Source organism: Myotis yumanensis, unplaced genomic scaffold (assembly GCF_028538775.1).
Source record: "Myotis yumanensis isolate MYYU_CA2020_CCGP unplaced genomic scaffold, mMyoYum1.0.hap1 SCAF_9, whole genome shotgun sequence".
NCBI classification, from domain to species: domain Eukaryota; kingdom Metazoa; phylum Chordata; class Mammalia; order Chiroptera; family Vespertilionidae; genus Myotis; species Myotis yumanensis.
In genome coordinates this window covers 5,478,442-5,611,785 of record NW_027223760.1, presented here as the reverse complement: position 1 = coordinate 5,611,785, position 133,344 = coordinate 5,478,442, and the positions used below count along the sequence as shown (strand labels likewise).

Sequence of the window (133,344 nt, the reverse complement as noted above, 5' to 3'; positions counted from 1 at the left end):
CCCCTTACCCCCAAGACCCCTTCGTGGACATTTTAGCATCTACGTGATTTTTAATCCCTTCAGGAAGACGTTCTATCCTGCAGTCCCATCCCACCCCACTGTTGCTGTTTGTCTGCCAGCTGCGTCGAGCATCAAGGGGAAAGGGGGTTAATACTCACTGAAAGACTACTGATCCTACCGGGAAACCAACCTATTTACTGTACAGTTGTAAATACCATACCTTTTATATTCTGTATATTGGCTTCTTTTAAATAAATTGAAATGCCTTAGAAAAAAATAAAAAAAAATGGCAATGCAGGGCGGGACCCAGAAGACCCAGAACCCGCCTGATATAGTAGTAACTCTATCAGTAAGCACTCTGAAAGTCATTGGCATAAATGCACCAATTAAAGGACAGATTATGAGGGTGAATCAAAAACAAAACCCACTTTCAATATAAAGACAAGTATAGATTAAAAGTAAATGAATTAAGCTGCAGCCTGTTTTGCTCAGTGGATAGAGCATTAGCCCGTGGACTGAAGGGTCCCAGGTTTGATTCCAGTCAAGGGCATGTACCTCAGTTACTGGCTTGATCCCCAGTTTCTATCAGAGCATGTGCGGGAGGCAACCAATCAATGTGTCTCTCCCTTTCCCTTCACTCTCTCTAAAATTCAATGGAAAAATATCCTTGGGTGAAGATTAACAAAGACAAAGTAAATGGATTAAGTAACATTAAAGAGATTATAAGAAAAATATATTCCAAATTCTGTTAGTTGTATAATGGTTATGTTTAAATTATTAACACCTAAGAAACTGGGTGAAGGGTACATATAATATGCTGTAGTATTTTATAGTTTTTTTTACAAGTATGAAATTATTTCAAATTAAAATATTAAAAAAATAAAAATTAATAAAATATTAATTGAAATGTATCTGCATTACATGAAAAATCTCCTAATTGCTTCTAGCATAATTTATTAAATTGCGCTAAAATTTACAAGGGTTCAATTAAAAAATATCTTAATTCTAAATAATATAATAGAAAATATACAATAGTGAAGTTATAAGCACTTATCTGAAAATAAAAATTTAAAGAAGTGAGTTTAAAGAAGAGATTAGCCAAAGAAAATATATGCACAATCCATGGACACAGACAACAGTATGGTGATGGCCAGAGAGAAGTGGGGGGCAAGAGCTGGGTAGAGGGGGAAAAAGGGGGGAAATAGGGACATCCTATATAATAATAATAAAAGGCTAATATGCACATTGACTGAATGGCAGAATGACCAGTTGCTATGATGCACACTGGGCACCAGGGAGCTGCCCCCTGATGGTCAGTGCACTTCCATATGGGGAGTGCTACTCAGCCAGAAGCTGGCTCATGGCTGGCCAGCACAGAGGTGGTGGCAGGAGCCTCTCCCACCTCCATGGCAGCACTAAGAATGTCCAACTAACAGATTAGGCCCGATCCCTTGGGGGCCTAAGCCTTTAGTCAGACATCCCCAAGGGCTCCCTGGCTGCCATATGGATGTCTGACTGCAAGCTTAGGCCTGATCCCCTAGGGAGTGGGCCTAAGTCAACAGGTGGACATCCCCCAAGGAGTCCTGGACTGCAAATGGGCGCAGGCTGGGTTGAGGGATTCCGCCCCTCCGAGTGCAAAAATTTTTGTGCACCGGGCTTCTAGTCCTATCTAATAAAAGAGAAACATGCAAATTGACCATACCCCCGAACGCTTCCCATTGGCTAATCAGGGCGATATGCAAATTAACTGCCAACCAAGATGGCAGCCGGGAGCCAGGCAGCTGAAGTGAACAGGAGGCTTGCTTGCTCCAGTGATGGAGGAAGCCAAGGTTCCCCGCCTGCCCCTGCCGGCCTCTGAGCTGCAGTCTAAGAAACAATGTTGCAATTATAGAAGCTAAACAAGCTCCAGATTCCTGCTTTCAGCCGGCAGCGTGCTCAGAGCATAGAGCGGCAGTGATGGCAACAGAGTTTCAATTATGGAAGATAAACAAAGCCCAGATACCTGCTTTCAGCAGCCAGGATCTCAAGCTGGAGCTGGCCTCAGAGCTAAAGCTGGCTCTCAGTTCCAGTGACAGCCATCAAAAGTAAATAAATACCAGAATTTAAAAAAAAAGAAATAAAGGAGAGGCTGGGAGCTTCAGTCACCCACCAGCCTGAAAACGGCCCTCAGCCCTTCACGCAGACTGGCCAAGCAACCCAGTGGGGACCCCCACCCTGAAGGGGGTGCGGGCAGCCTAAAAACAGCCATCAGTCCCTCATCCAGGCTGGCCAGGCATCCCAGTGGGGACCCCACCATGAAGGGGATGTGACCAGCTGCAAACAGCCATCATCCCCTTATTCAGGCTGGCCAGGCACCCCATTGGGGACTGCCACCCTGATTCGGGACACCCTTCAGGGCAAACCAGCTAGCCCCCACCCATGCACCAGGCCTGTATCCTATATAGTAAAAGGGTAATATGCAAACTGACCCTAACAGCAGAAGGACTGGGAATGACTGGTCACTATGACACACACTGACCACCACGGGGCAGATGCTCAATGCAGGAGCTGCCCTCTGGTGGTCAGGTCGCTCTCACATGGGAGGAGCTTTGCTCAGCCACAAGCCAGGCTGATGGCTGCCAGTACAGCGGTTGGTGGTGGTGGGAGCATCTCCTGCCTCCTCAGCAGCGCAAAGGATGTCCGACTGCAGTTTAGGCCTTCTCCCTGCTGGCAAGTGGACATTCCCTGAGGGCTGCCAGGCTGGCAGGGGGATGTCTGATTGCCATCTTAGGCCCAATCCCCCGGGGAGCGGGCCTACACCAGCAGGTGGTCATCCCCTGAGTGGTCCCAGACTGTGAGAGGGCACAGGCTGGGCTGAGGGCCCCACTCTCCCCCCTGAGTGCATAAATTTTTGTGCAGCAGGCCTCTAGTCTAATCTAATAAAAGAGAAACATGGTAATTAGAGTACGACCGCTACCCTTCCCATCGGCTAATCAGGGTGATATGCAAATTAACTGCCAACCAAGATGGCGTCCGGCAGCCAGGCAGCTTAAAGTGAACATGAGGACTCCAACGTTCCCCGCCTGCGCTGCCGGTCTCTGAGCTGGCAGTTTGAAACATTGTAACAAATATAGAAGCTAAACAAAACCCCAGAAACCAGCTTTCAGCCAGCTGGGATCTCAGAGCTGGAGTTATACATTGTTTCGATTATAGAACGCAAACAAACCAGATACCTGCTTTCAGCAGCGGAAGCCTCAGAGCTAGAGCCAGAGCTAAAGCTGGCCCAGAATTAAAAAAGAAAAAAGAAAAAAAGGAGCGGTTGGGAGCTTCAGTCAACCGCCAGCCTGAAGCAGCCCTCAGCCCCTCACCCAGACTGGCCAGGCACCCCAGTGGGGACCCCCACCCTGAAGGGTGTGTGACCAGCTGCAAACAGCCATCATCCCCTCACCCAGACTGGCCAGGCACCCCAGTGGGGACACGCACCCTGATCCAGGACACCCTTCAGGGCAAACCAGCTGGCCCCCAGGCCTCTATCCTATATAGTAAAAGGGTAATATGCCTCCCAGCACCGGGATCAATGGAGCTGTGAGGCCTCTTGGCACCAGATCAGCGTGACAGGGGGCAGCGCCCAAACCCCCTGATCGCCCTGCGGCTCTGTGTGTGACAGGGTGCGGTGTCCCAACCCCCTGATCGGCCCTGCTCTGTGTGTGACAGGGTGCGGCACCCCAACCCAAACCCCCACAGGCCCTGCTCTGTGTGTGACAGGGTAGAGCCATAACCTCCCCATCGGCCCTGCCTTGAGTGTGAGAGTGGCGGTGCCCCAACCCCCTGATCGGCCCTGCTCTGTGGGTGATAGAGGGCGGCACCCCAACCACCCCACCTAAAGGGCCCTGCTCTGTGTGTGATGGGGTAGAGCCATAACCTCCCCATCGGCCCTGCCCTGAGTGTGACAGTGGCAGCACCCCAATACCCTGATCGGCCCTGCTCTGTGGGTGATAGAGGTCAGCGCCCCAACCCCCTGATCCGCCCTGCTCTCTGTGTGACAGGCGGCAGCACCCAACCCCCTGATTGGCCCTGCTCTGTGCATGACAGGGGGCGGGGCCCCAACTCCCCAATCAGCCCTGCTCTGAGCCTGACCAGGGCCTGCACCTAGGGATTGGGCCTGCCCTCTGCCACCCGGGAGCAGGTCTAAGCAATCAGGTCATTATCTCCCGAGGGGTCCCAGACTGCGGGAGAGCATAGGCCAGGCTGAGGGACACACCCTCCCTCCGTGAGTGCACAAATTTTTTGCACCGTGCCCTAGTATACTAATAAAAGAGTAGCATGCAAATTAACTGTTGCTCTGTGATTCCCAAAAGCCACGCCCATCAGCCAATCAGGAGTGAGTATGCAAATCATTGGGACAAAGATGGCAGAGGCCACAGAGCCTGCAGAAGGCAGGAGGTTTGGGTCTCCCCAGCAACAATGGAAGCCAAGCTTCCTGCCTGCCTGTGCCTGTGCCTAAGGAGGGCCCTGTGGGTTCTGGAGACATGGGTCCCCAGGGCCAGCTGCTGAGGGAGGGTCCTGAAAATGACCCTCAGCCCCTTCCCTAGGCTGGCCACAGCCCCACAGCGTGAGGGTCCCTGCTGGGGGATGTGGCAAGCCTGAAAACAGCCATCAGCTCCTCAGCCAGGCTGGCCAGGCACCCCAGTGGGGACACCCACCCTGAAGGGGGTGTGGCCAGCCTGAAAATGGCCCTCAGCCCCTCAACCAGGCTGGCCAGGTCCCTGAGTGGGGAACCTCACCCCATGGGGGCGTGACTGGCCTGCAAACTGCCCCAGCCCCTCTCCCAAGCCAGCACCATCTCCAGTGTGTACCCCCACCTCAATGGGGGCATTCCCAGCCTCCAAACCACCACAGGACCCTTGCCCAGGCCACCCTGTCCCCCCAAGGGAACCCCCATCCTGATCCGGGACAAATTTCAGGGCAAACCAGCCGGGCCCCACCTATGAACCAAGCCTCTATCTATACTAATAAAAGGGTAACATACTAATTAGACTGGGAGACATTCCAGGAGACCTTCTGGACAAAGCCATGGTAGCAGGGCCAAGGTAGAGGTGGTTAGGGGCCAAGAGGGGATGGCAGTTGTGGGTGATCAGGAAGGTGGTGGAGGACCGTTGTGGGAGATCAGGCGAGAGTTGGGGGGGGCAGTTGGGGTAAGCAGGCAAGCAGGGAGGCCAGTTAGGGGAGAGCAGGCCATAAGTGGGGGTCAGTTGGGGGCAATGAGGCCTACGGGGGGCATTTGGGGTGAGAAGGCCAGCAGGGGGGAAGTTGGGGGTGATCAGGCTGGTGGGGGTGGCAGTTTGGGGCGAGTAGGCCAGTGGGGGTTAGCAATTGGGGGTGAGCAGGCTGGCATGCAGAGTGGTTAGGGGCAATCAGGCAGGCAGGCAGGTGAGCAGTTAAGAGCCAGCAGTCCCAGATTGTGAGAGGGAGGGATGTCTCAGATTGGAGTGGGGTCCCAGATTGGAGAGGGTGCAGGCTGTGTTGCGGGACACCCCCTTCCCCTGTGCACAAATTTTGTGCACTTGGCCACTAATATATATCATTTCAGAGAGGGAGGGTTAGGGAGAAAGAGATAGAAACATCAGTGATGAGAGAGAATTATTGATTGGCTGCCTCCTGCAAGCACCTACACAGGATCTAGCCCATAACCCAGGTATGTTCCCTGACCAGGAATTGAGCTGAGACTTCCGGGTTCATATGTTGACATTGAGCCATTCCAATCAGTTTCAGCATAGATTTCTCATTCTTTATATTTTGTGTCTCTGCTGATTTTAGGCTGTAATCCATTTTGAAGACTGACCCAAACAAAATAGTAATTTTATCAGGGATTGCTGCTTAGAGGATATTTGTATAAATAAATGATTTCACTTACCATTCATATAATTTATAAGTAAACTAGAAGCTTTCAGGGATGGAGTTGGGTGAGCAGACAGAACCAGCTCTGAGGGAAGCTGGTGGGTGAAGAGCACTGGGAAGGTGGGAAGCACAGCTCAGCATGTTATCCCTCTGAACACCCATCACCAACATCAACTCTGGACAAAGCTGAATTGTAAACATTTCTCTTCTTAGCTGATAAAAAGCTGTTCTCTACTTACTATCCTTAAGGTATAAAGACATAAATCTTCTTTCAAAAGGAGTGTCTGTGTATTTTATAGTGATTCAAGTTTGTATTTGATGGCTTCCTATCAGATGAGCCAGTTTTTAACAACTAGCATGTTCAGCTTGCTCCAGTCAAAGTCTGCTTCAATATGAGTTATTCAAACATTTCCCAATGTTTCTAGATAGCAAGGAGAAAAAAAATATTTAAAACTTAATTGTTTAGCTCTGACCCATGTGTCTGAGTGGTTAGTGTGTCAGCCCATGCACCAAAGGGTTGTGGGTTTGATTCCTGGTCAAGGGCACATGCCTGGGTTGCATATTAGATGCCCTGCTCAAGTTAGGGCTTGTGCAGGAGGCAATAAATCAATGTGTCTCTCTCACATCTCTCATTCTCTCTCTCTCTCTCTCTCTCTCTCTCTCTCTCTCTCTCTCTCTCTCTCCTTCTCTCCTTCCTCCACCCCTCTTTTCTACTCTCTCTAAAAAATATCAATCAAAAAATATCCATATCCCCAGGTGAATATTAACAACAACAAAAAATGTAATTGTTTGTTTCTGTGACACTAAACATTGATGAATAAGGAAAGGATAATCTTTTCCACAGATGTAGACTGGATATAAAGATCAAAGAGAAAGTGAGAATCAGAGAGATTTTGATCAATTTCTTTATTTAACAAATATTTATTGATAACCACTCTTTGTCCAGTATTGTGCTTGTCCACAGGTAATAGTGGAAATACAAGATGCAGATGGCCCTACCATCCTCACAGGTTAAACTTACTGGGGTGACATTGGTTAATAATATTATATGAGTTTCACATGTACAAATGTACAATACATCATCCGTGTATTGCATTGTATGCTCACAGCCCCAAACCTTGTCTTATTCCATCACCATATATTTGACCCTTTACTCTCTTCAACATTTCCCCACCCCCCTTTAACACCAGTAACCACCTTACTGTCATCGGTGTCAGTTAGTTACTTAGTGAGTTAGTTAGTTAGTTAGTTAGTTCGTTTTTTGTTTTCGCCCAAGGATTTTCTTAAATTGATTTTTTAGAGAGAGAAGAAGAGAGAAGAGGGGAAGAGAGGAAGGGAGGGGGAGGTAGTGGAAAAAAAGAAGGATAAAGGGGGAGAGAGAGAAAGGGAGGGAGAGAGAGAGAGAGAGAGAGAGAGAGAGAGAGAGAGAGAGACATGGACGTGAAAGAGTACATTGATTGATTGCCTCTTGCAGGGGCCCTGTCTAGGGCTGGGGATCCAACATCCCACCCAGGTATGTAACCTTGACAGAGAATCAAACCCATGACCCTTTTGTTTTTGGTCTGATGCTCTAACCATTTAGCAAAGCTGTCCAAGGCAATGAGTTTATTTGTTTTATTTGGTGGCTGATTGATTTCTATTTTATATCCCAAATATGAGTGAAATCATATGGTTTTTGCACTTTTTCATCAGACATTTGTGCTGAGTATGATACTCTCAAGAACCAGCAACTGGGTAGTTTTGAGTTGGATCACCCATGGACATGTCTGGTAGTTAGCAGGCTCTTGGGCAGGCTCAGGTGGTGGGGATAACTGTGCCTTGTGTCCCTCACCATCAATCAGGCTAGTCCTGGCCTCTTTATGAAGCTGTTTCAGGGTCCTGAAGACCAGAAAGAGACAGCAAGCCACAGGCCATCAGCACTTTTAGAGTTTATTTGCATCATGCTTCTACTGCCCTGTTGTCTAGAGCAAGCCACAGGGTCCACCCAGATTCAAGGGGTGGAGGAACAGACTCAGCACGATGTGGGAGGAGCTGCATATCCACATCTTAAAGAGGCACCTGTAGAAAGATGGGAATAATTCATGGCCTTATCTGCCATCTGTCACACAGATTAACATGAGCTATCAGCATTGGAGCTGGGCTTTGATGATTTATGGTAGCATCTCCCATGATTTTCCTAATCGCCATCCTAATGAACAACTAATGCCCTCAGGATAACTGCAGACTGTAGTTTTCCACTGAGATGCTAGCAAAATAATAATCTGAACTTGTACCTACAGTTTCCTGTAGCCAGTGCTCTCACCTTCTGGAAATTTACTTCTCTCATCTAAGGATTCTGGTGATCAAATGTGGGAAACTCTGCTTCAGGGATGCTTTTGCCAATCCTTGGATTAGCAGCAGCTTCGCCATAAAGTGTGTGGGAGATGGGGAATAACTACTGATTTCATGGAAGCCAGAGTGGGAGGTTCTGCAAAATCTCTCTTCCATTTGATTGATATTTTTTAAAAAATCATTCCAATTTACGGAATTGATGAAAGTTGCAGGTTAGGGAACTGCTGAGTCAAGGATGGTGGTGGTAGCTTGGCCTTATGATGGTCTTCAAAATGGAGAGAAGTGGTCAGATTTGTGGATAGAACCAGGAGATCTTGTAGACGGGTTGTTTCTGAAAAGTAAGGCAAAGAGAGGAATCAAGGGAGATTCCTACATTTTTGGTCTGAGAAACTGAATGAAGGTGATGATATCTCTGAAAAATAAAATGGAGTTTACAATCATGTCTGCTATATTCAGTGTGATGATGTATACATGGACTGAAAGCAGAGACAGGTGGTTGTAATATAGGATTGCTCCGGGGGAAATAAGTCTTGTTTTTTTATTAACATATTTTAATTGTTGATATTATTACAGATATCTTCCATTTACCCCTCTCCTCCCTCCTCCTCTGAGCTCCTACCCACCCACCCCAGGACTTCACTGCACTACTGCCTGTGTCCAAGTGCTATGCATATAAGTAAACAAGTTCTTTGGTTTATCTTGTATTGTCTCCCCAATTCCTATCCCGAGGTATGTCAGTCTGTTCCATGTCTCCATGCTTCAGTTCTTATATTGTTGGTCAATTTATTCTGTTCATTAGAGTCTACAATTAAGTGAGATCATATGATATTTTTCTTTCTACTTTTGGCTTATTTTACTTAGCATATTATTTTCCAGGTCTATACATGCTGTCTCAAAGGTAAGAGATCCTTATTTTTTTACAGCTGCCTAGTATTCTGTAGTGTAAATGTTCTACAGCTATTTTATCCATTCATCTGGTGATGGGCACTTGGGCTGTTTCCAAGTCTTAGCCATTATAAATAACTAGTGGCCCAGTGCACGAAAATTCATGCACTGTGGTGGGAGTGTCCCTCAGCACAGCCTGCACCCTCTCCAATCTGGGACCCCTCAGTGGAGGTTGGACTGCCAATTTAGGCCCAATGGGATTCCACTGGGGCTAAACCGGCAGTCAGACAACCCCCTGGCAATACAGGACCACTGGCTCCTAACTGCTCACCTGCCTGCCTGCTTGATAGCGCCTAATCACTCTGCCTGCCAGCCTGCTCACCCCCAACTGTCCCCCCTGCTGGCAGAATTGCCCCCAATTACCCCCCCTGCTGGCATGCTTGCCTCCACCTGCCCTTCCTTCTGGCTTTCTCACCCCCAATTGGTCCCCTCTGCTGGTCTGCTTGCCCCCAACTGCCCCCTGTCATCCTGATCACTTCCAACTGCTCTCTCCTCCTGGCATGATTGCCCCAAACCTCATCTGCCTAAGCCCCTCCACCATGGCTTTGTCCGGAAGGTCTCACTGTCTAATTAGCATATTACCCTTGTATTAGTATAGATAGGATATGACATAGTGCCATAACTATAACATCCTACCAGTATTATTCTATGAGAATACATACTTCATGCGATAGGAAGGCATCTAATAAATTACATTGTATATGTTGTAATTAGTAGGAAATACTGTATTCGTAGCAATAATATACACCCTGTAACTTACCTTCCTGATTTGGGAATGGTTCCTGTTTTTTTGTGTGTTCTTTTTTAACGTTTCCTGACTCCTGATGTATTTTTTTTCATTCTTTGGAACTTTATTTACGGTTTATTGCACATGATTTGAGGTCTTTAATTTCTAACCACCAAATATTGAAAGGACTACTTTTTTCCATGAAGTTTAACATTAACATTAGTTAACTCATGTATTCATGTGTTTTTATTGTAAACATCTGAATTATTCACATTGCCATAGATCCTGAACTCATAAGCATGGACCATGCACAGGCCGGCAGCAAGCCAGGAAGCCACTCTGCAAGCAAACAGATATTCTGCATAAGGAGAAAAGTGATAGGACAACATTTAATGTCCAACCTGAGTCACCTCAGAATGTTACATATATTGACTTCTTAATTCATATAATATCGGGAAATCAACTGCTTGGTTGGTGATGGGGTTGACCTGGTTTCAGGTGGATTATTCCTGAAATAATTAAGGAAAGGGGGCCTCAATCTTTCTTCTTGGTTGCTTGCTCCTTCCAACATCTTCATCTTTCTTCTTGTCCTCAGCTTCTTGAGCATCTTCTCCTTCATCTTTACCTCCTTCTTCCTCCTTTGCATCATCAAATTCTTCCTTGTACCTTCTTCCTCTTCCCTTCCTTCCTCTTCCTCAGCCTCTTCATTCTCCTTCTCCTCTTCAGCTTCTCCTTCAGAGGGGGGGGGGGGGTTCATCCTTATTTTCCTTGGCTTTTGTAGCCTCAATGGTCTCCTCCTCCTCAATCTGCTCCTCTTGGATGTGGCTGGTGTATTAAGAAGGGAAGGAGTGAGCAGACATCAAGTAGGATCTGGTCTGTAAACCACCTTAGGCAGATCTGCCAAAGACCTGGGAACTCTGGGAGTAGCGGCTGGCTATGCTTCCCATACTGGTGAAACTGAGCCAGGTCTCCTCACCTTCCAGGAGTTTCTTGTAAGCTGCAATGCCAATGTCCAAAGCCATCTTCACATTGAGGAGGTCCTGGTATTCTTTTAAATATCGTGCCATTTCACTCTTTGTAGTTCTCAACTTATTTTCTAATTTGTTGATTGTGCCTTGCATAGCACTAATGTTGGTGTTCTGCTTATCCTGCAGCTCTTGTAGCTGCTTTTCCAGCGCTTTTTTCATCCTCCGGCATACTTCCATCTCCAGGGTCTTAGCCATGGGCAGGCAGCGGCTCTCGGACACCTTCTCCTTGGGGGTACACACCGCTTCAGTATTCTTGGCAGTGCTCTTGGTCAGCACAGTGAAGCGGCTCTTGAACCATTATTCAGCATTCTGCATGCTCTTGGCAGCCAGCTTCTCCTACTGGACACAGATGTCCTTCAGCATGGCTGGTGTGTCGTGCTGTCAGCCTGGCGACTGGGGCCCTCTGCTCCCAACCCCACCCGAGCCCCAGTGCCTCCTAACCAAGTCCCGAACTGCACTCTCAATCCCGCTGCCCTCTCCTCTCCTCATGCTGCCCTCTCCTAGAGCCTGCCCCCTGGGCCCGGGCTGCAGGACTCCCGGCAGGGTGGCTGTGAATGCTGCTAGTTTTCAGTGCCCGACCCCCAGGCCATTGCTGCAAGACTCCCGGAGGGTCTGAGAGGACTGGGTACCGCTATCTTGTGGCTATGGGCGCTGCCATCTTTGTGATGGAGTGATGCCTAATTTGAATATTATTCTTTTATTAGATAGGATGCTGCTTTGAACATAGGGGTGCATATATTTTTTTCAGATTGGTGCTTGGGGTTTTTAGGATATATTCCCATCATGGTGTCACTGAGCCAAATGTAAGTTCCATTCTAAATTTTTTTAGGAAAATTCATACTGTTTTCCATAATGGCTACATAAATCTGCATTCCCACTAGCAGCCAACTCATCTTCCCTTATCCTCTCCAGCTCTTCTTGTTTGTTCATTTTTTTATTATAGCCATTCTGATAGGTGTGAAGTGATATAACATACTGGTTTTAATTTACATTTCTCTGATAATTAGTGACTTTGAGCATTTTTTCATATGACTCTTGGCCATTTGTATGTCCTCTTTGAGAAAAGTCTATTCAGGTCTCCTGCCCATCTTTCAATTGAATTGTTTATCTTTCTTTTGTTGACTTGTATGAGTATTTGCATATTACACTTTTAATATTATAGATGACCTTTATTATGTTGAGCTATGATCCCTCTAATTCCACTTTACTGAGAGTGTTTATCAAAAAAGTGTGCTGGATTTTGTCGAATGCTTTTTCTGTATCTAATGGTATGATCATATTATTTTTATCTTTCAGTTTGCTTATGTGATGCATCACATGTACTGATTTGCCAATATTGTACCAGCCTTGCATCCCCAGAATAAATCCCAGTTGAACATGGTATAAGATCTTTTTAATATATTGCTGGATTCAATTTGCCAATATTTTGTTGAGGATTTTACCATCTGTGCTCATCAGGAATATTGGCCTGTAATTTTCTTTCTTTGTAGTGTCTTTATCTGGTTTTGGAAATAAGATAATGCTGGCTTCATAAAAAGAGCTTTCTCTTGATTTTTTTGGAATACTTTGAGGAGGATAGGTGCTAACTCTTTGAATATTCGGTAATATTCTTTTACAAAACCAACTGGTCTGACACTTTAATTTGCTAGATATTTATTTCTGTGGTGTCTGTTGTTATAGCGCCTCTATTATGTCTCATTTTATTTATCCGGGTCCTCTCTATTTGTTTCTTGATAAATCTGGCTAGGGGTTCATCAATCTTATTTGTCTTTACAAAGAACCAGCTCTTGGATTTATTGAACTTTTGTACTGACTTTTGTTTTGTTATTTGTCTCTATGTCATTTATTTCATGATCTTTATTATTTCCTTCCTCTAAATTCCTATGGACTTGTCTTGCTGTTCTCTTTCTTTTTTTTTAAATTAAATCTTTATTGTTCAGATTATTACATTTGTTTCTCTTTTTTTTCCCCTATAACTCCCCTCCTCCCAGTTTTCACCCCACTCTCCGCCCTCACTCCCCACCCACTGTCCTCATCCATAGGTGCACGATTTTAGTCCAGTCTCTTCCCGCATCTCCCATACCCCTTCCCCCCGCCCCCCAAGAATAGTCAGTACATTCCCTTTCTATGTCCCTGATTCTACTATAATCACCAGTTCATTCTGTACATCAGATTATTTATTCACTTGATTCTTAGATTCACTTGTTGATAGATGCATGTTTGTTGTTCATAATTTGTATCTCTACCTTTTTCTTCTTCCTCTTCTTAAAGGATACCTTTCAGCATTTCATATAATACTGGTTTGGTAGTGATGAACTCCTTTAGCTTTTCCTTATCTGTGAAGCTCTTTATCTGACCTTCAATTCTGAATAATAGCTTTGCTGGATAAAGTAATCTTGGTTGTAGGTTCCTGGTATTCATCACTTTGAATATTTCTTGCCATTCCCTTCTGACCTGCAAAGTTTCTGTTGAGAAATCAGCTGACAGTCGTATGGGTATTCCCTTGTAGGTAATTGAGTCTCTTTCTCTTGCTGCTTTTAAGATTCTCTCTTTGTCTTTTGCTCTTGGCATTTTAATTATGATGTGTCTTGGTGTGGCCCTCTTTGGATTCCTTTTGTTTGGGGTTCTCTACGCTTCTTGGACCTGTAAGTCTATTTCTTTCACCAGGTGGGGGAAGTTTTCTGTAATTATTTCTTCAAATAGGTTTTCAATATCTTGCTCTCTCTCATCTTCTGGCACCCCTTTAATTCTGATGTTGGTACGCTTGAAGCTGTCCCAGAGGCTCCTTACACTATCTTCTTATTTTCGGATTCTTTTTTCATTTTGCTTTTCCGGTTGGGTGTTTTTTACTTCTTCACATTTCAAATCTTTGACTTGATTCTTGCACTCCTCTGGTCTGCTGTTGGGTGTCTGTATAATATTCTTTATTTCAGTCAGTGTATGCTTAATTTCTAGTTGGTTCTTTATCACAACATCGAGGGTCTCATTAGATTTCTTGTAGATCTCATCAAGTTTATTAGCAGTTTCTAGAAAATTATTGAAAGACCTTAAAAATGCATTTTTTAGCTCTATATCCTTCATTTCTGTCATGTTTCTTTGTCTCTGCATTTTTTTTAAATTTAAAAATAAATAAAGAGATCCCATGTTTTATTATACAAAAATTTGGAATGAGGCTTTCTATATCTTATGACATTTTATAGTTTGTCTTTAAGTTGGATAAAGTTAGCAAGGCCTCCTCCAGACCCCCCAAAAAGTGTGTGTGCGCACGCATGTATGTGCGCGCGCACACACACACACACACACACGCACACACACTGTGCTCTTCCACATTCTATTTAGTATCTTAGCCCAGGTGGTTTCTTACGTGTGGATGATGCTACCATCTCAACCTGGCAAATTTCTACCGAACTTTTAAGACCCTACAAAATAGCACTTCCTCTTTTAATCCTGCCTTTGCCCTGTCATCTTTTAATCTCCTCTTTTGAATTCTGCATTGTCATCGATTCTTATGAAACCTCTATGGTGGCATTTACTACACTGTATTGTGTGGATTTTTTAAAAATGAATGTGAGCACATGTACCCCATCAAGTCCCTAAGCTTTATAGGCCAGTATGAAGACCATCAAATCAAAATACTGTTTCTTTAATGGCATTACTGCTAAATATAAGAATAGGGATGTGTGTGTGTGTGTGTTCCATATAGTTTTAAAACCATGAAAATGTGTTAATATGAGGCTACCTACTAATGTAGGAAAACGATAAGCATTGGCTGGGGGCGGGGGGAGAATCTTTCTTGTTTGTAAAACTCTACCAACTGTTAATGACTTAATACAACCAGTAATAGAACCTAGTCTGACAACTATGCAAAGACATGGTCAGTGTTGTAGCTGTAGAGTTTACTAGTATATTGAAATTTGCATTTGCTTGGCTCCATTTAAGAACATTACCTTTGTATCTCAGTTCATTTATTAGATTGATTCAGAATTAACTTGTAGTGTTAGGGTAATTTGAAAAACTCCCTTTGCTGAGATTTTATGGTTGAAATGACTTGATTTCATGACATCGATGGATACATGTCATTCACTGACTAGGAAGAGGGGCTCAGGGGGGCAGCAATCTTGTTGGAAGAGAAAGCCTGTAGTTGCGTTTTGGTATCTGTTCTTGGGACTGAGAAGCATCAATTCTTTGTAAAGCAGGCAGGAAAGTCGTGAGAGGAGTATGCTAATGAAGATTAAGAGCTGTAGCTTGATTCTGCTTTTCCTGCCATGAGTGTGAGGAGGTGAGGGCCTGTATTATGGTGGGATGGATGGAGATGAATGAATGGGTAGATGGTCCAAAGGAAACATCTGTAAGACTGGAGTAAGTCATCTACAATGACAGGTTACGGATAATGAAAGAGTAAAATAAATAAAAATGAGCAAGCTGAGCAGAGCAAACCCTGAGAATTTGGGCCATGACCTTGGATGGGGTGGGGGGCGGTAAATTCACTTAACCAGGGGATTAACTCCTTTGTCATTCATCAGAGATCAAATGAAGACACAAGACTCTGAAAGAGATAGACAGCTGCTTTGTTTTCTTCACATTTCTACATTGCTCAATCCTTAAAACATTCAGCTAGCTAAGCAGAAAATGGACAAAAGTAAATTGAAGTCCTTGCCCTCATCTCCTTCCTTCATTCTACAAAACAACGTCACCTCTGGTCAAATAAAATGCTGAATTATTTGCAGAACCCACCAGGAGTGTGTAAACTAGTCCATGGTCCAGCCTAAGGAGGAAGGCCACCTCCTCCTGGCAAAATCTGAGAAGCTGAGGTCAGGCCTGCAGGGCAGGATGGGGAAGAAGAACTTTCTCCAGCCGCCCAAATGATGTGCATCTCATGAGCATGCTTTCCTTCCTCTGAAGGCTTCTGATATTCCAGAACATTACCAAACGTTCTTGCCTGTGTTGTCTCTGTATTTTTTATGCTTTCTTGGTGCACCCCCTTGTGGTCTTTGTGTGCAGTCTTGTTGTAGTTAAGCCTTGATTGTTGTCAACAATACTGGGGGAGATTTGACCTCCAGGCTAACTGGCTATGAGAGTCAGCTGTGTCTGCAGTGGGAGAGCTTCTGTGCTGGATCTCTAGGGCGGTCCTAATCTAGCGTTTGCCTAAGGCTATCCGGCAAATGCCTCTGTGCAGGGCTTGGGCAGGGCAGGTCCCCGGGGATCTACAGGGCAGGCAGAGCGAGCAGTTATGGCTGCTCTCAGTTCCATCCCCAGGGGCTCTGTCTCTCAGAGTCCCAGCAACCGCTGCAAACCTCTGAGAGAAAGCTGCCTTTGAGTTCTGACCAAAGCCAGACAGTCCCGCTTCTCCCGTTTGAGTCTGGGTCCCTAGAGACTCGCCCGGATCTGGAGCTCAGAGTCTGAAACTCCCTCCAGATTGAAAACAACAACCTCGCCCTCAGCCGCCAGCCCGCTCCACATGCACTCCGCACCTTAGTATTTCACTTCAGCACTGTGCCTCCTCTGATTCTCGGTATGCAATTCTCTTTCCTCCTAGTTGTAGAACTTCCACTCAGCCAGCCTTCCTGTGGTTCTGGATGATGTCCGTTCCGTCTTTTAGTTGTATTTTTTTAAAATATATTTTATTGATTTTTTACAGAGAGGAAGGGAGAGGGATAGAGAGTTAGAAACATCGATGAGAGAGAAACATCGACCAGCTGCCTCCTGCACACCTCCTACTGGGGATGTGCCCACAACCAAGGTACATGCCCTTGAACGGAATCGAACTTGAGACCTTTCAGTCCGCAGGTTGACGCTCTATCCACTGAGCCAAACTGGTTTTGGCAAGTTGTATTTTTGAAGTGGTTGTTTGAGGCAGCAAACTCCGGCATTAATCTATGCCGCCATCTTGGTTTTCCTCTCTTTCTAATTAATTTAGTGTTAGGGATAGATAATTTATTAGTGCTTTTTCTTGTTTCTTTAAGTAGGCCTATAGTGCTATGAACTTCCCTCTCAGGACTGCTTTCACTGTGTTCCATTGGCTTTGTGTGGTTGTGTGTTGATTTTCATTTATTTCCAGGAAGTCTTTAATTTTTTTTGCTTTATGACATTGGTAACCCATTCATTGACTAATAATATGCTGTTTAGCCTCCATGTATTTTAGTGTTTTTGCGGGTTTTTTTAAATTTATTGTAGTTGGTTTCTAATTTCATGCCAATTAATCCGAGAAGATGCTTGATATAACAGCATTCTTCTTAACATTGTGCAGACTTGTTTTGTGCCCTAAAATGTGGTCTATCTTTGAGAATGTTCCATGTGCACTTGAGAAGAATGTATAGTCTGTTGCTTTGGGGAGAATTGTTCTATATATATCCGTTAGATCCATCTAATCTAGAGTGTCATTTATAGCCTCTGTTTCCTTGTTAATTTTTTTGTCTGTAAGACCTATCCAGTGATGTCTGGCGGTGTTAATGTCCCCTACTATGGCTGTATTGTTATCAGTCTTTCCCTTCAAGTCCATCAAGAGTTTTTATTTATTTATTTATTTGGGTGCTCCTATATCGAGGAATCAGTTTTATTCAAGAGCTGTGCTGAAAGGTTCTTCCTTCTGGGAGAAACAGACTCTCAGATGTGGTTGTTAGTTGTCTTCCATGGTCTGAGCCTGTGCTTAAGATATCCTGAAGACTTCAACTTTATAGACACATTAAAAAGATAAGCAGAGAATTACTGAATAGGAATAAGGAAAGAGCTATATAGAGGATTTGGTGTTTAACCTAAGACACAGTGATCTTTAAAACATCATTCACATCATAGGCTATGCTGTTCTGTTATCAACTTTCCATTGTCCTAGTAAATAGACGTGCCTACAGAAGTGAAACTAAGAAAGTATAACTCTTCCCATGTTACTCTGTATGAGTTATTATTATTATTTATGCATCAAGAGACTTTAGAGTAACTCCAGAGAACTGTTAATACTTTCTGTCTATACATCTTCAACATATCCTATCTAATAAAAGAGAAACATGGTAATTAGCCGTACCTCCGCTACCCTTCCCATTGGCTAATCAGGGTGATATGCAAATTAACTGCCAACCAAGATGGCAATCAAGCAGCCAGGCAACTGATGCGAACAAGCTTGCGTGCTCCAGTGATGGAGGAAGCCAAGGTTCCCCTCCTGCTGCTGCTGGGCTCTGAGCTGCTCTCTAAGAAACATTGTTACAAATATAGAAGCTAAACAAAGTCCCAGAAACCTGCTTTCAGTCAGCCCGGATCTCAGAGCTGGAGTCGCAACAAAGTTTCAAATACAGAAGGTAAATAAAGCCCAGAATCCTGCTTTCAGCAGCTGAGGTCTCACAGCTAAAGCCAGCTATCAGCTCCAGTGACAGCCATAGAAGGTAAATAAATCCCAGAATAAAAAAAAGGAAAAAAGGAGAGGTTGGGAGGAGCTTCAGGCACCTGCCAGCCTGAAAACGGCCCTCAGCCCCTCACCCAGACTGGCCAGGCACCCCAGTGAGGACCCCCACACTGAAGGGGGTGTGACCAGCTGCAAACAGCCATCATCCCCTCACCCAGGCTGGCCAGGCACCCCAGTGGGGACCCCCACCCTGAAGGGGGTGTGACCAGCTGCAAACAGCCATCATCCCATCACCCAGGCTGGCCAGGCATCCCAGTGAGGACCCCCACCCTGAAGGGGGTGTGACCAGCTGTAAACAGCCATCATCTCCTCACCCAGGCTGGCCAGGCACCCAAGCAGGACCCCCACCCTGATCCGGGACACCCTTCAGGGCAAACCAGCCAGCCCCCACCCATGCACCAGGCCTCTATCTTATATAGTAAAAGGGTAATATGCCTCCCAGCACTGGGATCAGTGCAGCCACAAGGCCTCCCGAACCCAGGATCAGTGGAGCCGCAAGGCCTCCTGGCACTGGGATCAGCAGAGCCATGAGGCCTCTTAGCACCGGGATCAGCTGAGCAGTGAGGTCTCACTGCCCCTGTGTCAAGTGGAGCCGCGAGGCCTCCCAGCACCGGGATCAGCGGAGCAGCGAGGTCTCACTGCCCCTGTGTCAAGCAGAGACGTGAAGGCTCCCAGCACTGGGATAAGCAGAGCAGCGAGGATCAGTGGAGCACTGGGATCAGTGGAGCCAAGAGGCCTCCAGGCCCCTGGAGCAGCATGACAGGGGGCAGCGCCTAAACCCCCTGATTGCCCTGCAGCTCTGTGTGTGACAGTGGGCGGGGCCACAACCTCCCTATCCTTCCTGCTCTGTTCCTGAAAGGGGAAGGCGCCCCAACCTCCTGATTGGTCCTGCTCTGTGCCTGATAGGGGGGAGCTCCCCAACCCCCGATTGGCCCTGATCTGTGTGTGACGGGGGGGACCCGCAACCTCCCCATCGGCCCTGCCCTGAGTGTGACAGGCGGGAGTGCCCCAACCCCTGATCGGCCCTGCTCTGTGGGTGACAGGGGGCGGCGCCACAACCTCCCCATCGACCCTGCCATGAGTGTGACAGGGGGCTGCGTCCCAGCCCCCCAATCAGCCCTACCCTGAGCTTGACTGAGGGTGGCATCACAACCTCCTGATCCGCCCTGCTCTGTGCATGGCAGGTGGGAGCTCCCCACCCCCCGATTGGCCCTGCTCTGTGTGTGACAGGGGGCAGCACCCCAACCCCCTGATCGGCCAGCTCTGTATGTGTCAGGGGTGGTGCCACAACCCCCTGATCTGCCCTGCTCTGTGCGTGACAGGGTGTAGCCACAACCCCCTGATCTGCCCTGCTCTGTGCGTGACAGGGGGTGGTGCCGCAACCTCCCTATCGACCCTGCCTTGAGTGTGACAGGGGGCGGCACCCCAACCCCCTAATCGGCCCTATCCTGAGCATGACTGAGGGTGGCATCGCAACCTCCTGATCCACCCTTCTCTGTGCATAACAGGGGGTGGCACCCCAACTCCCCAATCGGCCTTGCTCTGAGCCCAACCAGGGGCTGCGGGGCAGGCACCTAGGGATTGGGCCTGCCCTCTGCCACCCGGGAGTGGGCCTAAGCCAGCAGGTCATTATCTCCCGAGGGATCCCAGATTGTGAGAGGGCACAAGTGGGGCTGAGGGATACTGGCCCCCCCCCCCCCCCCCGCCACCGCCAGTGCACACATTTTTGTGCACTGGGCCTCTAGTCATATATATAACACTAGTAGCCCAGTGCACGAAATTTGTGCACTGAGGTGAGGTGGAGGAAAGGGGCCCCTCAGTCTGCCCTTCACCCTCTTCAATCTGAGACCCCTCAGGGAATGTCCAAGTACCTGTTTGTGCCCACACTTTTAACAGATAACAGCTCCATTGTTGTTTCTTTCTTATGCTTAAAACCATTGGAATTAGTAGGTATTCAAAGTATGTATACATTTTGGGGGGACACCCTATATATCTCTCGTCAGTGGTGAAAGAAACCAACAGCAGATTTGGAAGCCCCAGACAGGGAACCTTGCTCATTCCCCACATGTCTCCCCACTTCACTTTCCACCTTCGTGGGCAGCAGGAGAATCAATGTTTTCTCTCATTACTTCGGAAAAGCACGTCCTGTCACCCATTGCCTGGCAGGACTGCGCTAGGCCCCAAGCAAGCGAGGCTCAGTAAGGGCAGCCTTCGCTCATGGGTGCTGGCACCCAAAGTGCACATTCCTCCTCTACAGTCGCCCCAACTATCCCACTGTTTCACTGAGAGGACGGAATTCCTCTCTGCCTCTGGGCTCTTGATCTTGAACGCTGACTGAAGGCACCTCAGCGAGGGCTGCCCATGCCCACCAGGTGTGTCTGTCTGCACCTGATCCTGCCTCAGCACCTGCATTAACTCCCCAGAGGTGATCTCATAGCTGCACTGGCCTCCGTGGGAAGAGGGCATCACCACTCTGCCCTCTCACTGTCATCTCACAGGCGCCCACTCTCAGCCCCCAGAACACCCAGACACTCTCCAAAGGACGTGAGCGCATCAGAGGGGATGTGTGCACATCCTGTGGGGGTGTTAGGCATGCCAGGTTGATGGAAGTGCGGTGGAGGGGCAGGGGGAACTTGTGCACGCCTTGGTTTGCAACTGTTGCAGGCATGGGAGGATGACAGTGTGCTGGGGGATGTTTGCACACCAGGGGGGTATGTGCACACTGGAGGCCTCTGGCTTTGCAGATCTGCAAACCCCTGTGGTGCAGCCAGGAGGACTTCAGGCTGGCCTGCCACAGTGGCTGTCCCTGCAATCCTGCACCTTCTGGGCCAGGAGGCGGATCTTGCGCAGTCACTCCTGGGCACTGATGGCTGCCTCCCCTCCGTGAAGGGTAATGGATCTGAGTCCCAGGACTGTGCACAGCCTCAAGCGCTGCCCCCCACCCGGCAGGGTCACAGATCCATGTCTTGGTCCCGTGGACAGCCTCAAGCACTGACCCCCTCCCAGCAGGGTCACAGATCCGGGTCCCGGACTGCAGACAGCCTCCCGTGCTGCCCCCTGCCCACCAGGTCACGGATCCAGGTCCCAGGACCATGGACAGCCTCAAGCACTGCCCCCTGCCTGGCAGGGTCACAGATCCTAGTCCCGGACTGCAGACAGCCTCCCGTGGTGTCCCCCGCCCGGCAGGGTCACAGATCCGGGTCCTGGACCACGGACAGCCTCCTGCGGTGCCCCCCGCCTGGCAGGGTCACAGGTCCAGGTCCTGGGACCGCAGACAGCCTCAAGCACTGCTGCCCCACTCGCGAGGACATGGATCCAGGTCCCAGACCACGGACAGCCTCAAGCACTGCCCCCCGCCTGGCAGGGTCACGGATCTGGGTCCTGGACTGCGGACAGCCTCCCGCGGTGCCCCCCATCTGGCAGGGTCAAAGATCTGGGTCCTGGGACCATGAACAGCCTCAAGCACTGCCCCTGCCCGGCAGGGTCACAGATCCGGGTCCTTGACCGCAGACAGCCTTGCCTGCTGCCACCTGCCTTCAGTATGCAAATTAGCCGCCATCTTGTTGCTTCAGGGTGGGGGTCCCCACTGGGGTGCCTGGCCAGTCTGGGTGAGGGGCTGAGGGTTGTTTTCAGGCTGCCGGTGACTGAAACTCCAAACCTCTCCTTTTTTTCTTTTTTTTTTTATTCTGGCATTTATTTACCTTCTATGCCTGTCACTGGAGCTGAGAGCCGGCTTTCTCTCTGAGGCTCGGCTGAAAGCAGGTTTCTGGCCTTGTTTACCTTCTGTATTTGAAACAATGTTGCGGTCTTGCTGGCTGAAGCCTGGCTGACTGAAAGTGGGTTTCTGGGGTTTTGTTTAGCGTCTATATTTGTTACAATGTTTCAGACTGCAAGCTCAGAGGCCGGCAAGGCAGGCGGGGAACCTGGCTTTCTCCGTCACTGGAGCAAGCAAGCCTCCCTGTTCGCTTCAAGCTGCCTGGCTGCCGGCCACCATATTGTCTGGCAGTTAATTTGCATATCTCACTGATTAGCCCATGGGAAGGGAAGCAGCTGTACGGCTAATTACCATGTTTCTCTTTTATTAGATAGGATTGGCAAACATGTTCTCCCATGCAGTGGGCTTTCTTGATGTGTTGTTAATTTTTTTTTTTCTATGCAGAAGCTTTTTATTTTGATGTAGTCCCATTTGTTAATTTTCTCCTTAGTTTCCTTTACCCTAGGAGCTGTATTGGTAAAGATATTGCTACGACATACATCTGATATTTTGCTGCCTATGGATTCTTCTAAGATTTTTATGGTTTCCCTTCTTATATTTAAGTCCTTTATCCATGTTGACTTTATTTTTATGTATGGTGTAAGTAGGTGGTCTAGTTTCATTTTTTTACATGTATCTGTCCAATTTTCCCAACACCATTTATTGAAAAGACTGTTTTGACTCCATTGTTGGTATGCTCTTGCCTCCTTTGTCAAATATTAATTGAGCATAATGTCTGGGACAATTTATGGTTTCTCTGTTCTGTTCCATTGGTCTATATGTCTGTTCTTGTGCCAATACCAGTCAGTTTTGAAAATATTGGCTGTGTAATAGAGTTTGATATCTAGTATTATGTTTCCTCCAACTTTGTCCGTCTTCCTCAAGATTGTTGTGGCTATTCAGTGTTGGGTTTTTTTTTTAAATTTCATATGATTTTTTGGAGAGTTTGTTCTAGATCTGTGAAATATGCCATTGGTATTTTAATGGGGAATGCATTAAATCTATAGATTTATTTGTGTAGTATGGATATTTTTATGATGTTGATTCTACCAATCCATGAACACAGTATATTCTTCCATTTGTTTATGTCTTCCTCTATCTCTTTTTTCAATGTCCTTTAGTTTTCTGAGCACAGGTCTTTTACCTCCTTAGTTAAGGTTATTCCTAGGTATCTTAACCTTTTTGGTGGTGCAATGGTAAATGGTATTGTTTTTGTTGTTGTTGTTTCCCTTTCTGTGAGTTCATTATTGGTGTATAAAAAGCCATACATTTCTAGGTGTTGATTTTTTTTATCGTGCTACATTGCCGAATTCATTTATTAAATCTAGTGGTTTTTGATGGAGTCTTTAGTGTTATCTATGTACAATATCATGGCATCTGCAAATAATGCAAGTTTGACTTCTTCTTTTCCAATTTGGATGCCTTTTATTTCCTCTTCTTGTCTGATTGCTATGGCTAACACTTCTAGTACTATGTTGGACAGGAGTAGTGAGAGTGGGCATCCCTGTCTTGTTCCTGTTCTTAGGGGAAAAGGTTTTAGTTTTTGCCCATTGAGTATGATGTTGGCTGTAGGTTTGTCACATAAGGCTTTTATTATGTTGAGGTATGTTCCCTCTATTTCCACTTTGCTGAGAGTTTTTATCAAGAAAGGATGTTGCATTTTGTCAAATGATTTTTCTGCATCTATTGATATGATTATGTGATTTTCGTCTTTTAGTTTGTTTATGTGATATATAACATTTATTGATTTGCAGATATTGTAGCATCCTTGCATACCTGGAATAAATCCCACTTGGTCGTGGTGTAGATCTTTCTAATGTAATGCTGAATCTGAATTGCTAGGATTTTGTTGAGGATTTTAGCATCTCTGTTCATCAGAGATATTGGCCTGTAGTTATCTTTCTTTTTAGTGTCTTTATCTGGTTTTGGGATTAGGGCAGGGGTGGGCAAACTTTTTGACTCAAGGGCCACAATGGGTTCTTAAACTGGACCGGAGGGCCGGAACAAAAGCATGGATGGAGTGTTTGTGTGAACTAATATAAATTCAAAGTAAACATCATTACATAAAAGGGTATGGTCTTTTTTTTTTTTTAGTTTTATTCATTTCAAATGGGCCGGATCTGGCCCACAGGCCGTAGTTTGCCCAAGGCTGGATTAGGGTAATGCTGGCTTCATACAGCATGGATGGAATTGGAGAACATTATGCTAAGTGAAATAAGCCAGTCAGAGAAAGATAAATATCACATGATCTCACTCCTTTATGGAATATAATGAACATAAACTGATGAACAAAAACAGATCCAGAGACAGAGAAACATCAGTCAGATCATCAAACCTTAGAGGGAAGGTAAGGGAGGGTGGGGGTAAGGGGGAGAGATAAACCAAAGGACGTGTATGCATGCATATAAGCTTCACCAATGAACACAGTCAAGGGGGGGGGGGTGAGGGCATGAGTGGGGGGGATAGGGAGATTATGGGGTACAAGGACACATATGTAATACCTTAATCAATAAAGAAATTTTTTTAAAAAAAGAGAGTTTTGTAGGAAAAAAACACAAAATAAAATTAAGTAAAATACAATTTCTACTCTCAAATAGTTTTAAACTTTAGTTTGAAAGTTAATCAGTTTAATGCACTTCTGTAGAAAGAACTAGGACTTTTTGCACTCTTGATTTCTTTTCAGGCCTTTTACAAAAATATCATTCCCATTGCTAGTTTCTTGCTGTTCCATTGTGTTTTTCCTACATATTGTAATTTATTGATTCTCCTTGCCAGTTTATGTTTTCTTCATGTTTCAATTGGAAGTATGAAATTTCCTTAGCAAATAGTATTTGATGCCGCAAGATTATTTAAATTTATTGTAAATAATCATTTGATGAAACAAATGTCTATTCCATTTTCACTGATAGGACCAATAGGGGAATATTTGAGTATTTTGCTTTCAATGAATCATTATGAACATTTACAAATGTACTAGATTATTTACAAACATACTAAAAAATGTGATAAAAGTATACAATAAAAACCACTTAAATTCTAAAAAAAAAAAAAAGAGAGAGAGCTTGTAAGTATTGCTTCCTCTTGAATATCTTGGAATAGTCTGAGGAGGATAGGTTTTAGTTCTTCTTTGAATGTTTGGTCAAAGTCCCCTGTGAAGCCATCTGGCCCAGGGCTTTTCTTTGTTGGAAGTTTTTTTTATTACTGCTTCAATTTTCTCCATAGTTATTGTCTTATTCAAAATTTTTTATTGTTCCTGATTAAGTTTTGGGAGGTCATATTTTTTTAGGGATATGTCCATTTCTTCTAGGTTGAGCAGTTTGTCAGAATAGAGTTGTTCATAGTATTTTTTTTAAAATCCTTTGTATTTCTGTGGGTTCTGGTGTTATCTCACATCTTTCATTTCTGATTTTGTTTATTTGAGTCTTCTCTCTATGCTTCTTGGTGAGCCTGGCTAGCTGGTTTGGCTCAGTGGATGGAGCATTGCCCTGTGGACTGAAGTTTTCTTTCATTTCCATTTGTCTGAAAATATTTTACCATACCTTCACTTTTAGTTGTGTGAGTCCCTTGTTCTCAGATAGGGTTCATGTAGACAGCATGTATATGGATCATGTTTTCTTATCCATTCAGCCACTCCATATCTTTTGATTGGAGCATTTAGTCCATTTATGTTTAAAGTTATTATTTACATGTACTAGTTTGTAGCTATTTCTATTTGTATGCCTGTCTTCCTTCTTTCCTTTCTACTTTTTCTTTTTAAACAGTCCCTTTAGCATTTCTTGCATTGCTGGCTTGGTAGTGATAAACTCCCTTTGCATTATTTTTGTCTGCAAAGCTCCTGATTTCCCCTTCAATATTGAATGATAGCCTTACTGGATAGAGTATTCTAGGATTCAGTCCCTTACTTTGCATTACTTTGTATACTTCTGACCTGATGTGTTTCTGTTGAGAAATCACTTGATAATCTAAGGGGAGACACTTTGTAGGTAACTCTCTGTCTCTCTCTTGTAGCCTTTAAGTTTCTCTCTTTTTCATTAATGTTTGCCATTGTAATAATGACTTGTCTTGGTGTGGGTCTTTTTGCATTTGTCTTGTTTGGGACTCTCTGTGCTTGTGTGACTTTTTCCTTCCCAAATGAGGGAATTTTTCTATCATTATTTTTTCAATTAGATTTTCTGATCCTTGCTCCTCTTCTTCTTCTTCGGGCACTCCTATTATATGAATGTTACTTCATTTGGTGTTGTCCCAAAGCTCTCCTAGGCTCTCCTCCTGCTTTCTATTTTTTTTTTCTCCAGTTACTGTTCAGATAGGGTGTGTTTAAGAACCCTATCTTCTAACTCACTAATTTGGTCCTCTGCTTTCTCTGGTCTACTGTTGAAACCTTCAATCATGTTTTTTATTGTAGCTATATCTTTTCTTTTTTCCTCTTTATTCTTACAAAAGTATTTGATTTTTCTCTTCCATGTGGTTTATGAACTGTATGACCCTTACTCTGAATTAATTTCCTGACATATTGCATGCTTCCACTTCACTTAGTTTCTTTTCTGGTGATATCTCCTTTTCTTTCCTTGGTGGGTTCTTTCTTTGTCTCCCATTTTGTATGTCCCTCTCTGGCCCTGTGCACCCTGCTTGGGTTTGAGAGGTTGAATACCCTATCAGGACAATAGTCTAGAAATCATTATTTCAAAGCCTGGGTCTGCCTTGAGTCTCACGCCTTTATTGTCTCTGCTCTGAGTTGTATCCCCTTGTCCCATGGATCTGGTCCCTCAGTTTTCTGCTTCAGATGCTCGGTATGATGGGACCATGTTCACAGTTCCTCTAATGTGCTACGACCTTTGAGGACCCAGAACCCTCTGGCATGAAATTCACTGTGTAGCCCCAGCACCTGCAGCAGGGTGGCACCCTAGGTACCTCTGGCAGTGCACTTGCAGCACAGTCCTGTGGCCCCTGGCTGGGCACACTAGCTTGCTCCAGGTTGCCTCAGCAGTGCTTTCCTATGGCTTGGAGTGAGATTTGTGCTGGGTTGCTCCAGGTAGCCCCTGCAGGACTGTCCCAGGGACTGGGGAGAAGAGGGTTGGGGCTACACTGGGTAACACTGTCCTGTTTTCTTGTAGCTGGAGTGATACATGTGCTGGGTTGCTCCAGTTCGCCACTTATCAGTATGAAGTGGAGGCTAGTTGCCATTGGTCACTCAGTCCATGCTCCCCTTTCACCCAGAGTTAGGGGAGCATTGGATTGCTCCAGATGGCCCTGGCAGGGCTGTCCTGGGGGCGGGGGCTGGGAAGGAGAGGCTTCCACAGTCAGAGCTCCTCTGTGGCATGCTCTGGGTTGCTTCCAGTCACCCCGACAACAGGTCCCAGTGCTGGGCATAGTGTGGGTGCTGGGTGGCTTTGGATCAGGCTAGCAGCACAGTTCTGGGGCCTGTGGTGGGGGTGGGGCACCAGGTTCTCCCAGGCTTGCACTACTTTGGTGTCTTGGAACCAGATCCTAGGATGCTGGGTCCCAGCAGGCTGGTGAGAAGGCCTAGCTCAGGAGCTCACTCTAGTCAGCATGCTCCCTGCAGATGTCTGAGAGCCTGCCAGGGGGTATTGTGCCACTCACTGCAGGGGCATGGTGGTGGTTCCACATGTGTTATGACTGGAAAGTGACATTATCTAGGAGTCCTCTGTGCTTTTTATGAAAATTTATCTCTTCAACTATGATTAATTTGTTAATTCAGGGTGGATGTTCTTCAATTTATTTGCTTTTCTGGCCCAAGAAGGGGTGCACGACACTGCTGCCTATTCAGCCACCATTTTTTCTCTACTTCATTTTATCAGTTCCCAAAATACTGATTATCACATGAGGATATAAGCTTCTCTCTTGTCCTCCTCATTGGATATTTTATCTATGGACTCATTCGGTGTATGTGGTTTCTTCAGTGCCCAGCTTCTGCATCACAGAGAGCTTCTCCAGAGTTTGGCTGCACAGGTCACTACCCAAGTACCACCTAGATGAATTTTAAAAGCCTTTGACAAAATTAATTGCTGTTAATGATAAAAACCCTCAAGAAAATAGTGATTGGGAGATATTTACTTAATGATTACACACAACACACACACACACACACACACACACACACACATCATATACTCCTGTTTTCCAGTATCTCACTCACTTAACAGGGAAATACTAAAGGCATATCATGGAAAAAAGTAAGCATGCCCTTCCACTACAATTCAATGTCATAAAGGAGATTTCAGCCAATGCAATTTGGCAAGATAAATCAATTAGGGGCATAAGAATAAATAAAGAAGAAGTGATAAAGAAACTGTGGTACATCCATAGGGTGGAATACTATTCGTCAGTAAAAGAGAACATCTGTTCACAAGCAACTTGAATGATTCTCAAAATCATTATGCTAAGTGAAGGAAGCCAGTCTCAAAATGGACTTTATTTTACTTTCTCTAGATTCTCAATGTCTCGTATGAAATCTTCCACCAAGTTCAAACAATCACTGACTTAGTGAATGTATGAATAGTATAAACTCCCAACACTTTTCAGAGAAGGGAACATGCCTCATTCTTCTATCATACTAACCACAATGCATGGTATTTATCAAGACCTTCTGTCTGCCTCCTGCCCTGGGAGACAAATGGGCAACACTGCTCTCAGTGTTTTCAGATGGGCTACTCATCTTCTCACAGCTTATCAAGAGCAGAACCTTTAACTTAGCCCATCTATAGCATAAACCTGAATTCAAGGGTAAGAGTAAGTGAGTGCATTTACACAGAAAGTACCACAGAGCACTTAAAGACTTTTTTCATATTAAGCCTGTATTTAATTTTTTCATGCTAGGTATGTGCGGCTCTTTCTTTGGTTCAATATGTGCTTCTAGAAGCTCCTGAGACTAGAGGATGTTAACTTCCAATCTCAGAATTTTGTGTAAAACTCCAATGGGAGTGCACCCCATATTCTGTCTCACTGTGAATGACTATTTCTGAAAGAGCCAGTCACATATCCTTGAATCTTTGCTAACTTTTGTTAAATGTACAATCGAAATTCATTTGTGTTTGGGGGAAGTAAGGGGTAGGTATATTGAAGACAAAATGAAGTGGGACATGGGAAAGTCACTTTCAAGATGGCAGAGCAAGGACAGTGGCATGTGACCACCAGGACATACTGGTAGAACATGGAAATGTGCTTTGGGAAAGCCTATGAATTATTAGGGTAGGAGTACCTATTAGAAAAGGGATAAACTTCAATTACTATTATTCACATATTTAAAAAATCCCCTTCCCCAGAAAAGTCACAAAGATATCAGAATTCATAATGAATGAATTCAAGGAGAATGTTATCTCTGATGTGCAGAGAGATTAAGAATGTGGTTCAAATGGAGAATGCTGGAGATACATATTAGGGTGTAGACCAAGGAAAGCTCCAAAAGCATCTTGAATTTTTATCAAAAAGTGAAATTCATCCCTGTACTCTTATAAGTATTGGTGATATTTTATAAAGTAAAAGAAATTTCAGTTTTGCACAAATAAGAGAGAATAGAAACGTTTTATTATGGTAACAATGAGCAAACAATTCAAATGAGTGGAGGCAGCAGTGTGAGGATGACACACCTAGCAGTAAGTAATCAAGGTGTGGTGTGATAGAGGTGTGGTGGCAACAGTTAGTTTCACAAGAAAAGAAGAGAACTAGTTATTCAGCAAAGTGGTTACATTGAGTTTGCTCAACAACTTTCTACTGAAACATCTGAATATACTGAACATTGTTCTCTTAGCTGCTGAATCTCTTGTCTTTTTCTCTTTCTGGCATTTCACTTAGTTGAGTTCTGAAAAACATTTTCCAGACAAATATCTGTTCTCCAGTGGGCAGATGATAAGGACCAATTTCAGTCCTTGCATAAAAATTAAATTCAACAAATGTATGTACATATAGAAAGAATTCCATAAGCATCTCTATAGATTATCTAAGGCAAAGTATTGATTTCTCTAACCACATGTGTAAAATGAGCATTGTGATCCTAAGGATAAAAATAAGGAGTAGGAGCCACGGGTGGAGATTATGTGCCAATCTGAAAGAATCTAGAGGAGGAAACTTTACTAAGGATAAATAGAGAAAGCTTGGGGTCATGGTCTTTTGATATCCTGCATTCATTTTCTCTCTGTCTCTGAGAGTTCAGAAGATAAGGAGCATCCATACTTTCTGCTTTGGAGTTTTACACATTGAGAATGTTTTCCTTCCCTCTTACATCAACCAAAAGTCTACCAATTTCCATGACTGAACTTTACTACACTCCCCAGTCCTGAGAGCCTGAGAGACAGAAACAGAGAGCTCTGACTTTGGGGAATGAGTTATATGGGGTAGATGCACCTGAAAACACACAGGAAATTTAGACAGATTTTCATTAGCCTAATCTTCCTTGAACAGAGATGAGATTTCTCTCCATATTATTCTCAATCTTTTCAAGATTAAATCAAGCATCCCCTCCTGACTCTCCGCTTTACCTCTAGCATTTTGCTGCATGAAGGAATAGTAATTCTCCCTTTCTTCAAATTCGCTCTCCATTTCTTCCTTTATCATTTCCTGCTCTGCTGTATCCTCCAGATTTCTGATTTTCTCTTCATATCTCTCTATTAACTTTCTTTTCTCTCCCTCCAGCTCAGCTCTGTATTTTTCTTGTAGAGCCTGAATCTTTTTCTGAATCTCCATCTCCGCCTTTTGGTACATCTGATTAGTGTAGAATCCTCCCTTGTTCTGCTTCACCATGCGCTGGACCAGGTTCAGCAATTGTGTCCTCTGATCCTCCTGCTCAGCCCCTATTGCCTTATTGTTGAACTCACAGTGACGATCCTTGAACTGCTCCATCAAATCTTGAATGTTTCCTTGTGTTTCCTTTAAGTAATCATGAAAATCCATGCCATCCAAGTCATCTTTCCGGGTGAATAAGAGAATCATGTATCTCTTGGCTTTGGGTCCAAACATTGACAGCATCTTCTCCACAGCCTTTTTCTCTTCTTCAGTGTACCGGCCCAGAGGGATCACCAGGAGCACAGCGTGAGGCCCGGGGGAGGACAGGAGGATGCAATTAGCAATCTCCCTTTGTGTGTCAGCATCCGGTACCTCAGTGTCGAAAATGCCAGGTGTGTCCACGACCACTATTTTTCTCCCATTCCACATGCTTCTCCCTTTCTGACAGGTCTTGGTGATAGATTTTGCTGCCATGCCGGAACGAAATGCTTTATTTCCAAGGATGCTGTTCCCTGTGGCACTTTTTCCTGCTCCAGTCTTACCCACTAAGACAAGTCGCAGTTCTGAATTTTGATTTCTAAGCCCTGGGACATCAGGAAACAAAAACCACAACATTAGCATTGACTTCCAACATTTCCCACTGCAATGCCTCTGCCCAACACTGTCCTTCTCTATTGCCCACTAGAGTCCTGCCTGTGAGAAAACTCTGCACTTTCAGTAGGTCTATAGAACTCTTCTGCCTGACCTCTTTCTTAAAGGACTTGGTGAACACCCAGCACTTCTCAGGAGTCCCTTGGGCTACTCACTCTGACCTTTGGAAGCTAAGTGCTCAGGGATGAAGGAGCAAAATGGTTCAAGTGAGAACTCTGAGTTGCTGCTGGTAGCTGTTCCTCATAAGCTAATGTAGGAAGAAACACAAAATCTGACTTTGGGATATCACAGTGGGAACTTCCCTCTCCCCATTAATATTCAAAATTGAACTTTTTTTCTTCCCATTAAGAAGCTAAGTAGCTGGACTGGCATGGCTCACTGGTTGAACATTGTCCTATGAACCAAGAGGTCACAGTTCAATTGCCATTTAGGGCACATGCCCAGGTGGCTGTCTTGATCCCCAGTGGAGGATGGGCAAGAGGAAGTCAATCAATGATTCTCTCTCATCATTGATGTTCCTACCTCCCTTTCCCTTCCTCTCTGAAATCAATAAAAACATATATTAAAAAAAGAGGAAGAAGCCAGGTAGGTGGGTTATTCAAGCCGTCCCATCCCTGTAGTAGAGAAAAGGGCACAGGGGCGGAAGGCAAATGTTCTTTTAGATTTCACATATGTAGCCAGAGTTTCTGAACCACGGAAAAACAAAATGCCTTATTTTTAAAGTTACCACCTTACCATAGAAATCTAATGAGGTTTTTCTATTTTAAACTAATATGTTGAAGAGGTATAGACAGAAAGTATTGACAGTTCTCTGGAGTTACTCTAAAGTCTCTTGATACATAAATAATAATAATAACTCATACAGAGTAACATCATTAGAGTTAGACTTTCTTAGTTTCACTTCTGTAGGCATGTCTACTTCATAGGACACTGGAAAGTTGATAACAGAACAGCATAGCCTACAACCTGAATGATGTTTTAAAAATCACTGTGTCTTAGGTTAAACACCAAATCATCTATATCAGTGACAGCGAACCTATGACACACGTGTCAGAGGTGACACGCGAACTTATTTTTTTGGTTGATTTTTCTTTGTTAAATGGCACTTAAATATATAAAATAAATATTAAAAATATAAGTCTTGGTTTTACTATGGTTGCAAATATCAAAAAATTTCTATATGTGACATGGCACCAGAGTTTACTTCCGGTTTTTCAAAATGCTGACACGCCGAGCTCAAAAGGTTCGCCATCACTGATCTATATAGCTCTTTCCCTATTTCTATTCAGTATTCTCTTGAAGTCTTCAGGATTTGTTAAGCACAAGCCTGAGCCATGGAAGACAACCAACAACCACATCTGAGAGTCTGTTTCTCCCAGAAGGAAGACCCTTTCAGCACAGTCCTTGAATAAGACTGATGCCTCAAAATATGAGCACCCAAACACATAAAAAAACTCTTGATGGACTTTAAAGGAGAGACTGACAGCAATACAGCCATAGTAGGGGACTTTAACACCATCAGGCATCACTGGATAGGTCTTACAGACAAAAATTTAACAAGTAAACAAAGGCTATAAATGGCACACTAGATCAGAGGGATCTAATGGATATTTATAGCACATTTCTCCCCAAAGCAACAGAATATTCATTCTTCTCAAATGCACATGGAACATTATCAAAGGTAGACCACATTTTAGGGCACAAAACAAGTCTACATAAATTCAAGAAGATTGCTGTAATACCAAGCATCTTCTCAGATCAAATGACAAGAAGTTAGAAACCAACTACAATTTTAAAAAAAACTCCCCAAAACACTAAAATACATGGAGGCTAAATAGCATATGATTAATCAATGACTGTGTTACCAATGAGATAAAGCAAAAAAATAAATACTTCCTGGAAACAAATGAAAATGAATACACAACCACCCCCCAAAAAATGGGACACAGTGAAAACAGTCTTGAAAGGGAAATTCATAGCACTTCAGGCCTACCTCAAGAAACAAGAAAAAGCACTAATAAACTATGCATCCCTAAAAGTAATTTAATTAGAAAGAGAACAGGAAGAAAAGTCCAGAGGAATTAGAAGGAACAAAATAATAAGACCAGAGAGGAAATAAATGACACAGAGACAACAAAAAATTACAAAAGTTAAATAAATCCAAGAACTGGTTCTTTCAAAAGATAAACAAGATTGATTAACTCCTAGCCAGATTCATCAAGAAACATAGAAAGAGGACCCAGATAAATAAAATAAGAAATGAAAGAGGCGGTATAACAATGACACCACATAAATACAAATGATTGTAAGCAAATACGATGAACAATTATATGACAACAAACTGGACAACCTGGGCAAAATGGACAAACTCCTAAAAACATACAATCTTCCAAAACTCAACAAGGGAGGATCAGAAAACCTGAGCAGGCCAATGGTAACTAATGAAATTGAAGAAGTAATTTAAAAATTTCCAGTAAATAAAAGTTCTGGGCCAGGTGGATTTATAGAAGAATTTTACCAAACATTCAAACTATTCCAAATATTCAAGGAGAGCTCTTTTTATGAAGTCAGTATTATCCTAATTCCAAAACGATATAAAGACAATACACATAAAGAATATTACAGGCCAATATCCCTGATGAACAAAGAGGCTAAAATTCTCAACAAAATATTAGCAAATCAGGTCCAGCAATATATTAAAAAGATCATACACCATGCTCAAGTGGGCTTTATTCTGAGGGTGCAAGACTGGTACAATATTCACAAATCAATACATGTGATACATCACATAAACAAATTGAAAGATAAAAATAACATGATCATATCAATAGATACATAAAAAGCATTCAGCAAAATCCAGCACCCTTTTTTGATAAAAACCTCAGTAAAGTGGGAATGGCGGAATCATACCTCAACATAATAAAGGCCATATATGACAAAGCTACAGCCAACATAATACTCAATGGGCAAAAACTAAAAGTATTTCTTTTAAGAGCAGGAACAGGACAAGGGTATCTGCTTCCACCACTATTATTCAACACTAGAGGCCCAGTGCACAAAAATTTGTGCACTCAGGGGGGTCCCTCATCCCGGCCTGTGCCCTCTTGCAGTCAGGGACCCCTTGGGGGATGTCCACCTGCTGGCTTAGGCCTGCTCCCCGGGGGGATTGGACCTAAGATGGAAATCAGACATCCCTCTGGCAGCCTGGGAGCCCTCAGGGGATGTCCACTTGCCAGTGGGGAGCAGGCCTAAGCTGCAGTCAGACATCCTTAGCACTGCTGACGAGGTGGGAGAGGCTCCCGCCACCACCGCTGTGCTGGCAGCAGTCAGCTTGTGGCTGAGCAGAGCTCTCCCTGTGGGAGTGCACTGACCACCAGGGGGCAGCGCCTGCATTGAGCGTCTGCCCCCTGGTGGTCAATGTGTGTCATAGTGACCAGTCATTCCCAGTCGTTCTGCTATTAGGGTCAATTTGCATATTATCCTTTTATTATATAGGATAGAGGCTTGGTGCATGGGTGGGGGCTGGCTGGTTTGCCCTGAAGGATGTCCCGGATCAGGGTGGGGTTCCTCTGGGGTGTCTGGCCAGCCTGGGTGAGGGACTGAGGCCCATTTTAAGGCTGGCCACACCCCTTTCAGTGTGGGGGTCCCCACTGGGGTGCCTGGCCAGCCTGGGTGAGTGGCTGATGGCTGTTTTCAGGCTGGCCAAAGCCGCTTCAGGGTGGGAGGGGTCCTGCTGGGGTGCCTGGCCAGCCTGGGTGAAGGGCTAGGGCCATTTTCAGGCTGGCCACACCCCCTTCAGGGTGGGGTTCCCCACTGGGGTGCCTGGCCAGTCTGGGTGAGGGGCTAATGGCTCTTTGCAGGCTGGTCAACACTCCCCTCCTGGCGACCTAATCTCCCAGCCTGTCCTTTTTTTCTTTTCTTTTTTTTTTCAGCAGGTATCTGGGATTTGTTTATCTTCTGTAATTGAAACTTTGCAGCCTTGAGCAGAGCTCAGGGCCAGCCAGGGCAGGCAGGAAGCTTGGCTTCCTCCATCGCCGGGAGCAACCCAAGCCTCCTGCTGGCTCCAGCTCTGTGGCCACTGATATCTTTGTGACGGAGTGATGGAATGGTGGTTAATTTGCATATTACTCTTTTATTAGATGGAATAGAACTGGCAGATGTAGCCACTACGATCAACATTAAGTGATAAAAGGTATCCAAATTGGGAAGGAGGAAGTAAAACTGTCATTGTTCACAGATGAGATGATAATGTACATAAGAAACCCTAAAGACTTCACCAGAAAACTATTAGACTTAATAAATGAATTTGGCAAGGTAGCAGGATGCAAAATCAACATCCACAAATTGATAGAATTTTTATACACCAATAATAAACTCTCAAGAAGAGAAACTAAACAAACAATATCACTTACCATTGCAACAACAACAAAAAGATACCTAGGAATAAACTTAACCAAGGATACAAAAATACTTGGAAAACTATAGGACACTGAAAAAAGAAATATAGGAAGATACAAACAAATGGAAGCATATATCATGTTCATGGATTTGAAGAATTAACATCATTAAAATGTCTATACTACCTAAAGCAATCTACAGATGCAACACAATCTCTATTAAAATACCAATGGCATACTTCACACAGCTAGAACAAATACTCTGAAAATTTATATGGAACCTTAAAGACCAAAAATAGTTGCAGCAAACTTTAGAAAAAGGAACAAAGTAGGAGTGATCACAATACCAGATATCAAGCTGTACTACAAAACCATTAAAACCAAAACAGCTTGGTATTGGCACAAGAGCAAGCATATAAACCAATGGATCATAACAGAGACACCAGAAATTGACCCACATCATTACAGTCAATTAATATTTGACAAAGGAGGCAAGAACATACAATGGAGTAAAGACAGTCTCTTCAACAAATGGTGCTGAGAAAACTGGACAGACACATGCAAAAACATGAAACTAGATCACCAACTTACACGATACACAAGAATAAACTCAAGGTGAATAAAAGACTTAAATGTAAAGCATAAACCCATAAAAATGTTAGAGGAGAACATAGGCAGTAAAATCTCAGACATCTCACATAGCAATATGTTTACAGATACATCTCCTAGGGCAAAAGAAATTAAGGAGAAAATAAACAAATGGGACTAGTTCAAAATAAAAAGCTTCTTCACAGCGAAAGAAACCACCATCAAAATGAAAACAGAACTGTATGGGAGAACATATTTGACAATGATACTTCTGATAAGGGGCTAATATCCAAAATGTAAAAAATACTCATACAAGTCAACAAAAGGAAGACAAAAAATCCAATTAAAAAATGGGCAAGAGACCTGAATAGACTTTTCTCCAAAGTGGATATACAGATGGCCAAAAGTTATGTGAAAAAATGCTCAAAGTCACTAATTATCAGAGAAGTGCAAATTAAAACTAGAATAAGATATCGCCTCACACCTATCAGAATGGCTATCATAAAAAAAACAACAAAGAGCAAGTGCTGGAGAGGATGTAGAGAAAAGGGAACACTAACACACTGCTGGTGAGAATGCAGGTAGATACAGCCACTATAAAAACAGTATGGACTCCCATCCAAGTACTAACCAGGCTCGACCCTGCTTAGCTTCCGAGATCAGACGAGATCGGGCGCGTTCAGGGTGGTATAGAAAAATACAACATTCCAAAACTCAATCAGGAAGAATCTAAAAATCTCAATAGGCCAATAACTATGGAAGAAATTGAAGCAGTCATCAAAAAGCTTCCAGCAAACAAAAGCCCAGGACCAGACGGCTTCACAGGGGAGTTTTACCAAACTTTCAAGGAAGAACTAAAACCTATCCTCCTCAGACTACTATAAAAAATTCAAGAGGAAGGAGCACTTACAAGCTCATTCTATGAAACCAGCATCACCCTAATACCAAAACCAGGTAAAGACAACACAATGAAAGAGAATTGCAGGGCAATATCCCTCATGAACATAGATGCCAAAATCCTCAACAAAATCTTAGCAAATCGGATCCAGCACTACATCAGAAGGATCATACACCATGACCAAGTAGGATTTATCCCAGGGATGCAAGGATGGTACAACATCCATAAATCAATAAATGTGATACATCACATAAACAAATTGAAAGAAAAAAACCACATGGTCATATCAATTGATGCAGAAAAAGCATTCGACAAAATCCAACACCCATTTTTGATAAAAACTCTCAGCAAAGTGGGAATTGAAGGATCATACCTCGACATAATAAAAGCCATATATGACAGGCCCACAGCCAACATCATACTCAATGGACAAAAACTAACACCATTTCCCCTAAGAATAGGAACAAGACAGGGATGCCCACTCTCACCACTCCTGTTCAACATAGTACTGGAAGTTTTAGCCATTGCAATTAGAGAAGAAGAAGAAATAAAAGGCATCCAAATTGGAAAAGAGGAAGTAAAACTGTCCTTATTTGCAGATGACATGATATTATACATACAAAACCCTAGAGACTCCATCAAAAAACTACTAGACTTTAGCACAAACTGGAGGAGAAACCAAGATGGCGGCATAGGTTTATGTCGGAGTTTGCTGCCTCGAACAACCACTTCAAAAATACAACTAAAAGACGGGACGGACACCATCCAGAACCACAGGAAGGCTGGCTGAATGGAAGTTCTACAACTAGGAGGAAACGAGAATCAGAGGAGGCGCAGTGCTGAAGTAAAATATTAAGGTGCGGAGTGCGCACGGCGAGGGCTGGTGGCTGAGGGCGCGGTTGTCTGTTTCAATCCGGAGGGAGCCTCAGACTCAGAGCTCCAGATCCGGGTGAGTCTCTAGGGACCCAGAATCAAACGGGAGAAGCAGGACTGTCTGGCTACGGTCCCTCCGAGGTTTGCAGTTGTTGCTGGGACAGAGAGGCAGAGCCCCTGGGGACGGACTGAGAGCAGCCATAACTGCTCCCTCCTCTGCCCTGTTGATCCCATGGGACCCGCCCAGCCCAAGCCCTGCACAGAGCCATTTGCGGGATAGCCTCAGGCAAAGGCTAGATTAGCACCTCCCTAGAGGACACAAGTTCTTCCACTGAAAACACAGCTGATTATCACAGCCAGTCGGCCTGGAGGTCAAATCCCTCTAGTATTAACTATAACAATCAAGGCTTAACTACAACAAGACTGTGCACAAAGACCACTAGGGGGTGTACCAAGAAAGCATAAAAAATGTGGAGACAAAGAAACAGGACAAAACTATCAAGGGAGGATATTGAGTTCAGAACCACACTTTTGAGGTCTCTCAAGAGGCTTCTAGAGTCTGTCGATAAACTTGATGAGATGTACAGGAAATCTAATGAGACCCTCGATGGTGTGATAAAGGACCATCTAGAAAGTAAGCATACACTGACTGAAATAAAGAATATTATACAGACTCCCAACAGCAAACCAGAGGAGCGCAAGAATCAAGTCAAAGATTTGAAATGCGAAGAAGCGAGAAACACCCAACCGGAAAAGCAAAATGAATAAAGAACCCAAAAATACGAAGATAGTGTAAGGAGCCTCTGGGACAGCTTCAAACGTACCAACATCAGAATTATAGGGGTGCCAGAAGATGAGAGAGAGCAAGATATTGAAAACATATTTGAAGAAATAATTACAGAAAACTTCCCCCACGTGGTGAAAGAAATGGACTTCCAAGTCCAGGAAGCGCAGAGAACCCCAAACAAAAGGAATCCAAAGAGGACCACACCAAGACACATCATAATTAAAATGCCAAGAGCAAAAGACAAAGAGAGAATCTTAAAGCAGCAAGAGAAAGAAACTCAGTTACCTACAAGGGAATACCCATACGACTGTCAGCTGATTTCTCAACAGAAACTTTGCAGGCCAGAAGGGAGTGGCAAGAAATATTCAAAGTGATGAATAGCAAGAACCTACAACCAAGATTACTTTATCCAGCAAAGCTATCATTCAGAATTGAAGGTCAGATAAAGAGCTTCACAGATAAGGAAAAGCTAAAGGAGTTCATCACCACCAAACCAGTATTATATGAAATGCTGAAAGGTATCCTTTAAGAAGAGGAAGAAGAAGAAAAAGGTAAAGATACAAACTATGAACAACAAATATGCATCTATCAACAAATGAATCTAAGAATCAAGTGAATAAATAACCTGATGTACAGAATGAACTGGTGATTATAATAGAATCAGGGACATAGAAAGGGAAAAAAAAAAACTACTAGACTTAATACATGAATTTGGCAATGTAGCAGGATACAAAATTAATGCCAAGAAATCTGAGGCATTTCTATACACCAATAGTGAACTTTCAGAAAGAGAGATTATAAAAACAATCCCATTTACCATGGCACCAAAAAAATTAATATACCTAGGAATAAACTTAACTAAAGAGGTAAAAGACCTCTACTCAGAAAACTACAGGACGTTGAAAAAAGAGATAGAGGAAGACATAAACAGATGGAAGAACATACCGTGTTCTTGGATTGGTAGAATCAACATCATTAAAATGTCCATACTACCCAAAGCAATCTATAAATTCAACGCACTTCCCATTAAAATACCAATGGCATACTTCCCAGATCTAGAACGAACTCTCCAAAAATTCATCTGGAATAAAAAAAGACCCCGAATAGCTGCAGCGATCCTGAGAAAGAACAAAGTAGGTGGGATCTCAATATCAGATATCAAGCTGTATTACAAAGCCACTGTTCTCAAAACTGCCTGGTACTGGCACAAGAACAGACATATAGATCAATGGAATAGAATAGAGAGTCCAGAAATTAGCCTGAACCAATATGCTCAATTAATATTTGACAAAGGAGGCAAGAACATACAATGGAGCCAAGATAGTCTCTTCAATAAATGGTGTTGGGAAAATTGGACAGATATATGCAAGAAAATGAAACTAGACCACCAACTTACACCATACACAAGAATAAACTCAAAATGGATAAAGGACTTAAATGTACGACAGGAAACCATAAAAATTCTAGAAGAATCCAAAGGCAACAAAATCTCAGACATATGCTGTAGCAATTTCTTCACTGATACAGCTCCTAGGGCCCTTGAAACTAAAGAGAAAATGAATAAATGGGACTACATCAAAATAAAAAGCTTCTGCACAGCAAAAGAAACCATCAACAAAATAACAAGAAAACCCACTGCATGGGAAAACATATTTGCCAACGTCATATCTGAACGCTGCAGCTATTCGGGGTCTTTTTTTATTCCAGATGAATTTTTGGAGAGTTCGTTCTAGATCTGGGAAGTATGCCATTGGTATTTTAATGGGATATGATGTTGGCAAATATGTTTTCCTTATCTCCAAAATTTATAGGGAACTCATACAACTTAACAAAAAGAAGATAAACAATCCAATCAAAAAATGGGCAAAGGATCTAAATAGACACCTTTCAAAAGAGGACATTCAGAAAGCCAAGAGACATATGAAAACATGCTCAAAGTCACTAATCATCCGAGAGATGCAAATCAAAACAACAATGAGGTACCATTTCACACCTGTCAGAATGGCTATCATCAACAAATCAACAAACGACAAGTGCTGGAGAGGATGTGGAGAAAAAGGAACACTCGTGCGCTACTGGTGGGAATGCAGACTGGTGCAGCCACTATGGAAGACAGTATGGAGTTTCCTCAAAAAACTGGAAATGGAACTCCCATTTGACCCTGTGATCCCACTTCTAGGAATATATCCCAAGAAACCAGAAACACCAATCAGAAAGGATATGTGCACCCATATGTTCATAGCAGCACAATTCACCATAGCTAAGATCTGGAAACAGCCTAAGTGCCCATCAGTAGATGAATGGATTAGAAAACTGTGGTACATCTACACGATGGAATATTATGCTGCTGTAAAATGAAGGAACTCTTACCATTTGCAACAGCATGGATGGAACTGGAGAGCATTATGCTAAGTGAAACAAGCCAGTCAATGAAGGAAAAACACCACATGATCTCACTAATTCATGGATAATGAAGACCATTACAAACTTTTGAACAATAATAGATACAGAGGCAGAGCTGCCTCAAACTGATTGTCAAACTGCTGTGGGAAGACCAGGGAGGGTTGGGGGGGCAGGAGAGAGGCGGGTAAGAGATCAACTGAAGGACTTGTATGCATGCATATAAGCATAACCAATTGATATAAGACACTGGGGGGTAAGGGAGGGCAGGGGATTGTCAAGGGCAGGGAGTAAAAAAAGGATACATATGTAATACCCTTTGTAATACTTTTAGCAAAAAATAAAAATTAAAAAAAAAACAGTATGGAGTTTCCTTAAAAAAATTTAAATGGAACTTACATTTGACTCAGTGATACCACTTCTGGGAATATTTTCTAAAAACCCCAAACACCAATGAGGAAAAAAATTATGCACCCTTGTGTTCATAGTAGCATTATTTGCAATTTCCAAGTCTTGGAAACAGTCCAAGTTCCCCTCGGTAGATTAAATGGATTAAAAAAGCAACCTGTGGAACATTTATACTCCAGAATACTATGCAGCTGTAAAAAAGAGGGATCTTGTACCCTTAGGATGGCATGGATGGACCTGGAAAATAATATGCTAAGTGAAATAAGCCAAACAGAGAAAGACACATATCATATGATCTGACTTATTTGTAGAATCTGACAAACAAAATGAATAGATCAACAAAATAAGACCTGGAGCATGGAGGCATGGAACAGACTGACGTACCTCAGTGTGGAGATTGGGGAGAGGAAATGAGATAAACCAAAGAACTTATATACTTATATGCATATAGCCCTTGGACACAGTGAATAGGGCAGTGAAGTCCTGAGATGGGGTGGTTAGAAGAAGTGTGGTAAATAGAAGATATCCATAATACTATCAAAAATTAAAATATATATTAATAGAAAAAGACATTCCTCTCAGAGGAACCCTGTACTACAATCACCTGTCCCTACTTTAAGGCCATGTATACATCATCACACTTAATATAGCAGACATGATTATAAACTCCATTTTATTTTTCAGAGATATCATCACATTCATCCAGTTCCCCAGACCAAAATTCTAGGAATCTCCCTTGATTCCTCTCTTTGCCTTACTTTGCAGAAACAATCCATCCAGAAGTTCTCTTGGTTCTATCCACAAATCTGCCCACTTTTCTCCATTTTGAAGAACATCATAAGTCCAAGTTACCATTGCCACCCACGACTCAGCAGTTCCCTAACTTGCCACTTTCATCAATTCTGTCCATTGGAATGATTTTTTAAAAATATCAATCAAACAGGAGAGAGATTTTGCATAACTCCCAACTCCAGCTTCCACAAAATCAGTAGTTATTTCCTATCTCCCACACATTTTATGGTGAAGCTGCTGCTAATCCAAGGATTGGCAAGAGCATCCCTGAAGCAGTTTCCCACATATGATAACCAGAATCCTGAGATGAGAGAAGTATATTTCCAGAAGGTGAGAGCACTGGCTACAGGATGGCTAAGATTCAGGGAAACTGTAGGTACAAATTCAGATTATTATTTTGTTAACATCTCAGTGGAAAACTCCAGCCTGCAGTTATCCTGGGCATTAGTTGGTCATCAAGATGGGGATTAGGAAAATCATAGGAGATGAAACAATAAGCCATCAAAACCCAGCTCCAATGCTGACAGCATATGGCAATCTGTGTGACAGATGGCAGATAAGGCCATGAATTATTCCCATCTCTGTACACTTGCCTCTTTGGGATGTGGATCTGTAGCTCTTCCTACATCTTGCTGAGTCTGTTTCTCCACCCCTTGCATCTGGGTGGGCCCTGTGACTTGCTCTGGACAACAGGGCAGTAGAAGCATGATGCAAGTAGACTCCAAAAGTGCTGATGCCTGTGGCTTGCTATCTCTTTCTGGTCTTTAGAACCCTGCAACAGCTTCATAAAGAGGCCAGGACTAGCCTGATTGATGGTGATGGACACAAGGCCGTTATCCCTGTTACCCTAGCCTGCCCTAGAGCCTGCTAACTACCAGACATGTCCATGGGGCGATCTGATTCAAAATTACCCAGTTGCTGGATCTTGAGAGTATCATACTCAGCACAAATGTCTGATGAAAAAGGACAAGAACCATATGATTTCACTCATACTTGGGACATAAACTAAAAATCAATCAGCCATCAAACAAAACAAATAAACTCATAGCCTTGGACAGCATTGCTGAATGGTTGGAGCATCAGTCAAAACACCAAAGGGTCACGGGTTCAATTCTGTGTCAAGGTCACATACCTGGATGAACGCCTCGATCCCCTGCCCTTGACAGGATGCCTGTGAGAGGCAATCAATGTGTCTCTCCTACATCAATGCTTCTCTCTCTCTCTCTCTCTCTCTCTCTCTCTCTCTCTCTCTCTCTCTTTCTCCTCTCTCCCCCCTCTCTTCCCCTCCCTTCCCTCTTCTACTCTCTATAAAAAAAAAAAATGAAAAAAAATCCTTGGGTGAGAATTATCCAAAAACTAACTAACTAACTAAAAAACAGACACAGACAACAGTACGGTGGTTACCAGTGAAAAGGGGGCATGGGGAAAAGTTGAAGAGTGTAGAGAGTCAAATATATGGTGACAGAATGAGACAAGGCTTTGGGTGGTGAGCATACAATGCAATACACAGATGATGTCTTATACATTTGTACGTCTGAAACTCATATAATATTATTAACCAAAGTCACACCATTAAATTTAATCTGTGATGATGGTAGGACCATCTGCATCTTGTATTTCCACTATTACCTGGGGAAAGATAAGCACAATACTGATAAAGAGTGGTTCTCAATAAATATTTATTAAATAAAGAGATTGATCAAAATCACTCTGATTCTTGCTTTCTCTTTGATCTTTATGTCCATCCTACATCTGTGGAAAAGATTATCCTTTCCTTATTCATCAATGTTTAGTGTCACGGAAACAAACTCTTACATTTTTTGTTGTTGTTAATCTTCACCTGAGGATATTTTTTGATTGATTATTTTAGAGAGAGTCGAAGAGTAGGGTGGAGTGAGGAGAGAAGAAAGAGAGAAAGAGAGAGAGAGAGAGAGAGAGAGAGAGAGAGATGTGAGAGACACATTCATTGGTTACCTCCTGCATGAGCCCTAACTGAAGTGGGGATCTAATCTGCAACCCAGGCATGTGCCCTTGACTGGCAATCAAACCCACAACCCTTTGGTGCATGAGCTGACACTCTAACCACTTAGCCACATAGGTCAGAGCCAAACTATTACACTTTAAATTTTTTTCTCTCCTTGCTATCTAGAACTGTTGGCAATGGGGAAAGCCACTTGAATAACTCCTATTGGAGCAGACTTTGACTGGGACAGGTTAAACATGCTAATTTTTAAAAACTGGCTCATCCGATAGTAAGCCATCAAATACAAACTTGAATCACTATTAAACAGACAGACACTCCTTTTGAAAGAAGAGTTATGTCTTTATACCTTAAGGATAGGGAGTAGAAAACAGCTTCTTATCAACTAAGAAGAGAAATGTTTACAATTCAGCTTTGGCCACAAAGTTGATGTTGGTGATGGGTGTTCAGAAGGATAACATGCTGAGCTGTGCTTCTTACACTTCCCAGTGCTCTTCACCCACCAGCTTCCCTCAGAGCTAGTTCTGTCTGCTCACCCAACTCCATCCCTGAAAGCTTCTAGTTTATTTATAAATTATACAAATGGTTAAAGGAGTCATTTATTTATACAAATATCCTCTGAGCAGCAATCCCTGAAAGAATTACTATTTTGTAGGGCTCACTTTTTAAAATGGATTACAACCCAAAATCAGCAGAAACAGGAAACAGAAAGAATGATAAATCTATGCTGAGCCCAACCAATATGGCTCAGTATAAACATATGAACCAGGAGGTTACGGTTCCATTTCTGTTTAGGGCACATGCCTGGGTTGAGGCTGGATCCCCAATAGAGGCCTGCGGGAAGCAGCCAATCAATGATTCTCTCTCATCATTGATGTTTCTCTCTCTCCCTCTCCCTTCCTCTCTAAAATAAAAAATATATATATTTTTAAAAGTCTATGCTGAGATCAAGTTTGCCAGGACGTTTAAGATATAGATTGAGGGGAGAGGACCCCTCAACACCAAACCCTACATTTCCCTGGCTCTCCCCTCAACATACACACAAACTCCCATCTGCCTTTATCTGGAAAATCTGGGTCCTGCTCCTTTCTGTAAATGTGAAGTCAATGCTAAGCTGAGGATATTGAGGAAGAGGAGGAAAGAGGAAGTTAGGGGAGAAGCTGCACAAACTTGCTCATGTAAGAGACAGGACCACCTTACTATCTATAACAATTTTCTGCCTTTGTTGTCCTTCCTCCAGACTTGGTGCTGGTGGATCCCATCATTGGTGCACATATTGGGCCCTTTCACACATGCTCAGGCCAAGCAGAGACGGTAAAACACTGAATTGTTTTGTAGTTCCAAACAGGTAGCTCAGGATCAGTCACAGTCAGGTCCTGACATTGGCCTAACCAGAGTTCCTCCCAAGAGGTCCCAGAGATAACACACCTGGTTGTGAGCTTTAGAACATATCAGAGCATGACCCAGTGATCCCACAAGCAATACACTCAGAGGGAGATCTTGGTAGGCACCAGACACTGATGGGGAAATTCTGCTTTATTGGGTCAGACCCTTCATAGCAGCTTTACACTGTGGTTGATGTTTATCCTCATTGTCAGCCAGCATGAGGGTTAATTCCACCCATGGATGAGCCAACAGCAATCAAGACTCAACTACAATAAGACAACTCACTTATTCCACACATGGAACATTCCTGGGACACCTAGCTCAAGTGATCAGGGAGACTGTGCCACTGAACCACACAGGATACCAACTATGTAAGATCAACATACTAAGACTGGAGACATCACAGATCTGCCTAATACACAGACATAAATATAGAGAGGCAGCCAAAGTGGGGAGACAAAGAAACAAGCTCCAAACAAAAGAACAGGAGAAATCACTGGAAAAAGAAGTAAATGAAATGGAGGCAAGCCATCTACCTGATACAAAGTTCAAAACAATGGTTATAAGGGTGATCACAGAACTTAGTGAGAACTTAAATGGAGAGATAGCAAGCATAAAAAAAATATAGAAACCATTAATAAGAACCGGTCAGAAATGAAGGATACAATATCTATAATGAAAACTACACTAGAAGGAATCAACAGGAGATTTGGTGAAGCAAATAATCAAGTCAGCAATTTAGAAGACAAGGTAGTGGAAAACATCCAATCAAAGCAGCAAAAAGAAGAAATAATTTTTAAAAATAAGAATAATTTTATGTATTTCTGTAACATTATAAAGCATAAAAACATTCCCATCATAAGGTTACCAGAAGGAGAAAAGAGAGAGCAAGAGATTGTTAACCTATTTTTAAATATAATGACTGGAATCTTTCCTAATCTGGTGAAGAAAAAAGACACACAAGTCCAGGAAGTGCAGAGAGTCCTTAACAAAATGAACCCAAAAAGGACCACATCAATGTGCATGATCATTTAAATGGCAAAGCATAGAAACAAAAAGTGAATCTTAAAAATAGCAACAGAAAGACAGTTACTTATAAGGAAGCTCCCATAACACTGCCAGTTAATTTCTCAATAGAAACTTGCGAGGCCTAAAGAGATTGGTGTGAAATATGCAAAGTCATGAAAAGTAAGGACCTAAAAGCAAGATTACTCCACCTAGAAAGTTCATCAGTTAAAATTGATGGAGAGATAAAAGGCTTACCAGGCAAGAAAAAGTTTAAGGAGTTCATCACCACCAAACCAGTATTACAAGAAATTTTTAAGGAACTTCTCTAAGAAGAAGTAGCAAAGGTATAAAAAAGCAACATAGGTATAAATTTTTAAAATGTCAATAAATAAATACTTATCAATAATTAATTTAAATGTAAATGGATGAAATGCTCCAATCAAAGGGCATAGGGTAGCTGAATAGATGAGAAAACAAAACAGATGTATATGCTGTATACAAGACACTCCTCACAGAATGAAGGACACACAGAGACTGAAAGTGAAGAGATGGAAAAGATATTTCATAAAAATTAAAATTAAAAAAAGAAGCTGAATAGCATACCTATGTCAGACAAGATATAATTTTTGACTCTGTTGACCGCCTTGGATGCCCATTGACTCCCAGTATCTTCCAGAACTCGCTTTTGCTTTTCAATGTATGCTTGAACTTTGGCCAGGTACTCTTCTGGGTTGCTGTCCCTGCCTCCCTTGTGCTTCTGTGCATCATGAAAGAGGTCGTTTTCATAGATTTTATTATGGTTATCCCACTTCTCGACCACAGCCATCAGCTTCTCCAGCTGCTCCCTCTGCTCCTCCCCAGTAGCCCGGTTGTTGAAGCCACAGTACCTCTTCCCACACTCCTGGATCAGGCTCCTCAGGCTATGGTTGTTCGTTTTGGCTACATAGTCCTCCAAGGACCCATCCCCTAAATCCTCCTTGTGGGTGAAGATGACCACCACATGTGTCATGGCTCCTGCCCCAAAGACCTCCTTCACCCTCCTCACTGCCACCGTGTCCCGGGCAGTGAAGTGTCCCAGCTGCGTCACCAGCAGAAGTACATGGGGCCCTGGGGCTGAGAACAGGTAGCAGTCCCCAATGTCCTTGTACATCTCTTGGTCCTGGGCCTTGGCTTCAAAGATGGAGGGTGTGTCAACCACCTGGATGTTCCTTCCATTCCACGTGCCTGTGGCCCACTGGCACTTCCTGGTCACAGCCTGGGCCGCCAGCCTGGACTCAAACACAGTTTTACAGAGGATGCTATTCCCAGTGGCACTTTTTCCACAACCAGATTTCCCCACCAGGATGACCCTCAGTGAGGAATTTGATGCCAACTGGGTATCTTCTACACTGCCTGAAAAGAAAAAAAATTGTGTATCTTATTAAGGTAGTGCTGCTCCCAATTTTTAAGTCATGGACCCTCATGGTATCTCATTAAAGCTGTGGACCTCCCTTCCAGGAAACGGTCATATCTAAATACATACAAAAGTTTCCAACAACTTTAGGAGGTTCTGGATTCATAGGAAGTCTATATAGGAAGTCCACCTTGGACCCATAGCCAACAGTATGAACTGCTACACTGAGGAGGTGGCTCCAAGTCCTTCCACAAGACCAAGGAAGATAGTTTTACTGAAATAAAAGTGGTCCCTGTGTTTCTGCAGGGATGGTGACTGGCCCAGTTTCATGTTAAATAAATGTGAGTTTAGAAAGATGCAAAGGATGAGAGGTCACACATGGGAAAATATTACCACTTCTTTTCACTCACAAATAACCAGGAACACTTGTGTAGATGTGCTCAACATATTCACCTCAACCTTGGGAGAAAAGGAAGTGTCAGCTGTGACCTTCCACCAAGGACCAGCTGAGGTCCCTGGGTCTCTGTTCTTTGAGTGGGGAGTTCTCTGCTTGAAATTGAGACAACAGAAAGGTCATAGTTAATGTCAAAGGCAAAGCCTGAGAGATGACTTATGATGGGTGGCTGAAAAGGATGGAATTTAAGACTCTTAGTAGTACCTGTGATGGAAAATTCACCTACTTGGCTGATTGAATTACAGGAAGTTAACAAAAGTGGTGTTGGAGAGGGCGACATTGAGCTAGGAGCTAAAACCTTCAAGGGACCAAGAAGGGTAAGAGTTCTAGAGTTCTTATGAGCCCAAATGGATTCCAAGTTCATTGCAGTGTCCTAAAATGTATTATTTTATTGCTTCTACTCTGTGTTGGTTCTTCCTTTTCTACAGTGTTCTGAGATGTTTTGTAGTCTGCATGATTAGCAAATCTTTCTGGAAGACATTTCCATATTCTGCTCAAAGTGGACAAGGAACAATTCAGTTCAAAACCCTTCAACTTCTGACTTGAATTTTCATTTCCACATTTCCCACACCTCATGTGCATGGAGAGCATCATACTGAAGGAGTCATGTAGAGGAGGGGGTGAAGATGGTGGGGAAGGTAAAGAAGAAATGAGCACTGACTTTTTCTTCTTCAGTGTAAAATCACTGGGTTTCTGTCACTGTGTTTGAGGTGAGGAAACTGTGCCTCTTGAGAACTTAGAGGCTTTCTTACCTTCAGCCATAGCTCCATATCTGCTCGTTGGAAGTTCTTCCATCCTCTTCTGGAGTAAAAACAGGAAAAGAATAAAAAGTAAGTGTCCACATGGAGTTGGTAAGGCCCGACGTCACCTCCAGTTCAGACTCCTAAGAATAATTCCCCATGGAGGAACCATTTCCATTGCTAATTTCCTAACTCACATTATGACCTCAGAAGTTTATACATAATTTTAAGTGAACCTGGTGATGCTAACACAATGCATTGTGAACACAATGCTTGGTCCCTTGTTTTTTTTCTGTCCCAGATTACAGGAAAGCAGGAAATGTTTTAAAGCCAATCCATTGCTTATGTTCCTCCAACTAGAAAAGGCATGAAATGGAAAAAAGGATTATTTTATAGAATGAAGAGGGGAACATTATTTTATTTTATGTTTTGGATTCATAGTAGACCAACTTTCTGGAAAAAGTACTTCCCCTCATGTCAGTCCTTGAAGGACTCATGTCCCAGATCCAGCCTTCCCCTGGGACGGCGCACTGTACTTTTCCTCTTGGCCACTGGATACCCATGTGACACAAAGCGTGTTGGGCCCTGGAAATTCTCATTACTTCAAACAAGCCAATGTCATTTACAGAAAGGTATTTTTTTCTCTGTTCTAGCAAGTTTGTGATTAGCCCCCTGAGCAGTTGGTGGGGAGAAGGGGGTGCCATGGCCAAAGAGAAAGCATCAACACTGAGGACAAATTCAAGAAAAACTCACCTCCTGCTCAGAGTTTAATCAAATGTTTTTCCTGGCTGGCTCTGAGGTCCTTGTCTCCCAGTGATCACCATTTTGTATCTCAGAAGACTTAAAGAGAAATTGGCACAGCCATTGGCATGAATTGGCATAAATGTTTCATTAAAATGAGGCATAATATTGTGTCACTCATTTTGGTGTTAGAAAAGGCAAGTATGTGACATACCTAAGATGAGTTTATATTTGGTTATTCAGTTTTAAATATTATGCAGTTATGAAACAAGTTTTTAAGTGAATATATACACAAACTTATGAAACAAAAACCTACATTTTCAATGAACAAAGGCAAGTTTTTTGGCATTTTTACTACAGCTATTCTGTTTGATTGAAAAGTTAACACATTTCACATGAATTTCATTTATGTTTTTTGACTCCCCTGGGTTCTTTTCCCTCCCACTGTCATTCAGAGGCAACCAATATTCTGAGGATTTTATGTGTCATCTCATGTATTTACCCTTCTACATACACATGTATCTATAGGAAATGTCTAATACTGTTTTTTCATTTTAAACTTTTACATAAATGACATTATTTGTGTAAAATTTTTATCCAATTATCCTATCTAATAAAGACAAACAGGGTAATTGACTGTACCTTCGCTACGCTTCCCATTGGCTAATCAGGGCGACATGCAAATTAACTGCCAAGAAAGATGGAGGTTAATTTGCATACATAGGCGCAATGATGGGAGGCGAAAGGGGAAGAATGGAAGAATGGTGATCAGAAACCCAGGCAGCAGGCAAGAGCCGGGTGGCAGGGCAAAGGTGGCCCCCAGGGTCGCCTTTGCCCTTCCCCTAGGGCTGCCTTTGCCCTGCCCCCCAGCCCTGGATCCGAAAACCGGGGCCGCCTTTGCCTGCCCGCCAGCCAGTGATCACAATCAGAAAGCCAGGCCACAGGCAAGGCGGCACCCTGGGACCCAGGAACCCATGGGCAAAGTCTGCAGGCGAAGCAGCAATCAAGCTATGAGGGGAATGGTGGGGGGTGGAAGGAGCTACAGGAGCAGCTCTGGCCTGAGACTGAAGACTCCCGCCGGAGCGAGGAGCAAAGACTGAAGGTTCCAGCCACAGCAAAGACTGTGTCCAGAGCAAAGATGGAAGGCGGTGGCCAGAGTGAAGGTCTGGGTCCCGGGTGTCAGAGGAAAACTGGTGCTGGCAGCCAGGGGAAGGGAAAGCCTTAGTGCATGAATCTTTTCATGCAACAGGCCTCTAGTTTATTAATAAAGTTTTAAGCTGTTCCAAAATATGTTTCTTGCAAAATAATCCCCACCTACTGCATATCTCTGTGCAATAATTGATGGGTGGCTTTCACCTAACTAGATATTGTCAATATGACTCAAGTCCACTATGCTAATTCTCACTGACATGAGCCATGTGTGAGAAGTCCCCAAATCTGCACCTTTACTTGGTGATATTACACTCTTAATTTTTTTTTATCACATTAAGGACAAACATAATGATGTCTTCATCAATTTACACTTCCATTTTACTGATTACCGTTGAATTTAAAAATGGTTTTCATAGTGTGTTTGCTATTCAGGTTGCTTCTGTAATATAGAAATATTTGCACACTTTTCTATTAATTTAGTGGGATTTTTTTTGGCCCTCCTTAGGTAAGCCATCTATTTTCATATTTTCCTTTTTTTCTTTCTTCCTCTTCTGACCCTTTCTCACTTCCTTTGCTTAAGCCCAGAGAAGAGCATTTCCTCACACCCTCTTCCATAAACTATCCTTAACCCTGGGAATTTATACTCTGGCTCTTGATAACGCTGCTCAAATTCCATATTTTTCTACACTTCATGACCTTTTGTGAGGAAACTGAGCAATAAATGCCTGCCCAAGGTCACACAATTGTCATGGAGCTACAACTGAAAAGTAGCTCCTTTTGCCAACGAATTCTCGAGTCCACAGGAGAAAAATTAATCTAAATAAGTTCCCAGCCTCATGGACCCTCACCTACAATGTGGTTGTCCCATGGTCAGGACAAAAACTGAGGCTGACAGGCTGAAAGCCTGCCCTGAAACCAACACAGACAATTGTACTGTAAAATATTGGGTGGATGCTTTTCCAAAATAGGTTATTCAAAGAGAAAACTGCAGGGGCAGGAGTTGCTCTAAATTGAAGCATTTCAGGTTAAAACAAACCATCTGGTATTTTGCTGACTTGATTATCTGTGTGACCCAAATGGATCAGGGTGCCTGACACAGAAAGTCAACCAAACTCTGGTAACTAAGATGCAGGGTAGTACTTCTCCTGGACCATCTTCTGAATATGTCAGGTGGCAGGGGAGACATGTGTCCACAGGGGAATGGGCTTTTAGGCAGAAATTAACACATAACAAAGTGTCTGGGGAGAGTGACAACGGATATTAATGAAGATGCTAAAAAGAGTCACAAAGTATTAACATGACTGTATCGATAATCAGTTTGTCTCAGTGGTTAGAGCATTGTCCCAGGGACTAAAGTGTCATGGGTTCAGTTCAGATCAAGGGCACCTACCTCAGTTGCAAGCTCAATCCCTTGTACCAGGAGGGACGTGTACAGGAAGCAGCCCAATTAATATGTCTCTCTCCCACCAATATTTCTCTCTCTTTGCCTCTCCCCCTCCCTTCCACTCTCTCTAAAAATCAATGGGAAAATATCCAGGGTGGGGATTAACAAAAACCAACCAAACAAGTAACAAAAATACAGGACTGTAAAGCATAAGAAAAGACTGGGAGAAGCATGGCAGACCTGCAGGAATGTGGTGCATGTCAATCTTGGATCAGGCCAAAGCGGGAGGACAGAGAATGGAGGCATATTCCTCGTCTAAAAGGAAAATTCCACTTATCTTCTCCAAAATGAGAGGGTGGCAGTCAGTGTGCAAGCAGAGGTTATAACAGCGTTGTCAGGACAATAGGAGGGTCTAGTTGAGGCAGGGGGTTGAAGGAAATGAACATAATGTACCTTTGGATTTTAAAATTACATGAGCCTGGTTTTATCATGGAAATACCTTTCTGTACCAAACCATGAGAAAGCAGGCTCTCTCATGCTGTTTTAGGAAAATCAAACTATATCTTGTCTGCCTTGTTCACAAATGTCTCCTTCACTCAATTCCACAGTCCCCATATTTCCTGTTTTTAGAGTCTCCTGTTTTATAGTTTACTTCTTGGCATTTCTGGGTACATTTCTTACAGAAAGTTCAGCAGACAAAGGGATTGTTCCACGTGCCCTGAAAATGAGTCTGTTTGTCATACAGCTGAGTCCTACCTCTTGTTAGAGGAAGGTGTGGCCTATTTGGGGGGAAATGGAGTGGTTTGCAGAAGGACAAAATCCTAAGATAATGTGTACTCAGGGGTCTGGGACTTGGGGAACACATGGCTCAGTGGAGGTGTCACTTAAGAAGTTAAGATGGTAAATTGAGAAGATTGTCCCTATTTAATGGGGAAGTTCAATTTTTCCATCTGTATAATGGGATGAGAATATTCATTCAGCTTCATGAAACCCTGTGATTCTCAATGAAGATCCAATGGGTTAAGCATAGTCAATTAGCTAGAAAGCCAGGAACGCTTTGGAATATGCTGGGGTGTGGGCACAGAGTGAATGTTTCCCACATCTGTTTCCCCACTGTCAACCCTCTGTTGCTCCTAGCACCACCATCATCATCCCCTTTCACTGAGGGATAAGCCCAGAAGTTGAGAAACTAGAAGTTGAAATCACACCAGCAATGAGTGGCTGTCATTAAGCCATGGGCTCTCACACTTCCAAGGCACTGGAACCCACCCCAGTATCTCCTTACCTGGCTCAGAGCTGTGGAAGCTGTGTTCTGTGGCCCTGCTAATGTGCTCCCAGGTCTCAGGAAGGTGCGTGGGGCAGACACAAAGGAAGCCAGGCTTTTACAGTTACACAGGAACTCCCTGGAGGCCGAATGTTCCAGGGCGAGACTGCTGGGAAGGAAGAAGAAAGGGGATTGCTAAACGCTCTCCCCCAAACCCTCACAATAGAGACAGGTCCTTGGAGTGGGTGGCCAAACAGTATCTAGAGACCAGAGGGATGAGGCTGTGTGCTGTGTCCCCTTAATCTGACGCTTCCTGTCAGAGCCTGCCAGCTGCCAGGCACCTCCCATTTCCTTTTTATGACTTGTTAAAATAAGCAATATGTGGAGGCAGAGGCTATGCAGGCAGTGACAGACCTTTAACTCCAACATATTCAGAAACAGCCCCTGTGACATAGAAAAGTTCCTATGGGCCACTAGCCCCCCAAACACTATCCCCCACCCCATCCCAGCACCCATCACAGGAGCACCTGCCAAGCCTTACTCCCCAAGGTCCTTCTCAAGGCTCTGTTTCTAGAATGTTCCTACTTGAGACAGACAGGCACTACTGATCCAAGGAGGACCTGGAAGACCAACTCTAAGAACTTGACATTGATGGGTTCCCCAACCCCAGGTGCTGGTTGCCTTCTCTCTGTCATTGGACAGAGCAGCCTGTGGAACTTATAAGGACTGGAGCATTATGTATGGGTTTATTCTGGTGGCAACCAGGAGCAGGGCTATTGTTCCCCTATTCGTCAACTGACCACATATTTAAGGCTGGAGCAGTAAACATAGAACAATTACCTTGCAACGTGAGATGGAGAACACAATATGGGCTTAGGCTCCCACATTCTGTTGGTCAATTCCAATAGCTTTATTTGGTATATATGCGGATCAAGGAAGCTCTACTTATAGGTACTGTTTTATACTGATTATTAAACAAGAAATTGATTTATAGTATCAAATCACGCAATATACATAAGTGAGGACAGAGGGTCTAACCTTGAATTCAGGGGGGAAAAGTCCTTTAAAGCACAGCCTGAAAGAACACTTTACTAGATGGAATGGTGGATTGCAGCTGTTTTATAATAAGAAGACGCCAGTGCTAGAAAGTTCAGACAAAGGTCAGAAGTCCATAACTAGGAACCTAGTGTATGGAGGGCCATGGGGAAGTCAACAAAATCGTTCATTTTCCACACACTTGCTGATCCCATCTTACATGCCGGGCACTGTGTTATCTAATGGGGACAAACATGGAAAGGTCAGAATCAAAGTTTCTGAGAAAGAAAATCACTGAAGAAATGCTATTGACCACGAGGAGAAACTGTTAAACATTCTCTAAGAATAAATGCTTCAAATCTTTGATAGCACAATTTGAGAATCAGGTTGGGGATGCCATGTGACATTTAGCCCCTCTCTTTGAGTTTATATAAACACCTGCCATCATCATTATAACATTTTCACAGAGTCTTCTTCCGAAGACAACTGACAAACAACTGGGTATTTCATGCCACTCTTTGTGCAATTGCTATCCCATTATGGCAGCTCTCTGAGGTCTTTCTATGAGTAAGCAAATGCCAAAATATTTTTTTTTTATTTTTAAATCTTTATTGTTGAAAGTATTATGTCCCCCCGTTGATCCCCTCCAACCTGCCCTCACCTCTAGCCCGAGGCCTTCCTACCCTATTGTCTATGTTCATGGGTTATAGCAAATGCCAAAATATTGAAAAACTCAATAATTTAAACAGACAGGTCCTGTGGTCATCTAAAAAGACATGAGCTCCCCAGAGCTAAAGTTCTAGTAAACTTAGTCCTGATTATTTGGAGATTTTTTTTATTGTTCGGAGATTTTTAAAATCTTATTCTTCAAAGGAGCTTATTCACAATAGAATGTGATCTCTGAGGCCCAGACATTTTTTAGACCTAACAAAGAATCTTAGTCAAACTAAGACCTGAGAAGGAACATTGAGGAAGATTCAATTCAAAATTGTCTTGGGCCCTGGCCAGTGTTTCTGAAGGCCCATGCACTGAAGGGTCTCGGATTGATTCCAGGTCAGGGGTACGTACCCGGGTTGCAGGTTTGATCACTCGCCAATGCCAGGGCTCCTGTGGGAGGCAACCAATCGATGTGTCTTTCTCATGTTGATGTCCTCTCTCTTCTCTCTCAACTCTTTCCCTCCCTTCCACTTTTTCTACAGAAACCAATGGAAAAAATATCTTCAGGTGAGGATTAACAGTTAATTCAGCATGACCATGTTCACAACATTATACTCTCATTAGCTCCATCAGAAAGTGTCATAATTTTAAAAATATAAAATATTTTAAACTATGCCAATTCCTTTTGGAACTGATCAAAGTAGTTTATTTTGTCTTTGCAGAATGATGTAGTCACAAATAATTAAGTTATGATATTCGAGGACATATATGTAGTATAAAATGGATAAACAGGTGAGTAAAGAAGCAGCTTAAATTGGATGGAAAGCCTGGATTGGTGAAAATGCCAGAAGGGCTAGTAAGGAAAATAAGTTCCAATTCTGATTTTTGTCTCTGTTTGTCCTTAGGAAATTTCTTAATTCTCAGTAGGTTATTTTCCTCTTTAAATCAAAGGAAGTTAATGAGAATTATCCCTCATAGTTCATGAGGTTATTTTCATCATAAAATATTAAGAACCATCTATTCCCCCAAGGTCAGCCCCTCCCTGAGCCTCTCAGGTCATCAATGGAACCCCTTCCAGGCTCAGAGCTCCTGAATGAACCCAGCATAGCTGCTGATGATGCTAAAAGCAGGAATTAACAGTGGACTTTTTTGCAGCCATGCTTCACAGAGCCCCTCACTGTTGCAGCCAGCATGCCCCTCAGGTTCCCTACACTTGGTCCCTCATTGCAGCTCACCCAACCAGATAGCCCACCTTGGGCCTCCCTGTGCCCTTAACCACTTGGGGCATTGAAGTGCAGTGTAAAGGTGGGTCCTGTGCATGGCTAAGATAAGGAAATGCCTTTCTTTAAACTCCTCTCCCACATTCAGAATAGAAATAAGAAAAGCCTTATTTATTTACTTGGTTGGTTGGTTTTTTGGTTGGTTGATTCTTACACAACATAAGGATGCCATCTAGTTTTCCAATGGTGTGGCCTTGAAGAACTTTCATGGGCTGGCCCAACCCCTGTCAAACCCGATGGTACAGCCACCAGCCTCACCTCCATGGTCTGCAGCTTCTGCCAAAGCACCAGCTACTACCTGGCTTCTCCAAGAGCAAACAGGAGCTTTTTGTTTTATTTTGTTTTGTTTTGTTTTGTTTTGTTTTGTTTTGTTTTGCTTTTGTAAGAGCCATAAAGCATGCCAGAAAATGGAATGCAGGACACAAATGCAAGTTGTCAGTCTGCAACCCCAGGAGAGCCCTCACCATAAACTAACTATGCAGCAACCTGATCCTGGACCTCCAACCTGCAGACTGTGGAAGATGCATTTCTGTTGTTTATAAGCCACCTAGACCAGCGATGGCGAACCTTTTGAGCTCGGCGTGTCAGCATTTTGAAAAACCCTAACTTAACTCTGGCGCCGTGTCACATATAGAAATTTTTTGATATTTGACACCATAGTAAAACAAATATTTATATTTTTGATATTTATTTTATATGTTTAAATGCCATTTAACAATGAAAAATCAACCAAAAAAATGAGTTCGCGTGTCACCTCTGACACACGTGTCATAGGTTCGCCATCACTGACCTAGACCATGTATTTCCTTTCTTTCTTTTCTTTTCAGCTGCCCTAATGGAAGAAGGGAGTGTCTAAATTTCTTTTTAAAAAAAGCTCAAAATAAAATGGTTGTTTGCTCTTTACCATGAATCCATTTTCTACTAAAAACAACCAACAATTTCTGTATTTTTCAAGAGAGGAGAGATGCATGGAGACTACTAAAACACTTTAGGACATTTTGAAGTTAGACAAATTAATTTTAAAACTGTGTGCCTCTTGTCAAAAGGGAGACTTGAAACCTTAAAAAGTGAACTTTGGGCCTTTGCAACGTTGATAGGGTTCAGTTTAGTGTCATTAAAACTCTGTCTGCAGCCACAGGATTCCTGTGGAAGGAAATGTTACTTCCTGCTCAGCTCCAGGTTCCTTTCTTGCAAGCTTTAGACCTGCATTGTGGGTCCTGGACTGAGTCGGAGCCGGGCAAGTAGCAGGCAGAACAGGACCAAGGAGCTCAGCAGCGTAGTTTCCCCAGTCTGCCTGCCCACTGCCATCCAAGGCAACCAGACCAGCATCCCAGGCTCCCGCTGTCCAGCTCTTGGTCCACCAAGCTCTGGACTGCCAGGCACAGCCACTCCATTGGGCAGAGGAAGCATCAGACCTCACTAAGATCTCACATTTGAAAAGGAAAGGAAAGTAGTAGCTGGGTTGGACAAAGAGATCCCCAGATCTGGCAAAGCCTGTGCCTATGCAGTAGAGAATTCTGGGGCAAAGACTGACCCATAGCCACATATTGCTTGGGCAGACACTGGGAGCTCTGCTGAGCTGGGCCTGGGAAGGGCATGGCTTTTGCTCTGGCAGCAGGAAGCTGTCAGCTAACTGCTTACAAAATTTTCTTTTTCTCTTTTGCATTTTTATGCTGTACATTAGATTCCTAGAAGAATAATAACTACTGAAAGTGACTCAAGCCAAAATAAAATCTAACGAGGTTAAATTAAAATAAAAACCTACAACCAAAGAAAAGCCCAGTACCAGATGGCTTCACTGGTGAATTCATTAAACATTTAAGGAATTAACATCAATATATTGCAGATACTTTCAAACACCAGGAGAAGAGGAAGTATTTAACCATTTATTCCATGAGGTCAGTGTCCTTCTAAGATACTGTAAGAAAAAACAAACTATGGACCAATAGTCTTTATGAATCCTATATAATAAAAGGGTATTATGCAAATACACCAAACAGCATAACAACTGAACAACCAATCAAAGTGTAATATGCTAATGATATGCTAAGGATGCTCAACTGCTCACTATGACATGCACTGATTACCAGGGGGCAGTCAACTGGTCGACCAGTCACTATGTTGTGCACTGACCACCACGGGGTAGATGCTCGGACGAGTAGGTTAGCTTGCTGCTGAGGTTCGGCCAATCAGGACTGAGCAAGATGGGCCAAACACACCCTGAAGCCCTCCCACGGTCCCTCCCCAGCCCGATCGTTCACCACGGGGGGTCCCTCAGGCTGGCCTGCACCCTCTTGGAATCCGTGACCCCTCAGATGATGTCAGAGAGCAGGTTTCGGCCCAATCCCGCAGGTCACTCCCTTTGGGAGGTTGCCAGACACAGGGCTCATGGCTAGGGAGAGCCACTGCTCCAGCAGGAGTCTCTCCCGATCAGGACTGATTGGGCGCAAGCCTATGGCAGGCACAGTGGGGCTGGGATGGGTGGGAATGGCATAGAGGAGTTGCAGGCAGTGTGGGACTGCAGGTTTCAGCCCAATCCCTGCAGGCTACCAAGAGGGACCCCACCCGTACACAAATTTGTGCACTAGGCCTCTAGTATAGACATAAAAATCCTCACCAAAATACTAGCAAATTAAATGCTGCAACTATGCCCTAACCAGTTTGGCTCAGTGGATAGAGCGTCGGCCTGCAGACTCAAGGGTCCCAGGTTTGATTCCGGTCAAGGGCATGTACCTTGGTTGCTGGCACATCCCCAATAGGGGGTGTGCAGGAGGCAGCTGATCGATGTTTCTAACTCTCTATCCATCTCCCTTCCTCTCTGTAAAAATCAATAAAATATATTTAAAAAAATAAATGCTGCAACTTATAAATACAAGTACATATGTGAGAAGTATGTACCATATATAAGTATAGATATCTGGGATTTATACTATACTTTACTTATTGAATTACATCCCAAAATCTGATATGTCCAAGGCACTCAATGTATAATTTGTCAGTCGTATGTCAGATGAGTGTCCCCTACTCCTTGATGACTTGGTGAAATTGGTCCAAACTATCATTACACAGCATGGAAGACTTCACAGTCCTCCCCTCTGTTTCTAAGAGTTCCCCTTCCTTTTCTTCAGCTTTTCCTGTGACAGAGTGCACTGTTTCTAGTGCAGTCTGTGCACTCTGAATCACAGACTGCAGAAGAAACAGTGCACTCTGTGACTCTGAAAGCCCCAAATGCACCATTTATAATGTTTCTTAAAAAAAACACACTGGTATTTATGCAGAACTATTCATTCTTACCCATTTCTTTCTTTTTTAGTTTTAGAACCCTTACTGGAGATGCTGCAGAGAACAAGAATCAGCACACAGCCTTCCTCTCTCACTTTGATGACTCTATTCTCTTGGCTCAACATGTCCTTCCAATATGGGTTCCTCGCTGGGCTCTTCACTAACAACTGCTTTTTTCCCCTCTAATTTTTAAGATGCTTTTATTTGTGTGTATGAGACCCTCTTCCTTAGTGGATAAAAATCACATGTCTCTTTTAGGCCATCCAGCTTTGGTTTAAAAAACAACAAAACCAAACACCTTACTCTCCCTCCTCCCCACTTTGTATTGAAAGGCAGGAAAAGTCAATTTAACAAACATTTTTAAATTTCCCAGATATTCAGAATATTGAATAAATGATAGGCACAAACAGCAAGTGTGGACCAAAAAACATTCAGGTTACTCCCGTCAGGTTTAAAAGAAGACCTATGTGTGGTTATTTCTGGTATCCATTTGTTTTCTTTGACTTTTAAAAGACTCCATTCAAATCAGGAAAAGGGCTGCCTCCTTGGAATTTTCTCCAACTGGTTTTCCCATCTGTTTGCTGGCTGCTGCCTGTTATTTCAGTTGTCTGATTGCTTTCTGTTTCTCTTTCATTCTTGATTTTATTTCTCTATCTCACAGTCTCATGATGTTGGCTGAGAAAAGCGGTTTTGTGCTGTGCTTCCTGTTTTGCAGCTTTTGGTCTCATCATCCTTTATTTTCTAGGTGACTGGGTTTGAGACTGGCTTATACTTTGCTCTTGTGGTTTCACACTCCGGGTGGCTTCTGGTGCAGCTTGAGACCAAGCACTTGTTTGTTGCTCAGAGCTGGAGTTCTAAAGGTCATTCCAATATGGGTTCCTTGCTGGGCACTTCACTAACAACTGCTGGATAAGTGACCAAGTCCATTGGAAATACTTTGTCTGAAAATTTCTGCAGGGAAAAGCCACCATAATGCAGAACCTTGTGCCCATTATTCACACATATTCTGGAGGCATCTGTAACAGTTACATTGAGCTTCTCCCATCTAAGAACCAAGAAGAGTACGCAAAACTAGAGGCCTGGTGCACAAAATTCATGCATGGGGGCTAGGGGTCTCTCAGCCCAGCCTGCACCCTCTCACAATCCGGGACCCCTCAGGAAGTTTCTGACTGCCGTTTTAGGCCCAATCCCACATCTGCCTGCCTGCCTGATTGCCCCTAACCACTCTGCCTGCCTTCCTCATAGCCCCTACCCAACTTGCCTGCCTACCTGATCGCCCCTAACAACTGCCTGCCTACCTGATTGCCCCTAACCACCTCTGCCTCGGCCCCCACCACTGTGGCTTCATCCAAAAGGATGTCTGGATTGATGTCCAGAAGGTTGTTCGTCTGTCCAGTCTCATTAGCATATTATGCTTTTATTATTATAGATTAGAGGCCATTGTTTGGGAAATAAGTTTATATTTTTTAACACTTCACACCAACCTTTGTCTTAAATTTAGGAACACATAGTAAGAAGCAACAAGCAAATTGTTACCTTGAAAAGAGTTTGGCTATGAGGACAAACTCATCATAAATGTGGTCATTTTAGTCATTGCACCATAGCATTTTCTTCATTTGTTGCAAGTAGAGGAGTGTTTGTTATCCACAGCAGGAAACTATTGTTTGGTTGACATCTGTACCAGCTATTGTTAACTCACCAGCAACTCTTAGATCCTGTATCTGCGAATCTATCTTGGCCTTAGACATTTTTGTCTCTAAAGTTTCATGATATTACTCAAGGCTTTCACACTTTGGATGCTCTATTTAAGCACAAGACATGGTTGTCACAAGGTAGTTTTATTTCCTTCAGCAAGTAAAGGAGAAGGGGGATTCACAGACAAAGCTCTGTCTCCCCAAAGGGAGTGCTTTTATACACTAATTGGTTAATTAAATGTTGATTTCTTCTTTGCAGTTGGCTACAATTTCGTGGTTGGGCTGGGTTCCTGTCAAGCTCATCTTGCTTACTGCTATGCCTACAAAATACTGTGCTACATTTAAACACATAACAAAATGCAATTAGTAAGAGCTGCCCAAACCTTAAGATTCTTGTCCTAACAATGATATCCACCATAACACGGTACAGGTTTACTCTAATAAGAGGAGTTTCACCCTTATTAAAATCCCACTTGATGGTAGCCTATGATCCTTTTAATGTGCCATTGAGTTCAGTTTGCTAATTTTTTGTGGAGGATATTTGCATTTCTATTTATCAGAGAGATTGGCCTTTAGTTTTATTTATCTTATAGTGCCCTTGTCTGATTTTGATATCAGAGTTATTCTGGCCTCATGAAATGAGTTTGGAAGTTTTCCTTCTTCAGCCCTTTTTGGGAGAGTTTGTGAAGGATGGGTAATAATTGCTCTTCAAATGTTTGAAACTGTTTGGTGAGAGTTTTTCTTTGTTGGTAGATTTTTTTATTTCTGCTTCAATCTCCTTACTCATTATTTGCCTGTTCATATTTTTTGTTTCTTTATGACTCAGTCTTGGTAAGTTTTATGTTTCTAGGAAATTTATCCATTTCTTGGCACATGACTGTTCATAGTAGTCTCTTATGATCCTTTGTATCTGTCAACGTAAAAAAAAACCATTGAAACCTGTAAGGAATTTTTGGTGAGTTTATTTGAGCCAAACTGTCGACATATGCCGGGAAGCAGAACCTCAAGGAATTGAGATAGTGCTCAGGAGAATGGCAGGGTTACATTCGTATTTATACATTGCAATCAAAGGAGGAACATAGGTGGGTTACATGAAATTCATTGGTGACAGATTTAAGGAGGTGGGATTAAGCGAAGCGGGGAAACCTCTAGGATAGGATAAAAGGTAAAATGATGGACACATATTTAGGTGGGTGCAGGAACAATTAACATGATAAATGAAAGAATCTGAGGCATCTGTCCTGGGCCAGGCAGACCTGGCTGTGCCCCAGGGGCTCCAGATACAGGGAAGTCACAAGTTACCCAGACATTTCAAGGGCATGTTATCATAGATGCAAAAAGACAGATAAGCTCAGTTATGGTGAAGGTTGACCTCCTCAGTGAAGATACTGGCCTAGGACGTAACTGCCCACCATAACTGTTTTTAGTTAAAGTTTAATTTCAGACCATCCTTTGTGGTTATTTTAGGTCTCTGAGTCTGCTAGGCTGCCACGCAGACCTTCCCTGAGCTTGTCAGGTCAGCGTGTGGCCCCCTTCGTCCACATATCTTTATGACATCAGTAGTAATGTCTCCTTTTTCATTTATGATTTTATTTATTTGAGCCTTCTTTAGTTGAAAAAATTAGTCTAGTGAAATGGTTGTACATTTTGTTTATCTTTTCAAAACATAGCTTCTAGCATTCTTGTTTTCTTTATATTTTCTATTATTTTTCTGATCTCTGTTTCCTTCCTCTGCTGAATTTTTGTTAGTTTGTCTCACTTTTTCTGGTTCCTCGATGTAAAGTTAAGTTATTTATTTGAGATCTTTCTTCTGTCTTAACGTTGTATCTATCATTATACCCTTCCTTTACACTATTGTAGTCATAAAAGATACTTAGTGTTTTTTTAATATTTTTAAATTTGCTTAGATGTGTTTATATGTATACCATTTCTGGTCACTGAACAACAGGCTGCGCAGGACTGATCCACACATGGGTCAGTTGTGCAGAAAATGAAAATGGGTGACAACTGGCACCTCCACAAAGGACTGAGCCACCGAAAATCATGAATTGGGTGGATGAACAGATAATATTCTTTTTATCAATTAAAAATTTCTGCAAAAACCAATTGGTTTTTGAAAGCAAAATAATAATATATGGTTGAGTTTATGTTTTCTGTAAATGTACAATGTATAGCAATGATGCAGAAGGTGGAAAGAGACCTTACAGCACATGTGATGTGATATAATATTCACTGAAAGTAGAATATGATAAGTTAAAGGTGCACATTGTAAACTGTGCAGCAACCACTAAGAAAAATAAATGATATATAGCTAATAAAGCAGCAGTTGAGATAAAACAGAATTTTTAAAATTCACAATAAAAGCAGAAAAGGCAAAAAAAAGGTAGATGGGACAAATAGAAACAAATAGAAAGAGGATGAATTTAAACATAACCTTATCAATAATCATATTAGATGTAAATTATCTTCATGCTCTAATGGGGCAGTCATATTGATTTTTAAAAAAGCAAAACCCAACTGTTATGCCCAGATTTCAGGATCCCCAAGAAACCACATCAGGGAGCCACCAGTCCGATGCAAAAGCTTAAGAGTCTTTATTCGAGCTAGCTCGGCTCCCCCACCTTGCCGACGCAGCGACAGGAAGCAGAGAGAGAGATAACTCTGTGTGGAGACGGGTTATATAGGGGGAGTTGGAGGAAGGGGAGGAGAAAGGACTGTGCTCTGCCGATTGGCCAGGCACAAGTCTGTGTCTTGTTCCTGGGTGTGGCTAGCAGAGGCTTAGACTTCCGGGAAGGAGCTCCTTGCCAAGCACGTGGCCAAGGTAAGATGGAGCACTTACCCTGGGGCAAGGTGGAGGGCGTAGCCCTTACCCTAGGACAAGGTGGAGGGCCTAGCCCTCACCCTTTCATTCCCCCCTTTGTCTTGGAACTTCCGGCTCAATCATGAGACGGACTGCTTTTCTATTCCACCGTCGCTAGAGGCCCGTACTGGGCATATCTTAACAAATGGTCTGGTGGAAGGGAAAGAAACCATTTTAGCTTTAACAACTTCTATTGAAATAGGATTTTTCTTCTTAAAATTCCTCCATGGCTATCAAAAAGCCAAATCAAGATTAATTTATCTACTGTCCTGATGTTTGCATAAACACAACAAGAATGGTAACTGACTACCTTTGCTGGAATCTCATGGTTGAATCTTAATGTGCCCCGTAAGGCCAGGAAGTCGCGCCACCCAGCTGCCATCAGGCCCGCCTGCAGTATCTGCTGAGTTAGGTGAATCCCTCACCTGTAGCAACTCCACCTGAGCCCACGCTCTAGGCTTTAAGCCCATCTCAGTAGCCCTCCTACTTGTTGCGGCCCAGAGTGTGTGGGGGTTCCGCAGGAATGCAGAGGCATCCCTACTGTTCCCCTTCTACTCTTACCAACCGCCAATAATGGTAGGGCATGGGCCTGACGCTCCAGCGCCAGCCATCTTCAGGGCTTCCAAGCAGGATACCAGGCTTTCTTCGTGGCATTTTTACTGGCTTCAAGTCTTTAGAGCTCAGACAGGGCTCTTTAAAACATGATACTCCAGTCAAAGTTTTCCATTAATAAAACCACTATTAGGAACCAGTCTTATTGAATCTATGCAAAGAAATGTATTGCCATGACTTATTTAGCATTGCCAATATTTCAGAGGAATTATGTAAGGAGAAAAACATACTGATCTGCTCTAAGATTTTCTGATTTTTCCTTGCCAATTCCTTTTCATGGAGTTATAACAAAACAGTAACTGTTGGCATTAAACTTTCTTTCTATGCATAACCATGCCTTAGACCTTCTATTCCAAACAGGCCTTTCCCAGCTTTCTACAGTTGAGGTTTGTACTATCCCTGACATGGGCATGGTTACGCAGGCCTGCAAGACAATATACAGGCTGCCAACCATCAACTGTCTCTCAACAGAGACCAAAACCTGATGGGCACCCTTCCCTGCCCAGTTGGGCACCTGCCCTCTTGGCAGCCAGACACCCTCTACTCTTGGGGTTCACCCCACACAGTCCCCTTCCAGGACAGTCAACATACATTCAAACCTGCAAGAGAATCAAAGGTCAATATAACATATCAATACAATGAAACATAATATTGGCATCACGGCCGCTTCAGGCAGCCAAATCCTACTAGAGTCTATTCTTGACCTTCCTATAAATTGTCCTTGTCTCTTTGGAGCCATGTCCATGAAGATGCAGGCATCATCTAAGTCTATTACACAGTATTGTGGGGGCTCCCAGCAGCAGGAGTGATCGCGAGCAATGTTACCAGCATCAGGCAGGTTGAGCACGCCGTAGCTTGAGCTTGAGCGGGTGGCGTTGATCTCGATCGACGCTCCATTTGGTGACGAAGTCTTCCCGGATCACGGATGGGTCCGCTGACCGGACGTGAGTGTGATGGACCCAGGTTGCTACGCCGTCTACCTTGAGAGCGGTGGGGGTCGTCAGCACCACAGTGTAGGGACCCTTCCAACGTGGTTCGAGGGTCTCCTGGCGGTGCCTTCTGTCGTAGACCCAATCTCCTGGTCTGTGCTGATGAGGAGTTGGGGTTGGGCTGGTCTCGTACAGATTCTAGGGCCTGTTGCCTTCCTTTCACAGGCAGGGGGAAGGGCCCATAAAATCTCTGCCCTAAGGAACTGTGAGCCCCACCCTTAAATGTCCCAATCAGACTAGAAAATCCACAAATACCTTTTAAATCTACCCCAGAATTTCAAAATCCCAACCCAGCACAGAATATCACATAGCAAATCAAAGTTCTCAGCAAACAGACAGAGATGTTTACTAGTTAGGCGGGCCGATTCCACCTCTGACAGAGAGCAAGCGCCCTTAGGGAAAGATCCCAGCGGCCGCTCAGGGTACTTTGCTATTGGTCAGAGCACTCAGCCTCAAAGAAATCAAGCCTGTGGTTGTTGTTGTTTTTTTTGTTTTTTTTTTTTTTAGACACAAACAGAAATTTCACTAGCTAAACAATTTTCAATAAAGACAGATAACATTTCCCATTAAAAACTTTGAATCACCACAGGAGAAAACAAAACAAAACAGGAATAAACAAAAACACTTTTACACAGGTGCATGCCACATTTACAGCACAAAATACCAACAGATAACCTAGTTTGATTAACATATTATCTAGAGCCCGTGGGTAACCTGGGTTAAACTTAGGCATGTTATCTAAATTACAGTCCTGGGTCTCCAGAACACTGAGTTGATAAGTTAACTGGAGCCCTCTGATCCTGGGACAGCTATGCTGTCCCTCCCAGGCATAGGAAAAATGTGCCCTCTAAGCCCAGTATGAAACCAGTTTCTACCTGAAATAATACTTTAGAAATTGGATTACTGCTATCAGTCCCTTTTAAGACTTTGACATAAGCTATTTAACTTTTGTTTAGGGAGGGAACATATAACCTTTAATTGCCTTTAGTTTAAGGAAAGCAGGGTTTTCTAGATTTAAGAGATTAGCTTAAAAATAGTATTAAATAAATCCGTGAGGCAAGCACACTTCCTGCCCCATAAAACTCCACCTTAAAGCTCCACCCTTGACTAAATCAGAGGGAGGGGCCTTTGCTGTTTCAAGATGGCGGCCCTCAGGGGAGTAGCAAGTCATGTGGCTGACATGGCGGCTGCCAAGTCATGCAGCCCAAAATGGTGGCTGTCTACACTTTTTTTTTGCAAATCAGGATCAATAAGCAAAGGCATTTAGTTACCAGAATTACACAAATTTTCCCAATTCAATCCTAACCTTAAACTTTTAGCTGGCAAGTCAAAATATTCAGCATTTCTCAATCAGTCTAGAATCTAGCTAGAATCCTTTTTTTTCTTTTTTTTTTTTTTTTTGGGTAAATGATCAGTCTTGGGCTCCATCCTGCACATCTGCAAAGAGACTCTAGCTCAAAACTCTATCCAAAATCGGACAGTGCGCGCATTAGTTTTAAGCCAGCTTTTCTCTCTACACGTGCACAGAAATCCCAGGCGCATTTACTTGGGGAGGGGGTGACCTGTTTTCACAGATCCTCACTCAGATGCCCACCTGACCGAAGTCGTGTAGCCACACAAAGGAGGGGAGAGGGCAGGCCCCCTCCCTCCACACTCACACACTTTCACCAGACATTCACTCAGAGTTTAAACAATAACAACTTCCCAACTCCTGAGGGAGCTCTACAGCCTCCCCCAGTCTCCTTGAAATGATCAATCACAATACCCAAAGGAGCAGTCTGAGTCCGTCCCATCGTCCCATAACATCCGTCCAGTAAGTCCACAGAAAACAGAAAAACACAGACACAGACAAACAGAGGGCCCCAAAGAACAGCCTTCCAACTCCATGGAAGCAACTAGACGATGGCCTTACGCCAAACCGGCGGTAGCGACCCGCCTCGTCTCAGATTCTCAGATTGAGGGGGTTCCTACAGACCTTCCGACTCCGCGGAAGCAAAACTACCCCCCTCCAGATGGAGGGTCGAGGTGTCCCCTGACTCCTCCCGCCCTTGATCCCCCTGTGCGTCCACTTAGATCATTGCAGGCGATTACAGATTTCAGAAGTGAGCTCACACAGAACAGATACAGAACAAGTCCCTGAACAGAGGCAGTAGAAAACTGCCTAGGAATGCTTCTCTTCTACCTTTTTTTAAAAGATAGGCCAGATTCGAACCCTTAGCCAGTCCGAGTTTTGACAGTGAGTACCATCTAGAAGCCATTCCTCCAGATACAGGAAAAGTCCCTTAGAGATAACATATATCACACAGAACAGAATACACAACACACAGACACTTACCGCGGCCAGTCAGACTCTACGGATTGGGGGGGGTCCCTCAATGGTTTTGGGGATCCCAGACGAGCCCCCAAATGTTATGCCCAGATTTCAGGATCTCCAAGAAACCACATCAGGGAGCCACCAGTCCGATGCAAAAGCATAAGAGTCTTTATTCGAGCTAGCTCGGCTCCCCCACCTTGCCGACGCAGCGACAGGAAGCAGAGAGAGAGATAACTCTGTGTGGAGACGGGTTATATAGGGGGAGTTGGAGGAAGGGGAGGAGAAAGGACTGTGCTCTGCCGATTGGCCAGGCACAAGTCTGTGTCTTGTTCCTGGGTGTGGCTAGCAGAGGCTTAGACTTCCGGGAAGGAGCTCCTTGCTAAGCACGTGGCCAAGGTAAGATGGAGCACTTACCCTGGGGCAAGGTGGAGGGCGTAGCCCTTACCCTGGGGCAAGGTGGAGGGCCTAGCCCTCACCCTTTCACCAACTGAATGTTGTCTAAAGGAAATCCCACTTTAAATATAGGGACACAGACAGGTTAAAGGAAAAGAATTAAAAAAGATATACCATGAAAGGGATACACCATGCCCAGATTAGGCACATGAAACCTGCAGGGGCTGTATTAATATCAGACAGAGCAGGCTTCAGAATGATACCATCTTTACACCCTGGATAAGGAAGGACATTTCATAATGATAAATAGGTTAATTCATCAATAAGACAATAATACTGAATTTTCATGTACCTCATAAGTAACTGAGCTTCAAAAAAAACAAGAGGGCTTCAAAATGCAAGAAGTAAATCCTGACAAAAATAAATGGAGAAATAGTCAAATGCACATTTACAGTTAGAGATTTCAACATTCCTCTCTCAAAACTAGACTTATTTTCTTTTTTTTCCTAAATTGAGCACAGACAAGGGAAGAGAAACTGGGTTTTCTAGTTCAGATATCTTTCCAGGCAATTCTGACTTGTGGTTTCATTTCCACATTTCCCACAGTCTTATCTGAAGAGGTTCCTGAGGGACAGAGGAACTCTAAGACTTAGATTTGGTTCCTAATCCTGGGCAGTGTGTGGCTTGGTGTGTGCCATCTACTCTTTCTAGGCCTCTGTTTCCTCCTTTGTCAGAAATAGACAGCAGTCTCTCTCCTGTTTAAAGATCTACTGAAACCACTGTGAGTGGACCGAGGAGGAGGCTGCTCACAGCCTTGCAGAGATATGCCCGGTAGTGTTGACAGTGTAGAGATGCTGGAGACAGAAGCTGGGGACAGAGCAAGTGTGGGTGTCCAGATGAGCCAAGGTCTCAGTGTCTCCTAGAGACTTAGGTCTCTGGTTAAAGTTTTCTTTGACTTGTAGAAGCCTCTACATTCAAGCTGCTAAAAGATCTGAATGGGGACACAGGGGAAGACGTCCCTTCCTGGGACAGATGGACAGTTCAGTGTCTTATCTTCTTATGGACATTCACCCCAATGTGTATGTGTGGAGGGGAAGGGCCTGTGTGTGTGTGTGTGTGTGTGTGCGCACGCACGCCCACACACACGCACTTGGGTGTGTGGTTTTTGCAGGAGGATTTAGGAATGACAGAGCAGTGTGTTTGTTCAATGGGTATATAAGGCACTTGATCCCCTGGTGCCACCAGGGATTATCCCAGGATCTGGGGCCACAGCCTGAGGTCAGTGGAAAACAGGCAAGAGCAACACTTGTTGGGCTCCAGTAAGAAGAGCTCAGGGAGGGCCAGGTCCCATGGGCAGGTTTGGGGAGTGATGGGAGAGGGAAACATTTTTGTCTTTGGGCTTGTAGGTTACTGCCACTGAGGGACACAAGGAAAGCCTGTGGGCCCTAGAGGCACAAACACCAGGGAAGAATGTGATTGTCAGGTGATGGTTCGAGGCCTTCTTATATACATTCTGTCACTCAGGATAGACCTCAACTATGGCCTCTGGACTCCAGCTGGAAACACAGGACCAGGAAGCCCAGCAGCTCAGCTGTGCGCAGTTTCCCAGCCGCCATCCATATGTGCAGCCACAACAAAAGCCTGTGCCCTCATAGCTTGCACAGGCAGCCCACCAGCTTTGCTGCCACCTGTGGTGGATGCTCCTCGGGACTCTAGAAAGCCAGTGCCTGCGCCAGTTGGTACACGACATTGCAGTAGGGGTCACTCAAGTGGTGCAGCACCAGTCGCTCCACAGCACCAGCAGCTCCTGCACCCGGGCCTCTAGGTCACTGCCCACTGCCCAGTTGTGCAAGGTGCCCCCCGCACTCGGCCACCAGAGCCTGCAGTGGAAGGTTGTCAGTGTGGTGCAGGAAATCCTGTGGAGAGTCCCGACCCAGGCCCTCCTTGCATGTGAACAGCACGATGGTGTACGCCACCACTTGTCCCCGAACAGGACCTTGAGCTCACTCATGGCCAGCTGATCCTGTGCAGTGAAGCAGCCCAGCTGAGTCATGAGGATCAGCATGTGGGGCCCAGGCATGGACAGCAAGTAGCATCTTCTCACACCTCATGGTCTGCCCTGGGGACTAGGGAGCTAAAAAGATCTGGGGTGTCCATGACTTCCACATGCCACCTCTCCCACCTGCAACTCCCCACTTTGCAGGCTCTGGTCACTGAGTGGCTGTGAGTCTGGAGAGGAAGGGCCTGTGGCCCAGGATGCTGTTCCCGGTAGCGCTCTTCCCAGCCCCTGTCTTCCCCACCAGGATGAGCCTTAGCATGGCCTGCGTGGTGTCTTTGGAACCTGGAGATCAAGTCATCTGTGAGCTTCCAAAGCTTAAAGCAACAGAACCCGGTTACCTGGAACCCCAGAAGCCCTTGGAACAAGAACAACAGTGCCTCAACTCTGCTTTTCCAACCAAAGCCTTATGAACTCAGGAGAATCTTCACCGTCTATCCCTGTGACCCTGGCTTCACCATCTGGAGGGCATTTCTCTAGGGGAGTCCCCTTCATCATTCCAGACATGACCTCACCTCCATTATCCCTGGTGGTCCACATCCTGCAGAGCTGTCCCTATTTGAGGCTTCAGTGGCCTCAGCCATACTTCTCCCAGATTCCAGCCCAGGGAAAACAGTCAGGAGTGGTTAGCAGCCTGGGGATAGAGAGTTGGCTGGAGTCCCAGACACTCTGGGTTTGACTCACAGTCCTGCCTTCGGCCAGCTGTGCCACCTTGGAAGTTGCTTAATGTAAAAGTTAAAAATTTGTACAAAAATGGAACTAAGAGTATTGAGTTGTTTCTTCTGGGGTCTTGAGAGGATTAGATGAGGTCACATCCTTCCTTCTTCCTTCTCTCCTCTCTCTCTTCTCCACATTCCCCTTCCTCTTAAACCTACTTCCTGCTAATAAGGCACCCGTTTAAACCTCCATCCTGGTTCTCTAACATTCTACCTGGTGAGTCACACTTCTTCCAGTGCATGATCTGATACCCTCTTCATCCTCTTCCAAGGAGATCACAGCAGGTTTATTAACCTCACTTTATGCCTCGGGAATGGAAGTATAAGCTAGTCAAGTTCATATCTCCCAGCTGGGCAGGGGCACAGATTCAGCTAAAATGCACATTCAGGACTCTTACTGTTTCACCTTAAACATGTTTGGAGTCATCTGTTTAGTCCTGAGTTTGCCCATTCCCCTCACAGAGCTCACACCAGGGGGCAAGTATGCAGTGCACATATTCTTATCATAGGCAATTTCTTCATCTCTTCTGTCCTCCCATGCTTACCTGAAAAACTCCCAAACACAATTTCATTCATTCATTCATTAAATAGGTTTAACTACCTATAATGTACCAGGCCAAATCCAAAGAACTGGTGACACCACACAGATACAGTTCATGCTTCCCACTTCCCCAGAATGTCAGAATAGAGGGCAGAACATTGGAAGGACCTAGGCTGGATTTAGAATGATACTCTGAGAGGGTTTGGAGACTTTGGTTTTGTCTTTTCAGGGACATCAAATTCAAAGGGCAGACAGGAGATTGTAACACTCATGGTAGTGAGAAAGCTTTCGATATTAGATTTTCCCAAGTAATTCTATGTTAGTGACCAAAGCTGTAGATACTAAGTTTTCCCAAGAGATTCAGAAGCCAGGGGAGACTTTGGAAAACCATGAGAACTAGAAAACTTGCTCAGTGATAGGGAAACACTTAGGGTTGTTGTCCTGGGAGATAAACAAGAAGAGAACTGGAGTTTTGGTTTTGGAAAGTGAAGAAGAAACCTATGTCCCAGGTGAGCTGCAGCCTCTGACTCTGCTCTTGGGAAGTCAACTTACTGTCCTGTCTCAATGCATCTAAACATGTCCAGTGTCCTGGAGAGACTGGGACACTCCCCTCCAACTCCTGACATCCTGCCCCCAAGCTGAGGCTTCTCCAAGTAAAGTGGCTCCAGCCAATCAGTCATCGTTTAATACAATCGAACATTCTGTGCTCCGAGTCCCTGTGCACAGTGCAGTCTGTCCTCAGTCTACCTCTCCAGCCTCAGCCCAGTGAAGCCCCTCACTCACATGCTCTCCAGAGAACAGATGTCAAGCCTTTCCCAACTGCCTTGTGCCCTCAGGCCTGTAACTGTCCGAGCCTCCCCCACATGCTGTCTGAGTCCTCTCTGTGCTTCACCTTCCATTTCTATTTCCACCTCTTCACATTGTCCATCTGGTCACCAGAGGTGACTGTTCTCTCCAGGTGGCACTGCAGAAGGAGAAGCCCAGAGAGAGATGAGCTGAACACCTTGTCTCTGACCAAATGACTCAGATGATAGGCTGGCCTGGTCCTCAATCCAAAGGGGTTCATATTTCTGCAGGAACTCCCCCCTCCCAAATCCTTCATAATGTTCACCCCCATGGAAATCCATACACTCCCATGACTGACACTAGAGCAGAAATGGAGAAAGAGCCACAGATGCAAAGGCCAGAAATTTAGCTAATGCAAGGAGTCCTGGCCAAAGTGGAGATGAGAAGGTTCTGGGAACTGACAGTACGTGGGTAAGCTGGGGATCAGAAAGTTCCTGGACAAGTCCAGGGAGCTGAAATCTGGGGTTACAAACACATACTGTCATAGAAGAATGAAAACCATGTGGGATCTTATATGTTAAACCTCGAAGGGACTGAGTTTATTCACCTAGTCCAGGACTTCCTTAACCTCCAGTTTCTGGGAATTATCTAGGGGATTCTGTTAAATGTGTATTTCTCAGAGATTTTGCTTCACATACCTGTACTTTCAGAATATAAGCACCCCCACACCCAGGCCAATGATTGTGATGCGCTCAGTTCCTGATCTCAGTGTCTGGATCAGATTTCCTAGTCCAACCCCTTTGTCATGCAAAGGAAGGGAGGGAGTTCAGAGAGCACAGCCACACAAACAGTCCTGGGCAGCTTGTATTGGGGAGCAGGTGTTTAAGAGCAAGTATTGGAAGACCATGGTAATGACCTTTGTCATCTCCTGCAAGTTGCTTCCTGGACACTTGGAGGAGAGTGGAGCATTTTAGGTGGCTCAGCCCAGATACACACAGATTTTCACTTTAACGTGTTCTGAGTTTAGACTCACTTATATGACCTCAGAAATCTCTTTGCCTTGCTAGATATGCACATGGGGAGGCTTTGCTGTCTTCTAAAGTGTGTTTTGGTCCCTGCAGAAGAGTAAGCATACCTCTTCCTTCCTTCCTTGTTAGGGGAGTAGGTTAGGAGGGAGCTTAGCACAAGCAAGAGCCTGGGCATCTAGGCTGGAGGAGATGCTTGCCACTGCTCCTGAAGCTGCTGTGTGTGAAACTCAGGCATCCTTACACACCTGGGAGTGTGGAGTTACTCTTTCTAGATCCCACTCCCCTTCCTGGTACTTATTAGAATGGAGGTGCTCACTCAGTGAGCTTCTTGCAGGCACTGAATTCTTCCTGGTCCTCAAAGGTCCTACTCCATGGCCTGCTCCCTTCCCCTGCTGGCCCTCATGTTTCCTGCAGAATCAGTGACAGGCTCTGAGTCTGGCCCCAGAATGCCCTGACCTACTGCTGTCTTCTAGTCATAAGTGCAGCAGGCTCTTCCTCCCAGCACATGGGGAAATATCCTTCCTCTCAGACCACAGAGGCAGGAAGTCCAGGGAGGGGGTGCCTAGGGGTGACAACTTAAAGAGACAAGAATATTCACCACTGCTGGCCTGATTACCCCTAACTGCTTCTGCCTCAGACCCTGCACTCAGGACCCAGGCTTCTCTCCCTCTGGCTGGCCGCAGGCTTTGCCCAGCCCTGGCTTTATCAGGAAGGATGTCTGGAGTGACATCTGGAAGACATCTGGTCTATCTGGTCTAATTAGCATATTACCCTTTTATCCTATGTAATAAAGAGGGAGTATGCTAATTGACTGCCATGCCCTCATAAGAGGGCGGCACCTATATTCACAAGAGGGCAACACCCAGCCCCCTCAGACTCATTGGGGGGGAGGGCCTCAAGTGTGCAGGCAGGTCTGGATGCTCTGTGCACCTGCCACAGGAGTCCCCCAGTCCCTTCAGCCCTGCCAGCAGTGAATTTTCATGTGACCATTACCTTTTTAAAAAATCCTTACCCATGCCCTAGCCAGTTTTGCTCAGTGGATAGAGCATCGGCCTGCAGACTGAAGGGTCCAGGTTTGATTCTGGTCAAGGCACATGCCTGGGTTGTGCACTCAATCCCCAATGGGGGGCACGCAGGAGGCAGCTGATCAATGATTCTCTCTCATCATTGATATTTCTATCTCTCTCTCCCCCTTTCTCTTCTCTGAAATCAATAAAAATATATTTTAAAAAAATCCTTACCCAAGGATATGATTCTTTATTTTAGATCATCTGTTCTCAGGGAGCAGGCCTAAGCCAGCAGGTGGACATCCCCCAAGGATCCCAGACTATGAGAGGACACAAGCTCGCTGAGGGACCCCCTGTGTGCATGAGTTTTAATGCACTGGGCCTCTAGTTAGTATAGATAATCATTATGCTGTGTATTTGATCTCCAGAACCTATGCATCTCTAACTGGAATTTTGTACTGTTTAACTAACATCTCCCCATTTCCCCCATCCACTAGCCCCTGGTAATCAGAGTGTGATTCTTAGTCAGGCCACAAGCCTGTGTTGTGGCCTCGATCCCCAATAAGGGGTGTGCAGGAGGCAACCAATTGATGATTCCCTCTCATCATTGATGTTTCTCCCTCTCTCTCTCCCTCTACCTTTCTCTCTGAAATCAATAAAAGATATACTTTTAAAAAGTGGTATCAACTTCTCCCCCAGAATCCTTGGTAATCTGTCAGTGGGAGGTCCTTGTTCCCAGTCCCGCCGAGCCCTACAAGTCTCAGCTATGCGTGAGTGCATCTCCATCCATGTTGGCCAAGCTGGTGTCCAGATCGGCAATGCCTGCTGGGAGCTCTACTGCCTGGAACACGGCATCCAGCCCAATGGCCAGATGCCAAGTGACAAGACCATTGGTGGGGGAGATGACTCCTTCAACACCTTCTTCAGTGAGACAGGCGCTGGCAAGCATGTGCCCAGGGCAGTGTTTGTAGACCTGGAACCCACAGTCATAGATGAAGTTTGAAATGGCACCTACCACCAGCTCTTCCACCCTGAGCAGCTGATCACCGGCAAGAAAGATGCTGCCAATAACTATGCCCGTGGACACTACACCATTGGCAAGGAGATCATTGATCTGGTCCTGGACCGAATTCGGAAACTGGCTGACCAGTGCACAGACCTTCACGGCTTCTTGGTTTTCCACAGCTTTGGTGGGGGAACTGGTTCTGGGTTCATCTCCCTGCTGATGGAACATCTCTCCATCGATTACGGCAAGAAGTCCAAGCTGGAGTTCTCCATTTACCCAGCCCCCCAGGTCTCCACAGCTGTAGTTGAGCCCTACAACTCCATCCTCACCACCCAAACCACCCTGGAGCACTCTGATTGTGCCTTCATGGTTGACAATGAGGCCATCTATGACATCTGTCGTAGAAACCTCAATATTGAGGGCCCAACCTACACTAACCTTAACCCCCTTATTAACCAGATTGTGTCCTCCATCACTGCATCCTTCAGGTTTGATGGAGCCCTGAATGTTGATCTGAATGAATTCCAGACCAACCTGGTGCCCTATCCCCGCATCCACTTCCCTCTGGCCACATACACCCCTGTCATCTCTGCTGAGAAAGCCTACCATGAGCAGCTTACTGTAGCAGAAATCACCAATGCGTGCTTTGAGCCAGCCAACCAGATGGTGAAATGTGACCCTCGCCATGGTAAATACATGGCTTGCTGCCTGTTGTACTGTGGTGACGTGGTCCCCAAAGATGTCAATGCTGCCATTGCCACCATCAAGACCAAGCGCAGCATCCAGTTTGTGGACTAGTGCCCCACTGGCTTCAAAGTTGGCATTAACTACCAGCCTCCCACTGTGGTCCCTGGTGGAGACCTGGCCAAAGTACAGAAAGCTGTGTGCATGCTGAGCAACACCACAGCGATTGCTGAGGCCTGGGCTCACCTGGACCACAAGTTTGACCTGATGTATGCCAAGTGTGCCTTTGTCCACTGGTACGTGGGTGAGGGCAAGGAGGAAGAAGAGTTTTCTGAGGCCCATGAGGACATGGCTGCCCTTGAGAAGGATTATGAGGAGGTTGGAGCAGATAGTATGAGGGAGAGGATGAGGGTGAGGAGTACTAACCTGTCAGCTGCGATGTTACACTCCAGTGTCTTGGGATTGTCTTATTTCTGTTGTTCTGTGAAGTCTGTTGTGTCCTAAACTTTGCAATAAAGTTGTTTTCATTTTGAATGTCAAAAAAAAAATGGTATCACATAGTATTTATTATCCTCTGCATAACTAGTTTCACTTAGCAAATGCTCATAAGTCCATGCAAATGGAAACATGTTCTTCTAATTCTCGTGGAAGAATATACACACACACACACACACACACACACACATGCCAAAAGTAGCTTTACAGTTGTGAGTATTCAAAATACAGTTTATTCCTCTATGATTATTTATTGATCATTGCATTATTTGTTTCTTGTCTCACAACTGTAAACCTTTTTCCCACCCCTGTAGATATATATACCTCACATAATCTTCATCTCTTCATCTGTAGACAGGGTGTTTCCATTTCTTGGCTATTGTGAATAATGCTGCAATGAACATGTCTTTTCCAGATCCTGCTTCCATTGCCTTTCAATAGATTTCCATATGGACCATATGATAGTGCTACTTTTATTTTTTGATAACTCTCCATACTGTCTTCCATAGTGACTGCACCAATTATATTCCCACCAATGGTGTACAAGGTTTCCCTTTTCTCCAAATCCTCACCAACACTTATTATATCTTGTCCTACCTAATAAAAGAGAAACATGGTAATTAGCTGTACATCCGCTACCTTTCCCATTGGCTAATCAGCGAGATATGCAAATTAAGTGCCAATCAAGATGGCGGCGGGCAGCCAGGCAGCTTGAAGTGAACAGGGAGGCTTGCTTGCTTCAGTGACGGAGGAAGCCAAGCTTCCCCGCCTGCCTTGCCGGCCTCTGAGCTTGCAGTTTGAAACATTGTAACAAATATAGAAGCTAAACAAAACCCCAGAAACCTCCTTTCAGTCAGCCAGGCTTCAGCCAGCAAGACCACATCATTGCTTCGAATACAGAAGGTAAACAAAGGCCAGAAACCTGCTTTCAGCAGCCGAGCCTCAGAGAGAAAGCTGGCTCTCAGCTCCAGTGACAGGCATAGAAGGTAAATAAATGCCAGAATAAAAAAAAAAGAAGAAAAAAAGGACAGGTTTGGAGCTTCAGTCACCCGCCAGCCTGAAAATGGCCCTCAGCCCCTCACCCAGACTGGCCAGGCACCCCAGTGGGGACCCCCTGAAGCAACAAGATGGCGGCTAATTTGCATACTGAAGGCAGGCGGCAGCAGGCAAGGCTGACTGAGGTCTGGGACCCGGATCTGTGACCCTGCCAGGCAGGGGGCAGTGCTTGAGGCTGTCTGCAGTCTCGGGACCCTGATCTGTGACCCTGCCAGGCGGGGAGCAGTGCTTGAGTCTGTCTGCGGTCTGGGAGCTGGATCCATGTCCTTGCAGGCAGAGGGGCAGTGCTTGAGGCTGTCCGCGGTCCCAGGACCCAGATCTGTGACCCTGCCAGATGGGGGGCAACACGGGAGGCTGTCCACAGTCCAGGACTCGGATCTGTGACCCTGCCAGGCCGGGGGGCAGTGCTTGAGGCTGTCCAGGTCCTGGGACCTAGAACTGTAACCTGGTGGGCAGGGGGGCAGCACGGGAGGCTGCCTGCAGTCTGGGACCCAAATCTGTGACCCTGCCAGGTGGGGGCCAGCACTTGAGGCTGTGCATGGTCCCAGGACTCGGATCCGTGACCCTTCACTGCGGGGAGGCAGCCACCAGCGCCCAGGGGTGACTGCGCAAGATCCACCTCCTGGCCCAGAAAGTGCAGGATCGCAGGGACAGCCACCGTGGCGGGCCAGACTGATGTCCTCCTGGCAGCACCACGGGGGTTTGCAGATCTGCAAAGCCAGAGGCCTCCAGTGTGCACATACCCCCCTGGTGTGCAAACATCCCCCAGCACACTGTCACCCTCCCATGCCTGCAACAGTTGCAAACCAAGGCGTGCACAAGTTCCCCCTGCCTCTCCACCACACTTCCATCAACGTGGCATGCCTAACACCCCCACAGGATGTGCACACATCCCCTCTGATGCGCTCACATCCTTTGGAGAGTGTCTGGGTGTTCTGGGTGCTGATAGTGGGAGATGACAGTGAGAGGGCCGAGTGGTGATGCCCTGTTCCCACGGAGGCCAGTGCAGCTATAAGATCACCTCTTGGGAGTTAATGCAGGTGCTGAGGCAGGAGCAGGTGCAGACAGACACACCTGGTGGGCGAGAGCGGCCCTCTCTGAGGTGCCTTCAGTCAGCATTCAAGATCAAGAACCCAGAGGCGGAGAGGAATTCCGTCCTCTCAGTGAAACAGTGGGATAGTCGGGGCAACTTTAGAGGAGGAATGTGCACTTTGGGTGCCAGCACCCATGAATGAAGGCTGCCCTGACTGAGCCTTGCTTGCTTGGGGCCTAGAGCACTCCTGTCGGGCAACAGGTGACAGGACGTGCTTTTCCGAATTAATGAGAGAAAACATTGATTCTCCTGCTGCCCACGAAGGTGGAAAGTGAAGTGGGGAGACATGTGGGGAATGAGCAAGGTTCGCTGTCTGGGGGTTCCAAATCTGCTGTTGGTTTATTTCACCACTGACGAGAGATATACAGGGTGTCCCCCCAAAATGTATACACACTTTGAATACCTACTAATTGCAATGGTTTTAAGCAAAAGAAAGGAACAACAATGGAGCTGTTATCTGTTAAAAGTGTGGGCACAAACAGGTAGTTGGACATTCCCTGAGGGCTCTCAGATTGGAGAGGGTGAAGGCCAGACTGAGGGGCCCCTTCTCCCTGCCTATCCCAGTGCACGAATTTTGTGCACCGGGCTACTAGTCTTTTTTTATAATAGTCATTGTAACAGGTGTGTGGTGATATCTCATTGAGGTTTTGATTTGCATTTCCCTGATAATTTGTGATATTTGGCACTTTTTCTTGTTCGCCATTAATATGTCTTCTTAGTAAAAATGTCTATTCAGTTCCTCTGCCTGTTTTTTTAAAATTGGGTTGATTAGGGTTGTTACAGATTTATATGTTTTCCTTATATATTTTGGATATGAACCCCTTATCAGATACTAGTGGCCCAGTGCACAAAATTTGTGCACAGGGATGGGGGTGTCACTCAGCCTGGTCTGCACCCTCTCCAATCTGGGACCCCTCAGTGGATGTCCAACTGTTGGACATCTCTCTCACAATCCAGGACCCCTGGGTCCTAACCACTCGCCTGTCTGCCTGCCTGACTGCCCCTAACCACTTCTGCCTGCCAGCCTGATTACCCATTAACCGCTCCCCTGCCTGCCTGATTGATGCCTAACTATTCCCCTGCTGGCCTGATTGCCCTCAACTGCCCTCCCCTCCTGGCCTGATCACCCCCAAGGCTTTTATTAGTAAAGATATAACCCTTCACATAAAATTTCACTAACCCTGCTTTATAATAAGGGCTTGACAATTGAATCATTGGGGCCAGACACCAAGATTTCCTTTCTTTGAATAGTGGAGGGAATAATTATCTTGTCTTTAAGTTGCCCTGAACATCAAATGAGATAATGACTTAGAAAAATATAAAACCACCATATTAAGACAACTGTCTTTTTCATGTACTGAAAAGATAAAGTGATAAAATGTAAAACACTATTTTTATTCTCCCCCTTCCTTCTTTTACAGCCTTTATTTAAACTGTGAAATTTATAAAAATTTCAGTCCTATTTTCATTTCTTTACATTCAATATTATTTTGTATTAGTTTCAGGCTTTATATTAGTTATGGAATAGTGGTTAGACAATCATATACTTTACAAAGTATTCCCCGATAAATCCAGTACCCACCTGGCATCATACCGTCATTACAACACTGTTGACTCTATTCCCTATTTAAGTGACAATAGGTTTACAGGTTTCTTCCAATCTTTCTTTTATGTTGCTTGTCCTTCCTTTTCTTTCTCACTTCTTCCCTCATTTTCTTTATATAGTATCTCAATTGGCCCTCAAAGCTCAGGGAAGGCACTGGGACACGCTTAATCTATTTTACAGACCAGGAAACTGAGGACAATTCCATTTGTCTGCGGAACTGGACTCAGCACTCATGGAGCCCTCACAGCTGTGCTAGCTCTGCCCTTCCTAAGGAGCAGCCGCGGGGCAAACAGAACAAACCTCTCTGTCAGGCTTCTGAACCTAGTTTTCAAGCACCTCTTCATCACAGATGCTCCACATTCTTTCCTCTCCACCACCCCCGCCCCCATTCTTTACTGTCCCCCCTTCTCCTTCTCTGGAGCAAGTGGTAGGCTTCCCACTCACCACACAGGCATGTGCCTCCCTGGCACAGGGCGGGCGAGGGCTTGCTTTTGGGCCAAAGCTGGAGCAGGAGCCCCCTCCTCTGAAGTGAAAAAGCTGCCACTGGGACGAAGCCAGGTTAGCACTGGGAGTTTCTCTGAATCACATCAGTCAGTTGTGTCAGTCAGTGGGGCACCTTGCAGTGCAGCACCCCTCCACTGAGGTGGCCCCACCCCTCAACCCCTGCCTCAGGGCTGTGGGTCCACGCTCCTCCGCCCGGCGTCTTTCCATGCCCCTTGCTCCCTGACCAGCCGACCCATGTCTTGGGGCCACTGCAAAATCTCGCTCCCCGCAGGCAAGGCAGATCCCCGCCCGCAGGTCCCCTGCCCCAGGCCAAGCTCCCTCTGGTGCACCCTGCCTAGCCAGGTTTTTGCTTTTGATCTGTGGCATTGGTGACAGCACACTCCTATCAAGCCTGGTACCCAGAGGGGCAAAGGGTCAGTTCTTTGCACAGAATGTTAGAGGTTGCAGTGGCATTTGCAGATGTCACCCAGAGCCTGCTGGTGAAGGCAGCGCCTCTGTGGGGTGTCCTCATAGAGGGTATTGCAGCGCTGCTCTGCACCCCTTGGCCCACCTGCCTCTTCACCGGCACTCCCTCAGATGGCCCGCAGTGGGCCTGGTGCCTCTGCTAGGTCTCCACCCTCACCTGAGTCACCTCCTTTCTTCCACATTCAGCCTTCATCCATCCCTCTCTCCTGCAGTGCTTGCGCTCCAGGCCCAAAAGAAAAGGACCAAGGCCAAGAAGGACAAAGCCCAAAGGAAGTGAATTTTGAGCCCCCACATCCCATTCTCTGGATTTACTCCCACGCCTCCTCTCTGTGTCACATTTTGAACGGGCACCCTGTGGCCCAGCCACATGGCCTCCGGGCGGTCTGGTAGAGTTGGTCTCATAAAGCTGTGGATCTGTGACCAGAGGCCCACCTGGGTCTCAGCAACCCCATGCCTGCTGGAAAGGGTTGTTGGAGGAGGACCAAGATTGTCAGTCATTAGCTCCCCAACTCCAGAGGAGGCACCACAGGCTCATGTCCTGGCTGCAGGCCCACTCCCCACTCTCCCTTGCCCCTGGCCAAGCAGTCATGACTGTTATGGAGTCTTGGCCTAATTTGCATATTCCTCTCATATTATAATAGGTTATGGATTGCTCCCATCCTAAAGATTGCCATTTCATTTTGTTGATAGCTTCCTCTGCTGTGCAAAACCTTTTTAATTTGATGTAGTCCCACTTATTTACTTTTGCTTTTCTTTCCTTGCTTTTGGTGTTAAATAACACAAAATCATTGTCACGATCAATGTCAAGGAGCTTACCCCTTTGTTTTCTTCTAGGAAATTTATGGTTTCAGGTCATATGCTGAAGTCTTAATCCATTTGGAGTTTATTTTTGTGTATGGTTTCTAATTTTATTCTTTTGCACATGGGTATTCAGTTTTCCCAGCACCACTTAATGAAGAGAATATCCTTTTCCCATTGTATATTTTTGACTCATTTGTTGTAAATTAACTGACCATTTATTTATGGGGTCTCAGTTTTATGATTATTATGTCTGTTTTTATGGCAATACCACAGTGTTTTGATTAGTATGGCTTTGTAATATAGTTTGAAATCAGGATGTGTGATGCCTCCAGCTTTGTTATTCTGTCTTAAGAATGCTTTGGCTATTCAGAGACTTTTGTGTTTCTATAAAAATTTTAGAATTTTTTGTTGTTGTTGTTATTTCTGGTGAAAATTCCATTGGAATTTTGATAGAAATTACATTGAATCTATAAATCACTTCAAGCACTATGGACATTTGAAAAACATTAATTCTTCCAATCCATAAGCACAAAATATATTTCCATGTATTTGTGTCTTCTTTAATTTCTTTCAACAGTGTCTTGTAGTTTCCAAGGTCTTTCAACTCTTGGTAAAATTTACCCCTAGGTATTTTATTCTTTATGATGTTAAAGTAAATGGGATTATTTCTTAATTTGTCTTTCTTATAAATCATTATTAGCATATAAAAATGAAACTTATTTTTTATATTTTTATATTGATTTTGTATCCTGCAAATTTACTAAATTTGATTATTATTTCTCATGAATTTGTGTTGTTTTTGTGAAGTCTTTAAGATTTTCTGCATATAAAATCATGTCATTTGCAAATAAAGACAAATTTACTTTTTCATTTCTGATTTGGATGCCTTTTCTCATACATAATTGCTCTCATTAAGATTTCTAGAACTATCAATAATAATAAAAGCATAATATGCTAATTAGACCGGACAACCAAAGAACCTTCTGGACGACCTTCCGGACAAAGCCGGGGCTGCAAGGCCCGAGCCCCTAGCACGAATTCCGTGCAACAGCCCTCTAGTCTACACTAATAAAAGACAAAGATGCTAATTGACCATACATTCACTATGCCCAAGCCATGCCCATCAGCCAATCAGAGCTAATATATGCAAATTAACCCAACCAAGATGGTGGCTGGAAGCAAAGGAGCTGGAGCAAGCCTGAGGCTTGGTTGCCCCAGCGATGGAGGAAGCCAAGCTTCCTGCCAGCCCTGGTTGGCTGTGGCCTCTGCAAAAGGCAAAAAATTTTCAATTATAGAAGCTAAATAAATCCCAGATACCTGTTTCCAACCTACACTGGGAGCATGGGTGAAAACAGCAAATAGCCCCTCACCCAGGATGGCCACATGCTCATGGGGTGAGGGTCCCTTCTGGGGGGCTTGACCAGCCTGCAAACAGCCATCAATCTTTCACCTAGGCTGGCCAGGCACCCCAGCGGGACCCCTACCCTGAAGGGGCAGTGGCCAGCCTGAAAACGGCCCACAGCCCCTCACCCAGACTGGCCAGAAACCCAAGCAGGGACCCCCACCCTAAAGAGGTTGTGGCAAACCTGCAAACAGCCATCAGCCCCTCACCCAGGCTGGCCACACCCTCATGGGGTGAGGGTCCTCTCGGGGGGGCTTAGCCAGCCTGAAAACAGCCATCAGCCCCTCACCCATGCTGGCCTGGAACCCCTGTGGGGACCGCTACCCTGAAGGGGCTGTGGCCAGCCTGCAAACAGCCATCAGCCCCTCACCCAGGCTCGCCAGGCACCCCAGGGGGGCCCCCCACACTGAAGAGGCTGTGGCCAACCTGCAATAAGCCATCAACTCTCACCCAGGCTGGCCAGGAAGCCAAGCAGGGACCCCCACCCTGAAGGAGCTGTGGACAGCCTGCAAACAGCCATTAGCCCCTCACCTAGAATGGCCACAACCTTCATTTTCTCTGTCTCTCTCAAAAAGAAAGATGTGTTTGGTTTTGTTTTTGTGTTGTAAAATTTTTGATGACTATTAAATTCTTCTGTAAAGGGCCTGAGTCCAGAAAGGGTAAAAGTAAAGAGGATGGGGAAGGGGTGGATCTAGAGTCTGGAATCCTGAGCAGGGTAGACATCACTGAGAAACCGGGTCATGCAGAGTTTAAAGGTTTCTGAGAAAGCCACCTGTACACTCATCAGCAGCCTCTGTGGTCCTACTGGACCAGATGAGTGGGTGGGGCTGGGAAGGATTACTCTAATAAACACAAGCTCATGCAGAAGGGGAAACCTCTGGGATGCTGAGAGGATGGAATAGGAGGAGGGCAGGAGAAAAGGTGGAGGAAGGAGCAAGGTGTTGTGTGAGATTCCTAGGGCTGACATAGCACAGTACCACAAAGAGCATAGCTTAAAGCCACAGAAACGTATGGTCCCATAGTTCAGGGTGTCAAGCATGAAAAGGTCGGCAAAGCCATGGTCTCCCTGAAGGGTTAGGGGGATCCTCCCTTGCTGGTAGCCAGGTCCTTGTGCTGCTGGCAATCCTTGGAGGTCCTTGGCTGGTGGATTCATAACTCTGATCTCTTGCCTTTTGCATTTTACAAGGAGAAACCAGGCTGTGCCCCCTCAATGTGCTTGGAAACCTCCTCAGCTAAAGACTCAAGTTCATCACTTACAAGCTCTTCTTTCCACCGAGCAGTAGAATCAAATTCAGCATCTTTCCCCCACTTTGTGTCAAGTATCACCTTTCTTCCAGTGTCATTACCAAGGTCCTCACTTTGATCTGAGATCTCACCTTTAATATTCACATTCCCATTGTTAGTTTCTTCAAGGAAAATCTAAAATTTCTGTATCAGGTCCCTCAGCATTCTCCCAGCTTCTGTGCATTACCCTCAATTCCATAACCACTTGCACATTTTACGTATTTTTTAACAACAGCACCCCGTGCTTTTGTACTAACACTAAGCCTATGAAGCAAATACTCCATTTTAAAGACTATGAAAGTGAGTTGCAGAGAGGATAATGTATCCACATGTGGTATCCTGAAAATTACCCCCTTTAAGATTGTCATCCTAATCCTCAGAACCAATGAATATTATCTTATTGCAAATGTGATGAAGTTAATCATTTAGAGATGAGGAGATTGTCTATCTGCGTGGGTACTACATGTAATCACAAAGGTCCCTAGAAGATGGAGGCAAGAAGATCAAAGGAGGAAGAAGGCAATGTGATGATAGCAGCAGAGATTAGAGTGGTGTGGGCACAAGCTATGGATTCTGGAAGCTTCTAGCAGCTAGAAGAGGCAAGAGATGGATTGTCTACTGGAGCCTTCAGAAAGATAAGCCCTAATGATACCATCATTTTATCTCCATAAGACTAATTTCAGGCTCCTGACCTCCAGAACTCTAAGAGAATTCATTAGTATTGCCTCAGGCCACTATATTTTTTAATTTGTTATGGAAGCAATAGGCAACTGGTATAACAAGTTCAATTGTTGATTTGTGGGAGAGTCAGCACAGGATGAGGAGTCTATTATCTCCATCTCCGATACACCTTGACCAGGGATTGAAACTGAGACCTTCTGGTTCTTGGGACAGTGTTCCAACCCACTGTGCATTAATCATAGTGCTTTAATCATAGAAACTATGATGCTTGACTCCAAAAAGAGCTAGTCCTCCCTTCTTGTTGTCTTTCTTAATAGGTCCAGATAACTTTCTTTTTTATTCATCCAAATGAACCTTATAATCCATTATTTGAAGTTTATAATGTGATACTTATCACTTTTGCAATGTTGTAATATGTTTGAGCTTTGAATTTATCTGAATCTTAGCAGCTGAGCTCCACAAGGCAGACTCTGGTAAAAGTTAAAGAAATGTGTTTTTTTAAGTAACCCACAACCTTTGGAAAAATCCACATACATCCACATTGCCATATGTGTATGATGTGAAGAATAAAGTGGTAAAAAGAATAAATGGAAAATGTAACAAAAGAAGCTGTGGTTTTCTCCACATTCATCTTTTTGCGTCTGACTATGTAGAAGGAGCAGCATCCTTGGAGGGGGGAGGGCACCTTCATGGAGTTGCAGGTGGGAACCAGCAGCAGAGAGACAGGTGGCTCACAGCAGAGCTGGGTGTGGAAAGGAGCTCCTAGTGTTGAAGAGCATGGCCAGGTGAACAGTGCAGGAGAAATATGAGGCAACACTCCTATCACACGTCTTCTAGAGGGAGATCCCTCTTAAGTTAGGGTTCAGGGATGGAACTGTTGTGTTTCATATGCTCCTCTGTGGACAATGACCTCAAGCCTGGTACCATTCAAGACCTGTATCCTGTACCCTGTGGATTCTTTTTTTTTTTTTAATTGATTTTAGAGTCAGAAGAAGGGAGAGAGAGAGAGAGAGAGAGAGAGAGAGAGAGAGAGATTGATGTGAGAGAGACACATTAGTAAGTTGTCTCCAATACACCTTGACCAGGGATTGAAATTGAGACCTTCTGGTTCTTGGGACAGTGCTCCAACCCACTGTGCCACAGCGGGTTCTATCTCAAACACTTCGCTCCTCCCTCTAAGGAACTTAACAGTGTACCTGGGGAAATACCTGGAGAAGCAATTGGTTGACCAGGAAAACACCCAAAGCAGCTCCTGGCAAGACAAGTTTCATTCAAGGAATGTGGAGAGTGAAGTGAAACTGGGCAATGGTGGAGCTATTTGGGGCAGGAGATGTGGTTCTGGCTCTGCTCTCAACTTATATATGCAGCCTGTCAAGGTGAGTTTCCTGGGTGTGTGACTCGTAGAGCTGTACAAGGCCCAGTGATTAGAGGGGACCCTTACATGGTTTAATGCTTTGTAATATCATCTTGAAATGCTTCACAGTTTTTCAACCAAGGACCTGGTATTTTCTATTTGTGCACATCCTGGCAAATTACATAGTTGGTCCTGATCTCTGTCTTTATTGGAAGTCAAAAAACTGTCACCTGGGGGCCTTCAATGTAACCCAAGTCATTAACACCAATAATTGGTCCAAGGATATGGTTATTAACACCATAGTTTCCAAAGCCAGCTGCTTCCGTCCATTGGTAACCACCCTATTGTTCACTACTTCCTGTGACATATGGTCCTCTTAGTACCTATCCTGATGCTGAAACATTGATTGATCAAATTTCTCAACCTAGTGAACAAAATCTATCTTATCTAATAAAAGAGAGACATGGTAATTAGCCATACCTCTGCTACCCTTCCAATTGGCTAATCAGGGAGATATGCAAATTAACTGCCAGCCAAGATGGCTGCTGGCAGCCAGGCAGCTGATGCGAACAAGGAGGCTTGCTTGCTCCAGTGATGGAGGAAGCCAGGTTCCCCGCCTGCCTTGCTAGCCTCTCAGCTGCAACTCTAAGCAACATTGTAACACATATAGAAGCTAAACAAAACCCTAGAAACCTGCTTTAGTCAGCAGGGCTTCAGCCAGCAGGACCACAACATTGTTTCAAATACAGAAGGTAAACAAATGCCAGAAACATGCTTTCAGCAGCCGAGGCCTCAGAGCTGGAGCCAAGCCTCAGAGCTAAAGCTGGCCCAGAATAAAACAAGAAAGAAAAAAAGGACAGGTTGGGAGCTTCAGTCACCCACCATTCTGAAAACGGCCCTCAGCCCCTCACCCAGACTGGCCAGGCAACCCAGCGGGGACCCCCACCCTGAAGGGGGTGTGACCAGATGCAAACAGCCATCATCCTCTCATCCAGGCTTGCCAGGCACCCCAGTGGGGACCCCCACCCTGATCCAGGACACCCTTCAAAGCAAACCAGCCGTCCCCCACCCGTGCACTAGGCCTCTATCCTATATAGTAAAAGGGTAATATGCCTCCCAGCACTGGGATCAGCGGAGCAGCGAGGCCTCCCGGCACCAGGATCAGCGTGACAGGGGGAAGTGACCAAACCCCCTGATCGCCCTGCAGCTCTGTGTGTGACGGGGGGCAGGGCCACAACCTCCCTATCCGCCCTGCTCTGTTGGTGACAGGGGAAGGCGCTCCAACCCCCTGATCAGCCCTTCTCTGTGCCTGATAAGGGGGAGCTCCCCAACCCCCTGATCGCCCTGTGGCTCTGTGTGACAGGGTGTGGCGCCCCAACCCCCACCCCCACCCCCCACCCCACGGGCCCTGCTCTCTGTGTGATGGGGTAGAGCCATAACCTCCCCATTGGCCCTGCCCTGAGTGTGACAGTGGCGGCGCCCCAACCCCCTGATCGGCCCTGCTCTGTGCGTGACAGGGGGGAGCTCCCCAATCCCCTGATGGGCCCTGCTCTGTGCATGACAGGGGGCAGCGCCCCAACCCCCTGATCGGCCCTGCTCTGTGCGTGACAGGGGGTGGCGCCGCAACCTCCCTATCGACCCTGCCTTGAGTGTGACAGGGGGCGGTGCCCCAACCTCCCAATTGGCCCTACCCTGAGCATGACTAGAGGTGGCATCGTAACCTCCCAATCCACCCTGTTCTGTGCATGACACGGGGCGGCGCCCCAACTCCCCAGTCGGCCCTGCTCTGAGCCCAACCCAGGGCTGCACCTAGGGATTGGGCCTGCCCTCTGCCACCTGGGATCACGCCTAAGCCAGCAGGTCATTATCTTCTGAGGGGTCCCAGACTGTGAGAGGGCACAGGCCAGGCTGAGGACCCCCCTCTCCCCGCCGAGTGCACAAAGTTTTGTGCACCAGGCCTCTAGTATATATATATAATGTTAAGCAGCCATGCAATCATCCAACCAGCCAGAGGGTATGACGTGCACTAACCACCAGGGAAAAGACGTTCAGCAGAGGAGCTGCTGAACTGCCATGACTTGGCAGCTGCAGTTCTTGGGTGACACAACCTGGAACCAGAGAGGAAGGAGCTCTTACACTCCAGGACCCCTCAGGGGATGACAGAGAGCTGGTTTCAGCCCATCCCTGCAGGATGGATCCCACTCACTCTGCAGATGCCCTTCAAGCCCGTGGTGCAGCCCCAAGTGTGGGCAGGAGGGGAGGGACCATGGGAGGTTGGCTCCAGGACATGTCTGCCTGTCCAACCCAGTCCTGCCTTGCCATCCACCTTCTAATTAATATCCTTTCAATGTGCACGAATCCGTGCACTGGGTCACTAGTATATAATAAAAACTCAGTATTTTTATGGTGATGGTTCATGGTTCATGGTTCACTAGAAAATCTTGTGAACCATGAGAACCTGTATCTCACCTAAAAACAATTTTCAGAGCCTAATGGATCCATCCACTGGTAAATCTAGAGTAAGCTGACTCTGTCTGGTTCTGGAGTGAGAGAAGGTAGGAAGATTAAGAGGGAAAGTTGCATCTATTCCTCAGGTGCATGTTTAGTTGTCAGGTCATACAAACTTTCAATCTTGCAAGACCCATATGAAAAAAACAAAAAACAGAGAGCGTGCATGTTTACTGGAGAATATTTTTCCAAGCCTCCTCTCCTCTTTTCTCCATGGCTCCCAGTGGTTTAGACTACTTTGGCTTTGTAACTGAGTCCTGTTACTTTCTAAATGATTAACATGAGACCTTCCTGAAAGAATAGACCCAAAACCCATATTGGGCCATCCCTAGTGAACACCTGAGGATTCACGAAGTCACATACTCAACTTCCTTCTTCCAGAATGACCCCACAGTCTCCCACTATACCAGGGAAGATGACAGACACTGTGCCTGGCTTTCTGGGCAAGGTTTAGGCCCTTTAATAGGGCGTTTTGGATCCACCACTATAACCCAAAACACCCACTATAGCTTTGGAAATTTGGGTGTGAGATTGGGCACAAGGAGGAAAAGGTTTCAATTTGGCTAATCTGAAGCACTCACTAAATTAGGGGCAATATGACTGTCTTTTTAAAGGCAAACAGTTCCTCTACTGACTCCACCCCATCTGTGCTTCCTGGCTCAGCGGGTTAAAAGGATGCAAACACTTCATCCTCACAGTCAAAGCAAAAGCCCACACACAAAGAGATTCTTTGGAGAAAACCTGAGAGCTCATCAACTCGTGGTAAAGAAGGTGAGTCTGGCTGAGAAGGGGTCCTGAGTGGAACAGCTGTGAGGTCCGTAGTTTCAGGGAGTGTGCAGAGCATGGGTTCTGGCTCAGGAGAGACCTGGTTCTGTGCCAGCAGCACAGTGGGGGGTGGAGTGCTTTCAGAGGGTAGTGGCACATGGTAGAGAGGGGAGTCAGGAGTTTTATTAGCACAATGTTACACGTCTCATTTAAACAGGACACATTTGTGCTTACTTGTGCACCTTCATGCATTTGCTGCTGTGATAGACACTGAGGGCTGCCTGATAAGTCCTCCTCTTCCCTGGACAGGTAATGAGTGCCCCCAAGGCAGTTCTTTAGAGCTCAAAGGCAATTTGGAGACAACCCTGTCTAACTCCCTCTTTTTACTGAAAAAGAAGCGGGATCCCAGGGTGTTATGACTCTAGGGGTTGCCCACACCACTAAGGGCAGAGAAAATCTAAACTGCAGGTTGCTGAATCCTTCCCATCATTTAGTAGAAACTGTGACCCCAGTAGTGTGACATGTGAGGTGAGGAGAGGGTGTTGTGGGGAGAGGGTTGGCTATTCTGGAGAAACAATGTATGTGAAACCCTCCTGTTAACTTCCCTGTTACAGGCTTCCTGCCAGTTCTCCATTCTGTAAAGAGTGTGGACTTCCTTCCCTGTCCTCTCTTGATCTAACTCTCACTCTATGGGATTTTAGAATCATGGGCCTGAGAAGAAACTAAGAAGAGGCTGTTGTGTGCAGTGGTTAGGAGGGAAGTGGTAGTCAGACAGACTTTGAATTGGATCCCTTCTCTGCCTGATAACTGTTGGCACTGTGACCATGGGCAAATGCCTAAGTATTTTTGAGCCACATCAATGTCCTTATTTTAAAAGTTAGAAAAATAAAATTAGCATTTTGGGGCAGTACGTGAGATAATGTATAAGACATTTTTCAGGGTGCTTAGTAGAGAATATTCAATAGTGGTTTTATTACACAGGTTAAAATTTTTATTGTGGAAAAATTTTTAACTTATTCAATGATAAAGAGACTAGTACAAGGAACTTCCATGTACCTACACCAGTCTTCAATGATTACCAATAGATGCCAATTTTGTTTCATCTATGTACCCACTACTCCCTACCCACCCCACATTTTTTGAAGCATTCATCAGACATTGTTTCAGTAAATATTTGAAACCATTTAAAATATTAACATAATCAGGCTTCAAAAAGCAAGTAGAAATTTTAGAAAATTGCCAGTTGCATACAGATTTCTCTGGTTGTCTCATAATTTAAAAAATTGTTTGAAGTCAGATCCAAATAAGATCCATAAATTGCAATTGTTTGATTTCTCTTAAATTTATCTTAATATGTAGGTTTCCAACCTTCCCTATTACTTTCTGGGAAATTTCTCTGGTGAGAAAAAGGAAGTCTTTCATCCAACAGAACTAGGCAAGGTACATTTTGTTGATTTCATCCTCACGGTGTGATTTCACCTGCTCGTCTAGTTCTGGTGTTTTGTGTGAATTTATGTTAAAGGAGACATTTGATCAGATTCAGGTCTGACTGTTTTTTGGTGGGAATACTTCATGGGTGCAGCTGTCAACTTCCATCAGAAGGCTTGATCCTTTCCCTTTTTTTGTCTATGTTCAGAACAATGAAATGCTTTCCTCGCAGGCTCCCAATGGGGTTATGGACTACTTTTAAGAAGAAAGCCTTGCCCTGACCAGTTTGGCTCAGTGGATAGAGCGTCGGTCTGCGGACTCAAAGGTCCCAGGTTCGATTCCGGTCAAGGGCATGTACTTTGGTTGCAGGCACATCCCTGGTAAGGGGTGTGCAGGAGGCAGCTGATCGATGTTTCTCTCTCATTGATGTTTCTAACTCTCTATCCCTCTCCCTTCCTCTCTGTAAAAAATCAATAAAATATATTTAAAAAAAGAAGAAGAAGGCCTTTCTATGAACTCATGGATTTCAACATATTTGATACATTTGATTCATTGGAATTATTATTGATACTCAAATTGTCCCATCTTTGTCCAGTTGGATTCTCTTAAAGTTCACTCATAAGTCCTTTTGATAAATTCCTTGAGATTTTTTAGAGCATCCTGGCTTTCTAGTTGACAAGAGAAATTGTCAACTCAGATATTTCCTGCCTACTCCTAAAATCAATACTTGCTCCTTAGAGCCCTAATTGTTTGGTGGGAAATGAATGGCATTTGAAGACTACACTCTGGGCACTAAGGGTGCTCTCTGTCACTGGGCTCATCATTAACTCTATGCCTTTTCAATGGACTTAAAGTACACACACACACACACACACACAAAACACTAAAAATAGGATTTTTTTGGAAAAATTTTTTAATTCAGGTTTTGAATTTTTTGGGGGGCGGTTGAGGGGGCCTTAGTACAATCCTTCTAGATATGGACAATGAAATTATTGCATTTTCAAGTTACTTAGACCAATTTCTTATGTGGTTTATCCACCATATAAAATGCAATTAGATTTGTTTGTTTCATTTGCTTTCAATATCTTAAAACATAACTTTTGTTGTCTAATTATGTAAACTACCTACATGATTTCAAGATCAAAGCTATGAAACCTTAGTGTAACAAAGACATCTAGTTTCCAGCTTCTGTCCCTGTCACCTCTACCCTGCTTCTCCCATTCTCATGTAAATAATGTTTTGTTGGTTTAGTTTTCAGAGTATCCTGCTATTACCTTTTCATATATATGAAAAAATATATATTATGTTTTATATATGTAATTCATATTCCTCTTATTAGAGAAATGGTAGGTAAATTCTACATTATTTTCTTCACTTTGTTTTTCTGTTTTGCTTTGTTTCACTTAATGATACATCCTGGAGATCTCTCCATGCTGGTACATAGAGACACATCTCACTCCTTTTCACAGTTGGACAATACTTCACTGTAATATATGTGAATATACCTTAGTTTATTCCTACAAATGGCCATTTTATAGGTTTTTGGCTTTTTGCTTTTACAAAGCATGAAGCAATAAATAGATTTATGCATTTTTTTCTATATTTTTTGTCAGTGTAGTTTAGGAAGAATCCTAAAATTGGGGATTGACAATCAAAGGGAAAATGCATATTTACTTTTGCAGCACAGTGCTGACTTCTCTGTAGAGTTTGGACTGTTTTTCCATTCTCACCAGCCATGCAGGAGAGGCCCTGCTTTTGCCATACCTTTACCTAAAGATTAGGCCAGCAAATGTTTAAATTGTTGCCAAACCTGGAGGTGAGAAATAGTATCTCACCTCATAAATAGAGTTGTAATTTTAATTTATTTTACTTTTTGTGCTTTAATTTATTTTCCCTATTATGAGTGTATGTTAATATATTTTGATATATTCAAGACACACTTTAATTTCTTTTTCTCTGGGTGTTTATTCCTATATCTTGGTCCATTTTCTATTGAGTTGTAGGGTTTTTGTTTCTGTTCTTCTTAAATTTTTTAAATTTTATTTTCTTTTTTAAAGTATTACAAATAGTAGTACATATGTCTTCTTCTTTTCCCCGTTGACCTTCCCCTGGCCTCCCCTATCCTGGCACAAGCTCTTACCCAAACCCTCAGTGTCTTCTGTACACTTGCTATGTTTATATGCATACATATAAGTCCTTCGATTGATCTTTTACACCTATAACAGAAATATTCACCCCTTTAATATAAGTTGGAAAATGTTTCTTTCTCTGGTGTGGCATTTTTGCTTATTTTGTCTATGATTTTTTTATCCTACATATGTGTGAGATTTTCATGTAATCATACTTATTAATCCTTTTCCTTATTCTTTTTCAAATCTTATAAATATTTTCCCTATTTTACAAAAAAAAAATTACCCATGTTTTTTTCTATTGTTTATATGGATTAGTTTTTTACATTTAAACTTCTAATCGATCTGGAACTTGAATGGCATGAGGGAATAAATGTAGTTTTATCTTTTTCCAAATGGTTTACAGTTACCCCAAAGTTGCTTTATTAGTCCATCTTCCTCCCATTTATGTGAGATGCTGCCTTACTGAATCTAACTGTAACATAATGGAATGGAATATAAATGAATAGAGTCTGATTAATTTGGTCTATTTCTTAATTTTATGCTTTTATTTCACTGTTCTCTCTATCCATGAACCAACATCATAGTGCTTTAATCATAGAAACTATGATGCTTGACTCCAGAAAGAGCTAGTCTTCCCTTCTTGTTGTTTTTTTTTTTTTTAATATATTTTTATTGATTTCAGAGAAGAAGGGAGAGGGAGTGAGAGATAGAAATATCAATGATGAGAGAGAATCCTTGATCGGTTGCTTCCTGCATGCCCCTCACTGGGGATTGAGCCTACAACCCAGGCATGTGCCCTGACCGGGATTCGAACTGTGGCCTCCTGGATCATAGGTTGATGCTCAACCACTGAGCCATGCCAGGGGCTGTTTTTCTTAATAGGTACAGATAACTTTCTTTTTCATTCATCCAAATGAACCTTATAATCCATTATTTGAAGTTTATAATGTGATACTTAACTTTATAAGCCACTGTTTATCACTTGCATGAAAAAAGATACAGACCCAAAAAATTAACTTTAGTTATATAAAATCATGTTAGGGAAGTATCTATTTTTTTTCTTCATACAAAGACTTTATAATCCACTTTTTATCACTTATAGAGGAAAATCTTATGATCAAAATTCCCGTAATGCGTCATCCTAGTATTTCTGAAATAAATCATAAAATCATCAGGTATTACTTTTTTAGTGTCAAATAATTTATTTAAAAAGTTTGTATTAATATTTCCAAATGAGACACATCTTTAGCTTTACTTATTGGTGAAGTCTTTGGTAGCCTTTGGGATCACTATAACACTTGATTCATATAAGAATTGAAAGATTCCCCTCTTTTTTTAATATGACCAGAAATAGCTCACATCACATTGAGATGATCAGATCCTTAAAGCCTGAAGTGAGTTCCCCTGTGAAAGGATCTGGACCATGTACTCTTTTATGGGGAGACTCTGCTCTATTATTTCTTCCATAATAATTGAACTGTGTCATCTCTCCATTCTTATAATGAGTAATAGATCATTACAAATTTTCATGGAGGAAAAGAACGAAGAAAAGGGGTTGGGAATGGTTCCCACTTAGCTAAGTTGACTTTTCTCCACTCTCCTCCCTTCATAAGGTCTTGTGGAAGCCTAAAGCACAGAACCTCTTGAAACAAACATGGCTGGTCTTCAGGACAACACTCTGAGGATTGTTCTGGTGGGGAAAACGGGAAGTGGGAAAAGTGCAACAGGAAACACCATCATTGGGAGCAGAAAATATGATTCTAAAATTGCTCCCCACGCTGTTACCAAGGAATGTCAGAAAGAAGTGCGACACTGGAAGGGGAGGAACCTTCTTGTTGTGGACACCCCAGGGCTCTTTGACACCAAGGAGACACTGGAGACCACCTGTGAGGAAATCAGCAGGTGTGTCCTCTTCTCCTGCCCTGGGCCTCATGCCATCATCCTGGTACTACAGCTGGGCCGCTACACGGAGGAGGAGCAGAGAACGGTTGCATTGATCAAGGCCATCTTTGGGGTGGCGGCCATGAAGCACATGATCTTGTTGTTCACTCGCAAAGATGATTTGGATGGTAAGACACTGAGTGACTTTTTAGACGAATCAGATGGGAACCTACAAAACATCATCAAGGAGTGTGGGTCCCGCTGCTGTGCCTTCAATAACAAGACTGCAGATGAGGCTGAGAAGGAAGCTCAATTGCAGGAGCTGGTGGAGCTGATAGAGGAAATGGTGCGGAAGAATGAAGAGGCTTACTTTTCTGATGACATATACAAGGACACAAATGAAAAGCTGAAACGCCAGACAGAAGCCTTGAAGAAAATCTATGCTGAGCAATTGGATAAGGAAATTAAACTAACAGAAAAGCAATGTGATCCGGGAAAAATATCACAGGAAGAAAAAGAGAAAAAAATAAAAGTCCTAAAGATGAAGTATGAAGAACAAATTAAAGATATAAGGGAACAAGCTGAAAAGAATATATTTGCAGATATTGTACAAAGGATTAGAAATATGCTTTCAAGTCTATGGCATAGGTTTTTCAAATAGTGTATATTTTCTTTTTTTCTTTTTAATTTGCCATGATATGTTAATGTAGTAGATTGTATTTTCAAAAAAAAGGTTATAACAGTATCTTCTATCCAACCTATTCTTCTTATTATCTGAGCTTGCTTTTCCTTTTGTTGAGTTATATGGGTCTGTGCCACTGCCTTGCAATTCCATGGACTTTGTGACTGATTTGGCAAATAGTGGATGGCTGTGACTTCTAAAGTTAGATAGGGAGGATGCCTCCTTGTTCTCTGGGGTATGCGCCCTTGTCACTTGGCCACCATGTGGTGAGGAAGCCCAAGTTGTCCATCGAGTCCACATGAAGAGGACATGAAATCACTGGCGCACTCCCCTGGCTGCTCTTCCATCTACAGCAGAAACTACTTGCCAGCCATGCAAGTGAGGCAACATGGAAGCAGATTCTCCAGCTGCCAACCAAGCCACCTCAGATGAAGCTGCAAAGAACAAGGATGGGCCATCCCCACTGCATCCTGCCCAGGTTTCAAAAGAAAAATAAATGACTGTTGTTGCTTTAAACCACTAGGCTTCGGGATGGTTTGTTATGCAGTGACAGCTAACCAGAGCATCCTCCCATCATTCCCCACCAATCCCCACAGTGCCAACAAACTGAAGAAGCTAGAAAATGGCATAATCATAAAATAATACATTATGGAGATTTCACAGGCTCAATTTAGGCCAATTCAAATGAGAAACCCTTCATATATCAGTGTTAGCACCACTGTTGATGCACATTATTTTAGTCCATGTGTCTGATCCCCTTGTTAGTGAAGCAGCAGGCTTCTCCAGCAAGATGGTTCTGTTGTCCATGTGAGGCAGGATAATAAGAAGCTAGGAAAATTCCTGGGCAAGTGGGGAAACTGAGACAAGAAAATTAAATAAGATCAGTCTGTTTGGGTGTCTTGCAGCCAGCTTGCGAATCACAAAACTTTATCTTTACCAACCAAGGACACTTGAGAGCAAATGGTTTATATTCTCCTCTCTAACCAGAGGATAGATAGCTTACATCATCCTGGTCTTGGAAGTAGAGCACAAAGATCCAGTAAAGCCATTTGTGCCAGCTAAACCCAAGGGTAGATGAAGTCAGGGAACAAATAACAAAAACCCATTAAAGCCAGACAGACCTCAGATAAAAGTAAAACAGATCAAAGAATAATTCCAAACTCCGCCATACACTCATTTTGGTGCATCAGCATATACAATAGCACCTGGAAAGCTGATAAAAAAACAAAAACAAAAATCAAGGGATAGGGATAGAAAACCCTCAGGACAAAAGCTCACTGCTTTAGCCATAACCGGTTTGGCTCAGTTAGAGCACTGGCCTGAGGACTCAAGGGTCCCGGGTTTGATTCCGGTCAAGGGCATGTACCTTGGTTGCGGGCACATACCCAGTAGGGAGTGTGCAGGAGGCAGCTGATCAATGTTTCTCTCTCATCAATGTTTCTAACTCTCTATCCTTCTCCCTTCCTCTCTGTAAAAAATCAATAAAATATATTTTTTAAAAAATAAAAAATAAATAAAAAAGCTCACTTCTTTAGAGCAGGCTCATGCCCCTTTCCAGGCATGAACTTTTTTTAAAAAAATATATTTTATTGTTTTTTTACAGAGAGGAAGGGAGAGAGATAGAGAGTTAGAAACACTGATGAGAGAGAAACATCGATTAGGTGACTCCTGCACACCTCCTACAGGGGATGTGCCTGCAACAAAGGTACATGCCCTTGACCGGAATTGAACCTGGGACTTTTCAGTCCACAGGCCGATGCTCTATCCACTGAACCAAACCAGTTAGGGCCAGGTATGAACTTTTTATTTCTTTTTAAATGCTAAGGTTCCCCATGAGAGACTTGCAGTCAGCAGAATAGTGGGCAGTGGCAGCTGGACCCAGGCTCAGCCCTTGATCCTGTCTCCAAGGCCCCCTTTTCCCTGACTTCCCAGGGAGCTGAAGCAGACCAGCCTTGGCTCAGTTCTTTCCTATAACATTTCTAGAGCCAAAGCAGCCCCACCTAGGCGCTCTGCTGTGGCTTCTTCTACCCTAAACCCTTCTTTTATTTCACTGACGGCAGCTTTAATAAACATACTCTCAAAATCACCTAGACTTGTGTTTTGAAATCTTTCCTGCACCAAATCAAGAACCCACACACTATGGGGTAAAAAGGAGGACATATCTAATACTGTCAACAATAAAGATTAATTTAGAAAAAAAAAAAAAAGGAAAAGAACCCAAACACTACAGGCCAGCCTGAGGCAGATCCACTTTGGGCCGGTCCCTGTCCAGTAACACATGGGCATCTGGGAGTTATGAAATTTTCTTACTGTTTTTTCCCTCTTTCCTTTTTAAGGTACCTAACTTTAAATATCTATTAAAACATTAACTTAAGAATATCTTCTCTGCCAAATATTTTTCCTTTGCCTCTGCAGATCCATCCTTTGCCCTCCTTTACCCTAGTTCTTTGCCCCAGGAGGCTGACCTATGTGGATCACATTGTTACCCAACCCAAAGGTTCTCCACCTGGATGGTGTACCTGACTCAGCCCAGCTACATAATTTTTTCAAATCTGGCAGGCAAGTGCAGAGAATATTTGCCTTTGGGCCACCCAAGACAAGCCTTGTAAGTAAATTTCTTAGCTTATTAAACTACCACCTACCCATTTGCCATGGCCTGCTTCTCTTTTGAGTCTCTCCCTGCCCTCTGTATGGGGGCCAGTTGCAGATTACTCCCAGGAGTTTTGGAACCAACATGTGATTTTTAACAGCAGTCTCATCTATGTTTTTAAGAAAATATAAAAAATGAAGTATCGCCCTAACCGGTTTGGCTCAGTGGATAGAGCATCAGCCTGCAGACTCAAGGGTCCCAGGTTCGATTCTGGTCAAGGGCATGTACCTTCGTTGCAGGCACATACCCAGTGGGGAGTGTGCAGGAGGTAGCTGATCAATGTTTCTCTCTCATTGATGTTTCTAACTCTCTATCCCTCTCCTTTCCCTCTCCCTTCTTCTCTGTAAAAAAAAATCAATAAAATATATTTAAAAAATAAATAAATAAATAAAAATAAAAAATGAAGTATCTGAAAAATGAAGGCTCTCCAACATCTCCTGAGGGGTCCTGGATTGTGAGAAGGTGCAGGCCAGGTTGAGGGACATCACTGGTGCACGATTGGGGCAGGGGAGGGGCTGCAGGAGGGCCCCAGGGTGTGTCTGGCCCATCTCACCCAGTCCAGATCTGGGCTGGCCGGCCAGGGAAGGAGCCCAACAGGTTAGCCAGTCTAAGAGGGACTGTGGGAGGAATCCAGGCCATATCCAGTTCATCTCGCCCAGTCCCCATTGAACAGACCCCAGCAGGAAGCTAACCCTGTGGTGGTCAGTGAGCATCATAGTGACTGGTCGAACGGTCAAAGGGTTGGAGGGACAATTAGCATATTAGGCATATATATATATGGTGTCCCAAAATTCGAATTTTATGCCATTTGTGCCATAAAGTGTTGCCAATGAAAAAAAAAAAAGATAGTGTGACAGCTGACAGTTCAGGGTTATTCAAAATGGAGTGCTACATGAAAGAACAATACGTTTTCATTGTTAAGCAATATTTTAAAAATAACGAAGGTTTGGCAGCTACACTTCGCAATTTTTGTGCAAAATATGGTCGGAATAGTGATTTAACTTCATCAGTTGTGATGAGATTAATTAAAAAATTTAGGGAGACAGGATAAATTAGTGATCTTAAATACTCTGGCCATCCTTCAACAAGTCGTTCAACACAAAACATCAAAGCAGTTTGTGAGTGTTACTGAGAGTCCAGGGACATCAATCTGGCACCATGGTCAAGAATTGGACATTTTGAGAAGCTCTCAGAGGACATTTACCTGATATGCTATTCCATACATAACCCTATACTGTATACTTTATGAATCAATAAAAAATTTATAATTTTTCATTATAAACCTGTGTTTTCTATCAAAATTATTTCTTGCATGAATTTTGGGACACCCTATATATATATATAGTGGGGCCTTGACTTACGAGTTTAATTTGTTCCATAACAGAGCTCGTAACTCAAATTACTCGTATGTCACATCAAAAAGTGGATGAGTGAGACACATGATTCTGGGCTGATGTTGTGGCATTCACTGTGACGTTCGCTGCACCAACTAGCGGTGGGGTATCTGAAGCTGACTCATAACCCGAATTTTAGTTCACAACTCAAAGCAAAAAATCGGCCAAGAGATGGCTCATATCTCGAAAAACTCGTTAGTCGGGACACTCATAAGTCAAGACCCCACTGTATATATATATTGAACTCACAGAAGGAGAAACTAAAAAAAAAAAAAAAATCCCATTTACCATTGCAACAAAAAAATTAAGATAAACTTAGCCCTAGCCGGCTTGGCTCAGTGGATTGGAGCGTCAGCCTTCGGACTGAAGGGTCCCAGGTTCGATTCTGGCCAAGGGCACATACCAGTAGGGGGCATGCAGGAGGCAGCCAATCGATGATTCTCTCTCATCATTATGTTTCTATCTCTCCTTCTCTCTTCCTCTCTGAAATCAATATATATATATATTTTAAGAAAGAATAAACTTGTACTCCCTTTGGCAGCACATATACTAAAATTGGAATGATACAGAGAAGATTAGTATGGCCCCTGTGCAAGGACGACACGCAAATTTGTGAAGCATTGCATATTTTTTAAAAAAAGAATAAACTTAACTAAGGAGGTCAAAGGCCTGTACTCAGAAAATTACAGGACATTGAAAAAAGAGATAGAGGAAGACAGAAACAAATGGAAGAATATACCATCCTCATGGATTGTAGGATCAACATCAGTAAAATATCCATACTACATTAGCAATCTATAGATTCAATGCAACCCCCATTAAAATACCAATGGCATATTTCACAGACCTAGAGCAAACTCTCCAAAAATTTGTATGGAATTAAAAAAAAAAAAAAGACCCCGAATGGCCATAGCAATCTGGGGAGGGAGAACAAAGTTGGAGGGATCACAATACCAGATATAAAGCTATACTACAAAGATACTGTTCTCAAAACTGCCTGGTACTGGCACAAAAACAGACATAGACAAAGGTAACAGACCAGAGAACCCAAAAATCAACCCAAGCCATTGTGCTCAATTAATATTTGACAAAGGAGGCAAGAGCATACAATGGAATCAAGACAGTCTCTTCAATAAATAATTTTGGGAAAATTGGATGATACTTACAAAAAAATGAAACTAGACCACCAACATACACCATACACAAAAATAAACTCAAAATTAATAAAAGACTTAAATGTAACACAGGAAACCATAAAAATCTTAGAAGAATCCATAGTCAGCAAACTATCAGACATATTTCATAGCATCATCTTTACTGATACAGCTCCTAGGGCAATGGAAACTAAGGATAAAGTAAACAGATGGGACTACATCAAAATAAAAAGCTTCTGCACAGCAAAATAAACCATTAAGAAAAGAATAAGAAAGGCAACTACATGGGAGAACATATTTACCAATGTATGATAAGAGCTTAATCTCCAAAATTTACAGGTTACTGATACAACTTAACAATAGGAAGATAAATAATCTAATCAAATAAAGGGCAAAGGACCTAAATAGACACTTTTCAAAAGAGGACGCACAGAAGACCAAGAGACATATGATAACATTCTCAAAGTCACTAATCATCCGAGAGATACAAATCAAAATGACAATGAGGTACTATCTTACACCTGTCAGAATGGCTATCATCAACAAACGACAAGTGCTGTCAAAGATCTGAAGGAAAAAGGAACCCTCATGCACTGCTGGTGGGAATAGAGACTAGTGCAGCCACTGTGGAAAACAGTTTTGAGTTTCCTCAACAAATTAAAAATGGAACTCCCATTTTACCCAGTAATCCCATTTCTAGGAATATATCACAAGAAATCAGAAACACCAGTCAGAAAGGATATATGCACCTCTATGTTCAAGCAGCACAATTTATAATAGCTAAGATTTGGACAATGCCTAAGCGCCCATCAGTAGATGAATGGATTAGAAAACTGTGGTACATCTATACAATGGAATACTATGCTGCTGTAAAAAAGAAGGAACTCTTACCATTTGCAACAGCATGGATGGACCTGGAGAGCATTATGCTAAGCGAAATAAGCCAGTTGGCGAAAGATAAATATCATGTGACCTCACTCATTTGTGGAATATAATGAACAACATAAACTGATGAACAAAAATAGAGCCAGAGTCATAGAGGCATCAAACAGACTGTCCAACATAAGAGTGAAGGCATGGAGGATGGTAAGAGATCAACCAAAGGACTTATATGCATGCATATAAGCAGAGCCAATGAACACAGACAGTATGGGGTTCATGTCATTTGCTTGGGGATGGGAGTGAGTGGGGAGAAGTCAATGGAAGAAAAAGAGACTTATGTAATACTTTAAACAATAAAGAATTTTTTAAAATAAAAGAAAAAGTATTTTCCAGTGAGGATTAACAAAACAAAAAAAAATGACATAGAAATCATAAGAACTAGTAAGAAATGAAGAATTCAATATCTGAAATGAGTAATACACTGGAATGAATCAAACACAGGTTATACGAAGAAGAAATCAAATCAGTGATTGAGAAGATAAGGGAGCCATGTGGGGCCATCTGACAACCAAAGATAAGAGGCCAAAAGAGTCAGACTCAGCAGATTCCCTCCCTGTGCCGCCCCCTCCACTCCAACCCCCCCCCCCCCCCCCACACACACACACACACACACCCTAAAGAGAACTTCCTGGTCTACCTAGAGAATGAATCAGAAAACAAAATGCAGGTCAGGTCTGGTCTCCATTGGCTAAAAGGGAGGGAAGACAGTCTGTTTCCTCTGCTTCAGAAAGAAAAAATAATATTAGGAAGTGGTCACAACTGGCCCAAGGGAGAGCGGAGAGTCTGTTTCCTGTGTTTCCAAAGAAAAATGTATTAGTATGAAGTGCACATGATAGGCCAAAATTGAGAGAGGGCAGTTTGTTTCCTTTTTTTGAAAAATAAAAATAATAGTAGGGAATGGTCTCATCCTGAAAGAGACCAGCCCCTTTCCTTTTGGTGAAGGAGTTAATTGATGAAGTGTCACCCACGGTTTCTCCCTCCTGGATGTGGGGGGATAAGCTCTTCCTCTTCTAAAGGACAACAGTCAGCTTGGTGCAGGAATGCTCAGGGCTGCCTGTGGGACCCTCCCTGTGACTTCCCAAATCTCCAGTGAAGAAGCTAAAGGCCACAGAATGCTTTGTACACATTGTCATTGTGGAAACCAGCTAAAGAAGTGAAGTTCAAAACAGACAGAGGGCAGTGACACATGATTGAGAACATAAAGCAAGAGGAAGTGAGCTCAGGAAGTTCCCCAAAAGAACAAGAAATATTTGGGACTCTATGCTGTGGAACTGTCCCTTGAACCAATTATCCCAAATCTCCATAGGTTATGATGACACATATTTAGTGAGTGTCTCTTGTACATGAGGAATTTGTACAAAATGCTGAGCAAGGAGGAGCCCCCTGACACCCACTATTGAGGAGGAAACTGGTCTTGCAAGCCCTGTCAGGCCATAAAAACTGAACAATGCACTGCCCTGAGGGTGGGGGGCAGGTCATTATCGCTGGCCCCAGAACAGATCATCTGGTATGACCTGGGAACCCCCAACACCTGGGGGCCTTTCTGTAAGCCCACAAGGGGGAGGAACCATATCTGCAAGACAAAGACCCCAGAAGATGATAAAAAGCGAAGCCTCTGTATGTTACTTCACTCTGATTTGGAAATTACTCCCAGAGTCCACTAGACACTAGTGTTAATAAATGGGTTCCTCCCTTTATCTAGGAAGCGTGCTTGGCATTTCTTTGCTTTTCTGTAACATATGGTTCCCTGACCGAGAAGCTAACCGCGTTTTGTTTAGCCTCCGGTGAGTGGACAAGGATTGGGGCCCAGAGGCGCAGGACAGGCCTCCAGAAGGCACCCACTGCTGATTTTAGCAGAATTGAACCTGGGGGAACTCCAGGCGCTCCCAAACCTCAGCCCAGGACCCAGCCGGCATCTGGAGAAAGTGGACAGACACCTCTGACCCTGTTGACAGAATCTGTAAGGTAGGGGCCCTAGTCAGTCAGGCCTACTCCAAGTAAGTAGAAGGAGGAGCTTGATCACCTCCCCAGAAGTCATAGGACTTTGTCAGGCAATCAGGAATCAGGACTCCGGAGGTGAGTGAATTCAGATTCTATTAAGGACTTATGGTTCATTCTTCTGTTTGTTTGTGTGGGACTAGCCAATTTGCTACCAAGAAGTGGGGGCTGGACGCAGCCTTAACTCCTCTGGTAGGTTCTCACTGAGAAGTCGGTTGAGAATTCTGGTCTGGGGCATGGGTGCCATGCCCATCTGGAGTTGGGCATTATCTGCTCAGCTCCAGTCTGGGCTATTCTGAGAGAGTGATTAACTGGTCTGTGTGAAAGCGAAAGCTACTTTGATTTTCTGTTCCTGTTAGCTCATCTGGTAAAAACGTTTGATTTGCTGAAAGCTGAACCCATGATGGTCTTCAGGGGTCTCAAGCAGCGCTGTTGAGTTATTTTTCTCAGAGACGTTTGCTCTCTATCACAGGAGGCATCAGCCCACTTAGTAAAAATTTCTGTCTATGTTTGTGTACTAGGGACTTCGATTTGCTCTGTGATTTTGCTGTGTTAGGTTGAAATTTTGGAATTCTGGGGAAGATTTAAAGGTATTTGTGGCTTTTCTTGCCTGACTGGGACATTCAGGGGCTGAGCTCACAGGTCCACAGGGCGGAGAGATTTTACAGGCCCTGCCCCCTGCCTGTGCTGAATTAAGGATCTTTTCTTTCAGGAGACCCTCCAGGGTTTTTGTAAAATTTCCCTGCACCCTTGTCATCCTCTGCCTTCTTTTCCAGGCCAACTAAGAGTCATTTTCCTCCACAGGTTGGACCCCAGCCTCTGGGAAGGAGGGCTACTACAGTGACGGCCTGTAGTTTTCTCTGAAACTCCCGCTGTCTATTCCTCCCCTCTGTAAGAATTGTCTTCCTCTAACTCACAACAGGAAATAATACAGGCCAGTGTCATTTGGCTTGCTGGTTAAAAGAAGACAACAGGCCTGTGGAATCTGTAAAAGTGGCCAGAAATGAAGCTGGTTAAATGTACTGAAAGGGTTCGGTACCTGTTGTTGCTAGCAAAGGAGGGGCTGATATCCCCTTCCAGTGCTCTCCCTTGGGAGAGGCCTGATTGCTGCTGTGCCACAGGGGATGGGTACGATGGTAGGGACCTGATACCCAACCCACTGCCACAGGAGCACTTTGTAATATGCAGAGCTGTTTCTAACTGAAACTCTGGCTGTTTTGGACTGGCAGCTTATGGCAGGACCGTGTAACTAGTAAACAGGGTTAACAAAAGGGCAAAGGAAAGGTGCTCTCCCTGGATCCTGGAGGGAGACTTCAGAAGTTTGAGATTCTCCAAGAGAAGATAAATCTGACTGAGGGACTGGCCAAGACCATTTTGGCTTGGGAGGACTGGAGGCTGCATATTGAACTTGTAGACTGCAGTTTGCTAGGCAGAGGTCCAAGCCCAGTTGTATAGGGGTTAAGCTACCTGTGTACAGGAAGCAACTTTCTCCCATGCCAGAATACATTATGGGGAATTGGACAGACTGTGTTTATGGCTGGAAAGAGGAACCAGCTGCCACGCACAGCCCTGATAGTGGCCTGTAGAAAACTGTATAATAGACTTAAATGATGCCTGCATCTTCATGGACATGGCTCCAGAGAGACAAGGACAATTTTGCTTTGTGTGGGAATGTCAAGAATAGACTTTAGTCACCTCCCTAAGATATTTGTATAGCCCTACCATGTGTCATGTTTAGTAGCAGAAGATTTAGTTGTCAGAAGCAGCCACAATGCCAATGTTATACTTCATTATGTAAATATAATAATCTTTAATTCTCTTACAGATTTAAGTGCAGTTGTCAAAAGGGCAGGTGCCCAACTGGGCAAAGAAGAATACCCATCAGGTTTTGTTCTCTATTGAGAGACAGTGGGCAGCCTGTATACTGTCTTGCAGGCCTGTGTGACCATGCCCATGTCAGGGGTGGCACAAACCTCAACTGTAGGAAAGTAGGGGAGGCCTGTTTAGAACAGAGGGAAGTAGTGAAGTGGTAAATAGAGGCCTGATTCCTATAGCCCTCTGTTATAGGAATTACAAACCCTGTGAGGTCCTATAACATGTGAGACCCTGTAAAGAAATGAAGCTCCCTTAGTGCATTCCGAGAGAACACGTCAAGTAAGGGGAGCCCTACTACAGGGACAGCTGTGACTATCTATTTGAATATAGACACATTGTAAATTTCTTCTCGCCATTTGAAGACAGTTATATTACTCTGAAGAGTCCATGAAAAGGACAGACAAGGAAAATCAAAAGATCTCAAAACAGGTCAGTATATTTTTCTCCTTATATAATTCCTCCAAAATTTGGAAATGCTTAATAAATCATGGCAATACATTTCTTTTCATAAATTCAATAAGACCAGTTTCCAAAAGTGGTTTTATTAACTGGAAACTTTGACTGAAGTATCATGTTTTAAAGAGCCCTGTCTAAATCTGAAGACTTGAAAGCCAATAAAAATGCCATGGAAAAAGCCTGGTATCCTGCTTGGGAGCCCTGAAAATGGCTGGAGCTGGAGTGTCAGGCCCAAGCCCTACCATCACTGGCAGTTGGTCGAATAGAAGGGGAGCAATAAGGACACTTCTGCATCCCAGCAGAGCCCCTAATGCATGTGACCTGTCCTTTGCTCTTGATTGGAGCTCAGGCACACAGTCTTTCGCAATTGGCTAATTCAAAGGGAGGGGTTGGCCTTTGCTGTTTCAAGATGGCAGCCCCCAGGGGAGCTGCAAGCTATGCGGCCAACATGGAAGCTGTCTAGACTGTTCTTTGACAGAAAAGATGACTTGTTTATTCTCACAACATTGTGCTGGTGGCAGGGACTCTCATCTTTGTTGTCTGTGATGTACTAGTTTTAAGTGCATTTCTGACAGCTATTTTCCCTGAGTATAAAGTTTTCAGTTCACTGTTAGCTTCTCTCAACACATTGCAAATCTGCTTTCCCAGTTCGCTGGCTTCCTTTGTTACTAATAACACATCAGTGCAGTTCCAACATCTCCTCCTAGAACAGTGATGGTGAACCTTCTGAGGTCGGCATGTCAGCATTTTGAAAAACCCTAACTTAACTCTGGTGCCATGTCACATATAGAAATTTTTTGATATTTGCAGCCATAGTAAAACAAATATTTATATTTTTGATATTTATTTTATACTAGAGGCCTGTTGCATGAAGAGATTTGTGCAATAGGCCTTCCCTTCCCTTGGCTGCTTCACCGATTTGCCTCTGGCACCCAGGACCCAGGCCTTTGCTCAGGCCAGGCTCTGGCCAGAGCGGCCCCAGAGCCATCAGGCTTCACTGCTCCGGCCCTGGGGCCATCAGGCTTTGCTCCACCTCTTGGAGCCTACATATGCAAATTAACCGCCATCTTTGTTGGGTTAATTTGCATACTCTCCTAATGGCTGGTTAGCGTGGTGAAGGTATGGTCAATTTACATGTTTGTCTGTTATTCGGTAAGATATTTAAATGCCATTTAACAAAGAAAAATCAACCAAAAAAATGAGTTCGCATGTCACCTCTGACAGGCGTGTCATAGGTTCGCCATCACTGTCCTAGAATGTCATCTGTCTGTTATTCTGGATGCTATTAAGATCTCTTTGCTTTGATGCCCTACAGTTTCACTCTTCTTATGTGTTAAAGTGTGAATTCCTTCTTAATTATCTTCTTTGGGATTTGTTAGATATTTTTGAAATTGGACAAGTGTGTTTCAGAAAAACACTCAATCATTACTCCTCTAAATATTTTCTCTATGGTCTTCGCTTTTGTGTTTTCTCCACAAGTATCTTTTGCCTGTTTAAATTGTATTCTGGCCTGTTTTTGTTTGTTTTTTTCAAATCTGTCCTCCACTCACCAGAATATAATGAACACCATAAACTGATGAACAAAAATAGATACTGAGACAGAGAAGCATTGAACAGACTGTCAAATTTCAGTGAGAAGGCAGGGTGGAGGAGGAGGGTTGAGGTCAATTAAATGACTTAAATGCATGCATATAAGCATAACCAAGGGACACAGACACTAGGGGGGTGAGGGCATGTGGGGGTGGCGAAGGGGAGGTCAGTGGGGGGAAAAGGAGACATATGTAATACTATATGTAATATTTTAAACAATAAAATAAAATTAAAAAGTCACTGACATTATTGAGAAGATAGCACTTTGGGGTTTATGGTAAAAGTTCCAGTGAGACCCCTTTTGAATCGGCCCTGGCCATTGACTCTCATGTCAATGTGGCTTTGAAGAGCAACGTTTAAGTCCTCCATGTTTGGTGAAGTCCACCCAGCTGCTACACTTCACCTGTGGGTCTGAGTTTCCACGTTCACTTTGCTACATGCCTGAGAAACTTCATTTTATTGCCCGCTCATGTTTAAAAAACAAAAAGAAATATTTTTCGATATTTTTAGCTGACTTCAGTGAGATGGTTAATAACATAGATACCTGAAAGATAATTTTACTTTTATTTGTTTGGTTAATTTTTCCCCTGTTTTTGTTTCCTGAGTTAATGGCTCCCTTTAAGGTAATATTTTTCTGTTATCTTTCTCTCTTCTCTTTCTCTTTCAGATGTCAGTTCTCCCTGGTTGCCTTTCATATTGAGAGTAAACGGTTAGAGGAGCTATCTGGAGGTAAGGTCTGAGGATTGTTACTGCAGGCTTTCCCAGAGGAGACAGGGCAGGAGAGGCGGTTATGTCAGAATTCAGATGTTTTTCTTTGGAGACGCTCTAATCTTTAGAGAGGACCCCTCTTCAAGTGTGGGGTTCTGAATTGGGGAGAAGGGAGGGGATAATAGAATCAGCTGTCTCATTTTTACATCTTCAGCTCATTCCTTCTGTCAGCCCAGGTGTCCCATTGCATTGTAGCTGAAATTTCTGGAGCCCAATATACTGGCAGCTCCAGTCAACACCTGTAGTCACCTCAGCTACAGAGAGATTGTGTTGACTGTGGACGATATGCCCCAGGTCATCCTTCATCCCTGTCTGCCTTGCAGAAACAGGTTGAAACCACTTGTCAATGATGCTCACACTCGCAAGTATAGGAGGAGATGCTGAGAAATGAACTAACATCAATGGTAGACTACAGACTTCCTGGGGACTGTGGTGTGATGTGTGTGAAAATCATCCTCTGGTCTCTTTACCATTTAATTTCCAGTAAAGTGATATAGAAACTTTTATATGCATGAGAAGGTAAGATGTGGGTTGGAAAAGGGTATAAAATTGTGAAGAAAACAGGAAATGTTTGCAACGCTGGAAATTACCGAGAACAAACCTGCAAAGCCTTTGATGTTTTCAGCTTCAAGAAGTGCAGAAATTCCCCTGGTGAAGTAGCTCATTTGGTTAGAGTGACATCTTTCTTTTTTTTTATTTTGTTGTTTTATTTCTTAAAGTATTACAAAAAGTATTACATATGTCTCCATTTTTCCCCGCCTTTGACAATCCCCTGACCTCCCCTACCCACCAGTGTCTTATGTTCATTGGTTATGCTTATATGCATGCATACAAGTCCTTCGGTTGACCTCTTACCCCCCTCCCTACTGCCCCCCAACCCTCCCCGGCCTTCCTGCTGCAGTTTGACAATCTGTCTGAGGCATCTCTGCCTCTGTATCTATTATTGTTCATAGGTTTATAATGGTCTTTATTATCCATGAATGAGTGAGATCATGTGGTATTTTTCCTTCATTGACTGGCTTATTTCACTTAGAATAATGCTCTTCAGTTCCATCCATGCCATTGCAAATGGTAAGAGTTCCTTCTTTTTTACAGCAGCATAGTATTCCATCATGTAGATATACCACAGTTTTCTAATCCATTCATCTACTGACGGGCACTTAGGCTGTTTCCAGATCTTAGCTATGGTGAATTGTGCTGCTATGAACATATGGGTGAATATATCCTTTCTGATTGGTGTTTCTGGTTTCTTGGGATATATTCCTAGAAGTGGGAACACAGGGTCAAATGGAAGTTCCATTTTTAGTTTTTTGAGGAAACTCCATACTGTCTTCCATAGTGGCTGCACCAGTCTGCATTCCCACCAGCAGTGCACGAGTGTTCCTTTTTCTCCACATCCTCTCCAGCACTTGTCGTGTGTTGATTTGTTGATGATAGCCAGTCTGACAGGTGTGAGATGGTACCTCATTGTTGTTTTGATTTGCATCTGTCGGATGATTAGTGACTTTGAGCATGTTTTCATATGTCTCTTGGCTTTCTGAAAAAACCACATAGTCATATCAATTGATGCAGAAAAAGCATTTGACAAAATCCAACACCCATTTTTGATAAAAACTCTCAACAACGTGGGAATAGAAGGATCATACCTCAACATAATAAAAGCCATATATGACAAGCCCACAGCCAACATCATACTCAATGGACAAAAACTAACACCATTTCCCCTAAGAACAGGAACAAGACAGGGATGCCCACTCTCACCACTCCAGTTCAACATAGTACTGGAAGTATTAGCCATTTCAATTAGACAAGAAGAAGAAATAAAAGGCATCCAAATTGGAAAAGAGGAAGTAAAACTGTCCTTATTTGCAGACGACATGATATTATACATACAAAACCCTAGAGACTCCAAAAAACTCCTAGACTTAATACATGAATTTGGCAATGTAGCAGGATACAAAATTAACCCCAAGAAATCTGAGGCATTTCTATACACCAGTAGTGAACTTTCAGAAAGGGAGATTAAAAAAACAATTCCATTTACCATCGCACCAAAAAAATTAAGATACCTAGGAATAAAGTTAACTAAAGAGGTAAAAGACCTCTACTCAGAAAACTATAGGACGTTGAAAAAAGAGATAGAGGAAGACATAAACAGATGGAAGAACATACCGTGTTCTTGGATTGGTAGAATCAACATCATTAAATGTCCATACTACCCAAAGCAATGTATAAATTTAACACACTTCCCATTAAAATGCCAATGGCATACTTCACAGATCTAGAACGAACACTCCAAAAATACATCTGGAATAAAAAAAAGACCCCGAATAGCTGCAGCGATCCTGAGAAAGAACAAAGTAGGTGGGATCTCAGTACCAGATATCAAGCTGTATTACAAAGCCACTGTTCTCAAAACTGCCTGGTACTGGCACAAGAACAGACATATAGATCAATGGAATAGAATAGAGAGCCCAGAAATAGGCCAGAACCATTATGCTCAATTAATATTTGACAAAGGAGGCAAGAACATACAATGGAGCCAAGATAGCCTCTTCAATAAATGGTGTTGGGAAAATTGGACAGATACATGCAAGAAAATGAAACTAGACCACCAACTTACACCATACACAAAAATAAACTCAAAATGGATAAAGGACTTAAATGTACGACGGGAAAACATAAAAATTCTAGAAGAATCCAAAGGCAACGAAATCTCAGACATATGCCAAAGCAATTTCTTCACTGATACAGCTCCTAGGGCACTTGAAACTAAAGAGAAAATGAACAAATGGGACTACATCAAAATAAAAAGCTTCTGCACAGCAAAAGAAACCATCAACAAAAAAACAAGAAAGCCCACTTCATGGGAAAACATATTTGCCAATGTCATATCTGATAAGGGGCTAATCTCCCAAATTCATAGAGTGACATCTTTCTACCCAAGGTTGCAGGTTCAATCTCAGGTTAGGGCACATATGAAAGCCACTGCTGAATGCATAAATAAGTGGAACAGCAAACTGGCTTCTCGCTCACTAAAAAAACCCCAATACCTTGAAAAAATAGGTGCAGAAATAGACAGGAACTGACAAATTCATATTGTAAAAGGGCACCAACAGGAGGTAGTGTTACAATTTTTAGCCCATTTTACAATCAATCTATCACAACTGAATATACTAGTTACATCCAATTGTACCTAAATGCTGCAATTTCACAGCTTTATTAAATGTTATTTTATCTACACTAATAAAAGAAAAACATGCAAATTGACCATACCTTCACTATGCCTTAAGCCATGCCCACCAGCCAATCAGAGCAACTATATGCAAATTAACCCAACCAAGATGGAGGCCGGCAGCCACGGAGCTGGAGCAAGCAGGAGGCTTGGTTGCCCCAATGATGGAGGAAGCCAAGCTTCCCAGCTGCAGCTGGCTCTGAGCTCCTCTCAAAGCAACAAAGTCTCAATTATAGAAGATAAATAAACCCCAGATACCTGCTTTCAGCCTGCCATGCCATGGAGCTGTAGCAAGCAGGAGGCTTGGGTTGCCCCTGGTGATGGAGGAAGCCAAGCCCTGGATGGCTCTGAGCTCCACTCCAGGCTACAAAGTTTCAATTATAAAAGGTAAATAAATCCCAGAATAAAAATATAAAAATAAAAAAAAGGAGAGGCTTGGAGCTTCTGAGGCTGGGGAGGCTTGGACAGCCTGAAACCAGCCATCAGCCCCTCACCCAGGCTGGCCAAACCTCCATGGGGAGAGGGTCCCCACTTTGGGACGGGGCTTGACCAGCCTGCAAACAGCTATCAGCCCCTCACCCAGGCTGGCCAGGCACCCCAGTGAGGACCCCCACCCTGAAGTGGTGTGACCAGCTGCAAACAGCCATAAGCCCCTCACCCAGGCTGGCCTGGCACCCCAGTGGCACCCCAGTGGGGACCCCCACCCTGAAGGGCAAACCAGCCAGTCCCCACCCATGCACCAGGCCTCTATCCTATATAATAAAAGGGTAATATGCAAACTGACCCTAACGGCAGAAAGACTGGAATGACTGGTCACTATGACACACACTGACCACTAGGGGAAGATGCTCAATGAAGGAGCTGCCCCCTGGTGGTCAGTGCGCTCCCACAGGGGAGCTCTGCTCAGCCACAATCCAGGCTGATGGCTGCCAGTACAGCGGTGTTGGTGGGAGCCTCTCCCACCTCCTCAGCAGCATTAAGGATGTCAGACTGCAGCTTAGGCCTGGTCCCTACTGGCAAGTGGACATCTTCCGAGGGCTCCCAGGCTGCCAGAGGGATGTCTGACTGCCAGCTTAGGCCTGTTCCCCCAGGAAGCGGGTCTAAGCCAGCAGGTAGTCATCTCCTGAGGGGTCCTAGACTGCGAGAGGGCACAGGCCAGGCTGAGGGACACCCCTCCCGAGTGCACAAATTTTTGTGCACTGGGCCTCTAGTCTGTATATATAAAAGGCTAAGTGACGGAAACAACTGAACGGACGACCAAACAGGCTGTGTGGGGCACAAGATGGCTGCCACTATGTGGGCACAAGATGGCCGGCAGAGGAGGGAAGTTGTGGGAGATCAGGCCAGCAGGGAAGGGCAGTTGGGAAGAACCAGGGTGGCAGGGGAAGGTAGTTGTGGGGGACCAAGCCAGCAGGGGAGGGCAGTTGGGGACGACCGGGCTGGTAGGGTAGGGCCGTTGGAGGCAATCGGACCAGTAGAGGAGGGCAGTTGGGGGCAATTGGATATCAGAGGAGTGGTTAGGGTGTGATCAGGCTGGCAGGCAGAAGCGGTTAGGGGCATTCAGGCAGGCAGGCAGGCAAGCAGGCGAGCGGTTGGGAGCCAGCAGTCCCAGACTGTGAGAGGGATGTCCCAAATTAGAGAGGGTGCAGGTTGGGCTGAAGGACACACCCCCTCCAACCCCAGTGCATGAATTTCATGCATCTGGCCTCTAGTATAAAATAGAATTTATTACTTTCTTTAGTAATTTCAATGATCAATTTTGTGAACATATTTCCCACAAGTCTTGGTATTTCCAATTAGCTTACATATGTGTATATACTGTATTTTGACATGTGTATTCATTTTATATTATACTAGAGGCCCAATGCACAAAAATTTGTGCACTCGGGGGGTCCCTTAGCCTGGCCTATGCCCTCTTCCAGTCTGGGACCCCTCGGAGGATGTCCACCTGCTGGCTTAGGCCCACTCCCCAGGGGATGGGGCCCAAGCTGGCAGTCAGACATCCCTCTGGCAGCCCGGCAGCCCTCAGGGGATGTCCACTTACCAGCAGGGAGCAGACCTAAGCTGCAGTTGGACATCCTTAGTGCTGCTGAGGAGACAGGAGAGGCTCCCGCCACCACTGTTGTGCTGGCAGCCATCAGCCTGTCTTGTGGCTGAGCAGAGCTCCCCTGTGGGAGTGCACTGACCACCAGGGGACAGCTCCTGCATTGAGCATCTGCCCCCTGGTGGTCAGTGTGTGTCATAGTGTCCAGTCATTCCCAGTTTTTCTGCTGTTAGGGTCAATTTGCATATTACCTTTTTATTATATAGGAGTTCCTGGTCAGTCTGGGTGAGGGGCTGATGGCTATTTGCAGACTGGCCACACCCCCTTTAGGGTGGGGGGTCCCCACTGAGGTGCCTGGCCAGTCTGCATGCGGGGCTTATGGCTGTTTTCAGGCTGACCAAGCCCCCAGGTGACAGAAGCTCCCAGCCTCTCCTTTTTTTCTTTTTATTTTTTTATTCTGGGATTTATTTACTTTCTATAATTGAAATTTTGTAGCCTTGAGTGGAGCTCAGACCCGGCCAGGGCAGGTGGAAAGCTTGGCTTCCTCCATTGCCAGGGGCAACCCAAGCCTCCTGCTTGCTACAGCTCCATGGCATGGCAGGCTGAAAGCAGGTATCTGGGGTTTATTTATCTTCTATAATTGAAACGTTGTTGCCTTGAGTGGTGCTCAGAGCTGGCCGTGGCAGGCGGGAAGCTTGGCTTTCTCCATCACTGGGGCAACCAAGCCTCTTGCTCGCTCCAACTCCATGGCTGCCAGCCACCATCTTGGTTGGATTAATTTTCATATAGTCGCTCTGATTGGCTGGTGGGCATGGCTTAAGGCATAGTGAGGGTACAGTCAATGTGCATGTTTGTCTTTTATTAGTGTAGGTTTGATTTTAATTTTTACTTTTTGATCCCTTTCAAACATTTCTCCCACTCTTGCCTCTGGAAATCACCAGAACATTATCTGGATCTATGACAGGGGTGGGCAAACTTTTTGACTCGAGGGCCACAATGGGTTCTTAAACTGGACTGGAGGGCTGGAACAAAAGCATGGATGGAGTGTTTGTGTGAATTAATATAAATTCAAAGTAAACATCATTACATAAAAGGGTACGGTCTTTTTTTTTTAGTTTTATTCATTTCAAACGGGCCGGATCCGGCCCTCGGGCCGTAGTTTGCCCACGGCTGATCTATGAGCTTATTTTTATTGTTGTTGTTTTTTGTTTTTTGTTAATCCTCACCTGAGTATATTCCTCCATTGATTTTTAGAGAGAATGGAAGTTAAGGGAGAGACACAGATAGGGAAACATCGTTGTGAGAGAGACACATTGTTTGGTTGCCTCCCGCACACTCTCCAGCCAGGACCAGTAATCTAGCATGTAACTGCTAGACATCTGTATGTCTTCACTGTAAATATGTTTATTCAGATTTTCTCCCTATTTTTCAGATAAAATTGTTTCTTTTTGCATTTGAATTGCATGAGTTCTTTACATAGCGTGGATATTGTAAATATTTTCTTCCATTCAGTATGGTGCCTTTACATTTGGTTAATGGCTTCCTTTGCTGTGCAGAAACTTTTTAGTTTGTTGTAGTCCCACTTGTTTGTTTGTTTTTTTTTGCTTTTGATGTAAGATTAAAAAAATCATCACCAAGATCTGAGTCAAGGAGTTTACTACCTATGTTTTTGTCTAGGAATTTCATGATCAGGTTTATGTTTTTCAAGCCTTTAATCCATTTTGACTTAAATTTTGTGTCTGGTGTAAAACAGGGGTCAACTTCTATTCGTTTGCATGTGACTGTCCAGTTCTCTCAACATCTGTTATTGAAGAGACTGTTATTTTTCTATTTTATATTCTTGACTCCTTTGTCATAAATTAATTGCCCATGTATGAATAGGTTTATTTCTGGGCTATTTTGTTTCCATGATCTAGGTATCTGTTTGTATGCCATTGCCACACTTTTTAAAATATTATAGTTTTGTAATTAAGTTTAAAATCAGGTGGCATGATGCCTCCAGCTTTGTTCTTTCTCAAGATTGCTTTGGTAACTCGAGGTCTTTTGTGTTTCCATACAAGTGTGAGGATTATTTGTTCTATTTCTGAGAAAAATGATTTCTGTCACTATAGTTTTGTCTTTCCTAGAATTTCATACTATTGTAATGTAGAAGAAGCAATCGTTTGTACTCATGAGTTTCACTTAGCATTTCTGTTAAGATTCATCCATGCTGTGTCATGCATATCTTTTTGTTCTCTTTCATTGCTGACCAGAATTTCATAGTGTGTGTATTGGTATCCTAGGGCTGCTGTAACAAACTACCACAAATTGGGTGACTTAGAACAACAGAAACTTATTCTCTCACAGTTCTGGAGGCTAGGTGTCTTCTTGGCCATGCCATCACCGTGGGCTCTGGGAGAGAATCTGTTCTTAGCTTCTTTCTTTTTTTAAGGTTCTGGTGTTGCCAGTAATCCTTGGTGCTCACCGACTTTATATTCATCATTCTGGTCTCTGTCTTCATTGTCACATGGCATTCTCTTCTTGTAAGGACACCAATCATCTTATTAAGGCACTACCCAGCTCCAGTATGACCCCATCTGAACAAACTATGGTATATCTCTAAAGGACTGTTTTCAAATAAGAACACATTCTGAGGATTCAGGTGTAAAATCTCTAATATATCTTTTGAGGGGGCACAATTTAACCCACAACAGTATGGATATACCAAGATTTGTTTATTCATTCATCAATTGAAGAACATTTGGGTGCTTCCAGTGTGAGCTATTATGAATATTACTAGAAGCCCGTTGCACGACGATACGCACAATAGGCTTTCCTTCCCCTGGTGGCCTGCACTGGTTTTCCTCCGGCACGCGGGACCCAGGCATTTGGTCTGGCCTCAGCGGATAAGCCAAGCCTCTTCAGTCTTCAGTCTTTAGTCTTCACTCTGGCTGGAGCCTTCGGTTTTTGCTCCATGCCTGCGTATGCAAATTAACCACCATCTTTGTTGGGTTAATTTGAATACTCATCTGACTGGCTGGTGGGCATAGTGGAGTGACACCAATTTGCATGTTTCTCTTTTATTAGTGCAGATAATAAGGAGGCATTCACATACAAGTCTATGTTTTTATTTTACTTAAGAAAATTTCTAGAAGAGGGATAGCTGCTTTGCATGTTTAATTTTATGAGATACTGTTTACCCCCTGCCCCCCAATGTGGTAGCCTTTTCTTTTTCTTCTTTTCTTTATTGAAAAATCTTTATTGTTGAGAGTATTGCAGATGTTCCACTTTTCCCTGTATTGGTCTCCATACACCTGGTCCCATCCCACCCCTGGTCTTCACCACCCTATTGTCTGTGTCCATAGTTAATGCATATATGCATGTAAAATCTTTGGTCAATCTCTTTCTGCTCCACCTCCTCCCTTCCCTCTGAGATTCCTTCATCTGTTTCATGTTTCCATGCTTCTGATTCTATTTTATTTATCAATTTATTTTGCTTATTAGATTTCTTGTTGCTTTATTTGGATTCGTAGATTCAATTGTTAATAGATATGTATTCATTGACATTATCACTAAGAGCCTTGAAAGTGTCACTAATGCTCTGATGCTTTCTTTGAGTCCCTTGAAGCTCTCATTAAGATCCTTGAGTAACCTTATAGCCATGGTTTTGAACTCTGTATTTAGGAATTTGTTTGCTTCCATCTCTTTGATTTCACATGTTTCTTTGTTTCACATGTTTCTTTGTCTCCACATTTTGGATTTCTTTCTATGTATTGTGTGGAGCTGATATGTCTCTTGGAATTGGTAGAGTGGCCTTGTGTAGTAGATGTCCTGTAAGGCCCAGTGGCTAAACCTCCCCAGTCGCCTGAGTTGAGCACTGTAGGTGTGCTCTTGTGTGGGCTATGTGCACAATCTTGTAGTTGAACCTTGATTGCTGTTGGTGTCCCTTGATGAATTGACTCCATGCCAATTGGCTGTGAGGACCAGCTGTAACTACAGTGGAAGAGAAGCTGTGCAGGAGATACCCCTAGGGATCGGAACTTGCTTCAGTGGGGCTTTGTTGCTCACTGAGTCTGCCACTTGAGTGTGTTGCTTATGGATGTGTAGAGTTGTAATCTGGTATGGTCGGAAGCTGTCTACCAGGTGCACTGGCTCTGTGGTCACCCAACAGGAACTGAAAAGAAGTCTGTAGATGGCTGCTATCTGTACTGGACTTGTGAAGTACCCAGGCGAGGCCCACCTGTGAAGTAAGGCAAGCTGGTGCTAGTGCTGATTCTTAGGTCTTTTATTGAAAGTTTGGGGCATGCTGATGGCAGCTGTTTCTTGTTTCAGAGATTTGAACAAAGTCTGAAGCCTGAGGGATTGAGTTTGAGTAAGTTTGTGCAACAAACTTTAAAAGCAACACCTGGGTCTCCAGTAACCCCATGTCACTCAGCCACAATCCTCCCTGGGTTTTACAGCCTGAAGTTACCTGGACTTGTGTCCCAGCTCTGGAACACTGGGGTGGGGGTCTGGTTTAGGACTGGGACCTGTTAATGTTAGCCATTCTGGCAGGTGTGAGGTGACAACTCATTGCCATTTTAATTTGCATGTCTCTGACAATGAGTTACTGCTGAGCATTTTTACATATGTCTCTTGGTCATTTGTATGTCCCCTTTGGAGAAGTATCTAGACAGGTCCTCTGTCCATTTTTTAATGAGGTTCTTTGTCTTCCTTTTGTTGAGTTGTATGAGTACTTTATATGTTTTGGGAATTAACCCCTTATCAGATATATTGTTCTCTCATAATATGGGTTCACTTTTCATTTTGATACAGGTTTCTTTTGATGTACAGAAGCTTTTAAATTTACTCGAGTCCCATTTGGATATTTTTTTCCTTTGTTCCTCTTACCCTAGGCCCATAGTCGGCAAACTGTGGCTTGCGACCCACATGCCACTTTTTGGCCCCCTTGAGTGTGGCTCTTCCACAAAATACCACGTGCGGGTGAGCACAGTGCGATTGAAACTTCTTGACCCATGTGCAGAAGTCTGTTTTCGTCCTGGGCGAGTCTATTTTGAAGAAGTACTGTTGATATTTGGCTCTGTTGACTAATGAGTTTGCCGGCAAACTCATTAGTCAACAGAGCCAAATATCAACAGTACAAGGATTGAAATTTCTTTTGAGAGCCAAATTTTTTAAACATAAACTATATAGGTAGGTACATTGTTATTAATGTAATTAGGGTACTCCTAAGGCTTAGGAAGAGCCACATTCAAGGGGCCAAAGAGCCGCTTGTGGCTCGCAAGCCGCAGTTTGCCGACCACGGCCTAGGCCATGTGTCTGTGAAAATTCTGCTATGTGTGATGTCTGAGATTTTGCCTGTATATTTTCTACTAGGATTTTTATGGTTTCACAATTTACATTAAGGTCTCTTGATCATTTTGAGTTTATTCGCATGTATGGAGTAAGTTGGTGGTCTAGCTTCATTTTTTGCATGTATGTACTTGTCCAATTTTTCCAACATCATTTATTAATGAGACTCTCTTGACTCCATTATATGTTCTTGTCTCCTTTGTCAAATATTAACTGAGCATAATGGCTTGGGTCCATTTCTGGGTTCTCTGCTCTGTTCCATTTATCAACATGCCTGTTCTGTGCCAGTACAAAGCATATTGGATTACAGTGGTTTTGTAGTAGAACTTGATATGCAGTATTGTGATCCCACCAACATCTTCTTTCTGAAGATTGCTACAGCCATTAGCAATCTTTTTTTTGGTTCCACATGAATATTTTTAGCATTTGTTCTATATCTATGAAATATGCAGTTAGTATTTTAATAGGGATTAAATGGAATCTAAAGATTGCTTTGGGTAGCATGGACATGATGTTAATTCTACCAATCCATGCACACGGTATATTCCTCCTCTTGTTTATATCTTCCTCTATCCCTTTTTATTAGCGTGCTGTAGTTTTGTGAGCACAGGTCTTTTACCTCCTTGGTTAAGTTTATTCCTAAGTATCTTAATTTTTTTTGCTGCAATGGTAAATGGGATTGTTTGTTTATTTTCTCTTTCTGAGATTTCATTATTGTTACTAAAAATGCCATGGATTTCTGGTTGATAATTTTGTATCCTGCTACATTGCTAAATTCATTTATTAAATCTAGTAGTATTTTGGTGGAGTCTTTAGGATTTTCTATGTACAATATCATGTCATTTGTAATAATGACAGTTTTACTTCCTCCTTTGGAATTTGGATGCCTTTTTTGCTTTCTTCTTGTCCGATTGCTGTAGCTAAGGCTTCCAGTACTATCTATAATAATAAAAGAATAATATGCTACTTAGACTGGAAAACCAAATGACCTTCGTATGTCCTTCTGGATGACCTTCCAGATAAAGCTGGGGCTGCGAGGGCTGAGACCTTGCAGGAATTTCATGCATTGGGCCTCTAGTGTTGAATGAGAGTGGTGAAAGCTGACATCACTGTTTTGTTCTTGTTCTTAGGGGAAATGCTTTTAGTTTTTGCCCATTGAGTATGATGTTGACTGTAAGTTTGTCATATATGGCCTTTATCATGTTGAGGTATGATCCCTGTATTCCCACTTTGTTGAGAGTTTTTATCAAAATGGGTGTAGGATTTTGTCAAAAGCTTTTTCTGCATCTATTGATATGATAATGTGATTTTTGTCTTTTAATTTGTTTATGTTAGTGGACGGCAAACTCATTAGTCAGCAGAGCCAAATATCAACAGTACAAGGATTGAAATTTCTTTTGAGAGCCACATTTTTTAAACTTAAACTATATAGGTAGGTACATTGTTATTAACTTAATTAGGGTACTCGTAAGGCTTAGGAAGAGCCACACTCAAGGGGCCAAAGAACCGCATGTGGCTCACAAGCTGCAGTTTGCCAACCACTGGTTTATGTGATGTATTGCATTTATTGATTTGCAAATATTATACCAGCCTTGCATCTCTTGAATAATCCCACTTGGTCATGGTATATGATCTTTTAAATATATTGCTGGATCTCATTTGCTAATATTTGGTTGAGGATTTTAGCATTTATGTTCATCAGGGATATTGGGCTATAATTCTATTTCTTTGTAGTGTCTTTATCTGGTTTGGGAATGAGAGTAATACTGGCCTCATACAAAGCAGTTAGAAGTGTTTCTTCCTCTTGGATTTTTTTTGAATTATTCGAGGAGGATGGGTATTAGCTCTTTTTTGAATGTTTGTTAAAACTCCCATGTGAAGCCATCTGGAGCAGAGCTATTGTTAGTTGGGAGTTTTTAAAATTACTTCTTCAATTTCATCAGTTGTTATTGGCCTATTCAGATTTTCTGATTCTTCCTGATTCAGTTTTGGAAGATTGTATTTTTCTAGGAATTTTTCTATTTTATCCAGATTGTTCAGCTTATTGGCATATAGTATTGCAGAAGACCAAAGAAAAACCAAACAACTTTTAGAGAAAAGGAGGGACCCTGTTTATTAACACTAGCGGACTCAGGGAATAACTTCCAAATCTGAGTAAAGAAACATGCGGGGGATTCTCTTTTTATATCCTTCTGGGGTCTTTGTCCTACAGCTATGGATTATGCTTCTGGTCCCTTTAGTGGGTTTGGCAAGTAGGCCCCCAGCTGTTGGGGGTCTCCAGGCCATATCTGATGGTCTGGCCTGGCACCAGAGATAATAACCCTACCTCCAGGGCAGTGCACTGTTCACAGTTTTATGGCCTCTGTATTTAGATAACAAGTTCTGCAAGACCAGTTTCTAGGACAGAAGTAGTCACTTAATTATAGGTTATCAAGAATGTACACTGAGCTTGCTGGCCTGGATTCAGATTGCTAGACCCCCCCCAAATATCAGGAGCCTTTTAGCCTCCTCAATAGTTGTTCACATCTGTATTTCTGTGGTGTAGGTTGTTACTTCACCTTTTTCATTTCTCACTTGTCTTATTTGGGTCCTCTCTCTTTGTTTCGATGAGTCTGTCAAAAGATTCATCAATTTTGTTTATTTTTTCAAGAGCCAGCTCTTGGTTTAATTGATGTTTTGTACCCTTTTTTAAGGGTTTTTTTTTGTTTGTTTGTTTTTGTGGGTTTTTTTTAGTTTCTGTAACATTTATTTCTGCTCTGATCTTTATTAATTCCATCCTTCTACTTACTCTGGGATTTTCTTGATGTTCTTTTTCTAATTATTTTAGATGTAGTGTTAATATTTTGTTAGAACTTTTTCTTATTTTTTGAGGTAGGACTGGAATGCTATGAACTTTCCACTCAGGACTGCTTTTGCGATGTCCCATAGATTTGGGGTTGCTGTTTGTTCATTTTTGTTATAGTTTCCAGGAAGTTTTTTCTTTCTTTTTTGATTTATTTATTTGGAAATGCATTCATTGCTTAGACTCCATGGGTTTGAATGTTTTTTTTTGATTTATTTATTTGGAAATGCATTCATTGCTTAGACTCCATGGGTTTGAATGTTTTTGAATGTTTTTATTGTAATTGATTCTAGTTTCATGCCATTGTGATCCGAGAAGATTGTAGCTTTGGGATGAAATATTTTATAAATGTAAATTAAATTAATCTGATTTAGTGTTTCCTTTAGGCTCACTTTTACCTTGTTGATTGTCTGAAAGATCTATCCAAAGATGTCAGTGGGGTGTTAAAATCCCCTACTGTGACTGTATTGCTGTCAATCTCTCTTAACATCCTCTAGAAGATTTAAAAAATATGTTTAGATGCTCCTTCTTTGAGTGCATATTTATTTACCAGGATTATATCCTCTTGTTGTATTGATTCCATTAGTGTTATGTGGTGGCCTTCTTTGTCTCTTGTATCCTTTTCTTTGAAATCTATTTGGTCAGATATAAATATTGCTACCCTTGCCTTTTCTGTTTCCATTTGCATGGAAAAAATTTTCTTATCCCTTCACTTTCTGTCTGTGTGAATCATTTGTTCTGAGGTGGGTATCTTGTAGACAGACATATATATGGCTCATGTTTTCTTATCCATGCAGATGTCTGTGTCTTCTGTTGGAGTATGTATTCTATTTACATATAAGGTCATTATTGATAGGTACTTATTTCCTGCAATTTTTATTTATGCCTATGTTCTTTTCTCTCAATTTCTTGTTCTTCTTAAATCATTCCCTTTTAACATTTTCCCCATTGCCACTTGTTTTTAAGTTGCAAAGAGATAAGGTATTTAAAACATAATAGAATGTTTTTATGACTCTAAGCCAGTGATGGCGAACCTATGTCAGAGGTGACACCTGAACTCATTTTTGGTGACACGCATCAACAGAGACAAAAAAATTGCTTAATTCAAATATTTGTCTCTTGCAATGGCCAGAGTTGGGCATCACTCGAGTAATATTATTACTCACGTTACTCATGATCAATAATGCAATTCTAAAACCGGATGTAAACATGTACATCGGTGTTGCTTAGCAAAGATACATAGTGAAAACATTCAAGATACATTGTTCCAATATTGACATTTATATAAAAAGGTTAAGAATTGCACTATAAAGAGATTAATCTTTACTCATGACATTTTATTTTTACTCGAGTGACAAAATGCCCAATTCTGGAAACGGCCTCCTTATTGTCAACATGTGCCTCGGGTAAGCTTCCCGTGTGTTCGGTGCATTCGGCAAACGGACGCACTTGATCGCCATGTTCCTTAGGAAAGGCGCCCAGAACCAGAGCTGAGGAAGCACTTGAAATATGTTTGTGTAGAGAAGAAGCAACAAGTGGAAACGAAACTGACATTGGGAAGTTGAGGAGAAGTGTTGGGAAACAGGGAAGGTGAAATCAAGTAGCAAGTTTATGGAAAATAGAAAAAACTGTTGGCTGCAAGCGGCTTTGGTTTGCAGGTACTATCCATTTCCCTAAAATGAGTTCTGTTTCTTATCTACAGAAATCGAAACTACGATGGCAGCTCAATTGGACATCACTGCTTCTAACTTCAGTGAACCCAGGACCGGCCATGGTGAGACAGTGCTTGGGTTTCCCAGACCAGATGGGACGGAGGGAACCTGGCAGTGGGTTCTCCTGTCCTCTCTGCCAGTCTTCATCTGAGCAAGAACAAAATATTTCCAACCCCATTTCTTATTTTCTCTTAATTAACTCAGCTTTTTCTCGGGAATTTCTGCACTGTCTCTTCATAACACAGCATAACCTCTAAGAGGAAGAGAGATTAAAGTATCCTGATTGATCCCAGGCTAGTTAGGTTTCTTATTTCCTACTTCAACAATGTGGATACACCAGAAGGGCAAGTTGTAGCCTCTCTAGTTTCTCTGCCAGTCTCTTCCGCCTGAGAGAAGACTGGAAGGAGGAATGTGAGAGGAATTGATTCATTCAGGTCCTAATTTCCCTGCTCCTGGAGGCATGTTTTGGAGGTAGAATCCATTTGGAGGTAGAAACCAACAAATTCAACAGGCTGGCTCACTCACTTTCTCATGCAACCCTCCTTTTACTTCCTTATCTATAGAAATCAACTATATCAGTTGAACTTTTGCTGGTTTGGTACCACACCACAACACAACTTAGTACCCTAAAACCTGACCCATTACTTTGGCAATCAATTTGGTAGATAGATGGGCATTTTTTGGTTCTGGGCCAACTGGACTCATCTCAGCCAGACTTGCTCATGCACCGGTGCTAAGCTGGTGGTTCAGTACACAGCTGGATAATCTTTTTTTCACATTAAATTAATTGGGGTGACAGTAATTAATAACATTATGTACAATTCTATACTATATCATCTGTGTGTTGCATTGTCTCCTTCCATCACCATATATTTCACCCCTTTACCTGCTTCAACCTCTTCCCAGCCCTCACTCCCTCTGGTAACTGTCATATTGTTGCCTGCGACTATGAGTTTATTTGTATTGGTTGTTCCCTTGTTGCTTTCTATTTTATATCCCATATGTAAGTGAAATCATATAGTTCTTGTTCTTTGTTCATCTGATTATTTCGCTTAGCATACCGGTAATATTCTCAAGATCCAGCAACTGGATACTTTTGAATGGATAGTCCCATGGCCATGTCTGGTGGTTAGCAGGCTCTTGGGCAGGCCAGGGTGATAGGGATGACCGGGCCTTGTGTCCTTCATCATCAATCAGTTGCAGGGTTCTGAAGAGGAAGAGACATCAAGCCCCAGGGCATCAGCACTTTTGCGGTGTACTAGCATTATGCTTCTACTGCCCTATTGCCCAGACCAAGTCACAGGGCCCACCCAGATGCAAGGGGTGGAGAAACAGACTCAGCACCTTGTGGGAGGAGCTGCAAATCCACATGCTCAAGAGGCTTGTGCACAGACCTGGGATTAATTCATGGCTATATCTGCAGTCTATCACACAGACTGCCATATGCTATCAGCATTGGCAAATAGTTGCAGTGTTGGATCTGGCGTTTGGTGACTTTTCATTTCACCTCCCATGATTTTCCTACTTCTCTCTGGATGACCAACTAATGCCCTCAGGATATCCTTAGGTTGGAGTCTTACACTGTGGTGCTAAGTAATAATCTGAACTGCCACCACATTTTCTCTTTATCATAGCCATCTTGTAGCCACTGGTCTCAGCTTCTGGAAATTTACTTCTCTCATCTCAGAATTCTAGTTATCAAATGTGGGATACTCTGCCTTAGGAATGGTTTTGCTAATCCTTGGATTAGCAACAGCTTCACCATAAAGTGTGTGTGAGAGGAAGAATAACTACTGATTTTTTGGAAGACAGAGTGGGGGTTTCTGCAAAATCTCTCTTCTGTTTGATTGAAATTTTTGAAAAATCATTCCAATGTACAGAATAGAAAAAGAGGGCACAACAGAATTAAAGAGACCACTTAGGGGACTGCTGAGTCATTGATGGTGATAGTAGCTTGGGCTAGTATGATGGTCTTCAAAATGGAGAAAAGGGATCAGATTTGGGAACTTGCCGATGGGTCAGATCTGGAAGGTAAGGGAAAGAGAGGAATCCAGGGAGATTCCCAGTTTTGTCTGAGGAACTGGATGAATGGTGATGATATCTCTAAAAAATAAAATGGAATTTACAATCATGTCAGCAATACTGTCAGTTTGGTGATGTATGCATCGACTCAAAGCACAGACAGGTCATTGTAATACAGGTTTCCTCGCGCAAGAGTTCAGTTTTATTAAAGGGCTGTGCTGACAGAGTCTTCCTTCAGGGAGAAACAGGCTCTCAGATGTGCTCGTCAGTTGACTTCTATGGTCCCTGTCTGTGCTGAACAAATCCTGAAGACTTCAAGTTTATAAACGCATGGAAGAGCTAAGCAGAGAAATACTAACTGGAAAGAGGAAAAAGACCTATATAGATGATTTGGTGTTTAACTTGAGACACAGTGGTATTTAAAATATCATTCAGGTGGTAAGCTATGCTGTTCTTTTATTAACTTCCAGGTGTCTTAGAAAGTAGACATGTCTAACCAAGTGAAACTAAAAAAGTGTAACTCAACTGATGCTACTCTGTATGAGTTGTTATTACTATTATTTATGTATCAAGGGATTTTAGAGTAACTCCAGAGAACTGTCACTACTTTCTGGATAGAAGTCTTCTATATACTAATTTAAGATAGGAACACTTCATTAGATTTCTACATTTAAGCATAAATTAAAAGTATGGCATTTTGCTCTCCTATGGTTCAGAATCCCTGAGAAGATGGGTGCATATGTGAAATATGAAGGAACACTTTGCCTTTCTGCTCATGTGCCCTTTACTCCCTTTCAGGGTGGGATGGTTGAATCAACCACATATGTGATTTCTTAATGGAAAGAATGAAAGTTCCATTTTGGATATCATTTGGGGGAAGGGGATCTTCCACTGTGATGTCCCAGAGTCAGATTTTGTGTTATTTCCTACATTAGCTTATGAAGAACAGCTACCAGCCGTGGCTCAGAGTTCTTACTTGTACCATTTTGCACCTTCTTCCATAGGCACTTAGCTTCCACAGGTCAGAGAGAGCAGCCCAAGGGACCCCTGAGAAGTTCCCAGCATTCCCCACCTCCTTTAGGAGGGAGGTGAGGCCCAGGTGTTCCACAGACCTCCTGCGAGTATAGAGGTGGCTCACTGACAGGACACTAGTGAGCAATAGAGAAAAACCAGTGGACAGGGCCTTTGCAACGGGAAAGTTTGGAGGTCCATCCTAATGCTGTGCTTTTGTTTCCTGATATCCCAGGGCTTAGAAACCAAGACCCCAGAGATTCACAACTGCGACTTGTCTTAGTGGGTAAGACTGGAGCAGGGAAAAGTGCCACAGGGAACAGCATCCTTGGAAAGGAAGCATTTCATTCCAGAATGGCAGCAAAATCCATCACCAAGGTCTGTCAGAAAGGGAGTAGCATGTGGAATGGGAGAGAAATTGTCGTCGTGGACACACCTGGCATTTTCGACACTGAGGTACCGGATGCTGACACAAAAAAGGAGATTGCCAATTGCATCCTCCTGACTTCTCCTGGCCCTCACGCTGTGCTCCTGGTGGTCCCGCTGGGCCGGTACACAAAGGAAGAACAAAAGGCTGTGGAGAAGATGCTGTCAATGTTTGGATCCCAAGATAGGAGATACATGATTCTCTTATTCACCGGGAAAGATGACCTGGATGGCATGGAGTTCTGTGATTACTTAAAGGAAGCTCCAAAAGTCATTAAAGATCTGGTGGAGCAGTTCAGGGGTCGTCACTGTGAGTTCAACAATAAGGCGACAGGGGCTGAGCAGGAGGCTCAGAGGGCACAGCTGTTGGACCTGGTCCAGTGCATGGTGATGCAGAACAAGGGAGAATTCTACACTGATGAGATGTACCAAAAGGTTGAGGAGGAGATTCAGAAACAGGTTAAAGTGAAACAAGAAAAATACAAAGCTGACCCGGAGAGAGAGAAAAGGCAAATAAGAGAGAAATATCAAAAACAAATCAGAAACCTGAAGGATAAAGTGGAGTAAGAAAAGAGAAAGAGAGAACTGGACAGGGAATTGGCAGAAAGGGAGATTTGCCATCTAAAAAGGATGCAGGGAGCCAGAGATGAAGTTGAGAGTCAGAAAGATATACTTGACATAATCAAGCATATAGCGATCTCTTTACCTTTTTTCATTATTCTATTCATGTTTATTTAAGCTTTTTAAAAATCTGTTTCCTGCATATTTTCAAGTGCTCCTTCCCATATAACTCATTCCCCAAAGTCAGAGTTCTCTGTTTCTGTTATTTAAGTTCTCAGGACTAGGTGTTTAGTAAAGTTTCTTATTGGCAATTGGTAGATATCTGTTTGATTTATTTAACAGGGATGAGACACAGTCTCAATTTTTAAAACTCCAAAATAGAAAGTATGGATGCTCCCTATCTTCTAAACTCTTTCTTACAGACAGAGAGAGGGAATGCAGGAGACCAAAAGACAATGATTCTCTAGCGTCTTTCTAGATTGGAACATAATCTCTGCCTGTGGCTTTTACTCCACATTTTTGCCTTTGGGATGACATTGACCTTTTTACCCATATTGTTAAAGAAATCAATTTTTTGTATTAGGTAATGGATAGCTAAAATGCTTATAGAATTCTTTCTAAATGAACATAAATTTGTTGAATTACATTCTTTCGAAGGACTGAAATAGTTCCTTATCAATTGCCCACTCAAGAAAAAAGAGTTGTCTGAAAAACAGATTTCTCAGAACTCAAGTAAGTGAAATGCCAGAAAGAGTAAAAGACAGAGATTCAACAGCTAAGAGAACAATGTTCAGTGTATTCAGATGTTTCTGTAGAAAGTCTTTGAGCAACCTCAAGGTAACCACTTTTCTGAATAACTAGTTCTCTCCTTTTCTTGTGAAATTAACTGTTGCCACTGCAACTCCATCACCCCACACCTTGATTACTTACTGCTAGGTGGGTCATCCCCACACTGCTTCCCCTTCCCACTTCAATTGTTTGCTTATTGTTACTATAATAAAACTTTTCTATTTTCTAATATTTGTGCAAAAATGCAATTTCTTTTATTTTGGGAAATACCACTAATACTTCTTATAAGAATACAGAGATGAATTTCACTTTTTGGTAAAACTACAAGACGATTTTGGAGCTTGGCTTGGTCTACCCCTAAGAGCTCTCATTTCTCCCAAAAGCTTTGTTAATGTAAAAACATTGAAACCTGTAAAGAATTTTTGTGAGTTTATTTGAGCCAAACTGTCAACAGTTGCTGGGAAGCAGTATCTCAATGAATTGGGATAGTGCTCCAGAGAATGGCAGGCTTTCATCTATTTTTATATATTGCAATCAAAGGAGGGGACATAGGTGGGTTACATGAATTCCATTGGTGACAGATTAGAGAGGAGGGAGAAAGCAAAAGGGGGTGCAGGGGGCAGGAGGAGGGGAACACTTGGGATTGGATAAAAAGTAAAATGATAGACACATACTTAGGTGGATGCAGGATAGTCAACAATTAACATGATAACAATAACAATGAAGGACCCCAAGGGGTCCGAAAAAAAGGAAGTTACAGGTTACCCAGACATTTCAAGGGAATGTTATCATAGACACAAAAAGACAGATAGGCTCAGGTAAGGTAAAGTTTGACCTTGTCAGTGAAGATACAAGCCTAGGAGGTAACTACCCACCCTAACTGCTTTTAGTTAAAGTTTAATTTCAGACCATTTTTTTTGTGGTTACTTTAGGTCTCTGAGTTTGCAGGCCTTCCCTGAGTTTGTCAGGTTAGCATGTAGCCCCTTTCGTCCACACATCCCCCTTCTGGTCATAAATCAATCCAAAGGATACATCCATGACCAACATTTTGGTTGGATAATGGAGTCCCAGGGTGCTAGGAAGGCTTATTCCCAGGATGTGTCAGTGTCAGCATGTCTTGCTGAACAGGGTGGACCACTAGGGATGGGGCGAGATCATAACCTTAGATGGCACTTAAGGTCGAATTGTTATTTTTTTTTTAAAAAAAAGCAGGTGAATGGGAGGCAGTCAGATCCTGTATGTCCTTCTTAAAAAGTAGTCTGAATTATTTCTAATTTCTTTGAGTCACCATGATGCAAGCCTTTTTGCTGTTTGTCAAGTTCTGTTTTTCTGCATCTAGTATAACAATATACCAGGAACAAGAGTAACAATAATAAACCAGTAACACTGATTAGGAACAGAAAATGTCTAATATTAGAGAAGGAATAATCTGAAGAAGCTATTATTATCCAGAAGTTCCAATTTTTCTTTTGGCCAGTTAATTTAGCTTATTCCTATATTTAGACAATATTCATTAAAAATATTCATCTAGATTAGATCCATATATAATTCTACCAGGGGAATTATTAGGTAGGTGTTCTTGGAGAGGTTAGTTCAAGATAGGTCCTTTATAATAGATGTACCAAAGCTTATATTGATAGTGGAAGACCACCAGTGCGTGGCCAAGAAAATATTAACTTCATTATCATAGCTGATAATCAGAATATCACTATCTAGTAGGTGGGTAAGATTAGCAGGTACCCAAGTTAAATTTGTTCATGTCCAATAGGGGAAGGGATCTAGGGAGACAGATATTGTTTCCACTAGGAAATAATAAGGAGGATAATAGCAATATAAAAATAATATTATATACATTTAATCAATAACGATTAGGTGATATAAGAACAAGGTTTGAGCAGCATCAGTTTGTGAGCATACGGGCCTTGTTGTTGTCTTGGGATGGCTGTCTACCTCCTCCATAGTTAGCAACTTCTCATTTTTGAGATGAAGGCGAGTGTCAGAGACAGGGGCAAATGTCCATTCCTGGTTAAGTACCTGATAAGGTAAGGTCCCTTTAACACTGTTGGAGAGAGTCTTTCATTAATGTATTTCCCAACGGACAAAAATCTCCAGGTTGCTATAGTCTTTGAATCTTTTTCTCATGGGAGTACTTTGAAATGAATGTTATTAATTTGTTAGTTCCTACAATGCAGAATGTCTGCTTTTTAGTTCTCCTTATATTTGGGGAACAAAATATTAAAAAATTAACAATATTTTAAACAGCCATGAGAATAATTATTTTTAATTCATTTAATCCCATAATTATTTTGTTTATTCTAATTATTTGCTAGTAGCTTTTTCGAATTCAGTTATTTCTTGAAGTTCTATAAATTGTCATCCAGTTCAAAGACATGACCTGCTTAGAAGTCTACAAGTTAGAGTAGGTAGAGTCCTTTTTAGTCCTTCTAAAGACATAATATACCTGCAAATGCATCAGAGTAAAGCAACACCTGTCTATGAATGACAAAATTTAAAAGTGGCATGGTTATAGATTTGATTATAATGCAAAAAACCTTTGATAAAAAATACTTTGCTTTTCTGTAAGATATAACATTCCAAGACAACAATTTCTTGGTAAACAATAATTACTGTAAAATGGCATAGAGAAAAACATAAAATTTGTATATATTTAGGTTCAATATATAATTTCAGCATATAAAGAATAATGTGGCCCTAACCGGTTTGGCTCAGTGGATAGAGCGTCGGCCTTCGGACTCAAGGGTCTCAGGTTCAATTCCGGTCAAGGGCATGTACCTTGCTTGCGGGCACATCCCCCGTGGGGAGTGTGCAGGAGGCAGCTGATCAATGTTTCTCTCTCATCAATGTTTCTAACTCTCTATCCCTCTCCTTTCCTCTCTGTAAAAAATCAACAAAATATATTTTTAAAAAAATGAAAAGAATAATATGTCAGGAGAAACCAAGATGGCGGCATAGGTAAACACGAGAAATTGCTGCCTCCCACAACAACTTCAAAAATACAACAAAAAGACAAAACGGACATCATCCAGAACTACAGGAAGGCTGGCTGAGTGGAAATTCTACAACTAGAAGGAAAGAGAAAAGCACACCGAGACTCAGAGGAGCTGCGGACTGAAAGTGCAGAGGTATGGAGGCTTGAGCGCTCGAGGAAAGGGGCTGGCACCTGAGGACTAGGCTGTCTTTTTGAATCGGGAGGGAATCACAAGCTCCCAACTGCTCTGAAGGGTATCCCGGATCAGGTGGGGGTCCTGCTGGGGTGCCTGGCCAGCCTGGGTGAGGGGCTGATGGCTATTTGCAGCTGGCCCCCTAGATGAGCCATTTAGTTCATTACAGTTGCAGTGGGACTTCCAAAGGGGGCTCC

At 43.5% G+C, this 133,344-nt stretch overlaps 2 protein-coding genes, 1 non-coding gene and 3 pseudogenes across 5 annotated transcripts; 4 read left to right on the top strand and 2 right to left on the bottom strand.

The window, feature by feature from the left end:
- Nucleotides 1-10,414: 10,414 nt before the first annotated feature.
- LOC139016685 (neurofilament light polypeptide pseudogene) lies at nucleotides 10,415-11,271 on the bottom strand (annotated as a pseudogene).
- Nucleotides 11,272-29,575: 18,304 nt separating this feature from the next.
- On the bottom strand, nucleotides 29,576-69,167 carry LOC139016094 (GTPase IMAP family member 4-like). 3 transcript variants are annotated; one of them, XM_070423708.1, is made up of 5 exons: nucleotides 68,833-69,167; nucleotides 54,110-54,254; nucleotides 49,560-49,608; nucleotides 47,564-48,352; nucleotides 29,576-31,375 (listed from the first exon to the last, which is right to left on the bottom strand). In XM_070423708.1, exons 3-5 carry the CDS (start codon nucleotides 49,600-49,602, stop codon nucleotides 30,453-30,455), a joined length of 1,755 nt encoding a protein of 584 aa, XP_070279809.1. In that variant the 5' UTR covers nucleotides 49,603-49,608; nucleotides 54,110-54,254; nucleotides 68,833-69,167; the 3' UTR covers nucleotides 29,576-30,452. The 3 variants fall into 3 exon arrangements, with proteins under 3 accessions (XP_070279809.1, XP_070279810.1, XP_070279808.1); XM_070423709.1 differs by lacking the exon at nucleotides 68,833-69,167 and adding an exon at nucleotides 50,301-50,387 and having other exon boundaries at nucleotides 54,110-54,364; XM_070423707.1 differs by lacking the exon at nucleotides 68,833-69,167 and having other exon boundaries at nucleotides 54,110-54,364.
- Nucleotides 69,168-76,100: 6,933 nt separating this feature from the next.
- On the top strand, nucleotides 76,101-77,568 carry LOC139016696 (tubulin alpha-1C chain pseudogene; annotated as a pseudogene).
- A 13,381-nt stretch (nucleotides 77,569-90,949) lies between these two features.
- LOC139016093 (GTPase IMAP family member 7-like) lies at nucleotides 90,950-97,684 on the top strand. Its single transcript, XM_070423705.1, has 2 exons — nucleotides 90,950-91,048; nucleotides 96,216-97,684. The coding sequence occupies exon 2, from the start codon at nucleotides 96,257-96,259 to the stop codon at nucleotides 97,142-97,144; it is 888 nt and encodes a 295-aa protein (XP_070279806.1). The 5' UTR covers nucleotides 90,950-91,048; nucleotides 96,216-96,256; the 3' UTR covers nucleotides 97,145-97,684.
- A 4,050-nt stretch (nucleotides 97,685-101,734) lies between these two features.
- On the top strand, nucleotides 101,735-101,841 carry LOC139017177 (U6 spliceosomal RNA). Its single transcript, XR_011472828.1, has one exon. It is a non-coding gene; the product is annotated as a U6 spliceosomal RNA (small nuclear RNA).
- A 5,736-nt stretch (nucleotides 101,842-107,577) lies between these two features.
- Nucleotides 107,578-129,353, top strand: LOC139016681 (GTPase IMAP family member 4-like; annotated as a pseudogene).
- The last annotated feature ends 3,991 nt before the right edge of the window (nucleotides 129,354-133,344 follow it).

What these genes read in the sequence shown, in the direction of transcription:
- LOC139016093 (XM_070423705.1), top strand. Translation starts at nt 96,257, where the DNA reads ATGGCTGGTCTTCAGGACAACACTCTGAGGATTGTTCTGGTGGGGAAA.
- LOC139016094 (XM_070423708.1), bottom strand. Translation starts at nt 49,602, where the DNA reads ATGGAAGAACTTCCAACGAGCAGATATGGAGCTATGGCTGAAG. An exon ending in ATATGGAGCTATGGCTGAAG is followed by an intron (nt 48,353 to 49,559) that starts GTAAGAAAGCCT and finishes TTTTCTTTTCAG; the next exon opens with GCAGTGTAGAAGATACCCAG. An exon ending in TTATATCTTGTCTGACATAG is followed by an intron (nt 31,376 to 47,563) that starts GTATGCTATTCA and finishes CTGATGTCCCAG; the next exon opens with GGCTTAGAAATCAAAATTCA.